Here is a 134,959-nt window from a genome sequence, read left to right as displayed (position 1 = left end):
TCCTCCAGCCTGGCACCTCTGTATTCAACATCCTTTGTCCAATAAATCCACTGTCCCTCCGCTGCACATATCAAAACTCTCTTAGCCTTGCATCTCTAACTTTGTTTCCAAAACACTCTGCGTTGTCCCTCTCATACAATACTCATTCCTAAGCATGTCCATCCTGTTCACCCCCAATGAAAATCTTAACACCTGCAGGTCCTCCTCCTGTTTTTTTTGTCAGTGCCACCATCTCCAAACCGTACATCATCGCAGGTCTTATTACCTTCAAACCATTCACTTTTGATGCTATCTTTCTGCCACAAATCACCCCAGACACTTGTCTCCACCTACTCCATGCTTGTCTTCTTCACCTCTTATGTGCAGTCTCCGTACTATGGACAGTTGACCCCAGATATTTAGACTTATCCAACTTCACTACTTCTGGTCCTTGTGGCCTCACTGTTAAACCTTTCTCCCTCTCATTCATACTCATGTAGTCTGTCTTGTTTCTGCCGACTTTAATTTTTACACCTCCACTGCTCCAGGCTCTCTTCCAACCTCTCCATACTCTCAGAATGACATCTGCAAACCTCATAGTCCAGGGAGACTCCTACCTACATCTTCTGTTGACCACTGTGATCACCATTGCAAACATCAGTGGCCTCAGAGCTAGACATCACGCTACCTCAGCAGTCATCTGGACCAATCTTTGCACTCTTCATTCTCTTCATAGCTCCTCACCTCCTCACTAATCCTCTGCAATTCCCGATCCACTAACTTTCAGCCAACACGTCCTCTCCTCCCTCTCGTTTTCTTCATTTATCAGGTCCTCAGAGTACTCCTTCCATCCTCTCAACACATTCTCTTCACTTGTAGTACATTTCCATTCTATTCTTGATTAATCCTTTCCAGCTTGATTTCACTTCCTAGCCAATCAATACAAGTTATTTCTCCTTCCTCAGTGTCCAGCCTCAGATTTCACTTACTATAAACCTTTAGAGCAGGGGTGTCACCACTTGTGTCCCACGTCACCTCTATTTGCAGCCCATATATTGAAGTGAAGAAATATAATGCAGTTTGGCCCTTGAAGTAACTTTTTTGTTAGGGAGGATTTGTTTTAGTGTTTTGATTGGCATGTTAAAATAAGTTATTTAGAAAGCAAATAATTATTTAATATAAAGGCAATATGAGCAGAGAGTACAAACATGTTGAGGGATTGGCTGTGTTAGTTCAGTGAGAGAGTTAAACAATTTTAACTAGTAGCCAAAAACTAATGTGTACACTTATGTCTGCATTTTTATTTTGTTATATGCAAACAAAATTATAGCAAAGAGGAAAGAGAGTAGCAATTTGTTTATTTGGTAGTTCAATGAAAGGCTTCAGTTAGTTAAGAGTGAGGAAAAAAATTTTTTGCTCATGTTTGTATTTTTGTCTTGTTATACAATATTTGAAATATAAAACAAACAAACAAAACACTACATTTTTGGAAATATTTGTGGGTATTTTCTTGTTTGTTTCTTTTGTACTAAAGTGGCCCTCCAATGAGATGACAGTGCCAGCATTGGCCCACAGCTCATTTAAGTTTGAGACCCCTGCTTTAGAGGTAGAGGTGCATTTGCTATTTCTCTTTTTGCTGTATAACCAGCCTCCCAGTAGTCCTGCCTACTTTCTTCAGCTCCCTCACTATCCCACTTTCTCCTTATATATATACTGTATGTATGTATACTTATCCATGATATTAATATAAATCTGACCAAAATCATACTATAATACAATACACATAAAACATAAAAATATAGAGATAAAGTAATAATAATGAAAAAAAAACTTTTATTATTAATTAATTAAAATGCTACTATGATAACAGGCAAGCTGAAGTCAGAAGGTTCCACCTTCCTCATCCACATTAGGCAGCATTAGGGGACCACGAGGGAACAAATTCTCCGCCAAGCTGTAGAATCCATGTAGCACGCAGCAGCTCAGGCCACTGCGGGACTCCGCAAAGTCCGAGGTCCTGTACCACCAACCAGCCTCCCCATCGTAGCGCTCCACAGAACACGTAGGGTGATAGCCATTATATCCTCCGACCACAAAGAGCTGGTCATTCACAACTTCAATTCCAAAGTGGCTGCGAGGGTGATGCATAAATGGCAGGACGCGCCATCTGTTGGTGATAGTGTTGTAGGCCTCAACAATACGCAGTGGGGTGTACCCATTAATGGTGCCACCAACCTGGGAGTGGGAGAGTGGCATGAGTTCATAGTTTCAGAAGAAAGAAGTACCACTGAATAAAAAAAAACTATGAAATACAACTCTTTCGGACATTTTTTTCCTCACTGCAATGCTGCTAGTGGCCACTAGGAAAAATTTGTTAGTAAGTCTGAATGACTTCTCTGTATTCACGTTCTAACCTTCAGCACTTTAAATGACATAACCCCAGTGACCAGAGTCTAAATGAAGCTCCTGAGAAAGGAACATGAAGTAAAGGAAGAAGAAGACATGCAACAGACAACAAAGCACCAGGATAGTTTTTAGATTTGACAACTACCGTGGGGGGACTGTGGATGATTTATGTCATGCAATCTATGCCCTATAATGCTAAAGTCGGATTCATGGTGGTATGTTTCTTTCAGCTTGTGTAAGTGTTTGGCTATGCACAGTTCATGATTTTATGTATGCAATCTACATTAACTACTAAGCAATGCACTGGGAGCTGTGCCGAGGCTCAGTTTAAGAGAAATAACAATTATTTTAAACTGTGAATCTTGCAAAGTTACTCTAGAGTACAATAAAATTACTGTGGTACACTTACTGCATATATCTGGTTTTTGTAAGCAATAACTCCTAGGCCTCTTCGGCTGCACATCATGGGAGCAATTGTGGTCCACACGTTGGTGTCTGGATTGTAGCATTCAGCTGTAGGGAGGCTATAAGTTTGATAGAAACCCCCACAGATATAAACCTGTAGAAAGGATTAAGAGAAATTAACCTGCGGTAAAAGGAAGCATCTGAAAGGGAAAGTAGCTAATTATCCATGAAGAGCTAGTCAGAGTTTGGTAGGCAGGTTCAGGAATAAAGATATATTATCTAATAGCGGAAAACGAAATGGAATATCAACAATTACTGCATTTTTACAGGACATACAGAGAGAGGTTACAAATTCAAGGAAAAATAATTGGAAAACAGTTTAAGGGCGTATGTTATCTCTTTAATAGTGGCTTTGTTTGGGTCCACCTTGGAGAGAAGTGTCAAATCAATAGAATGGTGCTCTAAATGAAAGAAAAATCTCTATTCTGATGGGAGTGGTTGCTTCTGGGATGATATTACACCATTCACTGAGCCTGAAAAGTCATTAAATTGTTCCTATAGTCTGGCTTAAAGAAACATGTTGTTAGACTGAACAATGAAGTGAAAACAACATAGTTTGGTCACTGCTTTCAGTCATGTCTCCTTGCACCTACCTTTCCATGCAGAACTGCGGCACTGGCTGCAGCTCGCTTTGCATTCATTCTTGCCACGAAGGTCCACTGGTCAGTCTCAGGCTTGTAGCACTCAACACTGCTCAGGGAAATTTGTCCGTTGAAGCCTCCCATGGCGTAAATGCATCCATTCAGCACAACAACGCTGACATAGCACCGGGCATTGTACATGGGTGTCACAAGTTGCCATGTAGAGCTGCTGAGATCAAGTCTTTGCACAGTTTTCAAGTTAGTTTCACGGTTGCAGCCACCAATTAAGTAGACAAAGCCGTCCAGCGTAACGGCTCCGTGGTGAGCACGATGAATGTCACAGGCCACAGTGGCCCAGCTGTTGGTTCGGTAATCATATGCCTCATAGCTGCATCGTGCAGTGGAGCGATTTTTGCCTCCAGTGACCAATAAGATGGAAGAAGGCAGACGTGGCCGGCTCAGCAAGCTACTGTAAATGAATTGTGGACGTCTGTTGAGACCACGAGCTTGAAACACCTCCACTACTTCATTGATGATGGACATGCATTTAGCATTGTTCTTTATCATGGCATTGTTCATGACGCTGTTTTGGAAGTATTCAGAGGTCATCAAGGTGAGACGTACCTGGATAAATAAAGAATGAGGGGTTAAGGCAAAGGTGTCAGGCTAATTTTTAACTAAGTCACATGTAGCCTAATGTGATCTCATAATGACCTCAATGAAAAAAAGTCACTCCTCTAAAAAAAAATTTCCTTTAAGTGTAAAAAAAAATACAAGTGCGTTGTGGAATCACACTGATTTTCACACAAAATGATCCAATTGCTGACTAAACAGATTGTAATTCAAATTAAACCACTAGTGGGGAGCAATTTAACATATGTGTTGATATGTTTTCAGATATAATATTCTGCTGTTATAACATTTGACATTTCTTTTTAACTGTAACCCCATTTTATGCTGACTTACTTTACGATCATGTGGTACTATCTGGTATTACATGAAGTCACCAGGCCAGTTATGGTGCCTGGACTACATGTTTTATTAAGCTGACTACAGCTACAGTTGATTTGTGGTTAAGTTACCTTGGGCAGCAGCACAGAGATACTTCCTTGTCTTTGGTCAGGCATATGGTCAATCCACAAGAGGATGACTTCAAATGCTCTGTTTTCACATTTCACGTTGAGGTGATCGCTCTCAAGTACAGCGGCTAGCTGCTGCTCAGAGAAATCAAGCAGCTCCTCTGTGGTCCCGATGATTTCTTCAAAGTGATGCAGGATGTAGAAGAAGGCCTTTTTCCTCAGTTCAGGGCAGTAGTAGAAGTTCACCAACTTCCAGATGCCAATGCAGTTCTCCGGAGACAGCTGTTCCTCCAGAAAGAAGCAGCAGGCCTGAATTATCCCCGGGACCAAGAACTGGTCTGCAGCTGCTAAAATGGGCACCACGTTATCCTCTGTCAGAGGAACAGATTTGGTGTAGGCGTAATTGATGATGACGGCCATCATCTCAGATGACACGCCGGGGATGGTGTACATCCACTTCTCCGGAGTGGCCCAGGCTCCAGTGAAGAGAGTGCTGTGGGATTTAGAGGACATCAGGTTTTCAGGAAGTATATTTTATAAAATTAGTTTAGTACTAGATTATGCTTTAGTATTAAAAATAAAGCTTACATTTAAGTAAAAAACATTTTCTCCAGCTGAAATATTAATGTACACATTAATGAATTAGTAACTGCAATCTAATATAATGTCTTGATGCATGCATCATCCAAGTAAGAAAATCCCAAAAAAGTTGATTCTGTTCATCTGGACGTAACGTTTTCAGTGGGAGAAATATTTCATCACTCATCCAAGGGACAAATTCAGTGTAATAATAAAATGTTTATGTTTGTGCAATATGAGAACCTTCACATTAGGTACCTTAAGTATATCTGAACACAAAAACTTTTGTTTCTCTTCTTTACTCAGTGGAATTATCACTTACTTAAATATGTGAAGATATCCTGTAGTCAGAGTAAAAGCAGATTTAGAAATGTGATGGAATTCAAGTGCCCACAGATATATTAATGGTCATTTATTGTTCTGACCAAACTCCATTTCTAGCTGGTTCTTCAATGATACACAGATTTGCAACCCTACCAACAGGAGAAGGTGCAAAAGGTCACGACAGGTCCTGACAGTTAAAAATGTACCAATCCTGGAAACTATTAGGGTATTGCACTCTGATGCATCTGCACACAATTAACCTCCAGTGAGTGTGTCGCCACTTCCAGGGTGGTTCTTCTTGTAGGTGTGGTTACATCAAAGTGGTGCACAAATAAAAAAGGTGGCTGCACAAAAGACTTTTTACACGTATATGTGACTGTGGGGTTTTTTTGTTTTGTTTTTTGGGGGGGTTTTTAATCTCAAAGGACCCCTAGATATTCACAAATGAAAAACCGAGTTTGTTTGGTTTTAGTTTGTTTTGGGGGTTAAAAGCAAATAAACAGGAAAAAGTGCCCTTTGGCTTTGCATGAGTAAAATTTCAGGTGCTCCTTGATACATATTCAAAAAAAAAATATATATATATACACTCAACAAAAATATAAACGCAACACCTTTGTTACTGCTCCCATTCCCCATGGGATGGACGTAGAGACCTAAAATTCATTCCAGATACACAATATAACCATCCCTCCCAAACAGTGGTCACAAATCAGTCCAAATGTGTGGTAGTGGGCACATCTGCTATATTGAGATAATCCATCCCACCTCACAGGTGTGCCACATCAGGATGCTGATCTGACATCATGAGTAGTGCACAGGTGTACCTCAGACTGCCCACAACAAAAGGCCACCCTGGAATGTGCAGTTTTTTGCGCTATTGGGGGTCTGGGGACCCAGAACCGGTCAGTATCTGGTGTGACCACCATTTGCCTCATGCAGTGCAACACATCGTCGCATGGAGTCTATCAGATTGTCAATTGTGGCCTGTGGAATGTTGGTCCACTCCACTTCAATGGCTGTGCGAGGTTGTTGGATATTCGTGGGAACTGGTACACGCTGTGGTATACGCCGGTCAAGCACATCCCGAACATGCTCAATGGGTGACATGTCCGGTGAGTATGCTGGCCATGCAAGAACTGGGACATTCTCAGCTGCCATCTGCCCTGAACAATGTGAACCATGATTCATCCGTGAAGCGCACACCTCTCCAACGTGCCAGACGCCATCGAATGTGAGCATTTGCCCACACAAGTCTGTTACGGTGACGAGCTGGAGTCAGGTCAAGACCCCGATGAGGACGACGGGCATGCAGTTGAGCGTCCCTGAGACGGTTTCTGACAGTTTGTGCAGAAATTGTTTGGTTGTGCAAACCAATTGTTCCAGCAGCTGTCTGGGTGGCTGGTCTCAGACGATCTTGGAGGTGAACCTGCTGGATGTGGAGGTCCTGGGCTGGTGTGGTTACACGAGGTCTGCGGTTGTGAGGCCGGTTGGATGTGCTGCCATATTCTCTGAAACGCCTGTGGAGACGGCTTATGGTTGAGAAATGAACATTCAATGCACGGGCGACAGATCTGGTTGACATTCCTGCTGTCAGCATGCCAATTGCACGCTCCCTCATTGCTTGTGGCATCTGTGGCATTTTGCTGTGAGACAAAACTGCACATTCCAGGGTGGCCTTTTGTTGTGGGCAGTCTGAGGTACACCTGTGCACTACTCATGATGTCAGATCAGCATCCTGATGTGGCACACCTGTGAGGTGGGATGGATTATCTCAATATGGCAGATGTGCCCACTACCACACATTTGGACTGATTTGTGACCACTGTTTGGGAGGGATGGTTATATTGTGTATCTGGAATGAATTTTAGGTCTCTACGTCCATCCCATGGGGAATGGGAGCAGTAACAAAGGTGTTGCATTTATATTTTTGTTGAGTGTATATATATATATATATATATATGCTTTGAATAAATACTTTTTTCTTGATAAAATGGAAATTTAATTTGGTTAAAAAGATATTACAAGGACATTTAACACTTCTATGATCATGCAAATTTTTGTAGAAGTTTTGCTGCAAGACAAAAGTTGTCTCCATCATGGTTTTAAGGTAGACTTTTTGCAGTGCTGACTTCAAGTTTCAACATGCCATACTGTGTAATCTGTTGGACCAGGATTCTTTCCCATACCACATGTTGTAATACCACAACAAATACTCCCATTAATCGTAAGCCTTGAGGAACTTATGTTGTCACACATACCACAGTCGGTATAGTGAAGGTCAAACAACCAAGAAAGGCTGACCAAAACAAATTTCTAAATCAGGGGTCTCAACCTCGTGGCCTGCGGGCCACTTGCGGCCTACGTCACCCCTACTTGTGGTTCGTATATTGATGTGAAGAAATATAATGCAGTTTGGCCCTTGAAGTTACTTTTTTTGTTAGGGAGGATTTGTTTGTTGTTGAGTGCAATGTTAAAATAAGTTCTTTAAAAAGCAAATCATTATTTAATATGAAGGCAATATGAGCAGAGAATAGATACATGTTGAGGGATTGGCTGTGTTAGTTCAGTGAGAGAGTTTTTGTAAAGAAAACAATCTTCACTAGCAGTTAAAAGCTAATGTGAATGCTTATGTCTGCATTTTTATTTTGTTAAACACGAACAAAACTATTGCAGAAGTCCTGCCACATGTCTGGCCAGAAAGAGAGTACCAATTTGTTTATTTGGTAGTTTAATGAAAGACTTTAGTTAATTAAGAGTGAGAGAAAAACATTTCAGTTCACGTTTTTAGGTGGTTTTTTTTTTTGTTACACAATATTTCAAATTTAAAAAAACAAACAAAACACTACATTTTTGGAAATATTTGTGGGTTTTTTCTTGTTTGTTTTTTTGCACTACTTTTTGCACTACGGAAGCAGCCATCCAGGGAGGTGACAGTGCCCACAGCTCATTTAAGTTTGAGACCCCTCTTCTAAATAGAAAGAAGGACTTGAAAATTATGACTTAAACTGTATTTTGTATTAGTTTTCACAATCAGAGACATTATGTACCTTTGAATTTGGTTACTCACGGAGTTTCTTGCTGATACTTTGTTCCTGCTGAGATAACCTACTCACCAAAAGTATGAGCTGCAGCTACTGAGGATGATCTTGTGGGCGTCAAACATAACATTGTCCACTACGAGCACCACATCACACAGTTTTCCATCCAGATGGAATTTGTTCAGGGCTGTGCATACCGAGTCGCTCATCTTTTTCTCCATTTCTCTTCTGTGAAAATTTAAGTCTGTGCAAGTTTTTCCCTGTTCTGTCTTCTTCGACATGTCTATTGGTAACCAGGTCAGCTTAGTAAAGTAAATCTATGAAGAGTTTTTTTTTCAGTTGGAAGTGTGAGCCTGTGAGTTTTAGAATGTTACAATATGAGATCACAGAAAATCATCAAAATGTGTTACATCACTAACTAATTTACATCCATTTAAAAAATAATAATTAAAAAAAACCTAGAAGAATGATGAGGACTAACTGAAACAAAACAGTGTACTTTTCAAACTAAACTACATTCCATTTAAAGTAAACAGGAAAACATTTTTAAGGGAAGTAAGGGGAAAAAAACTTCAGAAAAAACATTTTGTTCTAGTGAATTTTTACTGATACTGAGGTGTCTGTGTTGCTAGTTTAATCCTGTCTGCAGTCTCCTACATTTGACACTTTTTGCCTGTCACACAGCCAATCTTTAAAAGTAATACCTATTCTGAACTTTGAAAATCTTTTCACTCACAAATACTGACCTAACTAACAGAAATGTAAAAGAAAAATTATCTATTTTAAGTGTTAGACTAGTGCTGTTACTTCGTTTGGCCACAAGATGAAGCTGTCTCATACAATACAAGATACATATTGAGAGTCCAAGTAAGAACATACACAGCAGGGTACCACTTTTCTCTTTTTTATTTATTTGTTTTTCTTTTCTGGACTTCCTTGTCTTCTCTGCCGTCCATCCTCTTGCCTGTGGTGTCTCAGCTAGGACATAACAGGAGTGTACAGATATACACAGGCAGACAGCCATTGTTCCCCGGATTTGGAATATTTGACTGTGAAGTGCAGACCCGTCTACATACCTCGCGAGTTTACTGTTGTCATGGTAACGGCCGTGTATGTACCACCCGATGCTAATGCTAACTCGGCCATGGAGGAGCTGCACAAGACAATAAGCAATCAGCAGAATTCCCATCCAAACGCAGTGCACTTTATAGCTGGGGACTTCAACCATGCTGATTTAAGGTCAGTATTCCCCAGATTTGAACAGCATATTAAATGTGCAACGAGGGGGAAAAACACATTGGATAAAGCCTGCAGCAACATCCAAAAAGGTTAAAGAGCAACCCCTCTACCAGATCTAGGTTTGTCAGACCACATGTCCATGCTGCTGATCCCTGCATGCACTCCTGTTAGGAGAAGAGCCCCCCCAGTCACAAAAACTGTGAAAACCTGGCCAGAAGGTGCATCACATCAGATGCAGGACTGTTTTGAAAACACGGACTGGAGCGTGTTCGAACATCAGGACCTTGAAGAGCACACAACATCAGTGCTCTCATATATTAACTTCTGTGTCAACAGTGTCACTGTGGACAAACGTCTCTGGGTGTATTCCAACCAGAAATCCTGGATGACTAAAGAGGTCCAGGTCCTGCTGAAGCAATGTGACGCTGCTTTTAGATCCGGTGATGGTATGCAGTACAGTGCAGCCAGATCTGAGTTGAAAAGAGGCAATCAGAGAAGCCAAGGCAGCGTACAAGAGAAGGATCGAAGACCACTTCAACACCAACAACTCACGACAGATATGGCAGGGAGTTCAGCACTTAACCAACTACAAACCTTGCAATACCACGTTGACTGAGGGTAACGCTGCGCTTGCGGAGGAGCTGAACCACTTCTTCGCACGCTTTGAGGTGAAGGGACCAGAGGCAGCAGCAGCCCAAGCCTCATAGTGCAGGAATATGAGGTGAGGCGCACACTGAGGGCAGTGAACCCCAGGAAGGCCGCCGGACCAGATGGGGTAACCGCAAGGGTCCTTAAAGAGTGTGCAGACCAGCTGGCTGGGGTCTTCACTAAGATCTTCAACACTTCACTGTCCCAGTCCTGCATCCCGCCGTGCCTAAAGTCAGCCACAATTGTCCCACTGCCAAAGCGTACTAACATTAGCAGCCTCAACGACTACCGACCAGTTGCTCTAACACCTGTTATAATGAAGTGCTTTGAGAAACTGGTCCGACGTCACATCATGTCCTGCTTGCCACCCAACCTCGACCCAGATCAACTGAAGATGCCATTGCTACAACGCTCCACACCACCATCTCTCACCTGGAAGTGCAGGGCCGTTACGCCAGGCTGCTCTTTGTTGACTTTAGCTCTGCTTTCAATACGATACTCCCGGACAGACTAATAGACTTAAAAACTCCTTTGTCCCACACGCCATCAGACTGTTTAACTCCTCTCTGGAGGGGAGAGGGAGGGGAAACAGGAGGACAAAGGAGGGAACAACTAAGCTGTAGTGCCTCTTCACCTCACTGTGCAATACCTTTTGTGCAATACTTTTGTAAATAGTCAACGGTGCAATAGACTCAATACTTGAAATGTGCAATTCACTTGTATTTTTATTTTTATTCCTATTTATTCTATTTATCCCCTTCGTATATTTTATTTATATTGTCTCTGTATTTATATATATGTGTGTGTGTATAACTCTGTAACTTCTGTCGGTGCTGTGCTTTTTTGGAAATCGAATTTCCCAGAGGAACCCACCCGAGGGATTAATAAAGTTCTATCTTATCTTATCTTATCTTAGTTAAACTGCTGGAAATTGGACTTCCTTCTACCACCTGCCGCTGGATCAGAGACTTCCTCTCAGACTGTGTACAGAGAGTTAGAGTGGGGCCTCATCTTTCCTCAGCCCTCAGCCTTAACACCGGCTCTCCACAAGGCTGTGTACTGAGTCCCCTACTATACACTCTGTACACACATGACTGTGTTAGTTCCCACCCAGACAGTCATCACGTTTGCAGATGATACCACCGTGGTGGGGCTCATCTCTGGGGGAGATGAGACGGCGTACAGAGCTGAAGTTCAGAGGCTGTCAGATTGGTGTGTAGATAACAACCTGGACCTCAATACCACCAAGACAAAAGAACTGGTAGTTGATTTCAGAAGGAGGAAGTCTGAGCTGCAGCCTGTCAGCATCAACGGGGAGTGTGTGGAAAGGGTCTCCAGTTTCAAGTTTCTGGGTGTGCACATAGACACAGACCTCCAATGGAGCTCTAACACCTCTGCGGTTTTGAAGAAGGCCCAACCGCGTGTCCACTTTCTGAGAATCCTCAGAAAAATGGACCTGAAGAAGGAGCTGCTGACGTCTTCTACCGCTGCTCCATTGAAAGTGTGCTGACATATTGCATCGGTGTTTGGTTCTCCAGCTGCACCACAGCACACAGAAAGGCACACCAGAGGGTCATCAACATGGCCCAAAAAATCATTGGACATCCTCTTCCCTCCCTGAAGGACCTGTACATCACTTGCTGTCTCAAGAGGGCATGCAGCATCCTACGGGACTGCACACACCCAGGACACGGGGTGTTTAAGCTGCTGCCATCTGGCAGGAGGTTCAGGCTGCTGAGGTCCCGAACAAATAGACTCAAGGACAGCTTTTACAACAGGGCAATAGCCCTGATCAATGCAAATAGCTGACCTGACTGGCTACCTGGGGGGGGGGGGGGGGGGGGGGGGGGGGTTAACAATGGTAAAAATAGTAATAATAATAATATTTATATTTATAACAAGGTGCAATAATAGTTAATGTGCAATAATAACAGTGTGCAATACAAATACACTTATTCTTCTTTTTTATTACTAAGTTATTATACTGTGTTGTGTTGTTTGTGTTGTGTTGTGTTGTGATGTGTTGTGATGTGTCGTATCGTGTCGTGTTGTGTTACATGTAGTGCCGACGAAGGACAGTTTTCCAGTTTAATTGTACTACTGTACTATGTATGACTGTGCAATGACAATAAAGAGTTATCTTATCTTATCTTATCTTATCTTATACTTTACAGAATCTTTAAGGTTCACTTATTTTATTTACCCAGACTGTATGAAAGAGGTGTGGCACACACAGTTTTGAAGAAAGATGTGTACATATTTAAGTTGTCACACTGTCATAATAATCACACATCGCTGAACGAATAAAATGGACAGAAAGCAGTGTCAGTTAAATATGATTAGTGCCACTCTTCATATTTAATTCACACTGCTTTTAATTCGCTCCAACCCAAAGATCTCGCCTTCCCCCTGTATTATTTCTGTTTGTACATCCTTGAATCCTCTTTTTACCTCCATTCCACACATTCACCAGAGATTGAGGCAGAGGAGGCAAGACACACGCAGAGAGGAGCTGAGACAGTAGGCATTTAATGACACATCTTTGCTTTAATACATCTTCTTACACTTATCTTTATCAGGGCCACTGGAACCTATCCCAACTACCACACGATGAGAGACAAGGTCACCAGTCTGACGCAGGGCTAACACAGAGCACTGTTCTGTTAGAGCTCAACTACAGCTGTATTTTATAATCTCAGCCAGACAACCATTCACATCTATCGGCAATTTAGAAGTACCAGTTAACCATGTCTTTGTCAGCAATGTCTGCATGTCCAAAGACAATGTCAGAATGTCTTTGGACTGTAGGAGGAAGCTGGAGTACCCGGGAAGAACCCACTCAAACACAGGTTAGAGTTAAGCATGTTCTCTCCATGTTAGGGGGGAAAGCTCACACAGAAAGGCCCCAGCCACATGGTGGAATTGATCTCAAGATCTCTTTGCAATATCAGTTAAATATGAGTTGGTACAGTTTCAGACTGCATTGTTCTGTTAAAGCTCAACTACTGTCGTATTTTATAATCTCCGGTGTAAAACTAACTTTAAACCATGACATTTCTTTTTCATACAAGGCAACTTTGAATGAAATTTACAACTAGCATAAAGTGACAAGATGATGCACCTTTTTCTGTCACATACATAAACCGTTTTGGATTGCACAGTTTATCATTTGCAATGAGTGAAGCAGCTTATGAATACATAGGAATAATTGTTTGTAGAGTCCTCCACCCTCCTTGGGTTGTATTTTCCAGCTGCATGCCACACCTCTTTTGTACACTGAAGTCAATTACACTTCCACAAAGGATACAGCTGTGCATCCTCGGATATACCTGAGTCTGTCTTCGACATGCATTTCAGAATTCGAGATATCCTTCAGTATGTTGTAATAAGATTGATGTCTGGGTTGCAGGCAGAAACATGGTGGACACAGAACACAAAGATGGACAAATGAGGTAAATGAGAACTGCATATTTGGTGGGAGGGACTAAGGCACAAGCAGAAAAGAAAAGGGAAAAGAATTGAGGATGTAAAATCTGATGAAGGGGGAAGTGGGGAAAGTAAGCCTGCAGTGGCATAGTTGGTATTGCTTTCATTATGTGTGCATCATGGCAAGTGTGGTTCTGGAGACCCCTTACTAAAGCAGGAACAACCACACTGGTGGCTCTGAGGTTTTTGACAGGGGTTTATATGCCACAACTATGCAAGATTCAGTCACGAAGCTTAACAGGTGTGCAAATAAAGGCTCATTTTGAAGATGGGTGTGGTTCAACCAGCTGTTAAATGAAGCAAACAGATGTTAAAGGAAGTATATGTAGTGTGCAGGTGGGATTTATATGAGAGTCTCCTCCAATAAATCATATCTTTATCCAGTGTGTAAACAGATAATGTTCTTACCTGCAGAGGGCATTGTTTGAGTCTTTGTGTCTGTGTGTGTGAGTGTCAGGATGCCAAAATGACTTCATGCAGACACCAACTGAAGCAAGAACTACCACAAAGGTTGCTTTGAGTGCTTTGGCAGGTGTTTTTCTGTGGTCATACAGTCAAAAACGATGCAGGTGAGATCAAACTGAACTTTGAGTATAGGTGTGGTCTGAAAACTCATCTGTGATATGGCTGGTATCATCTCATCCCAATCCCATCTCATGGATGGGTTGTCATTTTTTGATTGCGTTTACTTTGTTTTTTGATTGATAGCCACTCCAGACACACATGTGAATTTCTGAAAGAACCAAGAAAAAGTAAGCAAATACCACAACCTTCCACCCTATTCAAGTCATGCATCGCTCCAACATGTAGTTACATTCCTCAGGGCATGCATGCCAGGTTACATAGAAGGTTATGACGCAGAGTTAAACTGGTGTAAGCTATGACCTAGATCTGACGCAGAAATACAATTCACATGGTAGGACATCTTGAGCACCAGCCAAGATGTCCTCACCCCACAAATTATAATTCACACAATGCAAATTTGTCTTTTTAATTATTAATGGATTTCCCAACCTTTTACCCGATCTAAATCTGATTGTAATCTGAACCCCTCAACAACCATCTAAAAATTGGCCTGAAAGTGAAAACTGGCCAAAGAGCTTAACCCCCAAAAGTACAAAGCTCACAACCACATAAGACTAGTTGTAAGTTATGAATACCTGTTTATTTTCCAGTCTTTTACTTAAATCTGAATCCTAAAACCAAGTTTGCAGTCTTGCCAGCCTGTGAATGTATGTCTCAAAATGAGCACTGGCTAAGATGTCCTCAATCCCCAAAGTACTAATCACACAAACACAGATCAGTACTGCAACAACATTTCCCAGCCTTTTCTTCCTAATCCAAGGGTGGAACCTAAAAACACAGGGGGGGAATCCCTTTGAATATCACTTCAAGAAGGTGAGTACTGGCCAAACTGTCCCTGTAGGTCCCCCCACAAAGATATGCGTGCGCAGTACACGCATGCACGCGCGCTCACCTCCTCCGTCCTCTCCTCCTCGCTCTCAGAGTTGTTCAGACTTGAGGGAGGAATGGCGGCCCCTCGGAGTTTCTTCATCTCTCTCTGCGGTTTATACCTGCTTTTATATTTCCCATGTGGATCTACGACATCGGGCACCAGAAGAGCGAATCAGGATCGATGCGGGTTTAAGGTAAAGCACAGAATTAAACATTATCCCTGGTGTTCAGCGACTTTTCGTTAAAGCTGTCGCTGCGACGTCTCAAGTGTCCAAAAAGTTCCGTTTTCGGAGACGGTCGTGTTTTTATGTCACTTCTGTAGTATATGCAGTCAGGTTCTTGATGAATAAGCCGCCAGTTTAACACATTCACGTGTGAAGTTAGAGTTATGCTCGCTTTTTATTTAATTTGCTGTGTTTTTAATCTCAGGGTGCGTTACCTTTACCTGTCTGTCTGCGGGGTTCTAGCTGCAGGTCTTTTGCGTAAGGCTGCGAGCCAAACTCCGTTGGAACAAGAATTAATTTATCTTTTTCTCCTTTTATTGGAAATTTGCAGCCCCTCATAAGCAACTTCAGACAAATGTCGGCATATAATAAAATAAAAATGATTTTAGTTGCTTGACACTATTATCCTTTACCTAATCTCCAGTCTGGTTGGAAGCATAATTCAAAGAGATAGCAAGGGGGGTGTTTAAAAGTTTATAAACAAAAAAAACTTATTGATGATATTTATGTGTTGTGTTTGCCGAGTTGAACGCATATTTTTCTGCTTTTAACCAAAACGCTTTAAACATATTGTCGATATAAGTTTTGTCGCTTTGTGGCAAGTCTTAATATCCTTAATTATTAGTCATCAGTGTTTGGTGTTCCCTTGTCCTGTTCGGCATTTATGTAATGCTACAAAGTGCACATCACTTGGTTAAAACTCTAACCCCAACAGCCAAAGTCGAGGCGATATTTGCAGGCCCTGTAAATTATCGTAGGTCGTAAAGCTGATTTCCTGCCTTTTGTGTAATCTTTTAAAAGCAATTGATGTGGAAAACAGGAATATGTGAGCTGACCCACCGCCTCCAAACGCCTGTCCTGCTTTTGTACTTCACGGCAGCCTTGCTTTTGGCCATGAATGAACCAGTGTTTGGTCTGTGCCAGTTCAGAATAAGTCTCTAGATTCCGTAAAGGCCAGTGTGCATGAATTTCACTGCAATGTGAAAAGAACAAGTCTCAGAGATTTTTCATTTGTGGGAATTTCTATAGTTTCTATCCTCAGCCATGTTTTCTCCTCCTCTCTGTAATGAATTTAAACATCATAAATGTTAGTTTATTTCAAAGGTCCCAAGGACCTCATGTTTGTGTTGGGTTTTCTTTATTACTGAAAAAGGTAGATTTTTTTGGCCATTAGACTTAAGCTCCTGCAGTTGATAATTCAACATTGAACGTTTGTTGTTTTTGGCCAAGTAAAATTGTATCATGTGCTTAGGCTGCACAATTAAATAATTAAACAACTAAATATAGAAAAATTGATAAAGGCAGGGGAGAGTTGTCAATAGTTATTTCTTTCAAATATTGATTTTTATTTTCTTTCTCTGAATCACACCAACAGGTCAGGGAGCACAGACTAAGCTAAGATTAACTGATGAGTTTCAATCATTGCCAGTTAATCTGTAAACCCAAAAAAGATAAGCAACCTCTCACAATGGAGAAATTGAAGTTAGAATATACTTGTCAGTTTATCTTCCATAAAATAATAACTCTATTATGAAGTGTTAAGAAACTGTTTTTTGTTTCCATGTTTTTTTTTTAAGTGAAATAAAAGTTTCTCTGGTTGCATGTGTGTCCACTCTGCAGGTTTTAATTTTCCTATGTTGATAGATGAGTCCTACATGCCTTTGATATGCTCACTCTCCTTGTGTGTGTGTGTGTGTTATCCTGGTTTCCTCTTTGGCTTTGAAGTGTTTTCTACAGGAAGCTTCACACTGTTTACTCTGCTGAAACATTCCTTCCTGCAATATACCCCCCCCCCCCACTCACCCCCCCTCCCCAGACACACAGACACACACACACACAGTCTGCCACCTCCCCCTCTCTTCTTCTGCTTCCTCTCCTTTCACACACACTTCAAAGGCTGCTGGATGGGGGTGTGAGGGCCTGCTATTCTACAGGTGTGAGGTTATTAGAGCTGTGTGTGTGTGTGTGTGTGTGTGTGTGTGTGTGTGTGTGTGTGTGTGTGTGTGTGTGTGTGCTAGTTTTACGTGTCAGCATCATGCAGGAAAAGGCTCCTGATTCAGGATAGATATTAAGTGTCATTTTAATAACCTCTTGGTTTCAAACACTCCATCTTCTTCCCACAGTCCAGTGACATGGATGATGTAAGGATGCGCTTGTCCAACATTTTCCACTTCCAGTAGAATATTGATACCTTTGTGTTGTGCTAAGTTATTAAGCTATATGAAGAAGAGACTGGGAATCATTCCTTTGTTAGGGACGTGGCTGCTTTGACTGTCGTGTGTCCAGGTACAGGCTGTGAATGCCAGACCTCACCTAGTGTCACTGAGCTGTATATCTACTCTGTGTTCAAGCTGTTGGTGCCTTGTAGAGTATTTTCATCAGACTAATATTCTGGCTTACTTAATGGTACAGAGCATGCAATAAGTCTGAGATTCAGTTTTTGTGAGTAAAATCTTAGTATTTCAGCTAGCTAACCCAATTTGCTAGTGCTAGCTGATGCATTAGGACTGAAGCTTTTTGATCAAATCTGGTAACTTCTGAAAGCAGAAAAGCACCAGAAAAACCCAAACTTTGAGGCGTCAAAACACAGTCTTAAGCCAATGGGTGATGTCACTATAGCTACCTAAATCTTTTATACCCAGTCTCTGGTCCTGAAACATTTGCAGATGGTACTCGTTCTTTTTTTTTTTGTTTTTTTTTTTTTGTTAGGGTTATCAGACTCAGAATAAGAGTCAGCATACTTTATTAATCCCTAAGGAAATTATGTGGGTTACAGTTGCACCATTATAAATACCAGTAACAGAAACAGACTATTTAACAATACAATATGTTAGAGATTTAAGAAATTTAGGAAATATGAACAATATATATAAAAATCGCTCAATAATAAATATCACGGATTGACAGAGGTGATTATTAATCACTCGGTACAGATATCCCGGAAAATACTCAATACCATTTTCAGTGGTATCAGTTGCTGCTTAAATAGTTGGGGGGTTTTTTGTTTTGTTTTTTTTTAAGCAGGATGCTGCTGTCCTTTTTTGCTGGTAGACTTTACAGACATTAAACATTACAGATGGGCACGACTTTAAGGCTCCTTATCATTTTATTATTAGCTGCTAGCTGCTAACTTAACAGATGGCTAATGTGGCTGTCAGACTAACGGTTGCATTTACGATGTGTCTTTAATACTTTACGGACCTCCCGAAATTGCTCATGACATTTGTTCTGTGGCGTCAAGATCAACTGCTTCAGCTGCTAGTGAGGGGAGGGGCTGTGTGCCTGCCTATCTGTAGCAATTGTGTGTGATGTTGTGCATTAATACTCCTGCAAATAAGTATCTCATCTGTTTATTAGTATCGATTAATATCAGATTTTTTTGATAAACCTACTCAACATTCCTGCTTTGAAGAGCTACATGTTGGTCAAACTCAGTGAAACCTTTGTAATCCAGATGTTGGCTGCAGTGCCTCTAATGATGCTATGAAGTTTATTTAATTTAATTAGCTAATGTAGCCTGTAAGCTCCAAGCCTCTACATTTATTTTAACGGTCTTTAAATTGCTTGCTCAGATTTCTTCAGCTCCCTCTGGAGCCTTGCAAGACTATTGCAGTTTTTACAAAGATGGTGTAGTATTCATCAAAACAATTAAACAAGCTTTTATGTGTGAAAACAATTGTGTTTGTCTACATGGATAGTAGGGTTATAGTAGGGTTTGTTTTTTTAAATTGCAAATGTGTTAAAAGGAGGTTTGATATTAATCCTGAAACTCATGGAGGAAACCTCCTTTTTTCCCTACATCATCCAGAAACCCGGTTACTGCAGAGAAAGCTAGAATGATAGATGATTTAAGTCAACGTAAAATCTCTTTTTGTAGTGAAACACATCTGCTGAAGCCATCACATCTGTCTCAGCGGAGGAAGTAACTCATTCGGCTTCCTCCTCTCTGTATCCCTCTCTGGATTCTTCATCCTCCCGTCTCTCTACCCTGCCATCATTTTTCAAATAAGGTTTCCCCTGTGAAACCATGTCACATATCTAGGGCGTCGGTGTGGTTTTGGCATCAGGGAGCCTCAGAGGACATCATGGCTGGGTAGGCGTCGGATGGGAAACGTGTGTTTTCTGATTTCTGGCGGCTGAAACAGGCAGAAGGTGAAGCGTGAGTGCTGGAGCTCCACCTCTATCATAAAACAGCTCAGGGAAATATTTTTCATCGCTGTCCTCTGAGGCTTTCTGAGGAAAAACTGAGTTTTACAACTTGAACTTTACTTACGTATGCACTGGAAATGTCCTAAACAGCCCTGAGCAGAAGTACGAGGTAATAAAAGGAAAGCGAGGATGCTTTAAAAACTTATGCAACGAACAGTTTTGATTTATTGAGTTAATATTTTGTTCTTAAACCTTTGGAAAACTTGCCACAGTTCTTCTGTGGATTCACGCTGCCTCAGTGTGATTCCATCTCTTCATGTCTTCATGAGTGAATGATGTTAAGCTCCGGTCTGCATGCCAAAGTCTCCCTGGTACCTCCAGTTGATCTATGTTGCGTTTTTCAGAATGTGAAAGCACTTAGGTAAAGAAAAAAGTGCATGTGTGGATGGTGAGTGCTCCAGTACAGAAGAAAAGTGCTATATAACAACTAGTCCATTTAGGATTCTAAGTATCTGCTATTCTTCTGGGTGAAGATGTTTTTTTTTGTTTTTTTTTAAATAACCATTTCAACACATGTACTGCAAATCTTAATTTTTTTAGACACCTTAACAGAAATATAAATGATCTTCGGTGGATCTTCCGACTTCCATCGTCTAAAGTCTGTCGTGGTTTGACTAATCCTGTGAGAATGGAGCAGGTAATTGGTCAAATCACTGCAAGCTAATGGAGTCTCTACTTGGGAAGTAGTGTACTTTGAGAAGTGAGAACGTGTTGGGCGTGCACTTTCTCCTGCTGTGTGGCTACACGTGTGAAAGGGAAACATCAGACAATGTCCCGACCTGATTCCTGTGACATTGTCAGGAGCTCATGTGTAAAAGTGGGCCACAGCTCTTCCTTCAGAGTCAGTTTTGTTGCAAAGAGATGGCCCCCTGACGGTGGTGGTGGTGGAGAATTTGTGTATTTTTATGTCCTTCAAACAAAGAAGAACTTTGTAGTGAAAGGAAGATGTTGGATGTTAAAATCCTAAATGAAATTAAAATGGAGTTTTCTCAGGTAACAAATGAGCGTCACATGACCTCGTTCTATAGATTTGGACCGTCACTCACTACACATGTATAGTGTTGTCTAGGTCGTGTATTTTCAAAGGAAGTCAGGATTTGGCCTGCTCAGAGTCTCTTAAAGGACAAACCGTCACAGCGGGAGTGAAGCAGCTCCTCCTGGGTTAGGAGGAGGAGTCCTGATGAAGAGGGGTGGGAGGGGTTGGGGGACATTGAGGAGCAGTCATGCAGGAGGAGGAAGCCGCAGGTTTTGTTCTTGCGGTGGGAAATCTCTGGTTGGCTGCTCCCGAGCTCACACTCACACAGAGTTTGTATTGTTGGACCTCACTTTTGTTTCCAGCTTTTTCTTTCTGGATTTGGTGCTGAACCGAGATCATACATGATTTCATGTTCCTGTTCAGCAGTTTGTCATGTGACAACAGATGCGTGCGTTCCTGCTCTCCATGTTTAGCCATTAATAAAACATTTTGACTGGACTGCACTCACTGATTGGCAGTTCCAGAGTCGTTGATGATGCACGGTTTAGGTCATTTCTAGTTACATTGTACAGTTATTTCATTTTTAACCTTAATTTATATTTTATTCCTTCCTAGTTAAATTTACCCTTTTAAAGTTTTCATATTTATTTCCTATCTTATTCATAGCCTTTTCCTTTTTTGTTTTCTTTAGGTCACGAGCAGTTGTCCAAGCATTTCACTACATATCGTACTGTGTATGACTGTGTACGTGACAAATAAAATTTGAATTCTAAAGATGATTCACCAAAGTCAGCCTGTTTGCGAAATACTTTGTGTCTCCAATTTTCATCTAGCATGTCTGACCATCTTTATCAACAAGTACATGCTCCTCACTTTCGATGCACCCTCTCCTCTATGTTCTTTCTCCGGATGGATGCACACTTCCTCACTTAATCTATGATCCCACAGGGTTTCCTATCAAACTGCGAGCCTGTTAACTTGAAAAAGGAGCAGGTCTGCTGTTAGTAAATTTTACTAAAAGAAAAACTATAATAGAATGAGAAAATCAGCTAAAAGGTGTAAATTAATGTGGCAACAACCCCATCTTTAGGACACGGGAACGACTGACTGCATTTGTAATTAAGTGCTCTATTGGGTAAGCATTGGGGAGCAACTTGGGTTAACTGTCTTGTCCAAAGATAGTTTGACATACAGACAAGAGAAGTTGGGGATCAAACCACCAACCTTCTGATTAGTAGATGAGCAACTCTACCCCTGAGCTATAGCCATCTTTCCTCAGTCTTAGGCTTTTACTATCTTGTATATTTAATAAGTAGCAGAATATTTTGCTGCCTTTTCATCTTTACTGGTTAACTTATACACTAAATGCGTGAAATGATTCAATTCAGTGCCATGTGGAGGCAACAATCTAGCTGCACTTTTAAGGTGGAACACTTTCATCCATCCTACTCACGCTGACTGAACAGAATCTATGAACAGATCTCAACATAACAGTTTTAACCGTGTTTTTACTGGCTGCCTTGTATTAAATATGCTTTAGTGGGGATTGAAATGTAACTGTACTATGCAAGAATCAGTTTGAGTTATTAAAAAACACTCATAGTGTGTTGGATTGGTGTGTTTTATGCATTGCATGTTGAATATCTGTTCCGTGTCTCAACAGTATCTGGTTCTTTCATCAGTATCACTCTCCCGTGATTTATGAGGATGAAGTTAAACTATTTCTCAGTCCATGCTGAAACTCCCAAAGCCCTAAAAATAAATCCTTTAACTTTTCTTCTGATAGAAGAATAAAATAAAACATGACTCCATTACATCAGAAAGATTTAATCTTTTGCAACACAGTTCATGTGTCCTGACATGATTTTAAAAAACAAAGTTCACCAGGTGATCATAATAATTATAAAGTGCATAATTTTCTCTTGTGTAAAATACCAGTTTACAGGGAAGGATAGAAGGAAAGTACATTATCAGTGTTGATTAAAGGTCTCCGTCCGCCTCAAAAACAGCCTTTTTCCCCTGTGATGATGATCACGATGATGATGCAGCGATTCGTCAGAACTGACAGTCTGCATCTGCTCCAAAACGGTATTTGACACACAGTGAACAAGATCCTACAAGACCAGCACAGACTGAATCCAACTCCGACTCAGGCGCTTTGTTATCAGCGGCCTTGTTGTGCCATATGGAAGTGTTTGGAGGTGTGTGTTTGTCTGTAAAAGGCAGGAAGACATTAAGAGGGCTGAGTTTTTAGCCTCGAGGCTTTTGCATGAACAAGGACCTCATCAGCTTCACACGGTCTCGCTGTTCTTTGTGTGCAATGAAATCCTCAGTGAAGTTTCAATGAAGATAAAAAGGTTCAGGTGGCTTTTTTGAAGTAGTTGCCATAAAGGAGCATTTTCTTTGGTGGGGTAGTCTCTGGAAGTTCGCAGAATTGCTAAAAAGTGGTCGTATTGTGTCTTATCTCATCTGCGTGCAGAAAACAAGTTCTCTAGAAGCAAATACTCAGAGACGGACTCAGGAGGGGAGATGAGTAAAAATATATCAATTATAGCTTAATAATATTGACATGATTAACATGATAGGAGTAATCGAACTCAACTTTTCACTTAAAGAAAAGCAATCAGATGTCCCCGACCACATGTAAGCACACTTCATTTTTATCATAGCAGTCCCAATCATTCCTTGGGATCAATCTAAACAAATATTTATTGATTAGACTGAATGAACTGAAATAACAGCTGGAGCTCTCTGAATGTTGATTGATTGTGCCTAGCAGTTTTGAAAGAAATAAAACAGGGGAACCAGCTCCATCTTCATCCCTCAGGTTCTTTCAGTTGGGCATGAATGTAGGATGGCTGGTTTAAGGTACAGCCTACTGGACCATCACACAAGCAGCTGTGATTACTGTGGCATATTAACATCCAGGCCTGGCAGTGGGCTGGTAGCCTCCGGGTGCTGCTCAGAGCTTTGGAGATCCACATCTGCATGTTGTAGTTACCTGAGGGCAGTGTCAAAGACATGTAGAGGCTTTTCACATTTTCTGTAAGCTACTGCTGTTTATGTTTGTGGTTTTGCTGCTCCCTTAGCATTGACTTAGAAGTTATAATAGACAAAGAACTTTATTTTATTTTATTTTCAGTGAAGTGAAACCAAGTGTTGAAGATAAATACAGCTTTAACAATGTGCTGAAGAGCTTAGTCTCATGTTTTATTTGTATTTATTTATTTTTAATTACCACGAGCCTGGAAAAACTCTCGGCCTCCTCAGCTTTTTATTAGCACTGTCCATGTGTAGCATATCTAATGTGTATATTAGCCTAACCATTAGTTAGCCCATCATTACATGTGAAGTTCAAAGTTACAGTTGTGCTGTATGATTTTTAGAAATACTTCACTTAGTACATGGTAAGTCAGCTTTTTATGGAGACTTCCTGCCTGCAATTCAGCTGAAAGCTTTACGTCTTCTGTTTTCATTGATGGAAGGATGTTAAACTTTATTGTAGCACCTGGAAGAACAGCAACACTGAAAGAGTTTGGACTGTTTTTAACTCTGTGGTGATTGCTTTTGCCCAGTGTTTGTTTGCTTTTGGGAATTCAAGGACCATTTTAATACGGAAATACCCAATGACGGCAGAGTTAGCAAGCAGATAAAGATAAGATAACATAAATGACTCTATGAAGACTGATTGCTAACCAGGTTTTAACCCCCCTTTTGTTGAGCATTTTACACCCTAGTAAAGCATATGGACAAAACTGGAGAGAAGTCTGAACATTAGGACCTGAGCTGCCTGAACTGCAGCTTGATGGACATTTATGAATTCTGGAAGAAGTGGAAAAAATGTTGTCTAAACCCAAGTAGCTGCACATGAGCTTAAATGGAACTGCGTTTTGAAATCTGTGATTTAAATCTGAAAATATCTGAGAAACAAGTGAGCAGCATCATAAGTGATGGTGCCTGACAGACGCTCTGCTCTGCAGGCACTTCAGCTCATCGTGCAGCTCTAATCTTCCTCTAATCTTCCTCCCCTGAACGGAACTTTTGTTTATGCTTCAGCCCAGGAGGAGTATGTTGATTAGAGGTCAGCTGGGAGTTTGTCCCCACATCTGGAACTGGTCTGGCTGGCCCAAACAAAACGAAGCAGAGGAGAAGTCTGCTAAGTGAACCTTAAAAGCTGTAATTGAAGAAGTTCCTGTTTAATCAGATCCCTCCTTCTCTTCTTTCCTCCTTCCTTCCTTCCCTTTTTCCTTCCCTGCAGGCTCGGTCATTACTTCTCCCATCATCCTTTACTCCCCCATTCCTCTCCTGAGTCCTTAGATCCTTTCCTCCCTTGTGTGCGCTGATTAATTACTGTTTCAACTAACTGAGCCTGCAATTAGCTGTCTGATTACCACAGGAACTGATTTTGTGTGTGTGTGTGTGTGAGTGATGTTTGGGGATTCCCAAGGGAAATTCAGTGTTTCTTCAAAAGTTTTTATGTTGTTTAAAGAGTTTTGTTCTTCTTGTCTGAAAAAGTGAATTTTTTTTTTTTTTTTTTTTTTTTTTTTGGACTGGTTTGTTTATGTGTCTGCGGACAGGATGTCAAACAGCTGCTCATCCGGTCATTTATTGTGAGTGATAATGAACTACTTGTATTTTCAGTTGTTTACTGATGTGGATTCATGTCTGCTCGGGCCTCAGGGGATGTGCGTATTTTTGTGTGTGTGGATATTTGCAGGGGAGAAGCATAATGATTATTACTAGTGAGAAACACCTGGCAACAGGAAAAAAAAGCTTTTTGTGTGTGTGTCTGCTGTAAAGTATTAAAGTTTGACTCACAGCGGTGGGCGGTTTAACTGGTGGTGAAGAGGGGTAGAAATAGTTCGTTAATTCTGAATTATCTAAATATGCAAGTTAGTAAAAACTCCAGGTGTTTTTACACAGCTGGGTAACTTTAGGATAGCTTAGAGTTGCCATTAGTTGGAGTGTGAAATGAACAAGACACCTTTTACTAAACGCTGAGATTTAGCCCCTTAGAATCAGGGCTGGGTGGGTAAAGCACTTAATGAATGTATGGTTAAATCTACCTTGTAGTCTCAAGTAAGTTGAGTCTTCAGTAAGACTAGAAAAGTGCTACACAAATACCAGTGAATTTCCAATTCTTGTTTTATAAATTAGGTGCACCCCTTTCCTTTCCGGTGTGCCTTTGTCTCTTGCTGTTTTGTTCACCTTGACCCAAAAAGACTAAAAAAAAGGAGCCTTTAGTTGACAGGATCTCAGTAAATGTCACAACATTTTTTTTCTGTAGGTGAACCAGTCGATGCTTTTTACCTTCAGATCAACAGAGGTCTGCTAGCTGTTCAGCTTTGAATGGTACGCAGTCGAGGTGTAGGTTGGATGCCTGCTTTGGCCCTTCGTTGCTCTTCCTGTAGCTAAGCTTGTCGCATGGGCCTCACTTTTCTCTTAGTGCCACTGCAGATTTTCTGCCCTTGCACGATGGCCAATATAGTCAGTCTGGGCCTGACCCCCAATTGGATGGCTTTTACTTATTTGTTAATTATTGAAGACACAATGTTTATACCATGTTAAATGATCAACCTTAAATTTGCTTACCAAAATAACATTTGCTTTGGATTGGAAACAAATAAATTCATAATGGACTGTCAGACAGTGAAGATCAGAGCCAAGTCAAGTGTTTCTGTCCTGTAAGATGCTGGAGTGTTTGAAGAGATACAGGAAATGTTGTAATGCAAAACCCATAACAGAGTAGGAGCGGATCAAAAGTACTGTCTTAATTATAATTTATGTATTAAGACATCACTATTAAATAGACTATTACTTAGAAAAAAATATAAAAAAATTAGAATGACTGAAGTCTGATATCTTGAATAGTCAAGTTAAGTAAACATTGGTGACTTTAAGAAGTGCCAGCAGCGGCGTCACGGCACATTAATTTTTTTGCATTTTAGAATATTAAGTTTGTTTATTTGATTAAAAAAAACTATTTTTCCCTTTTCTTAGACAACGTGTGATTCTCATGAGTTATTTTATTTAATCATAATAAAACCACTGATGCTTGTCAGTTTGTCCACTGCAGCACAGCAAAATAATAACTGTTGACAAGTGAATTCAGCAACAAACACCGTGCACCGTGCATTGTAAACAAACACCGTAAACAGTGCTTACTGCTACGGTGTGACACGGAAAACTCAACCTGTCAGTCACAGAGGCTGTGGTGACACTGCTGTTAAAACTTGACAAACTTGTAACGTCTAACTGATTCATACCAGAGTGAATTTGAGGAATTTAAATGTGTGTTCGCAATGAGTACTTGACCTGTGATGTAAAATTATTTACTTGTTATTATGCTTTATCTCGTACGTTTTTAGCAAAAATGTAGTTCCATGCAAAACCAGGTTTTTGTGGGTCAGTGCAAGAAACCAGGAAGTCCCTTTTTTTTTTTTCCTCCCTCTGTGCTGTTGGTGGAAAAAACGTCCCCCTTGATTTTTAATTAGCCTTTTAGTTCATGCTGCCAGCGGGACACGTGCACACACTGCAGCATATAAACTTCTAAAGGTCAAAGTTCATACAGCAGAGGCCAACTTAAAGCACAGCGTATGATTAATGCAAACATGATTAGATGAAACGTTGTGTGTGTCTGTGCGGACTATTTTATTTATTTATTTTTATCATTGTTGTGTTGCCTTTAGGTGTTTTGCGATCTGGACAATGAGGGACTTCACAAGTATGTCATTAAAAGTGTGTGTGTCTTTTTGTATGGATGGGTTGTATTTGTGAGGTACAGTGGCTGCTAATAAACAGCACACCGTCAGTAACACTCGCACACACTCAGCTGGGTGTCTCTTTGATTGGTTTCAGGTGTGTGAGACCAGTCTGACACCTCTGTAATAAACCTGAGGGGTGTGGTGTGTGTGTGTGTGTGTGTGTGTGTGTGTGTGTGTGAGAACATAAAAAAGGGTCAAAGCCGTAAAACTGCTGAAACAGTCGAGGCTGAAACATGCGTAAAGAAAGTCCTCATCTTTGTGTGGGAACATGGAGAATGGGCTTCTGGGTAATTGTAGCTCACAAGGGAGCTGATGTCTCGTCTTATCTTGCTGCTCATCATGTGTTACTGTATCTGCTGTTCTTTGTATTAAATAGACCTCATGGGTGAGGTTGCAAGGATAGCCCAGTCCCGTCTATTAAATGGAGATTTGGTGACCTTTCTCAGGCGCCAGCTTTTATCTTACAAAAATGTAATTATTGCTAAGATTTCCACTGCTGACACCATCTTAAGACCAAGTCATGGCTTTTACATCTGCATGGCTAGAAAGCAAGTAGACTTAATGTCTGTTCACCGTTATTGTCATTTTGTTAAAAAGAAGTGAAACAGCCATGCTAGGTGACTGGTTTGCATAATCTTCTGCTAAAAGTTTAAGCTTTTTCATGCCTGTCACCAGGAGTGGTTACTTTCATATGTCTCATATATCTCTGTTTTCTCCCTCAGGTACCTTCAGGTGCAGATGGAGGCCGCAGGCTGGCCGTTACCTTCAGAGCCGACAGTGAGTTTCTCTTAAACATCGTAAATCTGCACAAAGTGGCTGACTAAATGTAGCAAAAATTGTAGCACACATGGTACATTTCCTCTGGTTTGCACATTGCATTGTCTGCATCAGGTGTACTCTCTTAAATCTTTACCCATTAAAAGCATACTAGGAGTAAGGAAGCATCGAAGCTCTGCTGGTGTCCGTCATATTTCAGGCCTGCTTACAGAACAAAATAATTGTGTGTTCATCAGAAATTTGCAAGAAGATGATCTGTAAACTATTCTAATGGTCATGAAACCACTTTTATTGATACATACTTAGGTGTCGAAACTTGTCACTATGGGTACAAGAAAGGTCATCAGATGTTGTCTGAAAGGGGGGGGGGGGGGGGTTGAGGTAGACTCCATGTGTTGCTGTTCAATTATAATCCTTGTTTATCTTACATTGGGTCGTAGCAAGTCCATGTATAAAAGAAGCTGCTTCATCTCTTCACCCCTCAAAGTCAGCTTCTTTCTGATTGGCTTCCCCTTGTAAACATGAGCTTTGAACTTAATGAGCTGAGCTGTGTGAGACTGAGATGGCAAAAAACAGTCCAAAGTGTTAAGACCAGTTAAATTTGCAGACCTCATTACTGGACTCTCTGGCCATGTTTAACATCAGCCTCTAGAATATATAACAAAAAATAATCTAATCTAGTTCTGATTATGTTTGCTCTACCTAACTTGAATTTCAAGGTATTTATTAGTTAATCCAAATAAAATCACATTATAATATCAAATTTGAAGTGTTACAGACTAGAAGAGAGCTTTCATGCAGGCATTTTATGGAGATCGTTTTGTATTTGACACTTAAAATCCTCCACAGGTGTGACTCGTTCCTCTGAGGGTAAACCTAAAATCTTTCACAAAGATCAATTTGATCATAAAATAGTTTATTTTCTGTCATATTTGATATGAAAATCTGCAAGCCCTCCTTACCCTCGCCCACATCATCTCCTCTGTCCTCCTCCTCCACCTTTTCCACCACCACCCTGCGCCTCCTCTTCTTCTTTTGTTCTTTTCTCTGTAAAAGTCAAGTTCCTGAACCGTGGCCGATCCCTCCCTCCCTTCTTTGTCTGTGACCATGAGCGAGGAAACGCTTTCAGATCCCTCAGAAAGTGTGTGTGTGTTGTCTGCAGTGTTATTGCAACCCCTGCAGCTAACAACTACATGCGGTTTAACTATTTTATGGAGTTTGCTCGTGTTGATTGAGGAGTTTGAAAAAAAAAAATTGTTATATTTGTGCGATAGAGAAAAATATTGTCATAAATACAGATTAAATTTAAATAAGAAAACCTGTATTTGGATCTAGGGACTTGATACATGGATGGAGTGGACAACAACTTCAACCTTGGTGGAGATTATTCCGTGTTTCATCTAATAAATGTAAAAAGTCCTCCTTCCTCCTTCTGTAAGATCCAAGATGTTTTGTATAGTTTCAAAGTTAGTTTAAAACTGTGCACGAGGGAAAAGTGCAGCAGCAGCTTTAATTTATTAACTGTTTGTGCCGTAACTGCAGTTCCTGTGTTCAGTGATTCTGAGTTGATTCACAGGTTCAGTTTTTTAAAAATTAGAGTGAGTCTGATTTCTTAAAGATTTCCTCCCCTGTGTTTGGACACAGTCAGGTCAGCTCTTTCCTTGTGTCTCCAGCACTTATGCTACGCTAACATTATGTAGGTTTGTATTTGCTGACATTTATCTGCAGATTAAACCAAATCACCCCGTATTACCCAAAATGTCAAACTGCATTATTAACAGAATGTGATTCTTTTGTCTGAGGGTCGTCTTGGGAGTTTCTTCCATTTCTCTGATTTTCATTTAATCTAGCTTTAACACATATTATGTAAGCAATGACGTGTGGGTCAGAGGTCAGAAGATCATGTGAATTCTGAAGATCAGATGAAATGAAAACACGCTTGGAGCTAAAGTGAAGCGCTCAAGTGTTTTAGCATGACAATCAGAGTGTGTGTGTGTGTGTGTGTGTGTGTGTGTGTGTGTCACACCTCAGTAGTTTGAGGATCAAGGAGAGCCAGAGGCTTCCTCTCTCACACCCTCTCTTTGCTGGAAGTGATGTCATGGGAATTATAAAGCAGGGTGACCTTTGACCTCCAGTAGGTTCCCTAGAAAGGATTGTAGGATCAGCAATACGTTGAGGATAGTTTATTTATTTATTTATTTATTTATTTATTTATGTATTTGGTGATGGGTTTATCATCTTTGCTGCAAACACACCATCCTGCTGTGGGAAATTCTCACCAGTGATCAAAATGTTTTTTTTTAATCCACACATTCAAACAAATGCACATTTAAAAACTGTGATGTCCGGGATTTTTAAAAACTCCTGGATATTTTGTCAAATTAAAACCGTACATTTGTAAGCTCTGTCAGATACCTGTCCAGTGTCGTGTTTGGGATATTTTCTGTAGCTCTAACTTACAGACGCACCCATAAACTGCTCACGTCCCAGCCGTCATTAATCGTGAAAACATTTTTGCCACAATATTAGACCTCCTCTTTCAGATTATTTCAAACCTGACATCACACTTCCTTGTGTAACCGAGGCTGACATATGAAGATAGCGAGCTTCATATAGAAGTGAACAGGTGCCTTATACCTGTACAAATCCATGTCTCCTCTGGTCATGATAAGAAAGAAGTGTGACTGCATCGAAGTCCATCCTTCAGCTCCTTCGATAACCTTAGGAAACACTTTCCTGATGAGAGGAAAGATTTAAGGTCTTTGTTGCTGGTTTCAGCACTTACTTAATACACCAGTTTCAGGGGGCCGAAACTGGAGCCTAGTTTTAAAAAGCAAAGCTAGTCAAAACATTTATTTGAGTTTTATTCTCCATGGATGATCTCAACATAGCTATGTCCACGGATTTTGCTCCAGCTGGGATAGGTTCCAGCCCTCCCTAGCTGACAAAAGTGTTCAGAAAATTAACTGAATGGTAACTAATTGTTGGCTTTGGTCTTCGTTTGCTGACAGTATGTCCAGGATTTGAGCATCCAGTCGGAGTGCCTCAAACCGCGTGACATGCTCCAGAGGATTTAACCAAAACTAAAGATTATGCATTTTAGAAATCTGACAGTGCCTCACTGTCATTGAATAATTCTAATTTTTTTACTCAGACTGAAATCTGCTTCAGAAGAACGTCAGCTGAAGCTGATACTTTAAAAACAGTAGGTTCAAGTTGTCATAATTCTACTTTGAAGGATGAAGCATTGAAAGAAGATGAGGATGCACAAATAAATGGAGCAACTGTGATGGTCTCCTTCAGCCTCCTCTTCTTTCTGTGCTTTGTGTGAGCGCCTCCTCCTATGCTTCTTAAATTGGAAAGCGAACAGGAAGAAAAAAGGGGACAGCTAAAGAAAACGTTTGCAGTGAACTTTAGCCCTCTTTTCGTTCTTCTGTCTTTACACTGCTTTGTTTTATAAATGCTGAAACCAAAGATTAGGGAAGGAGGAAGAAGAGTAAAAAGAACTGCAGCCTTCCTCTCCTCCATACATCCTACGGAAGATGGAGGAAGAGGAGCAACCAGCTGTGACCTTCTCCTTTAGCCCTGAACATGACCCTGCTTTGAGGAGGATGAAGAGGCGAGAGCAAGAGGAGCAGTGACTCGTGTCTAACGTTCTCTCATCCGTCTCCATCTTTTATAAGCTCTTCTCTCCCAGCTTCTTCCTCCTCTTCCTCACTTCTGTCAATCGATGGTTAGCAGGAGGAAAGGGGAGCAGTCAGTCGTGTCTGAGTTCACGCCTCTTTTCTTTCTACATCCTAAGTCCATCTTTTTTCCTCCGATCCCTCTCGGTTCATGGCTGGCTGCTCCTCCTCCTCCGCCCCTCCAACTTCGTGTCTCTCAAGATAAAACAAGAGAAATGTTGGAGACGAGAGGAGGTGAATGACAAACAACCCAGAGCGACTGAATTAATGAAGGTGCGGTTAATAAAATATGGATGACAGATCGGACAGCTGTGGAATCTGCTAATAATGCATTTCTTAATTTAACTCAAAGTATCTCCTTAGAGGGTTATCTAAAGATAATGACACACACACACACACACAAAAGATGTCAATCGTATGACTTTTAAAAAAGTAGAGCTGTTATGTTCAGTCATTCTGGACTCTCATTAAAGTAGCTTTAAACAACTCACAGTTCAAATTAAGCCTTCTTTAACTTAGTTCAAACAAGCTGTTTTAGCTCCGCCCTTTAAGTCTAACTTTCTCCTGATTGGCTGCAGAAACTTTAACCAGGAGGTTTATGGAGCTGTTGAAATGAAAAGACGACATATGGACCTAAGAATAGAAATAAATGTCTGAGTTTAAGCCTGACCATTAAGGAAAGGTCAGTAGCGCAGAGCATCTCCCACCAGAGCTCTGGACCATAAACTTTCTTATATTTTAAATTCAGAATTACATATCCTTCATTTTAGCATGATCTTGGTCTATTGTACCTATAGTTTGTATAGTTTTGTGGTTTTATTTGTTTATTTTCCCATTTTTGAGACATACATTAGTACAGTAATTTTTAATTACTGTACTAATGTATGTCTCAAATTTCAAGTTATTCTCTCAATTTTGTGTTGTTTTCTCAGATGTTTTAGCTGCTAAGTAGAAATTTCAAGATACTTAATTTTAGATTTTAACTTATGGATGGTAACAAGCTGGAAACTATAATAAAAGAATCGGCAGAGTTGACAAAAGTCCATAACCTTCCTGCAAGAATCTGGAATTGAGCCTGAATGGTCCTTAAATGGCTGTGAAGATGTTAACTGCAGTCTTTAATCTTTACTCTGTCCATCAGGCTCAGATTTCTGTTTCAAGAACCATTAAATCTTTTGTTAAAGTGCGGCTCTCTGTGCTGTTGTTAATCTCTTCATATCTCTCTGTTTCTCTCTGCAGACTGCTCATTAAACTACCCACTGGGAAAGCACATGATCCGTGAGGTCACCAACGTCTCCTTCAGTCATCTAGCCTGCGACGATCAGGCCGCCGTGGTTGTCCACTGGTCTGCAAGCCCACTAGGTCTGTTTACCTGTCGGCCTGCCTGTTTGCACGATCATCCGGTGAGACAGTTTTAGAGAGAGAACAGGGAAAGTTGAGGGAAGAGCAAGAAAGTTCAAAGTGCTCAAATCGTAAGATTACCCAGCTCTGTGCGTGTGTGTCCCTTTGATCGGGGCCGGAAAGAGAGGGAAAGAGGATCGCATCTCACACAACAATGCCGCGATTTGACCGTGAAGGAATGTGTGTGCGCACAGTGTAAGGTGAACCTCTGCTGCCTCTCCCTCTCTGTGACAAAACGGCCCGTTGTTTTCTCACACAGAGAGGGAGAGGCAGAAATCTCCCTGAAATTCTCCATGTCATACTCACATGTTGCCAGATTTCCTCTTTGAGATCTGCACAGCTTAAGGTTTCTGCTGTAAGACAGCCAAGACTTTACCGACAAACCCAGAATTTATCTGAAACAAGGCTGAAGGCTGTGGCGCACCAGATGAGTAAAATTAGGGAGTTGGGCAGGAAGACTTTTTTTCTTTTTTTGGTCACCCGAATTAAGGTCTGTGACTAATTGTTGTTAACTGCAGTGAGAGCTTGTTTTGCATTGCCAGCATTAAGTTGGACTCATTCTAGGTTGAAGTTGGTTCACGGATCCCATTCAGAACTTTCATGGACAGAATTCTTAAAGGGGTGGAGGTTGTCGGATTCGGAGGTCTCAGGATCTTGTGTGAGTCTGTCAGCTTCCTTGAGCCATGACCTCCACCGTGTGCTGAGTCACAAGTCTGAGGCCATGGTTCCTAGCCAGCAAAGAGTGGATTGCCCACTCTGGTTTGGGAACAAGCTGCTTCCCCCGGGTAGGAGTAGTAGGAGTCTTGCGGTCTTGGTCACGAGTGATTGGTGTGGTGTCTGCAGTGATGCTGTACAGGTTTGTTGTGGTGAAGAGAGAACTAAGCATGAAAGCAAAGCTGTCAACTGGTCGATCTACATTCCCACCCCCAGCTGTGGTCACGAGCTGTAGGAAGGGTGGCTGGACTCAGCCTTAGAGACCCTTGGGGTGAGCAGCTCTGTCACTGGGGGCAGGCCATGGACAATCTGGAGAGATTATCGCTCTCTGGCTTGGGGACATCCAGAAGAGCTGGAGGAGGGTCTGGGTATCTCTGCTTAAGCTGCTGCCCAAACGACACAGGATAAGTGGCAAATAACAGATGAATGGATAGCTGGTTAGATATTTCCACTGTGTTTTTCCCAGAGAAGGCAAAGCTTCTACATGTTACGTACCAGGGATAAATAAGACTAGTTGTTGGAGACATTTAGCATCATCACATTAAACTGAGCCTAGTCTTAGCGTTTAACTTCTTGCAGCTGCATTTAATCTTCAAAAATAATGTCAGGGAACATGAGAGAGAGATGCAGTAGAGCATCTACTGCTGATCACTTAAAGCAACTCAACTACAAGCTACTTTTACTTGTACTTTCACTCTTTTTTTCTATAGATTTTATTCCCTTGCTCACATGCGGAGCCCATATAGAATCACAGATTAACTTTAACTTGTATTTGGGGGGTGGGAGGAAACCGGAGTACCTGTAGGAAATCCTCACAGAAAGGCCCCGGGTGACGCAAGAAACTCTTTCCTGTGAGGCAACATAACCATTCATGCCACAATTCAGACTACTCGATCGACTTACAAAAAATACCGTCCACCACAAACAATAAACTCTTTACATGTGTCCGATCTTATAAAAGAGGTGAAAAGGGGTCTTTTTAGATTTGTATTTGTGATAAACAGATACTCGTGGTTCTTGTTTGATTGCTATTGAGTTTGAATAAAGATTGTCCAAATTTATACTGAAGAGAAGGAGAGAAAGAAAAACAGATCAATTGTGACCTCAGGCTGCTTCTGCTGTTAAAATGCAAAACATCCACGACTCACAAAGAGGGAGCGAGAGAGGTGTTCAGAAATATGCCTCAGGACAGAAAAACCTGTTCTGCTGCATCTCTCTCTCATGTTCCCTGTCTTTCTCCTGGAGAGCTAATATGAAAAACATGTCCGGTCGATGTATAGGTATAATTAAAAGACAGGTGTGCTTTCAAAGAGGAGTGACGGGGGTTTAAGGAGTGGAGGATTGTAGGAGAAGTGAAGAGGACTGAAAATAAGGAGGGTGGAGACGAGAGGAGATGCATGCAAATGAAGGAACAGAGTGGAGGGGGGAGAAAAATGAGAACTGGGGGATAGGCGGAGATATAAGGAGGCACAGGAAAGAAGGAAACAAGGGTAGGTTTGAGGCCTTGTTGTCACTGTGTGAATTAGCTCTACACACTATTTGGTTTTTAATTGTAGCTATCTGCCGTGACTGGTTGCTGTTTAGCTGGGATGATTCCCAGCTACACTGACTGGTTACTATCTGTAATGTAAAATAAGCTGTAGAAAAGTACCAGGTATCAAAACCAGTTAGACCTTTCATGGTCTGAAAAGAAGAGTTGAGGAAAGGGCACAAAAAGATTAGCTGAAGGAAGCATCCTGAAAGAGTTGGCAAGACTGTAAAGAAGAAAATTAGGCTATTAGCTGCTATGTGCCCATTCATAATCACTGATTAAGGTATCGTCTTTGCCCTACTGCTTATTAGTGCTACTTTCCTTTCTCTACATCAAATATAATTTTTCATAACTAAATGCAAGATTTTATAGTACTGTTTAGAGTTAATGTTGACACAGCAAATCGCAAGATGTTTAGTGGTCTTTAATCTCCCAGCTCCTTAGTACAAAGTGAGAATACCACAAGTAATAGTCCACTGAGTTCACAGTAAGCAACGGTTGACCTGTGGCCTCGATTCAGGCAACACTTGCACCAAAAACAACATGTGTTTCTGGCAGTGAGAATACGTCTGCAGATGACTCATGCTTCGGAGTCTCCTGCTGTGTGTTACGTATCAGAAAGGATAACAGAAGAAAGTCCACAAACTGTATTATCCCCATGATGTCCGGAGTTCATGCACAAAAGTGGCACAACACATCAGATTCCCACCTTTTCAGTCTTTTGCCTTTTTCTGACAGTAAGTTTGTCGATTAGCTGTGACAAGCACGCACTGGCAAGGTATTACGTTAAACCTATTTCTCCTGTGTTTATATCAAGGTATGTTCATGCAACTCTACCATGACCACCTAAAAATCCCACCTCAAATCAAAGGGCTACTAATACAGTAGAACATTTACTTAACTGTGCAATAGAAATGAGTGCAGCAGAGAAAAGGGGAAAAATGGATGAAGAGGAGGGAACAAGGAAAGGCAGAAAGAAGAGTAAGAAGAAGGTAGGAATGAAACTAGATCTGGTTAGGAGTGTAGTGTAGAGAGTGAATAAGGATATGGATGTGTTGGTAAAAGGCAAGGAGAAAAGACTGGTGAGGAAGAGAAAAGATGGATGCAGACGTGGTGAGACTGAACTTGCTGTTGCGTCTCTGCAGGGATTGAACACATTAAAGGCTTCAGAGTTTACCTGGAGGACAAGAATCCAGAAGGGAAACAGTGTCAACACCTCATCCTCAAAGACCCACGACAGCTCAACTTCTCCTACAAGAACATGGTAGGGCCATTTCCACAAAAACACTTTGAACTGCTGGCTTTTCACATTTCCCGCAGTAGCACATCGCTCAAAGGATAAGATGCTTCTTCCAAATGTAAGCATGTTAGAGGCGGCTATCGAGGGTGCTGGAACAGGGGGACAAGGAGCCCTGAAGAAAATGTTGTTTTGAGGGATAAGCATGTTAATCCCTGCACACTTTTTGTAAAATGAAGCAGACATGCATAAACAAGCCGAACACTCCTAATTCTTTCTATTTTCAAAATAGGGATTTGTAATTGACACCATTCTGGGTTTGCTTGGGAGTGGACAGAGAGCCTGGGTCTCAATAAGGCATACCTCTGGATCTGCATCTGGAGTTTCTTGGGTTGTTAATGCATATTAGGCTTAACATCAGCAGTTTGAATCATTGTGCAGACCTCTCAGAATATAGTTATGTGTATTTGTTTTACTTCATTCTTTTGTTTTTTGTTGCTTTTTGGCCCTCGATCGATATGAAATTACTTCAGCTCCCTTGGTGGTTTCAGTCAATCCTTTCCGCTGCAGGCTGGCTGTGTAATAATCTCCTCCTAAGCTGATGGTAATGTGCTGTAAGAGATCAGGAACACAATCTGCAGTCTTCATTCTTCCAAAATATCGTCATTATAGGACACTGACAATAAACTCGCACATGACTGCCTGGACAAAGATAAACACTTGAATCCTTGAAACATCTGTGGCCCTGAAGCCTTGAAATAATTACCACACAGTGTAAGCTGGCTCACTGAGTCACTCTTCTGTTGAGATGTTGTATTTAATAAGTCCACATACATGCTCATTAGAGTCTGCTTTTATCTTTTTTACTGCTTTTAATCAATTCATGCCTGCAGCCCACAGATAAAAAAATGTTGGCACAATGACCTCAATTAATGTGCACTGTTCCCGATGAATGGATGAAGCAAACATGTTTGTGCTTTATTAACTCGGAGATTTACCATTGCTGCTAAACTGTATTATTTCGATTTACTTCATTTCCTCTGAAGACTGTCGCTCATCATTTCCTTCTAATTTCACCGTTGAACGTTTGTGTTTGTTAATGTTTTCATGTACAGAAGCTGAGCAGTCAGCCGTTCAGCGGTTTGAACTTTGACACCGACTACATGGTTCGTGTGGTTCCCTTTCCATCTCAGATGAACGAGAGCTTCTTCCCTCCGTCTTTCCTCAAAACTAACTGTGAGTCCTACACGTCTCACAAATGTATGGGACTGAGTTTTTAGCCGATCAGCTGATTCACTGATTGTTTAGAAAAGCCTTTTCAGGCGCCTCTTACATCATCTTACTGTTCCAAATCCCAAAAAGCCACCTCGAGGCACTTTACACTTTAAGGTAAAGACTTAACCAGACTCAGGGAGGGGCAGCCATCTGCCACGACTGGTTAGAGGTGAGCATAGTTTTACGTTTTCTTTGTTATAATATAATTGTCCCATTTAGGCTTCCAAGGCACGATAAAACAGAGTATGATTTAGGGCGTGGCTACCTCAGGATGCACAAGCCTCTACCATGTGAGTGTTTATATATACAGCTGGTATGTAATACATGTGACGACATAAACAAAAACAAGATACAAGATGCTTTGTTTTTATGTTTTCTTTTTCTATTTAAATCAGTTCAATTCAGTTTTATTTATAAAGTTAAAGTATAAAGACTTAATCACAACAACAGTTGCCTTAAGGCGTTTTATATTGAAAGGTGAAGACCCTACAATAATGCAGATAAGCAATCAGATAAGCAAGCACTTTGCAACAGTCGGAAGGAAAAACTCCTTTTTAACAGGAAGAAACCTCCGTCAGAACTGCAGTGACTGGTTGGGGCTGAGGGGAGGGAGACAGGATAAAAAAGGCCAGGAGATTAATAATAACTCGTGATTAAATGCAGAGAGGTGTAAACATGCAGTGAGTGAAAACAGATGTGAAAAGAAACGCTCAGTGGATCATGGGAAGCCCCAGCAGTCTAGACCTATTGCAGCATAACTTAAGGGAGGACTCAAGGTCATCTGATTCAGCTAAAACTGTAAGCTTTATCAAAGAGGAATCTTTTAAGCTTGTGTTAAAAGTAGAGGGGGTGTCTGTCTCCTGAATCCAAACTGGGAGCTGGTTCCACAGAAGAGGGGCCTGGAGAGACTGCCTCCCATTCTACTTTTAAATACTCTAGGAACCACAAGTAAGCCTGCAGTCTGAGACCAAAGTGCTCTAATGGGGTGATATGGTACTATCAGGTCATTAAGATAACATGGGGACTGATTATCAAGGCCTTGTATATGAGAAGAATTTTAAGTTTGATCCTGGATTTAACAGGGAGCCAATGAAGAGACGTGACGTCAGTGTCCTCACCTCTTGAGACACCTAAAAATTACCGTCCTGAAGAAAACAGTGTTTACTTTCATGTGGAGTCAGATGGAAACGTGTTCATTAAATACTGGAAGCAGAATAAAAACAAAAATGCTGCTAGACTGACAGATTTACTGCACTGCTCCGAGATGCATGCACCACCTTGGAAGTGAGTTTAAATGGATCACAAGACAGAACATGCATAAAGCTTAGGAGTTGCTGTGAGGTTGTGTGTTTCACTATGTGCCAAGCCAGACTAGTTTTCCCAAAACATCCCCTTTTTTTAATAAGCTGAGACAAAACTGAGGCTGTACAATGAGAACAATAAAACAAACTTTGTAACCATCTCTCTGTGTGTTTTGTTTTTTTGTTGTTTCCTTACAGCGTGTGAAATGCTCCTCGGATCAGACAACCTGGTCTGCAAACCATGTAAGTTCCTCAGTGTCGTCGTCATAACCAGAGCCACATGTAGGCCGACTTAGTCGGGAGCTGGTTACACTACCAAAGCTGGACCCAGCCCCGCCTCGCTCTTAGATCAGTTTATTGTGAATTCGTTTTTGCACAAACGATTCAAGTTTTTCTGTGTAGGTGAAATGATGAGAAATAGGGGAGGCTACGGTGACCTTAAGCAGAAAAAGACAACAATGTGGTCCTACATTTCTGAAATGTTGCTGTATTTTTTGAAAGGTTCTTCTTGTACTTGTTTTATTGCAATATCTAAGAGGTCGTGGGAGTTTAGAGTTCTTATTTCTTGTGTTTGCAGTCTGGACACCAAAGACGCTGAACGTGTCTCAGTTCGGATCGAGCCTTCATGTGGCCTTTGATCAGGCTCCGCCCTCCTTTGGTTTCCATTTCTACTACCTGTACTACAAACTGCGACCGGACGGACCCTCCAAACTGCAGCGCTGCAAACCGGTAAGATCAGCTGTGTTTAATACATTTTGACATCAGTAAAGTTCAGATTTATAAAAGTTTTCTAAAACCCGCCATGTTCGAGCAGGTTTTCGGTGACCTCTAATGAGAAACGTGACAGTTGTTGTAATAAATACTCTAATAAATCTCCGTAAACAGATTCAAATTCAAAGGACTGTGTAGGCGAATGAAAATATACTGGGTAGCAGGAGATGACAGAACCTGAGGAACTGGTATCATATTTAACCCTTTGTAATCACCATTTCCATATCTAGACCAAATAAATTATAGCAATAAGTCTTTCTGCATGCAACCGAACTTAAATATCACGAGATCAGCTGTCCCAGAGCGCTGTTTCCTTTGGTACTCTATCAATCTGACCAGCTGTTAACAACACTTGGAATATACGTTGTCACCGTGAACTACCACGTGGTTTTCAGCAACAGCGGAGAAATGATGTCATTTCCCGAGCAGCTGTAGTATTTATTTTTTTTTTTTCTCCAAGGCCTATCGCAGATCCACTGCGGCTGCTGAAAACTGTTTAACTTTGTGCCTTTGCGCATATAAGCTGAACGCGTAGAACTTTGAGTGCACTACTGGAAATAGTTAATTTTGCTGTACATGCTGTGTTTCTTCAAAGTGCATATGCATTTTATTTTTAATACAGTTTATAAAAATGAGTGCATTACAAACATTTATGAACACACTCAAGCTAAATTTCCTGTTTACAGTTTTGAGGGACACACCCATGACAACTGTGTATCTAGAAAAATGTGTAAAAAAATTCACTTTTAGTAATGTATTTGGTTACTATGGACTTATTACATACACGTTATTAAAATTTGGGCTCTATCAATAAACAGTAAGTTGAATTTCTCAAAAAACAAAGGCAGTACAGCATGTAAAAATATGAAGACAAGCTTGGGTGGACTCTTTCTGTGATAGTTAAACTGGAAGAGGTTATATTGGTGCCTATTGAGTACCTGTAGACCACCAGAGATTTTCTCATGAAAGCTCTTAAGTTTTGTTTGGAAAAAGCTGAATTAAACTGTATGGAAAATTACCAAAGAATGTTTTTTCTTCTTTGTTTTGGAAAGCAGATCAGCTTGTGGGTAAAAAGTGAATGCTGTTGTTTCCAGAGATGTATTTATTTAGATTACAGAAGAGGGTTTACTCTGTCCTTTTTTTTTTTTTTTTGCCACCACAAAAAGAACTGAAATGCTTTTGTTGGTCGCTGCTGAGACCCTGTAAAGACGTGTTTTTATTGAATTCTTTCCTTTCAATAAATACATTTGTTTGGACTTGCCTGAAAAGAACATTTGAGATTGCTGGCCATTGGAGTCCTATCTGAATCTAATAGACATAGGCATCATTGGACCTTATTTTGCTTCGCTTGGTGCTTTACAGTTGAGGGGTTCGCGGTAGAGTGTGTGATGCTCTAAAACATGGGCTCTTGTGGCAGATTCACCCTGAAATAGCAAGTTAGCAGTCTGTTACAAACATGTGATTTCTCTGATTCTCCAAACTATTCTCATAGTTTCTTCTAGTATTTTCTGTGAAAATGTGTGTTGTCCCTCCCCCTTCCCGGCTCTATATAATGGTCATATTTTCACTTCGCCTTCACGTGTGGCCAATGTGGAGCAGCTGTAAACACATTTTATTTGCGATGAATTTGATGTGGAAGCCTATAATTTGCCCCTAAATCTCATCCAACCACATCCAGAGTTTCTACCCGATCATGTCCGGACTGGAAGGTGGCATGAAAAGCTTTTGTTCCAGCCTCGTCCTAACTGCATCCTCCTTGATCTCGCTCCAGCAGCTCTTTTCTTTTGTCTGTCTTCGCAGTATCAACACCATCAGGAGACACACAAACTGCACGCACACACACACACGCACACGCACACGCACACACACACAAACGGCACGCACACGCACACACACACACACACACACACACACACAAACGGCACGCACACACACACATACACATACACACACAAACGGCACGCACAAACGGCACACACACACATGCACACGCACACACACACACACACACACACACACGCACACACACACACAGTAACACAGCAACTCCTAAGCAATTTTGTGAAGAATGAAAAAAGGCACACCTGTCCCGTCACTATATCAGGGTTGATATTAAGGCGGCACCAACTCCCCACTGATACTGACACCACTGTTTAATACTTGTACAATAAACTGATGAATATACTGTTCCCATGTGCTTTGAAAACATTTTTAAAACTTCTTTGGCCTTCAGTTGTACCTCCTCTCCTCCTGAGCAGGCTTTTGTTTAAGTGTGTGCGTTGTCAGAAGGAGTTTGGGATTTAATCTGGAAGCTAAAATTTAATTGCAGATGTTAGTCTTTATTGAAAACTAAAGTGTCGTGTTTTACCATTTCCAGGATGTGAATCAGCCCAGAACGACATGTATCCTCCAGGACGTCACTCCAGGGACCTACACTATAGAGGTACATGAATGTAGCACAGAGCTGAGCTCCATTTAGAGCATTCACAGCTGGTTAAACTGGTTTTTGCTGGAGCCTAGTCCTCACCGAAGATGATTTATAGACCAAAAATGATCAGTTTTAAACAGTACTCTCTTCTCTTCTCTTCCTCAGTTGAAAGATGACAGCAACACCACCAGGATGCACACTCAGCACCACGTCAGCCAGGGTGAGATGCACACAACCACACAGTACGCTGTATATAAAAGACGGCCACAGACACCTTGACATCCCACCATTTCATCTTTAGTATTGTTGGGTCTTTAGTTTGATTTAAAAATACACCATTAAGTAAATATTCCTACGATGACTGCACTAAAAATAATTGAGCTGAATCCACTGTGAATAGCCCACCTGTGCAACACTGCTGTTCCTGATTTACTGACAGTCTTAATCCATTTTTTTAAAGCCACTGAGGGGCTGTCATAGTCAGACATTAATGACATGTTTTCAGTGAATGCTCTGGTCTGTCCATGACTCTGTATATCATCTTACCACATGCTGAGCACAGGGCATTGTCCACATTGAGGAAATAGACTACAATAAAATACAATGACATGTTGGCAGCCAGAAAGGAGTTTGCCTCTTCACTAATTTGTCAGCTCATTAAGGATCTCTGACTTTTCTGATTTCTTTAACTTATAATAAAAAATTAGCACCACCTAGTGGTTGGAGGTGTAACTACAAACCAAAATTGATTCTACACAACAAAGGGGTCCAAGGTGAATTTTAGGAAAATAAAGTTCAGCATCCTGCTTCCCCCCCAGTTTAAAAAAGTCTGTTGGACATTAGGATGCCTCCCGGTAGCCTCCCTGTAGAAGTTTTCCTGGCACGCTCAACTAAGACGAAACCCCGACATAGATCCAGAACCCACTGGAGAGATTGTGTATCCACTGGATCTAGAAACGAGTCAGGATTACTCCAGGAATCAGTTCTCATTGTGTGCACACAATGAAACATCAACTTCAGTTCAGACCTATTGACTCTGCCCTGCCCACTACTATCATTTTTTTGTGGCAAAGAAATACTGAAATAACAGTCTGATCTAATTGCCTCACAAATGGGTATGTTTGTTTCCATCCTCCAGTCCACTCCCCCTGGGCGGGACCTATCCGTGCCATGGCCATCACGGTGCCGCTGGTTGTCATGTCAGCATTTGCAACCCTCTTCACAGTCATGTGTCGCAAGAAGCAGCAAGGTGAGGGGAACCATGATTCATATTTTAAGGGGCTCAGTTTCTTCCCATTTTAACATTGTTAGTAATGATTAGTGATAGTGATCATCTGCTGTGTAAATGACTTTCTTTCCTTTAGACAGCAACTGGCCCCAGATTTACTATCTTGAGAGGTGTACACAGTATAAAGCAATTACCCTTGTAAACCTTTGCATTACAAAAGGGTGAGAATATATAAGTGTTACTTCTTTCCACTCCTTTTCAAGCACTTGTACTAGAAGACAGTATTAGCTGTATTCATGCTCGGAATAAATAATCAGTCAATCAATCAATGTGACTGCACGACATCCCCGTTATCTTAATGTTTTTGTCATTTGTCATTCAAATGCAGTTGCCGAATTTCGGTCACCATACTTTAAATTTATGGCTGCATTTTAAAACAATCCTCTCTTCCCTCCTTTAGAAAACATCTACAGTCAGCTGGATGAGGAGAGCAGCGAGTCGTCCAATCACAGCGCAGCACTGACCACTGAGCGGCCGTGGCCCCGCCCCAAAGTCTTCATCTGCTACTCGAACAGAGACTGTCCCAAACACACCAGTGTCATCCAGAGCTTCGCCTTCTTCCTGCAGGACTTCTGCTGCTGTGAGGTGAGACGATCATGAAGAAGAAACTGAGGACCACTAAAAGACTTGGAGGAAAAAAATATAGAAAACATGAAAAAAATCAATCTGATTATTTTCACTCATGTTCAGGTTGTGTTGGACCTGTGGGAACACCTGGAGATGTGCAAAGAGGGTCAGATGTCATGGCTCAGCAGACAGCTGGATGAAGCAAACTTCATCATCACCGTCTGTTCCAAAGGCCTGCGGTACTCACCTTACCCTCCTGTTTCTATAGAAAAATAAGCAGACAATCACATTTATTAGAATTTAGATTTCATTAGTTTGATTTGGTTTTATTTATTTTTTATACTTAATTTTTATGAGTGTACAGTATAATTTTAATTAGTCTTTGTTTCTGAAGTCTCATTCTTCTTTTTTAAATTTAGCCAGGGAGACTTCTCCTCCCTGGCTCAGAGTGAATGTTTTCTTCATATTTAATTGTATTTTTTTGTGAATATTACAGTTGAGGCGCTGAAAGTGCCTTCAGCTGCAGTTCCTCAAATGGCCACTAGATGCCTCTAACACTTATCAAAAGTAAACATCAGAATTTGAACTAACAAATAAGTCAGGGGTTCAGTAGTTACTTCATAGTAAAATCTTTTAAAATTGTTGAATTAAAACACAAAATGTGTTGAAGATGCTGATGCATATATGATTTAATTTATGGTAGGCTCACAGGTTTCTAAACCTAATTGACGAGTGTGTCACCCCTCTGTCCCACCTCTTTTTACAGGTGTCATGTTTTCTTCATTGTGTGTTCACTTGTTTCCGTCTTTCCTTTGGTCTCTCTTGTCTTCTTGCCATACCCATGTGCCTTTTCCTCTTCAAGAACATTTCAGGTTTCTAAAATACAAAAAATGTTAAGTAAGGAGTCAACTAAAAATGTACCTTTATTCTTTTCCTTACCATATTTTTTTCAACCCCTTTTGTCATAACTGTTGTTTTTTTGCAGCTATTATGTGGAAAAGAAGAGCCGTCGAGGGAAGACGCCAGTGAGCCGCCGTAGTAATGGCAGCAGCTCTTCGATTACTGCGGTTGGTGGGGACCTGTTCATTGTGGCGGTTGCCATGATTGCTGAGAAGCTGCGGCAGGCGAAGCAAAGCGAAGACAGCGGGGCACAGGAGATGAACCGATACATGGCAGTTTACTTTGACTATTCTACAGAAAGCGACATCCCCACCATGCTGAGTCTGGCTACCAGGTAAAGACGGGAACAATGAATACAAACTTTAATGAAAATGATAAATACTTGCAGCCTGATAAATAATTTCATTTCCTGTTTAGGTTCAAGCTGATGGACCAGCTGCCTCAGCTCTTCAGTCGGTTCCATTCGAGTCATTCCAGTCTGACTGATCGTGAGCAGCAGCCTCTTAACATTTCCCGCAGGAACTATTTCAGAAGCAAGTCCGGGCGCTCGCTCTACGTTTCCATCTGCAACATGCACCAGCACATCAGCCAGAACCCCGACTGGTTCGAAAAGCAGCTTGCTCCTGCTGGAGCATCCTCTACCTCTCCTGACTCTTCCTCCAAACATCCGTCTCTCGCTGCTGTCCAGGCTCCGAGCCTTCCGCCCAAACCTTCCTGCTCCTTGTCATCTCAGGCTGAGCAGAGGTTTGACTCTGGCTTGGTGCTGAATGAGGTGGTGGTGCGAATGCCATCGCTGGAGAGTGGGGAGGGCGTGATGGGGAGGAACGTACTCCAGCTGGCCCATGGTTCCAGCCCTGATCCCAACCTTTGCCCGAGTCCCAGTTCCACCCCTGACCCCTGTCCCAGTCCTGGTGTCTGTCCCAGTCCAGACCTACCACACTCTTCTCTGTTCATGCTAGATCCCAATTCAAGGTAAAGGAAAGTGTGTTACACCTCATTTTTGTTTTCTTTTAATTTCACTGATATAACAGCAGGTAACATATAACTATTATTATTATTATTCTGACTGCAGATGCTTTTTCTGTTACAGGTCTGCTTCTGGAATATCTGGACTGTTATCCGAAGACTCTTCCTCCTCCTTGTCCTCCTCTGGTCCTTCCATCCTCCAGGATGGCATTTCCCCTGGTCAGGGACAGGCTGATGAAGGCCGCCCCACTGTTCCAGAGATCCCCCCACCTCGTGATTCAGGCATCTATGATTCATCTGTTCCTTCATCAGAGCTTTCTATTCCCTTAATGGACGGACTGTCACATGACCAGGCAGACTCCTCCTCCCTGGCTGAGAGTGAATCATCTTTCTATGGTTTGAGTAAGGCCTCAACCTCAACAGATGTTTTATAAAATCGAACTTTGCTGTTTGTTCTGTAGAAAAAGCAACATTTTCAATAACATGCATGTGCCAAATTTCCCTGACTTATGTCCTCATGTGACTTTTGCACAAAGGTAAATGATTCTTAAAGACTGAAGGTGATCATGGTGCTCACACTTGGCTATGTGTCTTTCAGGTGATGAAGAGGCACCCGCTGCCACATCGCTCAGCTGCAGCGCTGCCACGGTGTGCAAAGCTGAGCTGCACCACCATCATCACCTCGAGCAAAATGATGCTGTTCTCACACCTGTGGCATCGTTGTAGGGGTATGCCTTCAGCCAATCAAAAGAAGGCTAGCCTGGTGATGTCATCTTGTAAATCAATGTGGCAACTTGGACCAAAAAGTTGCCTTTGTGAAGAAGGCGAAGCTGGAAGAACCGGAGTGGGAAGCAGAAACTGAGTTCTGGAATGCTGATCTGTCATAACTATGTTAATCACTGAGTTCTAGAACACTATTCCATGGTAACTATGGTAGCCACTATGTTGTAAAACACTTGACCATAGTGACCATGGTAACCTTTGAATTCTAGAATGTTGATAAATAGCTATGAAAACTATTGAACCACTGAATTCTATAACAGTATTCTTTTGTAACTGTGGTACCACTGTGTTCTAGAACAGTAATGACTGTGATTGCTATAGTAGCCACTGTGTTCTAGAGCAGTATTTCCTGGTAATTGTGCTAATCACTGATTACGAGAAAACTTTGGTAATTGCAGTTCTTTTTTCTTTTTTTTTGTCCACTGGAGGATTTTTGAAGGACTGGAACTCCAGATGTTGGCAGAGGTGACCGTTTCAAACCAAAGATGGCCTCAGGCCACAGTGTCCTGATTGGCAGACAGAAATGTATGACTTGATGTCAGGTACCAAAACGTGATGCTGTAACAAACCAGCTGTTCCAGTACTGTTTTGATGTGAAAATGCAAGATAAAGCAGAACCTGATCAAAGAGTTTACTTGCTGCCCAGGACTGTCAAAGCAGTTCTTACTTAAAGCTGCTGAATGTATAAACACCTTAAAGACATCAGTCAGCACTTTTGGACCAAACACTTCTGGGAAACTCCCTCAGAGTAACTGCTCCACAGAAGTGCATACCATCAAGGACACTTTTTTTTCCTTTTTCTGTTTGCATTCACACCTTCGGTAAAAATGCTAGCATGAAGTTTGACCCACCTGGCTGCTGTCATAGCAACAGCTATCACAATTACATAATGGAGAACACGGTGGTTGGAGCTGTATGTTTGTTGTGTGACTTTTTTCATAACAGCGATGGCATTAGAAAGGGGACAGATATAGACTTTCTAGAGGGAAGCACCAATTCTGGGCTTTTCCAGTGACCACAGCTGTTATTGCTGCAGATAACCAAACAAATCTTCCCTATTCTCTGACCAAACATGTTATCAAGTAAACCAAAACAGTTCAGATCTGCTTTGGTTGTGGTGATTCTTGTAACTCAGTTTCAGTCTCTTTGTTTTCTCTCTGTTTTGCTTATCGGTGTATCAAGTCGAGAGGAAAATCTAGTAAAGATTTCACATTTCTTCTGCCACATACAGGCTGGACTTAACAGATGCTTTATTTGTCTACTGTCTTTCATTTTTAGTAATCTCTGGCTTACATAGGTAATGTTTACTATTCCTATTTTATCATGGCGATTGCATTACTGAAAAGGTTCCTCTTGTGCTTTACTTAAGAGTGAAAAAAGGTCCTTTGCCCTTTTAGTTCTTGCATTATGCAAAAATACAAAAAAAGGGGGACTGCTTTGATGTAATATTATTTTGTATTATCATGATTTAAGACCAAATACTGAAAGAACTTATACTATAAGATAAAGAATCAGATGAAGCTTGTTTAAGAGGTGCCTTTTTTATTTAAATGTGCCCACTTGTTTCTTGAAAGACATTTGCATCATAAAGAGAAACCTTCTTCAAAAGCACATCTTGTTTTGAAATACTTCCAACATACTCATGCCTTATATTTGTTGACAAAGATTTATTGTTGGTGTAACAAAGTAACATGACCACTATTATCGGATCATAAAATCGAATATTTTGTTTAAAGAAGTGACATAAATGTTAGTACACCTTGCTAACGTTATGTACAATGATGGAAGACTATCATTTACGTGAACAAAGTATTTTGCTTTTTGAGTTTTTCTTTTTAAAAATTGTTTTCTAGCTCAAGAGAGTGAGTTGCTGCTGAATGCGTGAGTGAGGATTTCTGGTTCATCTGCAGGTTTGAGTTGGCTGGAAGGGACGATGTAACATTTCCTACTTGTAAATATAACTTTTATTTTTCTCTGGAAATGTTTGATATGATTTTGTATAGTTAGACTTTTATTTTAGTAAGCTACTTGTTTTTAGAAATTGTACTGTTTTATAGTACCTTTTTATATAGAAAATAAAAAATCCTTATTAAAAAAAGTTATTTCTATTTTCTTTCTTTTCATGACTTTCTGCTGGGGATGATTTGGATATGAGCAAGCTTTTATTGTAGCAAAATATAATTTGGATCAAAATATCCTTTATGGCTGATCGTACTCTGACATGCTTCAAGCTGACTAACAGGTTTTAGTTTCTTGTGGTGAAACAAACACTCTTCCCTGATATAAAGGCCACTGGACAGCTCTATAGTTTGTGAGCTGTGAGGCATCCAGGCTTAAATAAACAGAAGCTACTAAAACTCAGATGTTCTACAAACAGCCTGCTTTTATTTTCAGAATAAAAGCTTAAACCCTGGCATGGTTTAGAGATGATTAACAATTAATTTAAAAAAGATTTGAGAATTCAGTAGGCTACATACTGAAAGCTTGGAGGAAACAAAAGTATCAATTCTATTGCACTAATATCAGTCCGATAACAATACCAACTTTGCTATTGATAATATAAACATTTGGATTATTCTGCCCACCTCTAGTTTGAACTTTTGGATATGTATGAGGTCATAGAGAGCAGATATAATATGGTCATCTTTGGCATAGAAGCTCCACCCACCTGCTGCTCAAACCTCTGTTTTTATGAGTGAGTATCATCCAGTCAGGAGAAAATTGGTGTAAAGGTGGAAGAACTAATACAGCTTGTTTGAGAGGATTTGTGGTGCTGCAACCAAGGAGCAGTCTTTTTTTTTTTTTTTTTTTGACTGAATCATGCAAAGCTACTGTAGAATAAAAATAAGCCTGATCTGGAAATGCATAATACTACTTTGCATTACAACAAATGTTAAACTATTTGTTCTTGACAGTCTCTGTTTTTCAATTTTTCCTCAATGCATTCTAAAACACATTTAATATGTTAATGTTAAATGTGAGTAAGATCTTGAGTAATATCTCATTTTATCTTCAAAGTCAACCCATGCTTTTATTTTGAAGGCGAGGTTCGAAGGAAGGCGCTGCTCAGACTCGGCTGTACAGAAAAAGGAAGGATTTATCGCTCTCAGGTTGTTATCCGGCACAAATCTTCGCACTGAAGCTGGACTTTCATTTATTTTAAGAAGAAACTTTTGTTTTCACTCACTGGAAGAGCTAAACTCACTGAAGCAGCTGATCCGACTGCTGTTTTTGTTTAATCAGGGGTTTTTTTTGTTGGTTTTTTTTTTTTTTAAAGAGGGTTTGTTTTCGGCTCGTTGGGAGGAGCTGCAGTCCGATGCAGGCAGGTGATGGATGTCAGCGGGGTTCGAGGTGAGGGGAAGCTCCTCTGTGAAGCTTGAGATGTTTTTTCTGAAGTTTTTTGGTAAAGAAAATGTATTAAAAGTTTCGGGGAAAGACATGCAATTCTATGATTAACCCTATCACTGCCGGTGTGTGTTTAATTATAAGGTGTTATTATACATGTGGAAGATTTAAAGTCAAGAGACTCTGAAGAGGCAGTCAGTCTACCAAAGAGAGAAAAAACTGAAAGAAAGAGGTTTTTATTGCTGCTTCATGAGTCACAAGTTTGCATGAGGGTGACTTATAGCTTGTGCAAACACACACACACAACACACACAAGACTCAAAGTCTATCTCTGTGAGGACTCTGAGCTTTACCCCTGAACTTAACCTGGACCTCATTCACCTCATTCAATTCTGAGCCATAAAAGAAAGCTTTCAAGCACCAAAAGACAGGATCTCTGTTTTCCCAAGCTGTAAAACTCAAGCTAGTGCTAGCAAAAAGGAATACACACACACACACACACACACACACACACACACTGGCTTCTGTCCTTGAGGCCCTTGCTATGATTTTAACCTGTACCACACAGTACATTTCAGATAAACAGCCTTCTGCAGACAGTTTGACTCTCTGACAGTTTGGTGTGAGCTGATGTGTGTTTGCTGTTTAAGTCACAGTTTTCTGATACTGTTGAATTAGCAGCTGAAGCTCTGGAGTGATGTGATGTTATGCTAGTTCGTGTTAGTTTTGGTTACTTAAATGCAAAATAGCATTTGTTGAAGCTGGTGTTTACCCACGCTGCTCCAGGATGATCTCATAAAGAACTTCCTCGGTCTTCATAAATGTTCAGTGAGGTTGAGATCATGTGATTGCAGGGAAATTCATGTTTGCTGGGACGCCTACTTTGGTTTTTAAGTAGTTCTTCAAGGCTTTGATGTGTGTTTGGGCCTCATTATCCCGCTGCTGTGCGAATCCCACTCCACAAATATCAAACCAGAAGGTGGAGCGAGTCTCTGAAGGATGGAGAGCTGCTTCTCTTCGGATTCAGTGTGGCGGTGTGGATTCATAGTCCTTCTAGAAGCAAGCCTCTCTATTTGGACAGTTATTTTTTTTATAAGTATCAGCTGAACTAACTTCTAATTTAGCTGTTCATTGGGAGCTCAAATCAGAAGTTGCTCTAAAACAAGCTTTTAAAAAAAATCTTCTGCTCACAAAATTATACTTCCATAACCATATTTGGTGCAGGTGTCCTACTCTGTGAGGCAGGCAGTAAACACAGCGTAGAAGTCAGTGTCTGAGTTTTAACATTAGCCGCCCTGTGCCCTCATACAGATGTGTTATATTTGGAATTTGGTGCTTCATAAAGACTTTAAACATTTGAAATGGTAGAAGTATTTACGTCATATATGTAAAGTACAAACGTTATATATAAATTAAAATGACTGAGTATGAGGATCGTAGCATAATCACTGAAAAAAAAGTCACTTTATTGCTGCAGTGAGAGATTATTTGAATATCCTGGATGCTACTTCATCCATATAAATACAGGATAATTTATCACCTTTCAGTAACTTCAAAATTATAACTAGCTAAAGGTTTTAGATAAGTTATAGAGTACAAACTAAAATATTAGTGTAGCATAGAAATATTTAAATAAACAAAAAGTACTTGAGATATGTTCCACCACGGTCATTTTCATGCTCTCATCCATTGGGAATTTTAAAATTAAGACAGTATAGCATTGAAAAATTTTACCCACTGGTGATCTCTAACTGGCATTCATCATAGACTGTAGTTTTTCTTCTTCTGCTGTGACTAAAGGTAGTCCCACCTTATCCCTAGCATCCCCTTCTTCACTACATCCATGAGTCTTCTCTTGGTCTTCCTCTTCTTCCTCTGACTGGTAGCTCTGTCTTCAACATTGCTTGAGTAGTATATCCACTATCCCTCCTCAAAACTCATTTCACTCACTCGGTTCACCCTGAGTGGTGCCTCTGATGTTCTCATTTCTAACCTTGTCCAATCTAGTCACTGCCAGTGAAGATCTTAACATGTTCAGCTCGGCGTCCTATCTTTTGGTCATTGTCACTGTGTCCAAACCATACGTCATAGCAGGCCTCACTCACTTGTCTTGTAAACCTTCCCTTTCTTTCTTGCTGCCATCATTCTGTCACAGCTGCTCCACACTGCCTCCACTCTCTTCTACAGCTCTCTTGTGCTCTGTCCATTGCTTTGGATGGTTGATCTCAAGTGTTTATTCCTCACAGCTTCACTGTTACTTCACTGTTTCATCTGCCTCCCACTCACTTGTACACATGTATTATGCTTTATTTCTGCTGAATTTCAGTCCCTTTCTTATTTCCAGAGCAAGCCTCTGTCCAGAGGATACATCAGATACCTTTCTGGAAGTTTCTCTCAGCACTACAGCTGTACTTTCACACTCTTCTTGTAACTCTTAACTACAACTTTCAGCCTCTGTCTTCACTCACTTCCTCTTTTTGATTTCCAAAGTAATCCTACAGACTGTTATCCAGTGCTGTTTTGCTACAGTCTCCCCTGACACCATCTCACAGTCTCCTGTGTCTTTAAATGGCACCTTCTGCATAAGCTGTTGTCCACCTGCCCGCACCTTCCTCCATTCTTTTATGTCACTCGATGTTCCTCCCTCTTCTTGAAGCGGATATTTGCCACAGCCATTTCCATCCTTTTTCAAAATCCACCACCATTTGTGTTTTTCTGCCTTTCTCTATTTGACGCCATACCTAACCTACCTTCTCATCACCTCCTCATCACCTATGGTCCCTTTGCTTTTATGTCAATTGAAGTCTACTTTAATCAACAGTCTTTCTCTGCTGACATCCAGCCTGTGGCTCATATTCACTGACAGCATTCAACATCACCCCTTCTATTTATAAGGGAGTTTTCCCTTCCCACTGTCGCCAAAGTGCTTGCACATAGGGGGTAATATGATTGTTGGGTTTTTCTCTGTATGTGTTATTGTAGGGTCTACCTTACAATATAAAGTGCCTTGAGGAGACTGTTGTTGTGATTTGGCGCTGTATAAATAAAATTGAATTGAAATGGAACTGAATATTTCAAGCCTCACACTTGTGATCCTGTCTGGCATTCTCTTCACCCCCACAGCACCGTCATATACATTTCCTACAAGATTGCCTCTGCTCCATTCCTCTTCCTATCTACACCATAATAGAACAGCTTAAATCTTCCTTCAGTGCTTCTGACCTTGCTTCCCTTCCACCTAGTCTCCTGTACACACAATATATCCATATATATCAGCCTACTCTCATCTCCACACTCATTCCTTACCTTCTCTCTCACGGTCTCCTATCATGCCTTCCCCCTCTCCTGTTGCTTTGTCTTCAGCCATCAGTACCACAGTTTCCACAAGCTCCTTGTTGGCGAACAGCACCAGAGGCAGTTATTGTTAACCCGACTAATCCAATATGGAAATGCCATTTTTTTATGAGCCACATGTTCAATTTGGCAACGATTTTGGGCCGGATGCCTTTCCTGATGCAACCCTTTCCATTTATCTGAGCTTGGGACCGGCAGTAGGGGTACACAGGCTTGTGGCCCCCTCGTGGTTGGGTTCATCATATACTGTATTTAAAAGATGGATGTAGCTTCCATGATCATTTGTAAATAACAAACATCACACCTGGAAGTCTCGTCCTGCTTAATAAAAAGACACTGAAAGACCTTCCATACACAAGTTTTTAGATGTAACACCTACACACACAAAGTTTTAGTAACAAAGCATGCAGTAAATACAACCTGCATTTCTTCTGTGGGATAGGCAGATCTTTCTTGTATGCAGGAATTCTGCCTTTGGGGCTTCAGCAATATTATGAATCATACGCAAATGTGTTCTGTAGTTACTTGTACGTGTAGTAACTCAAGTTTCTCCACATTTCAGGGGTCCATAAAAGGCTGACTGTCAAATGATTAACTGCTGCTTTGATACTTGTTTTCGCCACATTGGTGATTGTTATGTGATAATAGTCACAGTTCTCCTGTGTGGTTTGAATACCACTAACTTCTACTGCTCGCGTGGAACTTTCAATGATTTCTCCGAAGCTCATAGAGACCGAAAACTTTCTGTCCGTACACAAAGACACATGCAATGCTGCTGCATTTGTATTGCGAAAGCTGAACATTTAGACAATGACTGATTACTCCCATTAAGCTGCTAATTATGCAGCTCATGGGATGTACCTCTGTTGATATAATTTAGAAATAAATTCTGTAGATAGAATTAACATTTAATAATGATACAACGGGCACCTGGGCACCCGTGAGAGCCTTCCCATTCCAGAAGTTGGACTCGCAAATCAAAAGAGATGTTAAAGAGAATGTGTACATGTGGTTTATGTGCGTTTGCAGTTTGCATTTTTTCTTTTTAGTGCTTGAAATTCTCATAATTTTTCATCTTTTCTTTAAAACATTTTTTCCTAGCTTTTCCTTGTAATGGTCTATTTGTTCATTTCTGTATTCATGGTTTCCATACAATAAGATTTTACTTTTAGGTAGGTAAAAGCTAAATTTGGTCAACTTTTTAAAATTCATTTAATCATTTATTTATTTATTTAAGATTGTTTGTACTTTTTCTAAGTAATGAAAAAGGGATGAATGATATGAACTCAGTACAGTCCTATTTGTGCAGTACTTTCAGCTCTGGTTCAGTCCAACAGAGAGAAATTTCTCACTCGTTATATAGAAATATAGAAAAGTTTGGCAGATTGGTGTTGGCGGGTACTTTACAATGAGTTTATCAGCTGTCTAACTAAAACAGGCTGACACTGTGTAATGTATTTTAACCACTTTTGCTATGTCTGAAATGCTTCTCAAGAGTCATAAAACAGATGATGAACTGGGTGTGGGGAGTTAATCTCTGGAGAAATGTGGTTCTGCTGCTTTCAAGGGACAATGCAAGATGTTGTTCAGGTGACATTTTTTGTCTGTCATTTAGACATAATTGTTCCTACCCACACTGCACGCCGCTCTGCTGGTTTCATGAGACGTTTTTGTGCCTGAGCTGTGTGTTGTGATTATAGTGCTGACGGAAGTGGAAGCAGCACAAAGAATGAAAGATTTGGTTTGACATTTGAGATTGATACCACTTCATGGACCTCTCCTAAATAGTCCACTGATTTGCAGATAGTTTCATATCTGCATGTTTATTAATGATGACAACAACAGAACAGAACAATGTAAAACTCCAAAATGACTCCCACAGTTAGTCTCACTACAGCTAGCCTCCCCTTGAGCATAGTGCCCTGTTTTAGTCTGAAAACTGAATGTTTGCTGAGAAAGTGATATTAAAAACAGATGAGTGGATAAAAGATTTACCAGGAGAACAGGCAGGGAAAGACTGGAGGTGCGTGTAGCCAAACACACCTCTGATCTCCGCAGCAGGAGAGTTCAACCACGTCACCTCCCTCTTGGGAAAAAAAATGAGTTTAAAACATTTTAAGGTTTAAGGTTAGATTAAGGGTTATAGTACATGTATTCAAGTCGGCATAATGTCCTCTGAAGTGATGGAAACAGAACTCTGTGTGCAAGTGTGCGTGCGTGTGCATGTGTGTGAGTTCATCCAGGGTGGGATGGTTTGCACTATTGGAAAAAGCCCTGCAACTCCCAGGAATGAATGAGTCACACACATAAAGGCAAACGCGCACACACACACACACACACACACACACACACACTTTAGAGCCATGATGAGACAGAAATTGTTTTTTGGTCTATTGATTAAAAAAACAAAACAAATACTGATGCCTGGTAGCGTCTGTAACTTCAGATCCATCCATGTCATTGTTAGAAAATTGTCATAAAACACAATGAAGAAGCAACAGAAAGCTGAGAAAAAGCAGCAATCGCTGAACAATCTGCCACCATACACTGTGTGTAAACACATTTGCATCTTATTGTTTTACAGCTGCTCACTGTTTTCCAATTCAGACCTGTTTCATCCTCTAAAACACCATCCAATCACCATCTAAAACAGTGAATGAGGTTTTAATTTATGATATCAATATTTTGTAGGCTTTGTGGCAGATGCCAGATGGTGGGAATTATTACAGAGTTACACATCAAAGTCTCTGTTAGAGAAGGGGATCACTTCTGAGGTGGGGGAATGATCACTTTTTTTCTGTGAATCAAATCACAATGAACCACCAGCACAAATGGTCTACCATCTAAAGAAAAAAGAGGGGAAAAAACTGCGCGTCCCTCAGCCCGAGTGCGTCATCTGTTGGGAGAAGTTGGCACTGGGTTATGGCATAATGAGACAAAGATGTCATTCCCAGCTAGTCATTGTTCAACACAAAGGGTTACTGGTGAGTGGGATGTATTTAAACCCAAACAAGGATCTTCTCCTAACAGCTTTAGTACTTAAATCTAGACAGCGAGTGAAAATCAAAGTAGAAAAAGCAGGTCAAACCAAGTGCAAAAACATTAATGTCCAAGCAGGCTCATAAACCTGATATTTACGCCACCGGCACCCTCCAAAACTTCCTAATGTGGACATTGTGTGAGACACGGTCAGCATCTGACAAGACAGGATTATATGAGACACCCCGATGAAGTTATTTTTCAATAATAAAGTGGACCTGTTATGCTTTTCTTTAGTTTTTCTTTAGGAGTTTCACAGTGATGGATGTTCATACATACATACATGGCCAAAGTTTCTCATAGTGAGGTCAGCATAACCGAAGTAATTTTTGCGTTTACAAAGTTAGTTTACAGCAGCTTATTTCAGATAAAAGCCTTTTAAGAATGATTATTGTACTGATCTGAGAGTCATACAAAGCTGCTCTTGTTTTATCAAACCAGTCTGTATTTTTTAGTGTGAAACAAGAACTTCTGGAGCAACTTTGTTTGGATGTAACTTCATTTATTGTCATAGTTGTTTATCAGAGAGCCACACAGGCCTTACATAAGCCTCATTCTTAAGGTAGAACTGACTAAAAGTGAGTTCTACCTTAAGTAAGAAACATCCAATCAGAGAACTCCTCAGCAGTTACCGTGCCACTGACAGCAGAGGGAAGGTAGATACTGAAGTCACAGACACAGTTAGGAGCTTCCTGGGGTGAGAGGCCAGGAAACAGAGCAGGACTGCTGTCACTCTCTGTGTCACACAGACAGAAGAGGGAGAGGCTCTAATGATGTAACATGTTTGTCTCTGGCTGTCTGTGTCCTCTCTGTCTGCTCGTTCTTCTGCAGCTTCACCAGCGTTCATAAGCCTTTTGTTCAGATTAGAAATGATGAATGTGCTATTAACAGTAAATAAAAGTGGATGGCTCTGGGAGATGCTGAAGTTGGCCTTTGCTACAATTTCTGTTACTTTGTTGAATCTCTAATTTTTGCACAGTCAGTTGCAGGACTTGCAGAAGCTCAGGTTGGAGGGAAGCTGTCAGGTTATAAGGACAGGAAACACACTTGCAGTTTCACACCAGTTATTTCCACATACCTTATGCCAATATACACCATATTTCACTTTGTCAGTTTAGCGGAGCTGCTTTATAGTTTAGTCTACAAACTAAATGTGACACAAAGAGTTTGTGTGGGTTATATTTGTTACTGTTGCTGAAAGTCTGACTACTTAAACAAATAATCTGCTTACCTTAAAAGTTTGATATCCATAATAAAAACAAATGAAGTACAAATATCCTGTATTTTCTTTAAAAGCAGTGATGTCCGGCCTCATACACATAAATGGAAGCCAAGCTTTGTTAACTCTGATGGAGGCTAAGCCATGCCAGAGCGCCTTCATTCCTTTATCTGTTCAAAATTCATAAGATTTAACGGTCAGTAAAGAATTTAACCGAACTTACACAAAATTATCACCTAAAAGATCTTCACACAAATTTTGCACTGGGTAAAAGGTCGTGGGTGTAGTGACTTTGAGAAACCACCTGGTGGAGCTCTGCCCACTTCATATTTTACACACCTTTGAAGGCTTGCCTCCTTTACTCTTCGTGACAATCTGCATAGTTAAAAAGCCAAACCTTAAAAAAAATTAACTTAATTTTCATCAAGTATGAAGATTAGTTTTCACTTAATCTTCTGTTGCTAACTGTGCAATGAAATAACTCAGCTTTCAATACTGCTCACTTTTTAATTTCTGTATTTTTTAAAAAGTTTTTAAATCCTAGTTAAGTTATTAAAAAAAATAAATAAATAAATAAAACAGTAATTGAAAAGCAAATTGAAAATCTTTTTTTCTTCTTTTAGTTATTGTTTGAGGTAACAGCATGCTATCATGTTCCTTTCATCCTTTATTGCTTCTCTCCTCTCCTCATCGGTCTGTCTTCCTTCCTCATTTTCTTCCTTCAGGTCGAAGCGGCAGAGGAAAACATCCTCCTTCTCTCTCCTCTCTCCTGATGGCTGGACCCTCAGAGGGGTAAGAACAATTCCCACACATGAACTTAGTCATGTTATTCCCTGCGTTACAGTAACTGTGCTGTGACTCCATTATTATATAACACAGGATTTGCCAAAGTCCATAATGAAAAAACAAAACAAATGCAGCAAAAAACAAAACAAGACAAAAAAAAGCAGCAAGCTGTGTCTCACCTAAGTTATGTGATTTTACCTTTTCTTTATTTGATTTTTATGTTTTGAGGTTTGGAGATAAGGACATTATTTTAAACATCACACAAAAGTCCCGTTTTGAAGCCCCACATTTGCACATTTAGGCTATTTGGTTCAGTTCAGCTTAATTCAGTAATTTGTTATTGTCCCTACTGGGAAACCTGGTAAACAATACACAAGAACCACAATCCTCTAGTAATAATCACTAAATTAATTTAAAAAAAAAAACACAAAAACAAGTCACTTTGCCTTGGGAGACACGACCAGCTTCAGATTCATTGTGTGTGTCTGGGTTTAGCTTTGGACATTTCGCCACATTAAGGTTACTGAGGCATCTGACCCAGATGGCTCCTGGAGGCCTCCTAGATAAGAAGTTTCAAGCATGTCCAACTGGTAGGACACCCACGAGCCATGAGCTCGTGGGTGCCTTATTTTGTCTTCCTAGACAAGGTGGAGGAGGTCTGGGCCTCTCTGCCTAGACTGCTGACTCCTGCATGAGGCAGAAAACGGGTGATTACGTTTTTAATGTTAAAGGAGATCTATTATGGTCATTTCCAGCTTTATATTTTTGCTCTCTGGCTCTACTAGAGTGGCTTTGCATGACTCACAGTTCAAGCTGGTCTGTAGAAGTGTTTGTGTGTTAGTGCCAGCAACATGAATGCCAGGACCCAGGGTTTCCCAGCAGAACACAATGCACTGTTATGCGATGATTAATGTGATTCACTTAAAGCCATCAGGGGTTTATTGGTAATATTGTAGCTGAATTCTCATTAAAAATATGTATGTTGTAATAAACACAAGAACTGTGCAGAATGTGTAACCAGTGAAATTAGAGCTGTTTCACCTTTAATAATTAGGCAAAACATTGCTGATCAGCACAGCTGGAAGCGAATTTCTCTCTGTCAGTTCATCAGTTAATAGTTTTAGCCCCACTCTGCTTGATTTTTTTTTTTGTGATTCACACATTTAAGTCGTTTACTCTCAATTATATGCTTTAAGAAAAAAATATCTGTGTTGCAAAATGAAGAATTTCCTTTAACATAATTTGAAAAGGCAAGAAAGAAAGAAAATTCATAATTACTTTTTAATTTTTTTGTGTGAAAATAATGTGTGATAGATGTAAGTGATCAGTCTTTGTAAGTGTTTGTCCTGCTGCTGTCACCGTGCTCCTTCAGCTCCTAATTATAGACGTCTTGTTTCCCCCCCAACATCCGTCATTTCCTGTTTGTCCTGTGGGAACCGAGGGGACAGACAAACACACACACACACACACACACACACACACACACACACACACACACACATACATTGTAAAGGGTTCCTGTTCCTGAGGGTCTGTAGATCCACTCAGGAAGGTGGTGAGGCTGAGGAGGCTCAGACTGTGGCTGAGGTGGTGAAGCAGGAGTACGCAGGCGGAGAGAAGCAGCGGGCAAAAGAAGGTCAGAAAAGAGAAGAGGAGGTGCAGAATAAGAGGCTTTTGGATCAAGAACCTGGAGAACTTTAACAGAATTAAAAGAGGTGAAATAAAATGTGACTGTGAAGGAGGTGATTCACAGGAGGTGGGACGAACAAAGGAGAAATTATTTCGAGTGCTGTCCAGCACCAGCATGTAAAGAGGAGAAAAGAAAAGAGGGCGAATGTGACTTTGGGGTTAAAAGAAAGGGACCTGGAGGAAGAGGAGAGGAAGAAAGAGGAGGATAAGGAGCTGCAGAGTTGATTACAAGTGTGTTTGAGGAGCTGATCCTGATGATGGGCTGCTGTTTGTTTGTTTACTATCGGGTGAGTGTGAAGAATCAGAACCGCTTTGATAAAAACCTGCAGTACCGACGTCGTCCTGAAGGGGGACATGTTTCTGGATTTGTTTTTTGTGTGCATGTTTCTATATTTATTAAGTACAAGTTTGAGATATGTTTATTTCACTGGGTTTGTTCCCTTTCTACTTCCAGCACTTTTGGGAAAAACAAAGTGGGGGCTCGCTGTCAGAATGGGTGGAGCTGGACCTGCCCCCCACCTAGTCCAGCTGATAGGAGCTTGTAGTAGACTGTATATAGAAGATGGTGTCAGGTTTTAGGCCTAAAAATTGAAGCCCGTGCAGAAGTGCGTGCATTTCTAATTACCATTCTTTTGAATAACCATCGGGTGGGGCACTGTTGTGGCTGCAAAAAGAATTCTGGTTCTAAACTTCCTTGATCACTAAATGCTTTTTATGATGAGTTTAACATATCTATTTATGTTTCTTATTCGATATGACAAGATGCTCAAGCATGGTGTGCTTTTCTTTGTTATAAACAAGTCAGGTTCACAGTCAGGTCCCCATCACGTGTGGGGGATTTTGTGATTTACAAAGTCAAAGCCCACGTTCACACTGCAGGTCTTAATGTTCAATTCTGATTTTTTTGATCAAATCCGATTTTTTTTGTCTGCTTGTTCACACTACAAATAAAATGTGACAGGAAACGCGCTCTAGTGTGAACCCTCAAAGCGGCCCGCATGCACAAGAGAAGACGTCACACACAACGCGCTCTGTTTAGACACAGACCAAACAATATTGTTTGACTGATGGCTCTTAATATAAAGACTTGTTTCGGACTTTACGTTTCCCAATTTTGCTTTAAGTTGTAAAGTTATTTTGTTATTTAGATATGGCCTAATAATTATCCTTGTTGCTGTTTTAGAGGAGCGGTGCTTCAAAGGATAGTTGCAGATTTCTGTCACAATCTGCAGATTATACAGTACAAATAAAATGTTCACGTTTCTCCAACGTTGTCTTCCCAACAGTTTCACTAATATCTACACTGGATGACCAGGAAGCGTTCGCGATGTCTTCTCGGGCGCTTCTCCGGCGCTATTTGGGGTCTGTCTTGTGTCAGTGACGTAAAAGATGGATTTAATGCGACATGACCGTTCAAACAGCAGTCGCTTTCTAAAACATCAGATATGTGTTGGATTCAGTACCACATACGAAAGTGACCCAGATCAGATCTGTGCTGTTCACACTGTCGTACCATGATCGGATATGGGTCGTTTAGGGTCAAAAAAGTCGGATTTTATGCGCTTTCGCCTGCAGTGTGACGTAGCCTAAGAGGTCAAAAGTGCTTATCTCGAGATGTTACTGGACCTTACAAGCCATTGGTAGACCACGTCCATCTTTGTAGGCCTCTTTCATGACACACATTAAGGCTTCCTGTCCCACTTTTTAAGGAGTCTAACTCCATCTGGAATCATTTTTCCATCACCTGGAAAATCTATGGATTTACTGGACATGCTCTCCTTTCTCCAACAGAAGCAGGAACTCCCAATCAGGATCCACAGAGATTTGAGTTAAGATTGTGTCCATTGTTTAATAGAAAAAGCATCTATTCCATTTAAATCTCATTCAGACTAAACTACTCTCAAAGGAAAGGAAACAAGGGACTTCTTGTTATATTGTTCACCTCTTAACACCACTTAAACTGCTTAGCTTTGAAATTAGAGCACAGTTCCCTCCTCTTGTCTGGTGACCCCCCCATGACTGAGCCTTAACCTGTACAAATGCGGAAAAAAGATATAACACAATATTTTGTTAAGGGTTGAAATGTTTTTGCATGTTATTTTCATTCATTATAATCTGGGTAAATTAAACTCAGAGTTTATCTGATGGGTAACAACTTACTGAAATGTTGATATCTGAGCGGACTTGAGCAGAGAAATTTCTTATTATTATTATTCTTGGTCATTTGCTGTAAGTTTTTCCTCTCAGGATACTTACAGGTTACTATTCGACTCTGTGTTGAGTTAGAGGTTAGCCAGAGAAGTTCTTCAGACACTATTTAATGATGAATAATGCTAAAATCTCCTCTCCAGATTGATCGAAATAAGACAAAAACAATTTGAACAATTAAACTGAACAGATTTTTTTTTCCTGCTTGCTTTTTTTGTATTAAAATATTTTAATTTATAGTAATTTATTGAAAAATAAGTCACAAATGATTGCAAGCTGCAACCAGAACAGTGAGCTAAAAAGTTGCGGTTGGGATCCATCACAAAAACTCGACTTTCACATTTCTGAATGTAATCTGATTTAATAAAAATATAAACAAATTTGAAGCGTACTTCTTAAAATCAACACCTGCTCTCTCTCGCTGATGTTTTTTATTCTGTTTGTGTTTTGCAGAAGAAGAGGAAACAGGCCAACAGAGATGCCGACTCCCTCAGTCTCTGCAGTCTGGAAATCAATGTGAGTTCAGCTCCTCTTCAAGCGTGTGTCAAACTCTACTCTTGTTTAAATAATAATGATGTGTTTGTGAAAAGCTCTGCCTTCCTCATTGTGTGGGCAGCGTTTTCACACATTTAAAATATGACCTAAAAAACCTAAAAAAAAAAACCTTAAGCTAACAAAATGATGATGTCCTACCACTCAGGAAGTGTTCGGCTGTATTTGTCTCCATTATCCTCTTATGCAGAACACAAAGGAGGCGGTACATGTGACCTTCTAATCAGGAAGCTGTTGCATGGCCTGTACATGAGAGACCTAACTTTCGTCATTTGATTTAAAATGCCAACTGATTTCAGTTTCTAAATTGAGGACAGAAAACTTAACACAAGGCATTTTAATGGTTTTATCCACAGAATCAGATAAAAAAAATGTCCATATTTTCCTACAATTGTCAGATTTTTCTCTGATGTTAAACTGATTTCTTTGCTTTTATGCCGTCATGCACTTGTGCACAATCAAAAACGGAGACATTGTTCTTCCTTAAGGGTTGAACCTTAATTAAAACAAGACTATCTGTAGTGAAACTGTGACAAGTGTGACACAGACCAGAAACTGGGAATGTTTGCATTCAAAGTATAAGCTGTGCCTTTTGAAATATGTTGACTGCAGAGATGACCTTTTTTGAGTTTCACTGCCACTTGGCCTGGAGTTGCTCGTGTTTGTAGAAAAACATCAGCATCTTCCATGAAAACTATATACCAGCAGCAATCTGCTAGCGACTGAAGTATTCACAAGAAAGTTTTTGATGCAGCACCATCTTTGTAGCTGATTTCAGTGGCTGCCAGAAACCACTAGCCACCGGTTGGTGAGTAGTTTTTGGCAGTCACTGAAATCAGCCGCAGTCTCTGAGACAAAGAGTACCTCATACATTTAATCTCACATTCTACCAGAGTAGCTTGGCTTGTTTACGGTTTGAAAATAATCCTCATTTATCTTATTTGGGCTCAATTCATTAACTGTCTGCAACAGTGACAGTTTAGCTCCTCCTCTTTACACTAACTTTCTTCTTATTGGTCACTCCTTGCAAACTGATTACTTAATTAAAATAGAACGTTTAATGCCTCTGTAAAATTATAGGAGTTCTATGACATGCATCCCTATATAAGAGAATAAAAGAATACAGCTGGAAATCTGTATCTGTAAATATTATACCACAAAACCTTCAGTATACACTGTGGGAAAGTAATTATATCTATAAAAAAGTAATATTGAATTAAGTTTCTTAAAAGTATTTGACCAAATCACAACAGCAGTCACCTCAAGGCCCTTAAGATTGTAAGTTAGAGACCCAACAATTATATAGAGAAAACTCAAACAATCAAATGACCACCGTTGAGCACGCACTTGGCGACAGTGGGAAGGAAAAACTCCCTTTTAATAGGACGAAACCTCAGGCTTTCTGCCACAACGAGTTAGAGATGATATGGTGATACAGTGTTTATTCCAGAGATCACAGAAAAACAGAAATTAAAAGTATTTTCCTGCTTTTAACAGATATTTTTCTCATCAGAAATTTGATTGCACGTATAAACTCTGAAAAGAAAAATGTTCCTCTTAGAGCATCCCCTCTGTCCAATTCAGGTTTGCTGGGGGGCTGATAGGTAACCTAAAAACTAAATTCATTTAGAGAGGAGAAGACAAATTAACGGCCCCCGGCCCTTATGTTGGGCCCCTCCTCCTGTATTTTTAGCCTTCTGCCAGGAGCCTGTTCCTTCCTGGGCGTTTCCTCCTCTGCTCGGTCTAACACAGGATGTCCAGCCTGTTCAGCACACTCCAGCGGCTCCAGGGGGACAAACAGACCCAAACACACCATCAGTCTTACTTTGTTCAAACCGGCGCTGGCAGATACTGAAGCTGGAATGAATTACACTCTATTGTTTCTGTGCTGTCGCTCAGTGAATCACACACACTTGTATTGTTTTCTTACTCAAACTCCAGGACCCAGAGACCACTTTATCTGATTTAAAAGACACGTGTAAGGACCACCGGGAAACGTGCTTTACATCAATAATTTAACCCTCCTGAGCAACTGTCTGTTTTCAGAGTGGAGATCAGTAAAGATTCATTCACTGGGAATTATTATATTTTATCAGTTCATCTGTTTAGGAAACATTTACTGCAGATTAATAACTTTATAACATCTATTTATTTTAGGACAGTTTTCAAATATTTTTACCTGAATTGATTGGCACAGCCCACATACTCACAAATGCATTTAAAACTTTTAAGATTTAATAAAATGTGACTACTTCTGACTACATAATTACAAAATAAAATAAAAACAATATGCAGACCTTTTTTTAATACAAAAGGTAAGTGCTGTGAAAAATTCACAAAAAGTAAAAAAAAAATTTTTAAAAACCCCAAACAGGATTAAAAGCACTGAAGTGTAATCGATGTAAACAGACATTAAAGTAAAGATTTATTCCTTTATTAATAATTAATGTGGCACTATATTTTGATTAACAATAATAATATTAATAATAATAATAATGATAAATAAAAATTTAACCATGACTAATCAGATTTTCCCTCTCAGAGACATTGAATATCTTTGTTCAAACCTAAAACATTCAACTGGAATTATTTGCTATAGCCATTAATTTTATTTTATTTGTGAAAAATGCTGCTCTAGATGTAAATTAGTTGTTAAAGGGGTGATGCTGTCATTTATAATTATAATACATTTACTGTGGAAGTTTGTTTGGCATTGGATGTTTGTTTGTTTTTACTTGTTAATTAAAACAGGCATTCACTATTGAGCAGTTACTGATGTGGTTTAGTAACCGTGGATTAAAGATGTGAGTAGCATTCTCTTCCACCAGTGGGCAGTACAATTACCTTCTCTAATTAAATGGGTTGCCAACTGCCAGTAAAACAGAAGAAGACAAAGAAAACAAATACATAATAGTCATGCTGTGAGACGACGCAGTGCGTAATAGCAATAGATAAATGTTTGAAAAGAAAAAGTAGGGTCCTGGAGAACATTCTGACCCAGATGAAGGCCCTAGCATGAGTAGTGCTAGTAGTGCATGGGTAGTGGTCAGAAGCAAGCAACAAAGGTATACTAGGGACAAACTGAGCCAAACTCCACTATGCCATGTGCACAGGGGAAAATTATCAATTTGCTTTTTGTGACATTTTTGTTTGGTGGTGTGCCGTGTGATTTTTCTAATGTGAAATATGTGCCGTGGCTCCAAAAGGTTGGGAAACACTGGTTTAGATATACGTGCTTCACCACTTAAATTCTTGTACAGCCACTTTTCAGGTAATAGGTTTCAGGAACTGGACAATGGAAAAATCTGTGGAAATCTGGGTTTTTTTTAACATTATATTTCCTACTTTAAATCACTACATTGTAAGGTTTGTGATAAACAGAACCAGGACTGTTAAAATTCCCCAGTCTGTCACTTATCTTGGAGGCTTGAGGGTTAAATCTGATGGGTTTCTACTGCAGAAACAGGAAAGAAAGTTGCACAAGATTGTAATGTTTCCTTGTCCAAATGTGCACGTTGATTGAAATATGCACATATGTGGAGTACCATTTACTGTATTCTTCATGTTTTTTTATTAGTTTTAGGAGATGTTAATAATTGATCGATGTTTTCAAATCTTTACCATTCAAAAAGAGTGTTCCCATCTGTAAATGCTTCACCACATCCCTGTAAGGTTTAAAGACGCAGTCGCTGTGTCACAGTACAGATCGAACGAGGCTGATTTGAGTTCCTCCCTAGGCGTCTACGAACGAAGCCTCCCAATAACAGACAATAGAGCTTAGTCACAGGGAGCAGCTTCTGTTAGCAGACTGTGAGGTGTTGGAGGCCAACGCTGATGCTCTGACTCTGATACCGGTCATAGCTTTTAAAGGAAACAATGAAAACACTTCTGTGAATGATGCAATCTTTTTCTGATGTCTTGTTGCTTTCAGCTGAGACGGGACGTCTGTGTTTATTTAAAGCTACTTTTCTTGGAACTTCGATGTACCGTGGTCCGTGATTATAACAAGGGTCCTAATGTACCCAAATCAGATCAGCCAAGCTGATGTATAAACATATATAGCTCATTAACATGCTTTAGTAAACGATGGATGTCCCAGCTCTTTGTTAAGCACTGGAAAAGCTTGATGAAGATCCTCTCTGTAACATCAAGTGAAGCAGTACAATTAAAATAAACTTTTTCATAAAAGTGAGAGTGGAGTAGAGGAGGAGATGGACCGATGTGTTGACCCCAGTGCAGTGTCTTCATCTGCAGTGATGAAGACACTGCACTGATCTGTTGTAGTGACGAAAGAGCTGATTGTGAAGGTTAAGCTGTTGATTTACTGGATGATTTACTATATTCCTATCCGCATGTATGGTATGGTGATGAGATGTAGGTAGAGACTAAAAGAATAATGTCACAGACACAAGCGTCAGAAAGAATAAGCTTCCTCTGAACAGAGTTCAGCCTTAGAGACAGGAGGAGGTAGCTCTTTGTTTTAGGAGGGGCTCAGAGTAGAGCTGCTACTCCTCCACATTAAAAAGAGCCAGATATGGTGGTTTGAGAATCAGATGGATTCTTTCAGGATAAATCCTCAGTGAGTTGTTTTAGGCATGTCCACACAGGACACTCTGGAGAGATTATGTCTCTGCTCAGTACCCATCTGAAAGAGCTGGAGTAGATGGCTCGGGAGAAGGTCTGGGTGTCTGTGCTTAGACTGGACATGGATACGTGACAGAAGAAAAGATGGATGGATGTCCCTGAAAGTCTTCTCATTACTCATTATGTGGTTTCAATATGGCAAAGCAAATTATATTATTTGTAAAACACAGTAATCTTGTGGTGAATGGATGGACGGGCCTCACCTGTCCCCTCTGTTTGGACTCTGGAACAACTAAAACCTTACTGTGAACCCGTATGACTCATTAAACCGACTGGATAGAAACTAGTGGAAGGCTGGATCTGACCGTGACTTATGATGAAAAACAAGGAAAAAGCAAAAGCGAAATCTCCACATTTAAAAAGGTTGGAAGGACAAATTGATTTGAGTTACTGATTTAAAATAAAATTCAGTAAATAAAAAAAAAAACTTAAAATCTTGCTTTAACAAATAAAAAAAGTGTTTCTTTGTCCCCACAGTGGGGCTGAATAAACACATTGACTCATTGAATTTAAAACCAGGACACAGCTTTGGCTGCAGGCCTCTGTTTATTAATTATACTTCGGACTGGCATTGACTGATGAGGACTTCCCACAACCACTAGCAGTTCCAGTCAGGGATTTCATAATTTACGTTTGTCCAGATTATCGAAATACATAATAATAAACTGAGTAAAGATAATGTGAGTAATAATATACATATTAACCTTATACAATTTACATTATCATTTCTTTCACATTAAAGGTAGATTTACTTTTTCTGGCATAAAACATTTTCAGGGAATGACACATTTTAAATACACACAAGAAAAACAATATACATTTCCTTAAGTGCATTTACAAAATGTCTTATCTGTAGGATTCATATTATCTTTTCATATTTTTAAATCTTCTACCAGCTCTTTTGACACAATGTGTCTGTGGCACTGAGACAATTGGTTCAATATCCGAATATCTAGAGTTTAATTTTTTAGGAGGAAATGGGGTATTAGTTTGGGTTTTTCTTTAAATAACTGTGTACAAATGTGGCTTATTAATTTGTTTTAATTTCTAGGCCACAGTAGAGCTCTATGAGATAGATATATATATATATATATATATATATATATATATATATATATATATATATATATATATATACTGGAAAGGGACAGGCAGAGAAATGAAAAAGTACAGAATAAAGAAAGGAAGGAAGTTTTAAGTGACTGGGTGAGAGCGCCACTGAATAAGTGAGCCAGTGACAGAGAGAGAGAGCATTAGCTGCTGAGAGAGTGCGAAGGCGGACGAGTGAACAGCTACCGCTGAGAGGATTACACGATTCAGAGCTCTACACGGTCTAAACTGCAGACTAAACTTTTCCTGTATGATTTTCTGGGAACAGAACTAAATCCAGCCTCTTTTTGAACTCTTTTGTTTGGGGTCTGATGGTTCGGCTCTCAACCTCAAGCCCTCCCGGAGCGGTGTGTTTAAAAGCTCTGGTCAAAGCCAACTTGTCTTTATGAACACTGCCAGCACCGAGTCTGACTGGATATTTTGCCTCTGGCAGTACTCTTGTGGCACCAGGCCTTTTTAGAGCTGTTACGTCAACTCTTTGAAGCTACTTTACAGCTATTAGGCTTTTAGTTGAACGGCTACCATTACCAGGGGTTTTAAGGGGACTATCCTCTTTCTGTACCTGTGCCAACACCAGAATTGCGCTTGGAACTCCACTGATAGCACTTTCTTTCTGGTTTACCAGCTTGTATCAGTCATCGCTTCAGTGCTAGAACAGCGAGCTGAATTGTTCCTGGACTTTGTGTCTATACTAGAAAACAGTACCAAACTCTCTTTAGTGTCACTCTGGACCCTCTGCTGTTTTCAGTCTCTCTCTGGACATTAGACTTTCATACTCCCTTCCTCTCTGCGTTTTCTACCAGTCTGAAAATATTTATGGACGCTCTCTTGGTACTGGGAATAGTTCAGATTGTGTGCTTGGCTTTGGGGTGAGCAGTATGGTGGCGGGGCAGGGACCCTTCAGCCTGCTGGTACAGCGGTTTAACTCTGGATGCTCAGTGGCAAACAGCAGCATGGGAAAAGAGGTTAAGGTAAGATGAAACATTTACTCTTCTGTTCAGCCTGGTTGGATTCAGTTGTGTTAATTTTGTGAGATAAATTGGATTCTTTTGTTTGTGTGTGTTTTCATCAGTCAAATGTATTCATTTTTTCTTGATTTGGTAGCATTTAACATTTGTAATTTTCACAAATGAAAAAAATCTTGGCAATGAAGCTGGTGACAAAACTGAAGTTCCTCTATTGGCCACTTGAGGCTGACTTCAAACTGAGTCAATCCCCATAGACTGTCATATTAGAGTCCCAACGTTACAGCAGAAATAAACAAAGAAAATAAGCCCAGCATAAAAGACATTGTACGTCATTTCTACCTTCATGCACTACACAGGGGGTTAATTTTTTAAACTAGACCATTTATGTTTTTCTAATGGTATTAAGTTACCATAGCTCGCTGTTAGGCCTCATCTCTTCTAACCGAAGTCAATGAACTGGGCGCTTTAACCTTGTTTGAGCTGTTGCTTATTTGAGTGCATTGAATATCTGATGGTACAATAATGATAAAATAATAGGGCTTGATGTGGAGTTGATTGCATTAACACAGTGTTTTATTCATGTGTTACTTTGCAGTAGTTACCAGGTGTCTGTGTTTTTGAAACACCTTCACTTTCATACTAACCAGTCTAATTTATTACCAGACATGCTCACATATAGTGCCCCCCCCCAACCAATCGGTGACATCAGTTTTCTTATCAACACAGTATATGTTAAATATGATGTATTTATCACTTTGTTTATATTCACATATGTACTTATCTGTACAGTGATTAATTAGAAATATACAGAATCTGATCTGATCTAGTAACTTGTATTCTGGTTTTATATGATGTAATCTGATTGGGCCTACTTTACTCTATTACACGACTGATGTGAATCAATCAAATGTGATCTAATCTGATGTAATATGGTCTAATTCAACAAACTAATATCAAAACCAGCACTAGTTACATTTAATGTCATTTACTTTAAACTAAAAAGACTGAACAAGAAACGAGAAGTGAAACTATGATGAACACACCTCAAAAATGTTCTTTATAGTAATTTTCATTTCCTGAAAGTCTGGGGTCATGCCTAGGTATCACTAAAGACCTATAAAAATGCAGTTTGAATCCCTGAACTGCAACGTTTGTTCAGTTGTTTAATTTACAATGAACTTTATATCAAATGACTGAACAAACGTTGCAGTTCAATGACTCAAACTGCAGACCAGAGTCAACCTGCTGTGAACTTGCTGTAATTAAATAACCAGCCAGCTGCTGACGAGCTGTGTTGAATTGATTGCTGTCAGTTCGAATCAGCTGAAGCACCATCATCCACAGAAAACCCATTACAGTTTGTCCAATGGAAAGTTCTTGAGCATGAAGCAAATAAGCAGATAGTTTATGATCCAAACTGAACCTGAAATCTGTAACAAAACAAACAAACCAAAAAAAACCACACGAAACAGCTGCAATGCATCTAAGCTCATAACTTTCACCAGGAAATGACACTGACTTTATTTCCATGTGATTCATGAGTATTTTAGAGACTCATCACTGACTCATCATTTTTTGAGAAGTTGTTGAAAACTGTGGAAATTCTATTTCCAGATTTGGGGGGTGAACTTAAATCGAAAGGTGAAGGAAAAAAGAAAATTATCTCAGAGGTTGATTTATTTTTAGGCAGCTGGTTCCTGACTGTGAGAGCTGATGGTTCCTGTGTTCCAGTAGGTCAGCTGACAGTGAGCTGCCGGGCAGAGCTGCACACACACAGACACACAAACACGCTGATTTACTGTAAGTCTCCATTCAGTGCAGATAACCCAGAGGCAGTTTCACACTAAGAGATGTACCCTTTCCACTGCAGAAACTCCAGGTGCACACCAGGTGTCCCTATTGTTTACAAGATGCCGTCCTAATCAGGGCTTTGAGTCTGTCTGTTTACAGCCTCAGATCCATCACACTCACTACTACGACTACAAATAACCAAGTGAAAAAGTACCTAGTCTTTAACAAGCCTTTTTAGGCTTAAATGAATTTTTAATTAAACAATCAGCTACCACTTGCAACATATTAAATCTTATTTTCGAGATCCAGCTTGGGTCAAGCTGCTGCTTCTGATAAAAACTGAAAATGGAGCGGTTGCATCTCAATGCATGTGCCATAGAAAAATATTTTTGGGAGATTTAACATGTTGAAATACCTTAAATCTGATATTTTCCACACTTAAAACATTAAGCATAAAGTATGAATGCTGGGGTGACATCCCTATGTAGACACCTTTGCTTATTATTATTAACTGTGTGCATTGTTATTAAACGAGCTGTGATGCTGATTCTGCTTTACACTCAACCTTCAGTAGTTTGTTGTAACAAAATGCAGCCATAAAGATGTCTTTTTCCAGTTAATTTGCAGTAAATATAAACATTAAATAACCATTATGTTCATCAAAACTTAAAATTGAGCAAAAACATTTTGACCGTAAAGTTTATTCTGAACATATAAAACACTGTTTGCGATGAATGAGACTTAAAAACTCTCCAACAATTGAAGGACTCGACATGGTTGTTGTTTGTTTTGTGTCCCTGTATCACAGATATTGCATTGCTGATTTGGATTGGTGTTTTTTTGTCAGCATCTAGCCCTCTCCAGCAGTTTTCCAATGCATTTAAGTACCTGTAGGAGTACTTTTTCAGCCAAGAAAAAGAACAAATGCAGTTGAATTTTAAATAATTTCACTCCCCGTGGTGTTGATATTTGGAGGCATCATGACAAGAAAAGCAGCCCATCATATTTTATTTTAAATCATTCTAATTACATTTTTTACCACCTCGAAAGACGTTGAGTTGGGTTTTGAAGAGAAAGGGAAGAGATGGATAAAGGGGAAAAAGATAATGATAACATTTAAACACAAGGAGTCAAAAGAGGAAGGTAGAGGAGAAAAGGTCAGTGAATCATGGGAACTTCCCCAGAAATCTGAGCCAATAACCTAATAAAGGGATGGTTATGCGGTTTTTGGTAGTCCTGCATAGGGCTGTGCGATATGACCAAAATCTCATATCCTGATATCGTCCGATAACGATATAAATCACAAAAATTTAACATTTTCTGTAAATTCTGTGAATCTCCGGCGGCTCGATTTGCGTGAAGTGTTTCCAGCTGAGAGTCATGTACCTGGAGTTGAGTGTTTTAACCGATGCATGAAACTATATATTTTTAGACATAATTTGTAACTTAACGTTTGAATCTAAGGTTTATTTTTTAGCACCTGACGGCTCTTTTTTGCTTCTTATCCGTAAATATTTTGCATACTCTTTCACATGATGCGGTTTATTTTGAAAAGTCTCAACAGGATCTTGAGCTTTATTGTGAAAGGTTTACGTTGTTGTTGCTAAAGACAACGCATAAAAACAGGCGCTTGTCCGTCTATAGTGTGGTTATATTAAATATAAGAGAAAGAGAGAACTTTAAGAAATTAATATAGCCACTACAGTGACCATCAAAACGATGAAAAAATATTGCCGTAAACGTTTATTTTGCGACACCACGAAACAAACAATAGCGTAAAATGAAACAGACGTTTTTATATCGTCATCCGATATATCGTTATATCAACAGCCCTAGTCCTGCAGCGCTTTTAACTTTGCTCACATATGAAAATACATACATGTTTGTTCATTTATCATTATGAAATGATAATTTTACTCTTTTTATCTTCATTATGTCACTGCATATAACGAGATAGCAAAAACGGCTGTTTATCAACACCAAGTAATTGAATAATAAATACATATATTCTTCGTCTTTGCAAGCTGTATATTCATTGATTCAGACAAAGTAATCAATAACAGGCACTATTAGTGTCATTCTTTGATGAAAATTTATTTAAAGATATGTTTGGAGTCAATGGAATAAGTTTTCAAAGTGTCACTGCACTAAAAATTGTTTATTTTTTTTTATTTACAAACAACAATCTACATGTAATCTCAATAATATAGAACTAACATGGATGTCCACATTCGCTTTGAGATCAGCTGCTACACGTAATACATGAATTTGTAGGGATTTCAGTGTTATAAAAATAATTGGCTAAAGCAAAATCCATGTTAAATTTAAGCTTTACATGAAACCACAACAGCCTCTTGTCTCCATGATCATCCAGTCTCACACAGTGACCATAACAACCGTCCTGTTTAGTGTGTGCGTGACATAAGTTAGTGAAACATGACTGCGTGTGTGATAAAGTCTGGTACTGAGGGAAAGACTTTTGAGTCATGCTATTGTATAATATGTCAACAAACCAGAGTCTGCTTTCCCACAATCAACTAGAACATTTGCACACACAGAAACCTCTGACTGGCTGATATAAAACAAGAAAAATGTCTGCTGGTATTGATGTTTGGTTGATTAATTGGTGTCCTTGTTAACCCTTTGGGTCGTTTGTATCCCAGGTGTGTTGATTTTGTGAGATAATGTAACCATGTGGCTCTGTTCACCCCTTCCAGGAGCCCAGCACCAAGCGCAGTAAGCCTGTATCCCGGGTAGCATCTCTGGCCAGCCTGCTGCCCCCCGTCAAGACAACGCCGCTGAAGAGGATTGGCCAGACACTGCAGGTAAACCAACAATCACATGTCTTCAGTTTTTTTATTAGTAGGTTATTTAAGATGGGAAATGAGAGTGGCTCTTATCCTGCTTCCCATTTTAAGTATTAGGTTTGATGAAATTAGATCAGAGATCTCGTGCAGGGGCAGCTATGAATCCTACAGTTTAGAGTAGAAAATAGCAGTGAAGTGAGTGTGGAAGTGCCTTAAAACGACATTCTTTCTAATGGCAAAAAGACGACTGGTTACACAGAAATCTCTGAAGATATCGCCGCCTTATGAATGTGCAGCCAGATCCTGTCCGATTTCAAAACACAAAAATGGCAACACCCAAAACACTCAGCTTGACTTCAATAGCAGGTGACATTACAGTATACTGGCACCTATGCTGAGGGAGTGGAGGGAGGTCATAATTCAAAAAACAGTTTTATAGTCAAGTTATATTATTTAATAATATCATTTATGGGGAAAATTGATGATTGATGAGTTTTTACTTCCAGAATCAGGGATGGCAACAAAAGTTTTAGGCTACAGAATAGTACAATTTAACAAACAGAAATAAGTTCTAATATATATTTAAACCATCTTCTGTTTCTGCAGCGTACCATCAGTCTTCGTAATGAGGCAGAGAGAGCTGCTCCTCCTCCTCCTTCCTCCTCGACAAAGACACGTGTTATCTCAGCGACACTCTCAAACCCTTCGTCCTCCATGACTGCCCCGAGGGTTTCAACCGCAGCTGCTCCGGCCTCCAAGCGTCGGGACAGCAAGCTGTGGAGCGAGACATTTGACGTCCGACTGGGAGCGGCACAACCTCTGAGCCCCAAAGAGATAAAACGACAAGAGGTGAAAATCAGTGAATTTTTAGCAGTTTATTTCTTATTTCAAAGTGTTCAGGTACATTATTTCAATTCATTATTCTAATTTAAATACTAGAATATAGTCTCAAGAATGATCAGTAGAATAGAATAGTTCCTTTTTGTCACTGTACATGTACAACGAAATTTGAAACACTGCCAAACAACAATGATGAATTAACTTTTTGGCCTGAATCATAGACTGTATGTATAAAAAAAAAAATGGAAGTAGCCAATGTTGCCACCCATTTGTTTTTGGACTCCACATTTAATCACCCCCTGACACAGAGAGCTGCTAATTAGTGATAAAAGTAGAAAAAGAAAAAAAGAGAACGTCCCCCATCAAAATGAAGCACAGCGTCGTGGACCAGCTGTACAGGCACCAACACCAGAAATGAGTCCAGTCCAGTTAAAGGGCCTCATACCTAACTTCACCATAGAGCCGTTATAAAGGGGGAAATATCCATAGATTCTAAAGCTGTTTATATACCACACTGTAAACATGTTTGTTTCTGCTGTAAAGTTGGGCATTTTAACATGGGAGTCAATGGGGCTGACTCACTTTGTAAGTCAGCCTCAAGTGGCCACTCCAGATACTGCATGTTCATTTTTCAGCCACTGAACCAAACTAACACTAACGTCAATCTGTAGCATTGAGTTCTCAAAGTAATTGTTCTTCCTTTGCAGGCTATATTTGAGCTGGCTCAGGGCGAGCAGGATTTGGTGGAGGATCTGAAGTTGGCCAAGAAGGTGAAGTAACTTGTTTATTTATATTTCAATGAAGAACTTGCCTTCAGTGTCAGTATAGTCACCTGTGTTTCTTTATGCGTGTGCTGTAGGCCTACCACGACCCAATGCTCAAGCTATCCATCATGACCGAGCAAGAACTGAACCAGATCTTTGGTACTCTGGAATCACTTATACCTCTGCATGAAGGTAGGAAAATATTTTAATTACCACCATTTACAGCATCTTTTCACAGGAATCTTTAGTCATTTGCATGATCTTTATGTAGACATACAGATGAATGACATATGTAACAACCTTAATGCTCTTTGTATAAAAACAATCTGTAATGGATGTTTGATAATTCATTGCTTTCTTAACTAAAATTAAACCGAGCCTCATTAGCATTCAGGTGGAGGAGTCATGGCAGTTAAAGTAAAACAATTAGTTCTTTTTTTTTTTTTTTTGGTCGATATTTTTATACATTTTTATATACACTTACATATTATCATGTTAGGCTGTGTGCAGGCAGGCAGTAAAAAGGACCCAAAATGCAGGACTCTCAAAGACGGGACTGGAACTCAAAACGCAGCTTTATTGCTAGAAAAAACTCTTAATAAATTAAAGTCACCAAAACTCTGAACGGCGAAACTAAGGACTGACATGTATCAGGCGCTTGAGACAAAACAAACAGCTTACAGGGCTTAAATACACAGTGGAGTAATCAGGAAATGGAAAACAGGAGAAAGGCACAGCTGGGAGAAATTAAGGCTAACGAGACAGGGGGAAGTAAAAGTGAATACACTGACATAGGATGGGGACTATCAAAATAAAATAGGAAAAAAGAAATAATTTACAAAGACGCGGACTTGAGACAGACTGAAAGAATATAACCCTTAATACAAACCAAAACATAACTCAAAGAGCTGTGTCAAAATGACCCAGAACCATGACACATATTTGCACTTCTATTGTATAAAATATTAGAGTTTAGGTGTAAATTTCATTTTGTGGAGTTTTCCTTTCTCTGTATTACTTGATGCCCTTAAAGCATCCATTATTCTCACTCTGACGTCTCTTTTTATAAATTTTAACTTTTCTGTCTTACCTCAGATTTGCTGAGTCGCCTCCGAGATGCCAGAAAACCTGACGGGTCCACAGATCATGTAGGACATATTTTAACTGACTGGGTGAGCGTTTTTCTAATCAACAGACAGCAGAATCCAGATATTAGCTCTTCACCAAGTATTTATCAGAGTGTTTGTCTTTGTATCGCTCTAGCTGCCCTGCCTCTCTGCCTACACGCCGTACTGCAGTAACCAGGTCAAAGCCAAGGCTTTGTTGGACCAGAAGAAGCAAGATCGGCGAGTCCAGGACTTCTTGCAGCGTTGTCTCCAGTCACCTTTTAGCAGGAAGCTGGACCTATGGAACTTCCTGGACATCCCCCGCAGCCGGCTGGTGAAATACCCACTGCTGCTCAGAGAGATCCTCAAGCACACAGCCAACGACCACCCAGATCGACAGCACCTGGACGAAGCGGTGAGGAAAACTAAGATTGCAATACTTCATCAGTTTGGGTCACCAGATAAAGCCTTTAAAAAGACTAATACTCATGACTGTTACATAAACTTGCTTAGTGCAGACATGTCTCAAGACGCACCTTCATCCCAAAGACAGTCGAGGGACAGTAAGGCAATAGACAAAGATGCAGACAGAGAAAATCCTGGCTGCCTCTTCAGTGTGGGCAGAAGATTGAGAGCTGTAGAAGTCCATGACTGTCCAACCATCCATCAACTCAGCTGACCACAAATGTCAGATGAGATAACAGTGTGTTTGTGTGTCTGTCCCACAGATGCTGATGGTTCAAAGCGTGGTAGCGGACATCAACAGGCAGACAGGAGAGTCGGAGTGTCAATATTACAAGGATCGTCTGGTGTACACAGAGGACGGACAAAGGGACGAACTCATCGACCGCTCAAAGACCCTCAGTTGCCATGGAGAGCTGAAGAACAACAGAGGACTCGTCAGTACAATTCTACAACTTTATCGTCCTCCCTTCCCCATTTATCCATTCTTTAATATATCCAAAGGTCAAAATGGACCTCAAAGTTTTAGATATTTAAATCGTTGTATGTAAAAGTAATCCTTATGAATGAGAAGCTCAGGCTTCAGGCTGCTCTGCTGTTTAATTGCACCTGATGAGGTGTTGATGAAGAAATGCCTGAAGCCTATTGTAGTCCCACTGCAAGGTATACAGCAGGGGGTTCAGAGGGGCGTAACATAGTTTCACATGGGTTTTTTAGTCTTGGGTATTTATGATGTCATAGAGAGGATTGTTGCCATGGCTAAAATATTTACAACAACACTGATTAAATCCAATCAATAAAACATGTTTATTTTCAACTCACTCTTGAAATCAGTGATATGCATTATATGAGTTTTCATGACATACGTGAGCTTTTTAAAGGTGATTCCTTAATTTGGTTGATTTTAATGCTACACAGAAATGCTTCTAATACTTTCATAACATTACCATTTTATGACCAAAATCACTCATAAATATCATCCATATATTTTATTGGTATCTCTAGAGGAAGAAATTAAAACCTGTACTCTGTCTGATTCTCTCTTTCTAGAAGCTCCACGTGTTCCTTTTCCAGGACGTCCTGGTCATCACCAGATCCATGTCGTCAAACGACCAGCCAGTCGGCTATCAGCTCTGCCGCCAGCCAATCCCCATTCGTCAGCTGGACCTGGAAGACCTATCAGATGGCGAGATAAGAGTGGGCGGATCCATCAGAGGGGCCTTCAGCAACAATGAACGAAGTCAGTACTGGACACAGCTATTTAAATCAGTGTCAGGTGTGCTGCATGCTGAGGATGTCTTTGTGACCAAAGTTAAGGTTACAAAAGTGTTTTTGTAGTTCTGCGTGGTAGAAACTAAATGTGTCATATTCTGCACTCACCACATGAACTAGTATGCTGATTGTAAGCTAGTATTTAATGTTGGACCTCAATGATCTTGTCCTGAACGCAGTGGACGTCCGTGTAGCCAAAAGATTGAATGTCTAGTGTCTGTGACTGAAACCAGAGGAACCTGTTGTAGCACAAAATTTACATGAGTGATTCCAGGATTTTTTAAACTGCCCATTCTGGGAAGGTAGCTACACTTTATGGGTGTCCCTGAATGTGCCACATGAAAACAATCGTGAAGTTACAATTTTGATAAGAGGTGTGTCATTTGTCAAATGACTCCAGAGACAGAAAAATGCATTAAATTATATTAAAACATGCTGGTAGAGCTGTCCATGTGATAATCAGTGGGTGTATAAAATCAGAGTGATTAAAGTTTGTATTATGTTGGATTTTATGACCTGCGTTATCTTTTCGCCTGCCTTTAAAGGGCTGTTTTAAGGGTTAAATCCATTTTTTAGGTTTAAAGTTATTGTTAGGGTTCTGAACTTAGTAGTGACAATAAAAATGATAGATGTATTGACGTACCATCAAACCATAATGTTCAGGTTGTGATCTAGTGAAATGGTATATCAAGGAAAACTAAGAGACTTTGTGCTGTGCTATAAAACTTGTGCACAGCTCACTTTTGCTTTAGTAAATATACACCTTTATTGGTCATTTGTTTGTTTTTGTTTTTATTTCTGATAATAATTTGGCAACAATGTTTACATATCAGTTTATTCTGTTTATTATAGGATTTTTATCAAATTCCAGCTTATGTTCACCACCTCTGTCTCCTGTTTCTTCTTCCTCATTTTCTCCTCCACACAGCAAAGAACTTCTTCCGGGTTTCATACCGTACTGGAGGCCAACTGCAGAGCCACTGCTTTCAGGCTAGTGACGCCTTCAACAAACAACAGTGGATCAACTGCATTAGACAAGCCAAAGAAGCTGCAGCACTGACTAGAGACCAGCTGCCACAGACGGGACATTGTCCAGAGACGGGGGTCAATGAACAACCAGGGCCACCTGTTGAAACAGTGGGGCTGTGGGGTGTGAAAGGACAGGGCTTGGAGGGAGAGGCAGGTCTGCATGGACAGCAAGAGCTTGGACTGAGGGATGGAGATGGGCTGGGTTTAACTCAAGAGACAATGACGGGGAAGGAGATGGAGGCAGATTTGGGTTTGCATGGTAAGTCAGAGATGGACGGAGCACTACAGCTTGTGATCAGTGAAGCAAAGACAGGTGTGGAGATGGAGGGAAATCGGGGTGTTGGTGTGGAGATGGGAGCTGAACCAGGAGCCACTGTAGACTTTAAGGTGGATGAAGCGGGACAGACTCTCACCAGATGTGAAGATGCAGTTTCCATTTCCCTCCTCTCCTCTTCAATTCCCAAACAAGTGGAGGATGAAGTGATGGAGGAGTGGAGCAGTGCTGCAGAAGAAAGAGAGGATGGTATGGACACTGGCGAGATGGACTCACTGCAGTGCCACAGGTGCTGATAGGACAGCATGAATCAGGACTGGAACTAAACTCAACCAACTTTGGTATTTAGTAATGATGTAACTAACAAAAAGCCAAATGAAACGTATATGAACAAACTTCTTGGGAGAAGTCACGAGACCAACCGGTGCTCACTGCTCACAGACATACTGCTCAGAATTAAGCTGAAGGTGGTAAATGCTTATACTGTGATATGTATGTAAGATGTTAAGTCCAGGAGATATGGTGAAGTAACAAAAATGTGCTCCAGGTGAAATAAAGACTCAGAAAAGGCCAAATTCAAACAACATTAGATCAAAAACATTAAATAAAGAAGACAACTGACCACTGTATCTGATGAGAACAGAGATAAGATGACAGCAAACATTACACATTTAGAAATAAGTATATCTCAAGGAGATGAGTCAGGAGGATACACACTTATTCTCCACATCGGAGTAAACAGTCACTCCCTAGCAATGTAAAAACATTGTTAGGCAGGCAGTGAGACACTCCTCTCCCTTAGGTTAAATACTCCCAGGACAGTCTCACTGCTGCACCCACTCTGGTTGACCAACGGATGCAAAAATAAAAGTCCCTATAAAAACCTTGGTGAATTTAGAGTTTTGACTGTTTAAGGAGAATTGAAAAAGTGAAATAGAGGAAATGATGTTAGCAGTTGCTAAATGGTGTGTGCAAAGGTTGGTCATAAGACTGAGGATTGGAAGTAATCGTCTCCCGTGCTGCTATCTGCTGTGTTCTAACTGCAGTTAGCCATGGATGTTGTTAAGAGGACTGGATACCACACCCTGTGGAAGTTGCTCACCAGGCACACACTGCTGAAAGACTGCTCAAAGGCCCTCCCTCACAGGTTTCCTTTCCAGCTCCCCCCTGGCTCCATCATAGCTAACATTAACTCACATTTTGTACTGGACCCGCCTTTGAAGAAATAAATCCTGTTCCAACCACCCCTTACCAGCAGCAGAGCTCAACAGTCTTTATAGTGGTGACCAGGCTGAGAACACTACTTTCACCGAATGATAACAAAACGTATGTCTCCATTTACTGTAGAAATCATCAGTTATTTGGTTACTCTTATGTTTGTGGTTATGAACACAGAAGTATGGGGGTTGCTCCTGGACAGGCTTCTCCTGGACAGGCTTCTCCTGGATAGGCTACTGCTCACCTCACTGGTCCTGTGAGGTGAGCAGTAGTGGAAAACAGAAAACTGGGAAATGTGAAAACACATTTTTGCTCATTGGTATATTTTACATACCAATTCTGTTGTATAGATTGGTGGAGACACAGACTGTATGTAAAACGTGGATTCTTCTGGTTGGAAAAATAAGTCTGCAGAAAGCCATAATTTCAGTCTCCAAAACTAAAGAAGAGATGTGTTGGATGGTTTGTACCAAACAGGAAATTACAGTATTCTTAGATAATTCCTTTAAAAGCAAAGCAACAAATCCCCTACTTTGAGCCCAAAAGCCCCCCCCCCCCCCCCGTTCAGTTGTTATGGAGGGAAAGAAACTATTCAATGAAGCCAAAACATTAATTGTACCAGGCTGTAAATATGTGGTTGTTGGGCATCTTTGCATGGGGAGACTATGGGGATTGATTTCCTTTTGGAGCTAGCCCCAAGCGGCCATGAGAGGAACTGCAGTTATTGGCATTTGTACATTGGCTTCATTTTTCAGCTCTGGCGGACGTCACTTGGTTTTCATCTCCTGTTTTAGTTTTCTTGTCAGATGTGGGATCGCTTCCTCCTCTGCTGCTATGTTTCAAAAACTTTTTAAAGCATGTCTGAAAACACTGGAGAGAACTCAGCTGTACATTCCCTTTTAATAGCAGACTTTATTTATCTTCTGTGTTCTGTAGATTTACAGTTTTTATCATGTATCCCAACAATATTTTGTTAAACTGAAGTAGCCTGCAGCAGCTGAAGCTGCTGCTAAGTGAAATGCTCTGTGTTCAACTCTGCATTAAAGAAGGAGCCTGTTGTACATGTACTGTATGTATATAAAGAATGTATATGAAGTATTTGTGTTATATGAATGAAGGGGGGAAAAAAACAAGCGCTACTGTTTGTTATATTCGTGCTTACATATTACACACAGAATGATTCCTGTCATCAATGTTAGCAAGGCTGAAGATGCTAATAATGACATTTACACTTAATTAAGGCTGCCATTTTTTTTAAATGAATTACACTACTGTGTAAAAGCTTTGAACCACCCCTTCATTTTTCTATATATCTTGCTAGGGAAATGGGAAATAGGTGCAGCACTTTATTCAAACATGTAGAAGAGTACATGGAAATAGTGTTTATAGGGCAAAAAAAAAAAAAAAAACCCTGGAAAGTCAGTATTTGGTATGAACACCTTTTCTTAGGCAAGTTTTCTAATAATTTCTTTATGCAGTCTTTGGGAATAGTTTTCCATTCCTATTGAATGAAATTCAAAGCTCTTCTTTGGATGTTGGCTGCTTTTTGCTCCATTCTCATATTTTTGTAGATTAAACCAAAAGAAATGGGACCAAATGGTGTATTTCTGCTTACTTGTTATATGTAGACAACACTGCTACATCCATTGAGTTAGATGCATTTTTAGTGCTTGAATGTTTCATAGGTCAATGCGAAGTGGTTAAATAAACAGAGAAAAACATTCTTCTGAAAATGTTCAGGTACAAGGACTGGACTGAAAATTAGTGAAATAGCAGCAATTTTCCAAAAAGACTAATTTTTCACTTATTGGGAGCACAATGTAAAGAAATGAGAGGTGGCTCAAAACTTTTGCAAAGTCCTTATAAGAGGAGATTTGGACATCTCTGCTCAGAGAACACTAACTATTGTGCAAAAACGAACAAGGTGATTATAAGTTGAAGTATTATTGTCTGGAACAAAGCATTAATAAATTGTTTTAATAGAAAGCCTTTCATTGGATGAATGGTTACTGTTAGTTTAAAAAAAATTCCTATCGCCTTGCACACACAGAAATGCAATCACTCAAATGCACAAAAGCTACAGTTACAACAAGCTATTCTGATTGCCTTCAAATCTTCCAAACCAGGGGTAAGTAAAACAACAACAAAAAAAAGACAGATCACGACGGATGTCATTTTCATGGCATTGTTGTGCACCAACAGGAACCACTGCACACGCTGGTGCATTTCATCTTAATACCTAACGGCAGTCAAAATACAACTGACCTCCACCTGTAAAACCATTCCTGTTTTGGGGGTTGTCTCATTGTTGCACTTCTATTGGTGTCTGTGAAGGTTCTCAGTCATCCAGGTCATCGTAGTCAAAGGAGCTTGCAAAGAAAAGCGTCTGGACTTCTTTAAGTTGCTTGAAGACATTTCACCTCTCATCCGAGAAGCTTCTTCAGTTCTAAGGTCAAATGGTGGAGAGTCCCAGATATAAACCTAGTGGGAGTGACCCCCCACAGAGGGACAAAAGGACCCCCTGATGATCCTCTAATCGCCTGAGCCAAGGTGGGAAACTGGGCGTGGGTCCCAATCAGCCAGAGTTTCGGGTGTGTTCATTGTGAAACCTGGCTTCTATTGGTGTTAAACTTCTATTGGTGTTAATGAAATTACCTATTGGTAATTTCATTAACACCAAAGCAGCTGAAACTGATGAACAACCCCTCTGCTACTTAAATTATCAGATCAATGTCCAAGAAGTTATATTGACTTGTCACTATACTATGAATAAAAAGTGTTCCTGTCATGTTTTTGAGCAGTGTACATCAAGGAACCCAAACAAGTTCCTCATCAGGTCAAGGCTCCACAGTCTATTTACACCTAAAGTCCACTGACCACCCTTTCAGTGATGAGAATGTACACATCCTGGACAGAGAGGACCACCGGAGTAAAGAAAGCCATCGATGTAAAAAGTAAAAACCCATCTCTGAACCAGTGAGGGGGATTTGTACATCTTCCACCACAATGCTGTAATTGCAGCCATTTCCCGGCTTTCTGTGAATGACTGCTCATGGACATTGATCCATAGTCATGTAAATTTGCATATTAACGATCATGAAACTGAGCTCACAGCCTATTGTTAGTCAATGGCCATTATGCAAAAGTACTTTTCAAAGGTATAGGAAAGCTACAGTCAGTTGAGACTGAAAAAGTCACTTAGACGGGAAATATTTCTCTCACAGATGTTAGAACATTGTGTGATTTCCTTACAGAGCACGCATTAAGACACTCCAGCTTAGTCCACTACTGCGAATTAATGTTAACCGTGCAGTGCTCATTACAACCTCAGAATAGCATGACATCATTTTCGTTCACTTGCTGTAAAGAAATATTCTCAGTATGAAATAATCAGATCATGTACAGATAAACTGACTGCTCAAATAACAATGACGCATTGGAAATATTTCAAAACGAATCTCACGTTTTTCCTCTCAGTTCTTTTTCACTATAAAATACGTTTATTATAAATATCCATTTATTTCCAACTGGAAAATACAGAAACTGCATCTTTAGAAAGCAAGAGACACCATGTGCTAAACTACATTTGATGTGTCTGTTTGTATTACTTGAACCAGCCAAACCAGAAACAGTAGTGCCGTTTATGGTCGCCCCCCTGCTGCAGAGCTGCCTCGATGGCTGGAGTATTTGACAGTCTGTCCATATCAAAGCATGAACAAGCAGGATGTGCAGGAATAAAGGGTACATTGTGTGCAGGCGGGATCTCACTGCTGGACGATTGGACATTGTGAATGAAGGCGGTCAAGGCATTATCTACCTGCACCAGGCACGTGCAGGGGGGGGGCTGGAGGGGCTTGAGCACCCCCCCTTTCCTGATGGGTGCCCAAAGTGCCCTTTTGTTGAGGCAACTTTTCAAAAAATATATATATTTTTTTTGTGTGGGCGTGCGGAGTCTTGTCTGTACCCCTAAACAATAATGTATACTATTAATCACAGTTTTACTGAATAAAAGGATCTGGCTTGCATCAGTCACATGATCACATTTAACCAATGATCGCTCTTGACGGCAGAACGCGCTGGTTACGAGCCGGGAACGAGCTCACAGAGAGCACGCGCATTTTTTGCAGTCCGGAGCTGTAGGAGAAACACAAATTAACTCAGAGACACAGACTTACTATATTTCTTCCATACAGACTGATGCGACAAAACCAGTAAGTAGGTGTACAGCGTACACTATAGTCTATAGCACACAGGAGTATTGGCTTATTACGTACACGTTGATAAGTTGTCTTGTGGCAACTGACAAACTGAAACAAATGAGCGTGCTGTGCAACAGCTGTGCAACAGCGCGACAAACATTACCTGTCCTTTTATTAACTGCACATGTAGTGCTGGTCATAGCTGCTAGCTCACTGGTTAAGGCTGTCATGGGTCTGTAGCTCTGTCCACCGTTTTAGGGAACATATTTAGTTTTAAAGTAAGTTTCCGGACTTTTCATGCCTTTCTGGAGGGCTTATATTTCACTAAAAAACGATCTAATATGCATGTCCACATAATTATGCATTATTATAATATTAAAAAAAAACACACGCTGTATTTTAAAGAACATACATTAAGAAGCAGATTATATTAGATTTGTATTTTAAATAAGACAAAATTTGGATTTTACAGCAGTAAAATGATTGTATCTCTACAGTTTAAAAATGTAATAAGCTTTGCCCCTGCACAGAGTGGATAGTGAAACAAATGGAATCATCATAATGACATTATTTCATATTTATTACTTCCCCCTCCTCATTGCTTTATTATTGTAGCTCTAGTAATAAATAATAATGTAAGGATTCTGGATCAGCACAGTGATGCCCATAGTATATACAGTATTCTGAAGAAGGTCTAAAATGTCACTGTGTGTGCGTGCATGTGTTTGTTTTATGTATATGGATTTTTTAAAATTATTACTCTCATGATATAACATTGTCCAGACATGCCTGGTAAGGACATGAGGAGGAAACAGTAGGAGCTGTGTGAGGCTACTAAAGGCAGTGCTATAACATTTTTCTGTCATTTTATTATAGATTAAGTGCAAGAGTTGTTAGGTGTGGATAATTAGATTATAGTTTATTGCAATAGCAAGTTGTGCCTTGTTCTCAGATAGACAGCAAGTGGAGAGTGATATATGAAATGATGGGATGGAAGGAAGAAGAGAAGCAAAGAGTGATTCACAGGCAGAGCCTAATTTATTTCTCATAGTTTTTTGTTGCCTTATGGTTCCAAGCGCTGTCACCAATCTTTGCATTTTGTTATTATGTCATGATACTTGTTTAATCAGCTACCATCTCTCCTATGGACTTTTTAATGTCTACAGTCTCAGATCAACACAGCCCTGCCCTCCAGCACTATCAGCAGCAGGAGCAGCAGAAACCCCTCAACAGCAACATTGTACCCATCAGGTAAAACATAGGCTACGTTTGCTTTGCATTGTCGCCACCTCACAACAGTGATATAGTATGATGCGATCCCATATTAGATTCTTGATGAATGAATGTGTGTTGTTGTTATTCAGTCTGGTTCAATGTGCCCCTTTTTAACTTTGAGCACCCGCCCCTTTAAACGTCTCTGCACGGCCCTGCTGCTCGGCTTCTTATTTTCCCTTTCAGTGGCCCTTTATACCACCATTTTGTGCTACACCGTGGAAAAACATCGTGGGAACTGTCGCAGTTTTAGGCTCGGGGCTTTGTCCTCCCTGAACCCTGACATGCTTTATTTTACAGTTTATTTACCCATCGCTGTTCTGCGTCCACTGAAACCGTAATGAAACTGTGGGGATGGGGTTCGTTTTCCAGAAGATGGCAGCATTGAGATAACTAGGTGCAGCTAAATCTCAGTGAAGAAGATCTGCGCCCACAGGAAGCATGGTGCGGGTTGAGTGCTGCTCCGACTCCCTCCGCTGCGGGATTAGGAGGTAACAGCGGTGTCATCGCGGGACTGTAGCAGAGACGAGGTGCCGGAGTGACGGTTGAGGAGAGACTATTCCGTTACGTCCAAAATACATACAATGGACGACAGCAGCCTGCCCCGGAGGGAAGCAGGTCGTTCGAGGAGGGTGTCTGCTGCTGCGGAGCTTGGAGCTAATGTTAGCCTGCAAGATGGCGAGGTGATCGACCTAACCCCTTCCAGAGAAAGTCAGCCTGGAGCGGACAGACCGGGCGCTGCTGGCGGGAGGATGGAGAGGAGGAACTCGGCACCTCACATAGTCCATAAGAGGCATATGCCCAAGGAGCCCTACAAGTTCCACATACCGAAGAAAACTGAGGAAAAGAAAGGTGGGCCATTGTGTCTGTATATTAGTAAAATTACACCATAGCATTCAGGACTTCTCTGTGCTAATTTGTTTAGATTTGTTTTTTACACCTGAAACACTGCCCTGAACCTGAGTTAGCAACGGGGAAGTTCCATTATCGGACGTGCGAGTATCAATTCGAAAACGTTGTTTTCTCTTCTTACATCGCACAACATGACGGTTGTGTCCACAAATGTGTATTTCATATGTCCAGCCCTACTGTCACCATCAGTTTTACGTGTATCAAACTCCGTACAAGCTCCAGTGTGTTTGAGTACACGGTTAGGCTTAGTGAGGGATGCTAGGAGTTAGCGTCACCAGCCAGTTAACATTAATTACATGCTTGTAAGTGCAACAGGTGTTTATTTTTCACTTTATAGATGATTTTAGGCTGTTTGTGAGTGAAAGTAAATATCCACGCATTCATGTACGAAATTATAAGCTGCATTTTCCCCTTTATGTTGACATTAGCTTCTGCTAACGAGGGTTAGCTAAAGCGAGGTAACCGCCTCCTTGTTTACATTCCAGTTATAAGTGTCCAAGTGCTCACATGTACTTTGCGCTTTCTGCTCTTGTGTTTATGGCTACTGTCATCGTGTCGACCCTAAAATGGGATCTTGAGGACATTTTTTGGCGCTTTTTACAGAGTCTACTATAAGATTAAGGCTAAAAGTTAAATGAGCTTTGAGATAAGGTTTGGTGTTGTGCTTTTTAGGGATTGTTGGTAGGTCAGAAAGATGTAAGCCTGAGACCATGGTAATTTATTTTTGCCTTGATTAGCACCAAACCAACACAATAATTTTGGCCCGGGAGCCAGTTTTAAAGGATGTCATTGCATATATATCCCCCATGTACTCCATGCAACTCCCTATCCTATCCTATCCTGTCCTACTCAAACTGTTATGTTCCTTGGTACCTTCCAAGCAGTCTTTCCAAGCCTAATAGACCACTCCTACTGAAAAAGCCTCCTTTAGTTCAAGAGAAATCTTAGTTATTTTCTTTTTCCTCCTTTGAATGCATCATTTAACAAACATAGTTAATAACCACCATGCTGATGATTATAGGGTTTTTTGAAGCAGTAAATTCAAAGATAGTCAGGCTATGCTGACATCTTCTTTATGTATTATAGCTGTCTGAGACCACAATTTGAAACTACCACCACATCTTTTTGGCTTGTGTTTGAATATTTTGTCTCAACCCCGGTGTTGTAGCTGTGGAACGGACAAATATGTTGTGGGTTACTGGGGGCATTAGCTCTTTTTGTTAAATCACACATTAGTGTTTGATGCTCCAGCTGAGCCCTCTCCACTCCGAGGGAGGCAGCTGCTACAGGTTTTTCCTGTTCTCCTGAGAATCTGGCTAAAAAAAGAAAAAAAACAGCACCTGTCCTGTTGTAATTAAGCCAGTCTGTCAAATATTTCTGTGGGCCTCCTTATGAGGAGCCTTTGTGCTCAAAGCGACATAAAGGGTGGGGCATATTGGTGGCTTTATTTCAAATTTTACAATTTTGTCTGATATACGTGAACAGCAGGGTTTCTGACAAGAGCAGTAATATTCTGTACAAGCTCAAGTTAAAGTCCTGTTATTTGACTTGAGTTTATGGTCCTTCTAGAGGCAAGTGTGTTAAAGTCAGTGATGACCAGGACTGACCAGGGAAACTGAAGATACGGTTGAAAGAGCTCCCTCTCAGCTCGTTATATGCCTGTTACACATACACAAAGCAAGGCATCAAGTTCAGTTACCTGCAAACTAGGGGTGTCATGATATCAGCTTTTCATGGAATTAATATTGTGGCCCATTGCTTACTAAATCTGGCCCCTTATCTCTTCCTCTGTGGACACCCCAAAAGAAGTTACATCATCAATTACTTGTCCAGTGGAAGAAAATGTTATGTTGAACAGAGAACACTGCAAACAGCCAAACACACCTGTTTCTTGCTATGAAATAATGAAGACAGTGTAAAGGTATATATGTAAATTATAAAGGTAAAATGGATTCATCATTCTGAGGGATTATTTGTGAAAGTGGTTTTTATTGGCTCTAATCTCTCCGGTCTTTCTTGCAGCTCTGTTCCAGTATGTCTCCACTGAGTCCAGAGAGTATGAAGACATGATGACTATCCTGACCTCCAGCTACATCGACACTAACTCTGCTGGATGCTTTACGTACTCCATACCTCGGCTTGTCTACAGTGAGCTGCTGGAGAAAGAGGTGAGAGATAAACAAGTCAGAGTCGTGAATTCATTAAACAACTAAATGGGAGGGAGGGGGAAATCAGGATCACCGTGGGTTACGTGCAGGGACTACTTTACTTGCAGGTTGTGACCACACATCTTTGCTTGGATGGTCTGGTCAAGTGGTTTTGTAACAGTTTACTTTGTGGGCAACACAGATGATAGTACTAAAAACAAAGAAAAACATTGTCTCACCTTTCTTTCCATATAAAGAAGTTTAACTACGCGTTTAATGCTTGATATATCTTAAGACAAATAACCGCAATGTAAATCTTACTTTTATAATGCAGAAAAACTGCCTGGAATATAAAATAAAAACCAGAAATCTTTTTAGTCAAAGAAAATGTCTTTTTTAATGCAAACCGCCTCTTAAAAAAATCAAATTCTGTAGTAAATATAAAAAAAAAAAAAAGGGAATTTGTATGTTATTTTAAGGAATGCTGACAGTAGACAGCAGCTCATTTTATGCCCTTTAATGGTTCATCATTTACTTACAGGCTGTAGTTGATGTCTTTGTCAGTAAGAACATTATAAAACAAACACAAGATTTAACATTCTCCAAAGCTGTGCTGTGGGTTGGATTGGACGATTTGGTGTGTTGATTTTGGTTTCAGGGCCTTATGTTGAAACCGCTGGTGTACTCTGACTATTCATTTTCTAGATCAAAGTATCACAAAACCACTCTGCTGTCTTTTTTTTTTTTTTTTTTAACACCTTGCTTGGGTAGATAACTTCCTTTCCATGAGAGAGTAAAGAGCAGTCATAAGCAAGCCTCAGCTGGTAGTTGGTGACGTAACTTCTTATGGGGCGTCCACACAGGAAGAGAACAGGGGCCAGATTTAGTAAGCAATGCAAATTAATGTGATGCCACAAAAATTATGCCAGTATTACTTAGCTGTAGATCCTGTTAACACATCTGTCAGTTAGGGAGGTGAATGAACAGACATTGTCACAGTACAGTAAGCAGTATAACTGATTCGATTTTAGGAAGAAAAAAAAAGTAATTTTAATCCTGAATTCTGAAATCATATATTTCAATATTAAAGGAAGTAAAAGGAGATGTTAAAGGAGATTTAACCTCGACAAGCTAATATAGTTAGCTTAGTTAAAACAGAATCAGTTCTTATTTAGTGTATTCTGCTCTGTGTATTTGTCTTGCACGATCACGCAAAATAGATTGTTCATCTTTTAAAAAAAAAAAAAAATTCCTGGTTAAATAAATAAAAGAAATTAAATAGAAATATCGGGATTGGGGTACCATGGACATGTGCAAGTGTCAGTGCAGTGCTCAGGAAATGAACAAATCAATATTTCACTCAATAAAAACTACTGTTTATTTACACTGAAATGAGCTGAACACATGTGAATGTATTGCCTGTATTTGCATGGTAGAGCAGCTATTTCAGAGGCCATGTTTGTGTTGTGAGAAAATTTAGGTCTTGGAGTAAGAATTATGAATTGGATAGGTTTGTCATTAGGAAAAGCTGTTTAGAGAGATGATATTGTTTGTTTAGTCATCATTGTACTGATCGTTTTTGTGTGTGTTTGTGTTTATGATTGATCACATTATTTGTGTGTGTGTGTGTGTTTTTAAGTTTGTGGAAAAAAGGAAGGAGATGAAGGCAGAGGGGAGGACCGATAAGGAGCTGGAGGAGTGCTACTGTTTCCTGTTGACAGACACTCAAAAGGTAGGAGTGACACCGAGCTATTGGTTCAGTTAACAGTGGTTTTGTTTGTTTTGGCCTTTATCCAGAGACATAGTCAATTTACATAGTTGATTTACTTAAGGGAAGTATGTATTTCTTAGAAGATTTCTTCTTAAGAAATTAAGTTTACAGGGAAAAGACACTGCTTGTAGTTGTTCCTAGAAAACTGAATGACTGTGTTTTCTCTGTAAAATAACTGGGATCACGCCAATAAACCATGTCCTTTAAGACTGAGCTTTCATTATATCTGTGATCTAACTTGTGTTTTGTTTATTGTTTTAGCTTCCCCTGCTCTGTGAGAAGGGACTGTTTGTGGGTCAAAGCTGGATCACAGTGTTGGGAAACCCCAGTAAAGGTAATAGTGCACAAATGATCTACATATTGAGTTATTGTATGCTAAAAGGAGAAGTCACAACAAGCTGATATTGAATTTATTTTTTTGAATCAGCTTTCCAGTAAATATACAGCTGTGCCTTGACTTATGAGTTTAATTCGTTCTGTGACAGAGCTTAAAACTCAAACTACTCGTATGCCAAATCAATTTTCTCCATTGAGATAAATGAAATGCCATTAATCCGTTCCAGGCCCTCAAAAACGCCGCCTCCGGATGGTTGGAAAAGCAAAGTTTTGCAAAATAAATGTAAGAACAACACTGATAACCGCATAAGGTGAACGAGTGAAACACGACATGCTCGGCAGATGTTGCTCTAAATTTCAGCTCTAAACTCAAAATTGTACAAGAGACTGGGCGTATCTCGAAAAACGTGTTAGTTGGGGCACTCTTAAGTCAAGGTACCACTTTAAAAAAAATTCTATAAGTAGTAATTTTATCACTTTGTGTGTGTGTGTGTGACATATGTGTCTGCATATGTTCTTAGGAGTGTATCTGTCAAGGTACTCAGACCTGCTGCAGATGAGTTCCTTAACACCAGGAACTATGGGGGAGATTGTCATCTTCAAAGTGATGAAGGTAAGTTACAGGGTTCATATGTGCGTGGAAAAGCTGAGAATGGTCAAGGAATTTTACAAACCTCTAAAAATGTTGGAAAGTTCAATAAATCCACAAAGTCTAGGAAAAGTCATGGACTTATGTTTCACAAGTACTTCTGTAATAGAGTATTTGGGATTCAGGTAAAAAAAAAAATCTGTATTGGTCAAATAATTGTATTTTATGAAAAATCTATCACTTTACTCAGCTCCATGTTATTCTCTGTTTAGACCCCAGCACGAGCTGAAGCCTGCACTTTGAGGACAATTGCACAAATACTAAAATAATGCTTCATTAATGTCTTGCTGCATTTATAAAAGCACAAAGTAAGAGCAGAGAAAAGCAAGGACATGAGACATGCAAATTGTTGATTTTGTAGAAGGGATAGTCATCGTCATTAGTCATCATTTGAATATTCAAAATATTAAAAAAAAACCCTCAAGCAATTCTAGCTGCTATTTTTAAAGTACATAGTTTTTCTTTCATTGACCAACACTTAGTAGGATATAATAGAAAAGTGCAGTATTGAGTCACTGATGTAAGTCAAGAACAGAGTTTGTGAGGCAAGCTTTCTTGTAATTATCGATTTGATTGCTTATTTTATGTTTCTTTGTGTTTTATTTATTGCTGAGTTGTTGTGACTGTGGATATGTCATTTGTTAGATGGCTCACTCTGTAGATATTTAAATTATATATAGGTTAAACATCACAAAACTATTTTGACAACCACCAAACAGCTAAAACAGCAAATGAAAGCAGGTAAACGGAATCCGCAAAAAGACGTAAATACAAAGCGCAGATCCGACGCATTAGAATCTGTGAGCCCTGACGGCGTGTACGTGTCGTCGGGTGAGAAAGCCGGCAGCACACTGATTCTGATAAATCTTTGTTGTTAAACTCAATACGTAGTGGTAGAAATGATTGTAATCTGCAGTGGAATTCTTTGTTTGGCGTTTTAGGGAAAAGTCAAGAGCATCTATGAAAACATGAAAAACCTTCTAGATCCAACGCCTCGCTTTGACAGCCATATCTCCAAGAACGCCAGCAAAGTCACCTCGCTGAACTCATACCGCGCATTTGAACTCACACAGGTAAATACACTCAAACACAGAGGGGAAAAAAAAAAACTGAGAAATGGACAACTTACTCTGGGACAAACATAATGTCCCACACATTTTACACACATTTTATCTGTTCAACACAGAAAATTGTTTCAGTGCTTTGAGATGTTTTATAGTCAACAGGAGTCTTTCAGTTGGTTCTGGCGGTGTTATTGGGGTCCGGTTTGTGTTTGGCAGGAATTGAATGTCTGAATTTAACTTTAAAAACAATATCCAGAGAGGATTGTGTGGAAATGACTCAGCTGTTGAAAAAGCAGACCTAAAATTACACGTCTGTCAATATGTATTTTTTGTTTTAAATTGAACAAAATGACATGAAAAATATCTTTCAGCTTCAGATGGTTTATTCGCTAAAACAGGTTTTCTAGTTAAAATGTTTTTGTTTGATGATCAAATTTTTAGTTTCCATATTTGTACTAGGACTGACCTGAAAAATAAATTTTCCATGGTTGGGTTAGGGCTCATATTTAATGTGTGTGTGAATTTCATTTCATGGGTCAGTGTTGTCTGAAATGGAACAGGCTGGCTGTACACTCACACAAATAACAGTTGCAGCATTTGACTCTGATTGTTGTGATTGCCACCTCATTTTGTCAAAAACTTGTCCCATCCATGCACCCATCCATCTGTTTTGGGTGGATCATTGCCAACATGTCTGCACTACCTCTGGATACCTAAGCCCTTTGCACACTGATATAAATGTGCTACCAAAATCTCACTCAAGACGCTGAAGCCACCTCAACTTGCTCCTTTCATCATGGAGAAGCAGCCACAGTATGCTGAGCAGCTACCGAAGGAGCATAGAGAGGTGCTCCGTTTGGAGAAGGAGGCTCATCTGGTGTGTCTGTGATCCCATTTTGGCCCTCTTTCGAATTTTGTCTTTCTTTGTCTTTGCCTGGAAAATAAAAATCAGTTCTATCTGCTGATGAGGATATGTTGTCAGCGCTAATGGTGACATCGTGATCAGTGCATATGACTTATCCTACTTTTACTAGCTGGAATTAATTTGACAGCACCTCTTTTTCTACTCTGAGCCAAGATGGTGACCACTAATCATTATCATTCAAATTATTTTTCAGGTGTTTGTAGTGAGATTCATTTAGTTTGTTCATACTTGTTGTGAATCTACTTGTAGGCAGTGCAAGTATAGACACAGCATGTGTAAATGTGAAAAAGTACTGACATATGCAATCACGTCTGGTTATTGAAGAGGAAAATAAGCGTTTGGGAACCTTGTGAGTCTTTTAAAGAAGCAATGACTGCTTTAAACAAAACCGTTTTCTTGATTATTCCAGCAATACTTCTACGAGTATTCATTCGACGAGCTGCGACAGCGACCTCGCCAGGTGTGCCCGTACGCTGTGGTCTCCTTCCAGCTTAAAGGAAAAGACTCTCCTCTTCCCAGTGCACCTGTAGCACCCATCAGGTATGTGAAACATGTAAATTTATGCTATTCTAGCGAGATGACACCTAAAGAGAGTGTTCGCAGGTTTCCAGGAAAAAGCAGCCAGAGCAGCTTCAGTAATTAACTTTAGAAATGGAGTCTTTTAATGAATGTGCTCTTGTTTTGTTTTTTTTATATTTTATTCCATAAAAGTCTGACGGACATTTTAGACATGGAGGAATCAACAATGGTTCTGAGTTTTAACCTCTATCTCTGTGCCAAAACTGACATGAAGTTTGTAATTTGTGTTTGGTGGGCAGGTCGAACAGTCAGTCAGCAGAGGGGAGTAAAGGTGAGCACTGGTCCCTGTTTTTTGTCGATGTAATCACACCTGAATGTGAAAGGTCACCTACACTGCTTGGATATAAAATAAAATAGGAAGCTCTGTGTTTTTTGTTTTTTTTTTCTTTTCAGTCTTGCTCTGGTGCTGATGAGGTTTTATTTTTCTCCCACAGAGCATGCTGAGTTCACAGTGTGGACTGGAGACCTGGTGAAAGGCGACCGAGTGCTCTTTCAGATCTCGCTCTGTTCCCTGTCTCCTCCCTTCCTACCCCACAAACTGTGAGTACTGAGCTGACCTTTAGGCTGTTTAAAGCAGTGGTTCTCAAACTGTGGGTTATGGAGTTCCTGTAGGTGGGGTGTGGATGACCAGAAAAGACATTAGTTTGCTGACTTACTGACCAACATTTGTGACTCCTCTTTATCTTTAAAGATGGATTGAAATCTAAAGTGGGTTTTAGATAGACTTGAATGATATAATCAGCTACTTGTGATGTGAGTCTTCCATCCTGCACGTGAACTCCACCATCTTGGACCACAGCTAGCGAGAGTTGAGTTTGGTCTAGTGAAACATAAAATGTTAGCGTGGCTATGTCAGTGCGCCCCAGGGTGGCTGAGGCTACATTGTAGCTTGCCATCACCAGTGTGTGAATGTGTGTGTGAATGGGTGGATGACAGGTTGTGTAAAGCGCTTTGGGGTCCTTAGGGACTAGAAAAGCGCTATACAAATACAGGCCATTTATGTTGCAGATAGGCACGCTAACATTTAGGAGTATATTCGATTCCATAGATCCTCTATCTAAGCTGAATGAGAACCACCACATCAGCACCCTGGCTTACAAGCCCGGAGGTAGGGCAAAACAAAAAAGGAAGGGCTGGGAATAGCCGGTTAGTTGTTACTGAATTTAAAAATACGACTGAGGATATTGGCCACTGCTAAAGTGCTTATGACGTTTTTCTCTCAGACAGATGGAAAAAATAAAAAGCGAGTCACTGAAAAATAATTAGTATATCTCAGCAGTCTGACTGGGTAAAGTGTAAGCATGGGAAACACTGGATGGGGGTGTTTCTTAGAGTGGGGGAAAAATAAAAAAAATTTGAGAAAAGGTTTCAACTAAAATGAAAACACACACAGACATATTCCATCAACACCTCGAAAGCTTACCTGGCTTAGCTGACTAAATTCCATTGTTGGTGTCCATGTTTTCTGTGATGCATTGCGCTCAACTCTTTAGCTTAGCCTTATAAAATAGCTTACCAGCCTGCCTTTAATGATCTGTAATCCCTCGCAGTATAATTTTTACTTTTACTTACTTCGAAAAAACTGCATGCACATTTAAACAAATGCATCCTTACCATTTTAAAATAATTCGCTCTGTGTCCGTCTCACCATGATCCTCCCCTCAGACCAGAGAAGCTGGAAATTGGTCATTTGATGAGGCTCGACCAGGTGACCAACCTCCTCCCTGCCAGCCTGTTCTCCTATAACCTCTACAACAGCAGACAGGAGGGTAAGATCACATTAATCCTCTTAGTGATGCCACGTTACACACCAGAACTACAGTCACTTTAATGTTACATAAGATTCTAGTAATCACCCTTTCTGTAACAGCATTTTCACCCTCAGATATTGCCAAAAATCCTTTCTTAGTTATATTTTCAAAATGCATGTGCATTGAGCTTGAAAGAGGAAGTGGATGGGACTTATTTTATATTTTCTTTTTGGTAGTTGTGAAGAACGGCTATTACTGCAGTCTTCTGGAAGTGATGGACAGAAATCGGTCTAAAACCAGCGTGACGAGACTGCTGCATGAGCTGGAGATAAAGCGAGTGGTGGGTTCTGCTTGCTTTAATATCACAGAGGACTAGCAGATTCTCATGTACAGTGCATGGAAGCTATATATGGAAACTATATATCTGCCAGAGTCTTTATTTACCTACAGAGAAAAGCAGGTTGCCTTTATTTGAAACGGCCTCACATCAAAGGCAGCTATTTCACTTTGATATTGCAGGTGAATAGATTGTGAAGTTCTGAGCCATTATCAGCTGAAACTCTGTGATACAGTGATTTTTACTCTATTTTTGAACCTTTACTTGGTGTAAAATGTATGTTAGACAGCAGTTGAATATTCTTGAGTTATCTTGTTATGCTGGTAGGACAATGGTTTGTAATTAAGTGTCCCAGTAACTCATTTTTGACTTTCATTGTGATAAAACTACAAAAAGATTATAAGCAATGCAAAATGATAAGTGGATTTGTGGAAACATTATTTTATCTTAAGAAGTTGTTTGTTGTTGTGTTTTTTAGTTGTTTGGAGAATTATTTTCATGCTTTGCATCACTATTGGAGTCTCAGAGATACTAAAAATTGTAAATATGTCCCACAGACAGTAGCAGTTTGAACTAAGTGTAGCAAGGAAGACAAAAATAAAATGTGAAGAATGACAGGAAGTGTTGAGTACAAGTTGTCTGCTCTCTTTACAGGTTATAGTGACTCCGCTTATAGATAAAGGCTTTCTGTTCCTGTTGTCCAGTGTTCAGATGGCCACGCCCACAGGTAAGGCATGGGACTATGAGTTATACTGGTAAATTGTATGCAGGATAATATTTGGATAAAAATCAAGAGTAAAAATAAATAAATACGCATTTCTCACTATTCAGCGTTATCTTCTCATTCAAATCCAGGCAGTATCTAGCGCTAGAGAAGTCAGATCACTTCTCTGTCAGTCCCGTATTGACCCATTTCATGTTTGCTTCTGTAAATTGTTTTCTTTGCTAATTTCAAACTTGGGCAGATATCAGTTTTTATGTAAGACCGTTCCAGTCTTCATGTTTAGAGTTATTGCCAGCATGGGGTTTGAAGCACAAGCAGAAACATGCTCATTAATGTGTTTGATCCATCCCTCAGGCTGAGCATTCAACTTACTGTAACATCCTCTGATGGAGAGTGTGAATGAAATGTGTCTTGAGGCCATCTCACCTCTTCTAAATTGATAGTAAAATACTGGAGAATAACTTTGAAGGGGAGGGTGACCAAATATAAATCCTCTTTATTGGTGCTTTCAGCCCATTTCAGTGCCTTAAAGGCAGATTTGGCACAATCCAACCCATAGTAATTTTATTCTTGTTTGAAGTAGTTAACCTTAATTTTATCACTGCTGTGAGTTTTCTCTGCAAAGAAAATATTGGTAGATGTCAGTGAAATGTTCATGTACTATGTTTTTGCTGGTTGTATAATTAATTATGAATTTTCTATAATGAAAGTAATAGAGTGAGCTAATGTGTTTTCAGAGAGAGGAGAGAACTGGAAGAGGTGTCTTCAGGCATTGTTTGTTTTCCCAGAGACCAGAGATGTGTCCAAAACTGGTGAGTATCGCCGTAAATGAGGGGCATTCATTTATTGTAGTTGCCTTTTGGTACAAAGTAAAGTTTTATATTGAAAAGAAAATAACAGGAGCATTAATGGTGTCCCTGAAAACCAATTTTTGATGAGCTAAATTAAATTGAGTCATCATACAAGCATTTTTAGTGTAACCACAGTTCACAGGACACTGAGCCTAAGTGTTAATACTGATCATTGACTCTGCTGACAGGGTTAAACAGCTGAATCAACATTATTTTCAACCTAATGATGTTTTCCTTGTTTGTTTGTTTTTTTTCCCCATGTAGCACCGCACTCTGGCTTCTCTTCCCATGATGCCTCTGAGTCTCAGACATCTGGTGCTGCAGTAATGTCACGGCTAAGTCAGTTTATCCCAGCAATGCATCATGCCCTGCTCAAAGTTCGTGCCAACCCCCCTCCTGAGTTGTCTGCTGGTGTGGAGCGCCAGGCACGGGAATACCTCATTGGCCTGAAAGACGGCAAGGTACGACCCAAATCTCTTGAAACTGGCTCCTTCAAATATCCACTTCCCCTGGGGACTGTAACGTTTCTGTGTTTGCTCCCAAGGTTCGACAGTACCCAATGGGTGAGTACGATTCCCAGATGGATGACAAGGAAAAGTCAGTTGCTGCTCCCATACACCATCGGGTGAACTTGGAGGGTTACCTGCGCTCCTACCTGTACAGCCCCGCCTTCTACCTTCTATCAGCAGCTCGGGCCAGGCTGTTATTAGAGGCGCACTGTGGAATTGAGCAGCCGCATCAGGAAGCAAGAGCCAGGAAAAGAGACGCAACAGAGAAGGAAGCGACAGGAAATACTAGGCACGGGCAGACCAACACACAAAAGGTGAACAGTCACACAAAAAAACATAACGCAGCTTAGTAAGTCCACTTGTACTGGTCATGTCCATAAGTATTTGGACAGTGATACAGCTCTGTGCACCAATATTATTTATCTGAAAATTAAAGACTCAAGATGTTATTTTAATGGTATTGAAATTATTATATTGTAATTCAAGATGTTATTGAATTACGGACTTTCAGCCTTAATTCAAGGGGTTTAATAGAAATATTATTCAGTTTGCTTAAAAGTAATTCAGTTGTTTTTTGGGTTAAATGGCTACATTTGGTAGCAGTTTATGGGTGCTCTCAATATCCCCCTCCGGGCCAGAAAGCTCTGGGGAGAACTCTGGGTTAGATCAGTGTTGGAGACCTTCAGCAAGAACAACTTAAATGATCACAGTCTTTTATTTTAATGAAATCCTGTTTCAGCCTCTTCATTTTCCCTCTTCATTCTCTCTCTGCTTCCCTTTGTGGTGGATGCCCGGTAACAAGTTGATGGAAAATTATGGCAAATATATTTTTTTAAATATATATTTTTATATACTCATTGGTTTATTTCTCCTTGTTTCGTTCAGTTTCTTGAAGCAAACAAATAGGCATGTTGATTACATTGCGAATATTTACAAATATTACACTTTTCAAAATTCTACATGAAATCTTTAACTGTTTACCCCTTGAAATCCTGGAGTAACCCTTGAAGCTCTTTTCTGAGCTGAGTGGTTTCTGTTTATATTTCAGCCTGCTTATGGAACCAACTGACTGTGTTTGCATCAGAAGTTAGTGAGGGTGGTCTCTGCCTATGCTGCTACCCCTGGAAAAACCCAGAAACTATTCTAATGGTAGTCAAACCAAATCTTTATTGATCTATACTAAGAATACAGGCGAGGCATTGTTGTTAGAATGTATATTCCTAATATGCTCTGGCTATGAGTAGAGGCTCTAATTCACCTGCTGTTCAAATATCATATCAGGTAGCTTCAGATAGCAGCAGGCTCAGAGGGATAGGGAAGAATCAGAAATATGAATGAGGATTATTTAGATTTGTGAGTCATGTAAAGCTACTTCAGTAGAGTCCGGAAATAAAAATGCGGAGATTGAAATGTGCAAAATAATCCTGCGAAGCAAAATAGATTTCCTTGAGTCATTCACCTAAACTTAGACAAACAGAGCATACTTTTCACTTACTAGTGGTGAAACTGAGGGCTGAAAGACCCACAAACAAGCAGCAACTTATAGTAGTAAAGACCTGACAGGAAATCTCAAGGGAGGAAACTCAACTTGGTGGATTCAGATTTAAGGCAGTTAAGTTGAAAGTCTGGTCAACACATTATGATGTCACATTTTCAGTTTCACAGTTGCATCTGAAATGAGAGCGAGAGACCCACAGTGGGTGGTTTACTGAGGTAAAGTGACAGAAATTGTTTTTGTCCTATGGGGTTGATGAACTCATACCAGTGATGCTTGTTGCTCAGATGCAGCAGCTGATCGACCTTGTTTTGACCTGCAAGAGGAATGCAGAAAATGAGGTGAAGAGGGAGGAAGGAGGGGGGCTCCAGGCTCCAGGGAGGAAGAGGAAGATGGAGCAGCAGGCGGCAGAGAGGGCTCTTAAATACCTGAAAGCATCCCAGGAACCCATAAGGCACAGCAAGATCCCAGGTGAGGAGATGGGAAAAGCATGTCTGCGTTTTTTGATATGACCTGATCCCAGGCTTCATGAAAATCAGCTTTCAGGTCCTCAAATGTAACCTCTAAAGTCATGAATGAACTTAGGTTTGACAGCAAATCCTCATGAGTGAGTCATATTTGTATATTCATGCAACATCAGGGGAAGCTCTTTTTCTTTCGATGATTCTTTTTTGTCAAATTTCCCTCTAAATTTTCTTAAGAACACCAAAGATTGTTTGCTTTTTTCATTTTGTTAACAAGCTCACAATCATTGACTGATGACATGTTTTCTCTTTGGATTTGCCTTCTAAGTTGAAGGAAACCAAGTGTCCTTGTCTCCTGTCTCCTTCACGTCTGTGATTGGCTCATTGGGTTTGAAGGATACTGATTTGAGAGAAGACGGATCTGAACTTGCCGCCAAACTTCTGAGCCTGCTAACAAGTGAGCGGATACTCGGACAACATGCTGAAACTTTCCATTCTTCCTGCTCTTCTTTTGGCTCCTTTGTTTAACCAGAATCTTTTAACTCTGTTTCCTTCTGTTATGGAGCAGCTTGCTGCTTACATCTTATTTCAGTTGATTTTTCTGCTCATTTCCAGGCCTCGACCAGGCTGCCAGAGGAACGGCTAATCAGAGCCTTTATGAGGCACAAGAAGATGGGCTGAGGGGGTCGTATCCGTTTGATAAGCTGGCTACAAAACTAGGCCTGCCCACCAACTGTGACATTGATCTGAGAAAGCAGGATGAGCTGGAGGTATTTGATGTTTATGGTGTCTGTTCACAAAATTACTGTCTAGATCAGCGATGTCAAACATGCAGTCAGGCAGCCAGAACCTGTCTGCTGAAGGGTTCAATTCAGCCTACTGGACTACTTTGCAAAGTGCAATTCTCATTAAAGTGCACTTGTTAGTTTGTGGGTACCAGTGTTACACACATTTTTTACCTTCTGTTTCCTGGTAAATTTTTAGAGATGCATTGCAAGGGTTTTCTTTTACTTGTTTTGTTGTTGTTTTTTAGTTTACAGTGAATAAAGCGAATACTGGACTGCAGAACAAAAAGCCTATTAAAACCTGAAGCATATCACAGCTGTGATACTGTTGTGGTTTCCTGTCAAGAGCTTTTAAGGGTCGTTTATAAAATGATCTCAGTGGTTTTTAGAGTGTTCTTAGCATCTTAAGACCAACAAGAGATAAGGAAGATGATACCAGTGCAATCACATAGGTTGTTATGTATTATTTCAATGTATTAGTCATCTTCTTGCCTGCTTTCTACCGGGTGTCCTTCAGAACAGCTTAATTCTTCATGGAATCGATTCAACAAGGTGCTGGAAACATTCCTCAGCGATTTTGTCCACATTGACATCCACAAAGTGAATTTCCTATTCCAACACTTTACAAAAATGGTCCATTGAATCTGGTGACTATGGAGGCCATTTGAATAGAGATGTCATGTTCAGGAAAGGAGTTTTAGATGATTTGAGCTTTATGACATGGTGTGTTATCCTGCTGGAACCAGCCATCAGCAGATTGGTTGTCTGAGGTCATACAGGGATGGACATGGTCAGCAGCAATACTCAGGAAGGCGGTTACCAACGTTTAAACAATGCTCAGTCACTCCTGAGAGTCACAAAGTGTGCCAAGAGCTATCCTCCATGCAGTTACACCAGTGATCCTTTCATGTTGTTTACACCAAATGTTGCAGCAGAAATCAAGAATTACTGGTTGGAAAATTGTTGTTATAAGGCTTCTCATCAGCAGCTCCCAACACTGATCTGTTGTTTTAGGCACCCAGGTGGAAAAAGTCTGACTCACCGAACCTAACAGACGGCTTTATCAAAGTTATTTAATGTTTACACTTAAATAATGAAAGTAAGCAGCTGGAAATTAGCATTACCTATCCCTCTTATGAATATTAGTATAATTATCTTTTAATATTTTATCCCCAAACCAATGTTGTATTATTGTCTTATAAATATATAAGTACTTGCATATTTACCTGCTACAAAGCTGCTTCTATTTGTATTACTTCTAAATAAAGCTCCCACTCTGGATAAGCTTCTTCCGGAAAGTGTCATAAAACAAAACCATTTGAAATCAAACAGGTGAGATTACAAAGTGTGTTTTCCTGTGTTTGTAGGAGCAGACGGCAGGTAGCGTCAGTAGTTTGGAGGGATTCAGTCCCAGCTCGCACAGCGGGGAGATGAATCACCACGGAGCAGCAGCTCGAGGAGGAAGAAGAGAGTTGGGGAAAAAAATGGAGTTTGATGAAGATGACGATGAGGAATATGAGATCCCGTGGGTCCTCATCCCCATAACAGGTGTGTCTGTCTGCTCAGTCAGACATCTGTACTCTAAAACAGACCGTGTGCATTTTACAATAATTAAAAAAAAACAATCAGCAGTCATACCACACATTTAAATACTGTAGATTTTAATATGAAGAGTAAATTAAAGTCAGAATAAAACTCAAAAAACGAAAAAATGTATGAACAATAAAAAGATAAGGGGCCACGTTGTTTACTAACATCCATCATAGGAATAAAGGTTTTTGTGCTAAAACCGTGTCCAGGTACAGTTAGGATGAATACAGCAGCCTGTAGTTTAGATTGCAGATCACAGAGTTGGAGAACTAATCAGACTGAAAACTAAATGTTGGTGTTTTCCGTCTGCAGGTCTGAATTCAGAGAGGTACGCCCTGGGAGACAGGAACATCCCTCACGATCCTCGTTTCCTGCACCTCACCATGGCTACAAGCATCACCACAACAACCAACCCTCCCAGGCAGAGCCCCACCTTGTCTCCTGAGCCCAGATCTCCTCCCTCCCCCTCCCTGTGCCCATCCCCTGAGGCCAGCCTGCCTCCATCCCCCTCCCAGTGCCCCTCACCTGACCCCAGTCCTCCTCCTTCACCCTCGCAATGTCCTTCTCCAGATCCCAGTCCCCCACCTTCCCCGTCTCAGTGCCCATCTCCAGAGCCCAGCCCTCCCCAATCTCCCACACAGTGCCCATCTCCTCAGCCCAGTTCCCCACCTTCTCCTTCCCTGGAGGCCAGCCCTCCGCCCCACACATTCTCCCAGCCTAATGAGCTCAGCCTACTTAATAAGAACCACAAAAGTGCTAACGAGGAGTTGTTAACCTCCATGGCCTCCAGGGAGTTTGCAGGTAACATCACGCAACCTGAGAGCATCTTGCTTAATGTATCAGTGAATTCTGGACTTTAATGCCACCTGCAGTTTTGATCGCCAACTGCAAATTTAAAAATTAATCCAAGTTTATTTTTCCATTTTATGTTGCACCTTTAAATTCTGGGTTATCGGTTGTGTAAATCATTGTGACTGATTTATTTATTTATTTAACAGCTTTAATATATTTGAGGAAGCTATGAAAAATTTACTATTTTTGCAGTATGAAGTACGATTTTATTTTTACCCGTGTTTCTGAGCACTTCTGACATTTAAAATTCCAGATCTGAACAGGAACCTGAGCATTTCAGATGTGTTAAAGGCTTCAGATACCTACTGCAAACTAAAGACAAAGTCCCTCTCACAGTCTGCGATCCATACCGTTCATTTAAAATATGACTATTATAGGCTACTGATGCGCCTGCTCTCAAAAGGTATTAAGACAGAAAAAAGGATATTGTATCTAGAATAGTGTGTAATTACATCCTCCATCAAACTGATGCATTCTTAACTCTAAACTTATATTTAATATATCAGAAATACATAGGAGCGGGCGCCAGTTTGTGGAAGCTGCCATGTTCCCCTGCCCCTGAACTTATGGCTAACTGCGTTTTACATATGTGGCTAAGTGTGCAGGAGATGAGCCTTGTTAGTAGAGACCTATTCCCTGAGTATTTCCATGTATTTATTTATTTATTTTCATTTATTAATTCAAACATTGATATTTAGTGTTCCTGTATTGATTTTAACGACTTGTAACGCAGAAAAATTTCATAGTATGAAGATCACAGTTTGTAAGTGTAAGGTGAGACTTTTTTTTTTTAAACTTTATTATATTTTACATCAGCAGTCGACTGATGTATAGTGCCAGTGCAATCACACGATCCTCATTGGTTCTACTCCTGTAATCCTTCCCTCTTGTAATATATGCTTGTTTTTAAATGGGCTGACCTTCGTGTACAGTTAATAGAATTTGTCTCCAGTCTAACACTGTCTTCTCCTGCAGCAGCATCCAGTGACAAAGGGGAGAAACCTCAGGGTAAAGAAAAGAAGACTGAAGAGCCATGTGTTTCTGCAGCCATCCGTCCATCTATTCCTCCATCTCCAGAGAGAAGGATCTCGTCACCATCCACTGAGCGAGTGAAGGAAGCAACAGAAAGAGGAATGGTTAAAGTGAAAGAAGAAGCGGTAGAAGCTTTGGTGAAGGAAAAAGAAAGTCAGGCAGGTGAAAAGGTGCAGAAACGAGAGATAAAAGCGACTGATGATCATGAACAAGATTTGGAGATCCAAGAGATGGATTGTAAAAAGGGAAATGTGAAGGAGCTGGTAGGTGGTTCTCCCTCCTCAGCCTCTGCTTGCACAGATATTAACAGCATTGTGGACAGACATCTTGGTGACTTCTCCTCTGAGATTCAGCTGCTCCTGCAGGAGGAGAGCACCCACTATAACTTACCTCAGTATCCTCACTCGACTTTAATCACAGCAACACCTACACCACAACACACAATGTCCTACGCCTCCGTGTCTCAGTTTTCACAGTATGTGTCCTTCTACAACCCCTGCCCTTCCGTGCAGGACTACGTGGACTCACTAAAGGACGGCATTAACAGCATGATAACAGAGTTTGATGATGGCTGGCGAGAGCGCAAGCCCGAACTCAGTGGGACTAACCCTGACTCCACTTTAGCGAATACAGTCAGTGCTTTTGTGGCCAGCGTTCGAGCAGCTAATACTACAGGCAGAGATAACGAGGGGTCTGCTTCCTGTGATGAGTGGACAGCTGCTGACTCTGGCACCACAGTCAGTCAAAGCCTAGCGCTCTCCAGAGGAAATGAAGCGTGGCTGCCAGACAGCACAACCTACAGGAATCCCACAAGTTCTCATGTTTCTTTATCAATTCCTACCCCCTCATCTGGTTTGATCTATGAGCCTGCAAACACTTCTGTCCTCTGCCCTCCACCTAGCACATCACCACATTCCCAGTGGACACCGCAGCAGAATGAAACTGTAGAAATCAGCAGGACAATCACTCAAGATGTCAGCCAAACACAGGAAAACGGCACCACGAGGACTGTGCTATGTACTGCTGCTGCTGACAGTGGGGGTGTTCTTCCAGCTAAAAACATTGTTGTGACTCTGCCGGGGCTAGGCGGCACTTCTGACCCTTTGGGAGAAGCTTCCAATCCCTCTAAACCGGCATCCAGCCCGAGCTCTGTACCTGTCGCCAAGCCCAGTGTGGGGACCGCACCCCCTGCCACAGACCTGAGCTCCCTGATCAGCCAGTTGCAGCCAGATGTGTTCAACAGCCTGGTGGAGATCATCAAAGAAGTCAAGAAAAACTCGCTGCAGTTCTACATCCACTGCACTGAACCAGGAGACAAGGTCACCAAAGATATAAAGGTAGCCTCATGGGCAGCTCAGTTCACACTACACGAAGAGCCAAAGGAAAGTCCCCAGAATGTTTTTTTATTTTTATTTTTTAACTGTTTTTAAATTTGGATTTCCTTTACTTATTTATAAATAAACAGCTTGACTACTTTGACAAGATGATCTCAAGAAAATCGCAAATAGAGACTGTTTAACATGTCAAATATGAAAGAGGTAGTGCCAGTTATATTAATGCTAAAGGAGCTAAACACAAAGCTGTTGCTGCTGCTGCGTACGATGAGTTGACCAATTTTCTTTGTTGGTATAAATGTGTATAATCTCTGGTTAAAGTGAAGAGTTATTTTATTTGTGTTTATGTTTTGTGTGTGACGTTATGTTGTAGGAACTCCTGCTGAAGCAGGGTAACGTGGAGCAGAATCCGATCACCTTTCTGAGCCAAGAAGACCCTGACAACAGGCTCCTGGTCATCATTAAGAACAAGGACATAGCTGGACATGTACACAAGGTAGTTAACAGCTGTAAAGTCTTGACGGACTCTGCTTTAATCCACACGTTTTGTCTGATGATGACTGCGCCGGTTGTGGTTAAGTGGAGCTTACTGTAGTGTACTGTAGACATCAGCTGTTTTCACTCAAGCTCTCCAGGCCTCGTTTTTTTTAAGACACCAGGCACTGCTGCATGTGAGTGAACCTGCAGCTTCTTAGTACAGTGCAAATAAAGGGTCTAGTAGTCCCGTGCAGTAAGAAGTCTCATGTGTCCTACCTCCTACGCAGAATATTTCCAGCAGTGTCAACATGTTTGAAGCGCAAGTGGTTTGGGCTGTGAGTTTACCTTTAAGGGAATGGGATTATATTTTATGTACTGATTTTGTCATCTTTGTTCTTTCTAAATGTACTTTAAGAAGTTTGTAGTGCAGTAAGGGTAACATGACACGACACAAACATTAAAAAAGGGTATTGATTTGTAAATAATTGGACATGAGTAACTTAAGCTTATTATATAATATTATACTACTGTATATTTCAAATGACCTCAGCAGCTCTTTCTCTTTCTCTAAAGATGTAATGCATTCTGGGGTCAGCTTAAAAGAAAGGCATATGTGAAATGTAAACCTGAGGTCAGAGTTCAAATGTGATCTTTGGATGCAAACTATAATCCCAGAGTTTTAAAAATAAGTTTAACGTTATTTGACCTTGCAGAGGTCAAATGTAATGTTGTTGCTCACTAGCTGTATAAAGTTTCTGTGAGATTTGTCCATTTGTGTAGCTCTTCATTATTAACCTTTATTTAACCAGGAGTTAACAGACCTGTACAAGCACCCCTTTGATCACACAGAACCAGAATCAGTTTTTATTGAGCAGGTTGTGTACACATAGAAGGTAGTAGGGCTCCGATTATTTCTTTGCTGTTTGCACAATACTGACAACGTGACATCAACATGACACAATAACGACATGTATACCAGATTTATGTGCAAAAGTGCCGAGTCCAACCCTGTTGGAATAAATTTTGGAATATATATATGTATGTGTATATATATGTATATGTACTTTTATACTGCAAAGTAGAAGGAGTAAAACCAATGCAGAGGCTCGTGTGATCACGCTGGCATTATGCATCAATTATGTGCTGACTTGATGGCCTGGACAGGAAAGACCAGCGCACTTAGAGCTTAAATGCTCTAACACAACACTTGTGTGCACTTTTAAATGTAACACTGCAAACAAACAATGTCTGTTGTGATTTCTGCCTTCTCTGTGGCAGGCGCTAACTATAGGACAAAGATTAGTACAAATACCAATGACAGGTTTTCCACATATTTTTGATTTTAATATGTATGTGCAGTATGCTGCAGAGGTTCCTGCAGTACTTAGCTGTCAGCGGCTGCACTTTTTATGTGCCACTGCTGTGAGGAATTGAGTTTTTCATGCTTGACCGATGTTTTGCTGTAGATATTGAGTCATGAGAAGCCCACATTGAAAACACACATACAGCAGCTTTGTTTATGTGTTTGTGTTGCTGTCAGATCCCAGGGCTGGTGTCTCTGAAGCGACACTCCGCTGTGGTGTTTGTGGGAATCGATACGCTGGATGACATCAGGAACAACAGCTACAATGAGCTGTTTGTAGCCGGAGGCTGCATCGTATCAGACGAGCTGGTCCTCAGTCCAGACTGCATCACTCACGGTAGGTCAGAGAATCAGAAAGCAGCCATGTAAATGTATGTATGTAAATGTAGTGGGAAAAAATCACATCTACACATGGAGAAAATTTTGTTTTTCACAAAGATAAAAACAGATTTTATCTTTTCTGTCAATCAAAACAAATGCATTACTTATATAACTGGAGTGTTAATTAATGAAATGCTTTTCTACAGAACGACTGGCGGCACTGCTGATGTTCCTGGAACAGCACAGTTCTCTAGAGAATGTTTGGAGGTGGAAGATTCACTGCAAAACGCACAAAAAATTAAAAGAACAAGCCAGGTAGTAGATCTGCTTCTCACTGTGTAATGAACAGCCTTTAGCCATTTTAGAAACTATAGGTGTCACATTTCAAAACAAGTTTCTTTTAAATTAGTTTAGGCTTTACAGATTAACTGCTATATAATTCTAGCAGGATATATAAACTTTTACTTTAAAAACTTTAAAGGAATTAAAAGAATACATGTGAAACTAACCTTAACTGTAAACAGGTCATTGGTGACCTTGTGGATAAAATGTCACACTATTCAGTATTCCAAGCTGGAATACATTCTGACTGGAGAGGTGTGGTTGAATGGTAACAAAATACATAGTATAACGAGATTAAAACAGCTTTATAAAAGTGCACATGTGCTTTAACACATTATAAGAACTATACAATAATTTAACTATACACTTAATTTAAATATATAAATATAAATACACAGTACAGTACTGGTACAGTATAGTACAGAGACAGACAGGCAGAGAATTGATGAGTTGAGTATGGTGATAGCTTTGGGGAAGAAGCTATTCCTGAGTCTGTTTGTTCTGGCCCGTATGGATCTGAAGCGCCTGCCAGAGGGCAGTAGGTTGAAAAGATGGTAGCCGGGGTGGGTAGTGTCCTTCAAGATGTTTCTGGCCCTGCTGAGACAACGGGAGTGTTAGATGGCAGACGAGGGCAGGGGACAGCCGATGATTTTTTTGTGCTGTATCTACCACCCTCTGCAGTCCCTTCTTGTCTTCCTCCGTGCAGCTGGTGTGCCACACTGTCACTGCATAGGTCAGCAGGCTGTCGATGGTGGATCTGTAGAAGGTCACCAGCAGCAGGGCGTTTAGTTGCTTCTTCCTGAGCACCCTTAGGAAGTGTAGCTACTGTTGGGTCTTCTTGATTAGGGGCGTGGTGTTAGCTGACCAGGAGAGGTCTGCAGAGTTTTGGACGTCAAGGAATTTGAAGGACTCCACTCGCTCTACACGTTCTCCGTTTATGTGCAGGGGGGCAGCTCTGTTCCAACAGTAAGATGTTTGAAGAAGCATCTACATCCTCCTGCTGGCTGAACGTGGATGATTTGTGTATGTTTGATCATCAGATTCAGGAGAGAAGCAGCCAGCCTGCTGGATTTGCTGTCAGCTTATCAGAAGCGGCAGATCGTGGAGTTCCTCCCTTATCATCACTGCGACATGATGAACCGTCAGTCGCCTGACCTGGACTGTCTAATCGAACTGCAGGGACGATACACGCAGTACCGACACACGATCTTCCTCACAGGTACGTATATGTGAGCAGGCGTGACTCTCAGGGCACCTGATTAATACTGGTGACTGGTTACCTGATTGCAAACTAAACCCAACTGAACTGCATAAGCTTTTACTTTTTGCCTTTCCTATTTCACTTGACTTAAAACCATAGGAGCGGTGTGCCTGAAGTGCATTTATAGGATGATAAATTCCACCAATAAACATTTGATCATTTGATTGGTCGGGTGGTTAATCAAATTTTCATGTTGTTCATGATTTTGGCTTCAATTAGTTATGAATGACAAATCTTCATGTTCTGTGCACAGTATGACTGGATGTGCAGCGGCTCAGCTGACTGTTAAGTTAATATGTCATGTGATTAACATGAGAAAATAATCTCATCATTCTTTTTTTTAAATTTTTTTTTTATTCAGAGCATCATAATGAGAAGTTCACGGCCTACTCCAGCGGGGGCATCATTGTTGCCAATATCGATGAAATTCTGCACAACTTCTCCCAAATAGTTGGTTGTCATGACATCAAGGCAAAGCAGCCAATCATAGATGACATGTTGTCTCCCAAAGGTGCCAAAGGTTTGAAATGTCTGCTCTACCATCTCTCCATCTTTTCTGTTTCTCCTACTTTACTCCTATACTGACACTCCTTCTCTCCTTCCGTCTCCTTCTCTTCAGAGTCATGTTTTAAAGTCATGTTTTAGAGATAACATGCATTCATTTAACTTTAAATGCAGCCCTGTCATCCATTCTGATGGGAGTACTCCTCTCTCCTCAGGTGTCGGGGGTCAGCTGAGTCATAGTGACTGTGTCTCGGGTCCTGAATGCTCCCTGTCCATCTTTCCAGAGCACAACCACTCGCTCTCCTCTATCACCCAACCACAGCAGCTTCCACAGCCCAGCTCCGGCTTCCCAACCTCTGTCCCTCACCCCTCTGACCAGCTCGTCCCTGACGCCTCCTGTAAGGACGGGGTCCCTCGCCACTCAGACGCTGACTGTGAGGTTCTTCGACAGGCCATCTTACAACTGCGGGCAGAGCGTCAGGCGCAGCTGCAACAGCTTCAGCAGCAGCAGCAGCAGTTGGAGTCCCAGGCAGAGTTGAGCATTAACCCTGTGAAAGGCTTCCTACACAGTCCCTCCTCTCCTTTGGGTCAGGGAGGTCCTCCTGACGCAGTACAGCTTACTCCAGGCAGGAAAGCCGTGGCAGCCACACTGGACTCAATTCACTCGGTACTGCAGCCAGAGCTGAGCAGCAGGAGAGAGGACAAGGTGGAGCCTGGTACAGAGGGATGGAGGAGAGGAGGAAGTGCAGGGAGAGAGGCTGAAGATCAGAGAGGCAGCACTCCAGTGCGAGTGGTGGGCTCACAGGCAGGAAACCAGGCTACTGGCAATAATGGCACGCCAGCCTTTCCGAGCAATCAGAACGCAGCTGTAGTGACAGCGTTGAGCAATCAGACACACAGCGAAGCAGATCAACATGGAGAGCCTGCGTTTTCCAAAGCAGACGAAAGTAGTGCACCGCCCTGCACCACCTGTCCAGCAGAGGGCGAGGACAGAACAAGGTAACATAACACGCTGGTTTGAGTCCTGCTCTTTTTTTACAGGCCAGTTTGTAATATGACTGCAATATTAACACTGTTCGAGTATTCATATAAAATACAAACAGAATTTTTCGACTTACCTTTAGAGCCGCAAGTGGCCCTTAGTGCAACTGCACTTTCTGGCACTTCTGTGTACACTTCATTTTGTGGCCCAGAGGTTTCCATGTGATGCTGACATGCATCCATAAAAGCTGTGCTGATTTCAGTTTTCAACCTCTGACAGTCCGGTTCCTGCTCAGTCTCTTCTTCTGCTTCTCTTTCTGTAGTGAAACAAAAGCCAGCTATGAACAGCCAATAACAGAAGAGGCAGCACCACCAGGCAACAGTGAGGTACCTGGAAACATCACCTCGGTCACAAACCACAAGAGTGTCTCACATCCTGCTCTGCCCCAACTACAAATCCAGCACCCTCAGCAACATGTGAGCGAGCAGCAGCAGGGTGCTACACACCTGCAGTACCAACCGCCCAGCCAGCGGGGCATTGGTCTCCTTCACCCCCACCTACCTCGAGTCCACGGACAGCCTTTTCACCGGGCCCCCATGCTGGGGCCCCTGAATGCCCTGGGAGGAATCAGGGGCCTCCTGGGGCAGCCACCCCTGTGGCCTGGAGGTTTAGGCCCTGTAGGTGCTGTCCCGCTGGTCTGGGGTTTCCAGCAGGCAGCTATGGACTTCACGGGTCCTTCACTGCTGGGAGGGTACCACAGCCCTGCAGGTCCGGGCGGCTTCAGGTACAGAGGGGGGCAGCGAGGAGGCTTTAATGGGACGTAGACAACCAGCAGATTAAACTATGACCCCAGAAAACTAACAGCCTGGAGTCTGAACAGGCCAAACTCTGACAGGTGTCCACGCTCTGTTTCCAACAACAAAACAAAAAAGATCATCGTTTTAGCCAGGTTATTGCACCACAAAAAAAATTCATGTTGTTTGTGGTTCAAAAGTGGAGTAGAGTAGAGTCTTAAAGTATGCAAGCTTCAGATGGTTTGTATAGTCTGCTTCTGATCCTGAATCATCCCAGGAGGTCAAAGAATCTGCATGTTTCTGTCAGTCAGGGCTCATCACTTCTTTTTATGTGCAAGACCGTGTCTTGAAAATGCCGCACACTAATTTTATATCAGTGCTGCAGGTCTTTGTACAGTATTCAAACTTATAAACACAAACTTTTTCAACCTGTACTCCTGCAGGGCTGTTCTTAAACCCCAGGAGATATGTGAATGTGTGAATCAGCAATAAGTTGTTTTCTTTTAAATCAAGTTTCTGATGTTTTTCATTTAAAACATCAAAAATGTGAAAATGTTATTTCTCACATAAAAATATTGACTGTCAAGCCCTCCTGTAGTTGTTTTATGCACCTAAGAGTGACTGAAATGTCTGAAGACATTTGTCTCTGATGGCTGGCAGTCTGAGATCAGATCAAAAAATGTTGTCCTCAACTATTTTCTGTCTCTTACTGAAGTTCTGCAGCCTCCAAAAACCTCAAAGCACCAAATATGTATGTCTGTTTGAAAAACACTGAAAGATGAAGCCCTTTCTCAGTTTTTGGACATGATCGAGAGATAAAAACAAGCACAGCAATTGGTGTACCTCAGTCACAGAAGAATTCAGTACTGATGTGGATACAGGGCAGGTTCTGACTGAATGAAGGGTCTCATTTAAATCAGTATCATCTGGACCTTAAGTGTGACTCTTATTACTCTGAGTGGTAGTCCCATTTTCCCAGAGTCCCTGAACGCACCAGTTTCACACTCTGGGAACGTTTAATAAGTAAAGTTTTTGTTTTGTTGTGAAGATGTTTTGTTTTTGTGGAAAATGGCACTGCAGAGTAACCTGTACCGGAGGCTGACAAACAGACTGCCTCATACCTGTGGACGATGTTTATATCCTGTAAAAAAGTTTAGTTTGTACAGAGTGTTTTGGTTGTTACACTCTGAGCTGTTTGTGTTAAATTTTATGTAGGGAGAGACTCTGGAATGGACCGGTTTTAACTTAAAGCATTTTTTATGTTTTCTTTTTTATATCAGATTTTTTTGTATTAAAATAATAAACGTTATATAAAACTTTTGTGCTCTGAATGCAGTTCTAACAGTCGGCATTAATGTTGAGGTTTTCCAAAGTTTCTGACTGATATCTTTTTCCCTTTCCTCTTGCACGGTGCTGCTGTGGCGCTCTTTCTGCCTGCGAAAATCACGCAGTAGCTGCTCCGAGTCACTGGTGTCAGTAATTCCAAACATAGTGTAACAGGTGGATGAAGCCACAGTGATGTTGATATTATTTATCATGAAGACATCAAGCTGCCAAAGTCCTGAATGCTTCATGTGTTTACACACTGTTTAAATACGTTAACCAAGACTCACAGACAACTCTTCTGGCGCAGTGTCAGTCAGTTTGGATTCAACTAGAAGAAGGGCTGTGTGTTGGAGATGACCCATATTATTAGAGATATCCCCTCACTGTTACTGCCTGAAACTCTTCACAGTGCTCTCCCTCCTGAGCTTCTGGCTCACAGGGATTACTGTACATACACTTACCTCATGTAAAACTGTCTCAGAACCAGGGAACCAAACCAGAACAAAAATGAATCTGACCAGAATGAACTGGTGTCAGCATGTTTTAACTAACTATGCATAAAAGAAATGAAAGTCAGTATAAACCACAGGTTTCCAAACATTTAATTACATTTAAAATAAATTAAAAAATACATCAGCACAATGAAAATCACACAGAAACACAGCTTCTTAGGCAGCAGAAAATAAAGAAACATTTGTTCCTCACTTCTCTGCAGGAAAAAATGGAAAAACTCAACAGTTGTCAGATACCATGTCATTCTTATAAAAAAAAAAGTGCATTTAAAAATAAAATACGTTCCTCATGTAACGCAATTCACCAAGAAACTCAGCCAGTGAGCAGCAGGAGAAAGACTTCCCGTTTGGAGGAGGCGTTTCAGTGCTGTCTGTTTGAATTAACTTTTGCGTCTCTTAGAGAAAACCTCATATTTGAAGTTTTAGCCACTAAAATTTGATAAATTTTCCCATCAGGCTGTGAACTCTAACAGCCTCCCTCAGAGAAAAGGGACAGATTTTTTACTTGAACTCAGGGACTTGTGAGGAACGAACGAAAAACACAGCAAAAATAAACTGAGGCCACAGGATGATATACGTCACCTCATTCTGCCGTCTTGTTCCAAAAACAGCTCCCAACGTAACCCACAATGAAACTCAACCACCAACCTCAGCAGAGATGAGTTGTATGTAAAAGATGGACATCCAGGTCTGAGAGGTGAAACTAACACAGTTGATCAATACAGAAGCTGGCATTGCTACAGCTCGGGTTTTGATTATTGCAGATAACAGGCTCTGTGGGAAAGACTAGTAAAATTCACTAATTTTACTGTTAAACTCAAAACAGACTACACTACAGTTACATGACTTTAGGGGTGTGGCCACTGAGCTCCTGTGTTTGGCTCGATTAGACTTAATGTTCCCCGACAGCTTCTGTCGTCTTGTTAGCAACCTGTTAATAAAGAATCTTCTTTAGGGCAAGTAAAAGCTTCAAGTATTTTAAGTAGAACTAAATGTAAAAATGTCTAAAAGTCCTGTTGAGCACCAACCATAAGTAATTAAAAACATAATTGAAACTGAAGACTGCATGTTTATGGTCACCAGTCAAAAAAAAAAAAAAAGGATAAAATTTTTTAAGGCGGGTGTGACATGTCACTATCCTACGAGCATTTTAGTTACATCTACACCTCATCTGCAATGCCTAGTTTCAAAAGCATCAACTAACAAATGGGTGATGTCACAGTGGCTATGTCCATCTTTTATATACAGTCTAAGGCCACCCCTTGTTGGTGGTCTGTAGGTGGGGCCTCGATACTACAAAGGATTTCATCTTTAGCTATGATGATTATCATCAGGCTTTCATATCTGCTCAGTGCCCACGTCCACATCACTGGTTCACTGTCACATTCAAGTACACCTGCAGAGCGCTGGACGTTGCGTTCAAGTACACCTGCAGAGCGCTGGATGGTCAGTTTCCCGTCAGAGTCTTTAGCTCTGAGCTTCAGCCACCACGGCGTCCGACTCGTGGACCACTCCCCTCTGCAGCTCTGAGGGATGAGTTTACTCTGACATATTCACACCAGTTCAGCTTTTATGCAGCATGAACCTTTTTTTAAAGGCTTTTTTTTTTTTTTTTTAAAGGACGATTATAAACCAGGAAAAAAAAAAAAAAAAAAAAAATTCCCTGGTTTAGAATGACCCCCAAGAAAAGGGCAAACTTTGTATGCCTATCCAACCAGAACATTTTCAAGAATCCTGCTAGTAGACAAGCAACATTGCAATTTCAGCTTTCAGCTTTAACAGAATTTAAACTTCGCTGTGTCCCCAATGTTAAATAAATGTAATATTAAGAAAAATAATGATTTAATTTGGGTTTTTTATAAAAGAGCAGCTCATGAGAGCTACAACCATCTCTGGAATATTTACTCTTCCTTTTTGTGCAGTGGGAAGAAGAGTTTATGGAGAATTACACTCAGTGACTCATTCAGGGGTTATTCTGCTTGAACTCATTGTTAGATTGTTACTGTTTCACTGTTAAACTAAACTGTGTATCTCCTGGTCATAGGTGCAGGGGAGTCAACTACTGATTTGTGACATTTTAGTACGCTGATCATCTGTCCCCTCAAGGGTTGGACCTCCTGAGGTCATCAAGTCTGAAGGACTCTGTAGTATCAAAATAAATGCACTCACATGAGAGTGCTGAGGTTTTATTTGACACAGGTCGGAGGTCACGTGCGATGTGATGTCGAGGGAATCCGGTGCTTGTCGTGATGCTTCCGGGAAGGATTCAGATCTGACTCTAGCTCCCGCTGCTTCAGTAACAAACCCTGAGAGCACACAAACACAGTTTGTACAGGTGAGGATGCTCATCACTCATCGTCTTCATGTGGATCAACACAGGCGTGACGGGGAAACTATTCTGCTCATTTTGAGGCAACTGAATTTACTGAGAAGAGGAGAGCGGCAGACTGCTGGGTTTGTAATACACTGGCGGAAACACTGTAACAGACTCTGTAACAAGACTTCAGGAGAATCAGCAGATAAAGACAGCAGACTTTATCTGCTAACCCTGGTTTCAGGGTCATCATACATTATTAGTGAGTAATAATGAATGATGACCCTGACAAAACTAAGTCGGAGAATGATTACTTCCTGGCTCTCTTTCACAGTGTGTCTTTTGTCCCGTCTCCCTCCCCCAACCCCCTACCAGCAGATGGCTGGCCCCTCCCTGAGCTTGGTTCTTTAGGTTTAATCCTGCTAAAAGGGAGTTTTTACTTCCCATTGTTGCCAAGCGCTTGCTCACAGCAGGTTGTTTGATTGTTGGGGTTTTCTCTGTAAGGACACCTTGTGTGTGGGGTTTTTTGAGTGTGTTACCTGGCGGAGCTGAGCCAGGCCTCTGAGGATCTCCTGCTGTCGGTGTATGTGGGTGTTACGAAGCAGCTCTGGGTGGAGGAGGGGGTCTCGATGTGATGGAGGAGGCGCTCCTATAACAGGAGAGAACATTTATTTAGATGCAAACTGATGCACAGTAACATGCTCAGAGGTTTTTCTCTGCATTTATGTGCCGCTGTTTCCAAGTTTGCTACCTGAAAAAAGGTTTTAAGTTACTCCCAGAGGAGTGGATTGTTTTATCCAACTAAAGATCAGGCAGTTATCATGATTGTCTAACAAAAAGAAATAAAGATTTATCTGTTTCTGTGCAAAGACTTTCAAAGTGACATTAGATGAAAGTTATGGAAGTTATGGGAATACAAAATGGACCCAGCTTCCAGGGTCAGAATAATCCTGAATATTTTTTTTAATGGCCACCAGAGGTGATACCTTTGGTTATATAAAGATTATGTAGAAGTCTGTGGCGAAATGACCCTCAGTTTTGACCTCAGTAAACACTTTCCTGATGCGTTCACGAGCTCATTCACTATTTTCAGGTCACACTGATAGAAACATTGAGCCTATTTTGTAAAGTCTGGTGATTCTAAGAGTGAGAAAGGAGAATTATGCAAAATATTTCTTTTGTCAGGCAATTAATTGATTGGTTTTCAACGTTTTGGGGACTTGTGGGATAAAACTCTGAACAAGCAGATACAATTATGTTACTCCATCGTGTAACAATACTGTACTTACATGAAGGCTTAAACTTGAATAAGTATCTAGTTTTTGTTGTGACTTTCAAACCCAAATCATTTCCTCTACTGTATCGTAGAATTTGTGTCAATGGCGAGGCTGGAACTTGAAAATTTTGGGGATCATTACATATAGTTTGGTGTGTCTAACCTGAGTGTGTGAGGGGTGGAGGAGTGTCAGCGGGCTCCAGAGGGTCCAGGTTGAAGACTTCATTAGTCCTGACGTAAGGAATGAACTCCGAGACAAGAGGAAGAGTATTGGAGGCATGCTGACTCTGCGCTCTGTGTTTGACTGCAGGGACAGGAGGAGAGCGCCCTCTGGAGGACAAAAAACAAAACAAAACATGAAAAAGCCCTTTACATTTCTTATGTTTTAGTCTAGAATAAAATGCACAACCAAACTACCTGAAAACTGGCTGAAAATACAATCTTATAACGATTTTAATTGTGGGCTGACCAAATTTAATACAGTTTTCCATTTGTTCTATTAGTTTATTCAATTTAGTTAGTCTTATTTTTCAGTTTATGTTAGTTTAAAGAGTGAGTTTGCAGGTAAGTTTTTATCATTTTGTGTATTAAAATACACAGAACACTGACATCCAAGTCTCAATAAACATCTACAACATTCACCACACAGACACATAGTTGTAGTGGCACACAGTTTTGAAGAGGGAGTCCCAACCCCGCCATGCACAGCTGCTGGACTAATTACTAAAAATTAGGCTTTCTGGTTACAAACTGCACAAACTTTTTTTTCTGAAATTTTTAATCCTCCTAAAAAAAAATTTTTAAAAAAACTTTCAGAATCTGTTCAAATATTAAAACCTTCTGATTGGAGTCTACTGTCCGCTGCTCACCTTTCAGCGTTTAAGCCTGTGGAAATGATGTGCCCTCTGGAGTTGGCTTCCACCTGAAACAGCAGCAGTCATCAACACACACATCCACCTGCAGCTGGGAGGGTTACAAATGACCTCCAGCCAGCAGAGAAAACTAGAAGTAACAAAAGTCTTTTTAAGAAGCTGGTATTTGTGGGGGGGGGGGGGGGGGGGGGGCTACCTTCCTGGTGGGACTGGTTCTGGTTTGCATGATGTCAGGGCACAGGCAAAGCTCCTGGGGTGGAGGAGGAAGAGGAGGGTCGGTCCTCGGCAGACAGGTCCTCTCCTGCAGAGCGAGGAGCTCAGCTTGCCTCTTTAGTCGACTCTCCTGTCTGTTCCTCTGCAGAGCAGCTGGGTAGCGCTCTGAGGCTGGAACGAATTGACGGTTTGGCCTGAAGCAGAGCATGTGTAGGGAGAGATTTTTAAAATATTATCAATACAATCCCTGTTTCAGATGTACTAGAGTGTGATGGTCTAGGAGTTTCTACCTCTGAGTGTTCCACTCAGGTCTCCTCTTGTCCCTCCTGCTCTTCTCTGTCCTGGCAAACGGCTCATATGGGTCTCCTCCTGCTGGCAGACAAATGTTCTCCTTCCCTGTTCTCAACGCTCTGCTCCTGCTGTTTGGAGGAGGAGCAGCAGTGGGCAGAGATGGAGGAGGCTGCGCTGAGACATCTGGAGTCTGAGCTCTGAGCGGCAGAGAAGGAGCAGCTTCTGCACAGAGACAGGGATAAATAAAAACATACAGATATGAGGCCTTTCAGCAAATATTAAATAGGGCTGAACCAAAAAAATGATTTGTACTGTACAGGAAATAATGAGCAGCTTTCTAGAAATATTGCTCCTTCACACAAGGAAAAAAAACCCCCAAGAATCATTTAAACAAATTTTGAGTCTGCCTGTTCAAGTTTGTAGGACCTAAGAGGTAAAGATGACACCGCTACAACTTTATCAATATATTGACAGAGAGCCTCTTTACTCATTTATTTATCTTGTAGAAAAACAGAAAATATAAAATACTGCAAAGGTATTAGATACCCATAGAAAGAGAGGGCAAAAGAGCGAGAGAGACAATCGTGGATATTCATATTAAACATGGACACATTTTCCAACAATGACATCACCTCCAGCAGAATTCAGACAGTTCTGTTTTCCTACACTTAGATATGAATGACGTCAGAGTGGATGTCCCTAATACGGTCATATTAGACACACAGCTCCGACTGTGACCACAGAAGCCAAATTTGCTTGCTGTTCATGCAAAGCTTCTTTAAAGAGAAAAATCTGAAAATGGGCAGAATGGGTCAACTTTAATTAAATCTTGCTAATTTAGTCATAAACTAGAAGGTAAACTGGTAGTTACAGTGCATTCTCTGCTCTAATTGAGGACTCAAAGCTCTTTTTACTCCACCTTGATGCTGCACTGAAACATTTCAATCTCACAAACATGGAAACAGATTTTTTTTAGTGGCTCAGTGCAGATAGACGCAGACATACGGTCTCCCACAGCAGCAGTGTAAGTGGGTGTAGTAGCATTAGATGCGTTACCTGTCTGTACAGCAGCGTCTTTGTAAGAGGAACCCGAAGTGCTGGTGTCCTCCAAATCTTCAGCCTGCCTGGTAACTGCTGAAAACAAAAACAGACACACACAGAGCTGATTATTACAAACATGTTTACTTCAACATCTTCTGCACCTCAATTTATTTTAAATCAGCTGTCACCAGTGCTACACAGGAGGGAGCAAATCCTGGAGCAGGTGTGTTTAATAAACAGTTTGGGAGTGAAACGCTCTCTTCTGTCAGAAACCAGAAAACATTAAACATAAATGAGCACAATGAGTTGGTTCCTTGGTAGGATACTAATGAAACTAATTCCTTTGGGTGGAAATCACTTTCATTGCTGTTTATCAGTCTCTCAGCAACAGTTTTGGTTCATGGCAGAAGTGGATTACATTTCAAGTTTTTAGAAAATGACTCCCTCCATAATCCTCACAGTGGTTCAATCTACTGTTTGGCATTGATTAACTCTGCAAACTATTTCTGAGGCCACGTTCTGTACTTCTGCCACTCAGTAGAATAAAAGATATGTATATTTGGACCCAGACTCTATATTTTTAGCAGCATTACCATGTGGTTGAATCCTGTGCTTCAAAGCATTGATTCATTACTGAGCAGGCAGAGTAAAAATATACTTTTGGTGCATATTTTCAGATCCAAAGTGCAAAGACACTGCAAAAGTCTTACTGACCGTTGGACTCCAGTTCCTGATGCAATCTGCCATCATGGCTGCTTTTTTTTAGCTGCTCCTCCTGATTGATCGATTGCTCCTAAAGATGAAGAACACAATGAAACAGTTTCAGATAAGTACAGTTAGCTTCATCCTCAGCAGAAAATGTTTAACAGAAAATATGAGAAATAAAGGAGTGCAGAGAGTTTACGTAAATGTTTCTGTATAATAGTCTGTCTCTGACCTTTTCCCTCTCCTTCAGTGTGTCCATCTCATACTGTCTCTGCAGCATTTCCCTTTCCAGCACCACCCTCCTCTCTTCTTCCTCCTCCTCCTGTCTCCTCTTCGCCTCCTCTCGTTCCCTTTGCAGACGACGCTCCTCCACTTGGGCTTCGATAGCTCGCTGGTAGGAAAAGATAAAATTTAGGGAATCTTGGTGAGAAAAACATTCACTGATCTCTTCTCTGTGCCTCCTCCTACCTGCTGTTCAAGCTGTTTTAGCCTCCTCCGCTCTCTCTCCTCTATCTGGGCAGGATCCAACAGGGAAGTCATGGTCCTCAGATAGCTGTACATACCACAGGAAAACAAACAAACTAAATATATACACTTATACATCTGCAGCTCATCACAAATAAGTCACCATGGATCGTGTACAAAGAGTCTTTTAAATATTTGACGAGACGTTCCTTCCCACCTGGCCCTGGTTGGGTACCCACGGGTTGTATCCACACTGTTTCCTGCGACACTGTCTGCTCCACAGCTGCTCGTAGCATCCCAGATGAGGGAAAGGCTTGACAAGGGCTCCCACTCTCCCCGATCAGAGCTGCTGAACTGAGCCGGTGGCAGCGCTGATGGAACTGCAGGCTGGACAGGCGGCCTCCTCTGCAGCGAGTCAAAATGTGTAGCCCAGAGCTCGTGGTCCTCCGCCTGCAGACACAACAACACCAGACTCAGGGGGACAACTTTGACCTCTCAAACCTGCCTGGTCTGTGCCGTGTCCCCGCTGTACCTGACTCTGCAGCACTTTCTCTCGTCTCCTGCGCTCAGTCATCTCCTCTCTCTGACGGTCCAGCTCTTCCAACCAGCACCTCTTCTGCTCTTCTCTCCTCTCCACACTTAGCATCTCCTCCTCCATCGGAGTGACCTCCTACAGAGATGCAAGGACTTAATTTTAATTCATATTTTTTGTTGCCTAAACACATCCTTAAGATCACAGTTAAGTTTTGTTGTGAATAAATCTTAAACGCACACAGACACATACACACAAAAAAATATGCTCGAATTCAGTCAGCAGCAGTTCTGAAATGAATAACCCTGAACTGTATAGATAAACAACACTTGAGAGAAATATCAGATTCAATAAATCTTTTCTCGTTTCACTCTCTCAGTGTCATATAAAAAAAAAACAAAATACAAAAAAAACTGCAATGAAAGCGACATTTTTTTGTACTATAAGTTAGAGAGGGATTAAAAGGCAAATAACAAGTTAGGGAAAGTTATGTTACTGAAAATCTTCAACTGCACTTTACTCTTTTACTTTACTCTTAGGCAGGGATAGCTCAGTAGGTAAAGTGGTCGCCCCATGATCGGAAGGTCGGCGGTTCGAATCCACTTAACGGCTACCCTGAGGTACCCCTGAGCAAGGTACCGTCCCTACACACTGCTCCCCGGGTGCCTGCTTAGTGGGCTGCCCACTGCTTCACTGAGTGAATGGGTCAAATGCAGAGAAAAAAACAAGTAATTTCCCCATGGGGATCAATAAAGTATCCATTATTATTATTATTATTATTATTATTATTATTATTATTATTATTATTATTATTATTATTATTATTATTATTATTATTATTATTAAACAGTAAGGTATAAGAAAAAAAAGCAGATAAATGCTTCGTTTGATTTAATTAGTATTTAAGGTGAGATGAACATGTTTGGTCTATCCCAAAAGTTCTTGTTCCGGCGTTCAAAACAGGAAACAACCAGTAATGAAATAAAACAGCTATTATTGAAGCAAAATGACAAAAAAAAAAAAAAAAAACTGAAGAAGAGCTGAACTAAATACAATAAAATAAGAACCAAAATCTGTGTAATACACATTCACTTACTAAGTAATAAAAAAACTAAATATACAATTAAAAGACTTCAGTAAAATAAACCAACAGAATATATTTTCATTTTTAGTGTTTTTTGTAATTGTTTAGTCACCAGGGTCTGATTTAGACCGCAGGTAATCGTATTCACGTTTTAACCTGAAATGGACAAGTACCAGCATAATTACCCGTGTGGTTGTATTCTGGTGTTTTACATCACATTAATATCATCTCCAGAGATAAGATATCTAACTATAAACCACCACATGCAACAAGTACTAAAACACATTTTGTAAGATGCATAGGATGATAAGACAAAGAATCCAATAAGACCAATCAACCCAATCCAATATAAATAAAAAAAATTACTGATAATTGATTAAATATACTTTTTCTGCTTGTTACAAATTTAACTGATGTTTAGTCTTGCTGAGGACAGAATGGAAAGTTGGTGTTCTTACATCAGTTAAAGTGTGATGGTGTGAAGAAATGAAGAAAAAAAAAAGAAAGAAAAAAAAAAGCATGGCTGCTCCAACCTCAGTGTTGATTTTATCTGTGAAAAGTACTTTTATTACCCCGAGTCTGAGGCTGGATCTGATGGCTGGCGGCTGCTGTTTGTGGCTGATCGAGCTCTGCACTGATAACACACTCTGTGTGTCCTCCTCAGCCTGAAAAACACACACATAGACATACACAAAAGGCTTTTACACATGCTACAAATAAAATAAAATAAAATATATCAACCCAGAGTCCAATCACAAGTCCTGCATAAGCCTGTATTCTTCTTAACTGACAGTAGAGGGCGACAGCTTCATACTGAACAAAGTATGATGCAAATAAGTCAATTTTGCACATTTTGGCTATTCTAAGAGTCGAGCCCACTTTCCTAAATCAATTCATCCATTCCAACTAATTCTTGAGCATTACTTAACACAATTCAGCTTGTAGTTCTAGTTGTAAAAGTTCTAGTTTTAATATTTTTGGAACAGTTGGTAAAATTTTAAATCAGCAGTTTAATTATTCAAAAAAAAAAAAAAAAAAAAAAAAAGAAGAGAATTAAAAAACAAAATGAGCACAGGAACTCAGAGGTGACTGTACCTGCAGTCTGCTGGGTGCTGAATGTTGCTGCTGCTTTAGGGCCACCTGTTCATCTAACACACACACACACACACACACACACACACACACGTTTTGACTCTTTGATAACAGGAGTCATTGCCAGTGTTGACCTATCAGTATGTCATTTCAGGTTACCTATACATTAAAATAAACGTCACAAGGTTAAACGCTGATTTTGGAAAACAAAACAAAACCAAAAAAAAAAAAAAAAAAAGGGGTTTTCAAAAGTGTTGAAAAGTAGTACTCAGAGTCAAAGTCAAAATCTTACTTAAATAACACTACAAAGGTTTTAACATCGAGTACTCATTATGCACACTCTGGTGTAATTGTGCTCTTGGAGCCATTCAATTGTGACCATATAAAGAAATGGTCATCAACAACAGCCTGTGGTGTTCACATCATGAGCAGTTGGCATTAATGGACTCAAAGTGTGCCAAGGAAACATTCCCCTGAACATTACACCACCAGCAGAAGCTAGGACTGTTGACATAAGGCTCCATGGAGTCAGGTTGTTGTTTCTGACTGAGCATCTGCAGACTTGGTACTACAAACTACATTTTGCACTTTGGTTTGTGTTACCAGTAGGTTGGAGCAGATTCTCTGTTCAGCAAAAAAGGGACTGAGTAAATGAAATCTATCCTGTCTGGCTTCTGACCTCTCGCTGGATGTTTTCCCCTCATAGTTCAGTACATTTGTGCTGAAAATCCAGATGGTCTAACTAATAAGTAATAATCATACATTAGTGAGGTGTGTAAACACTAAATTTACTTTTTTTTCAGGCTATGAAAGTGGCTTTCTTTTTACCTGATAAGACCAGAGTAACTTATGTTGAATATATAACACAATCCAATTTAAAATAAACTTCCTTTAATGACAGCATGCTCAAAATGCATTTTACATTCTCTACAGACAGAATATATTTTATACATGCAACCTGTGGAGCCATATTTTACTGACACCACTGAAGCAAGCCTTGCTGCAAAGTTACTGCAGGACAAACTGTTCATATTATATTTTCTCAAGAATTCAGTTTCTAAAGCAGAAAATGCATAAATATAATTTCATACTTTAATCTGCTGCCAATTCTTTTTTCCCCCCCACACTTCTCACATCATAGCAAATACAACAAAGAGTCATGTGTCCACAAACTAAAGGCACATTTGTAAATAGGCTGTGGCACAGAGTCTGAAGCTACTGATTATAAAACGGCATGTAAATGGATCAAGTTTAAAGTCTCAGAGCTCTAATGTGCACACAAGAAGTACACGTAATGATTTTCTGCAGCATTGCTCACTTGGCTTACATGCAGCACCTGTGTTGTCCTTTGCTGTGTCATTATTTTACATTCCTTATGTTTGTCTATTGTCCATTCCTCTGATTAGGATTCCTAAGTAAGCAGAACGATCAATTACGTGCAGAAGGAAAGTGACATGACAAGCAAAACACCCCCGTTAATGTGCAGCAGAAAGTGATAACCATCATCATATTAATGGTCATCTCTTAACTTTGGTTTTAAGCTTTGTCAAGACAGCTACCCAAAAGAAATTACAGCTGTGTCTAATTGCTTCGTAGTACGCCTCTCTGCTGTTTCATAAATAGCAAAACCAATGCAAAGTGACTGACATTTTTCCTCATTCTGATTTTTTAACATCAACTGAGGCTTGATTTCAGGCTGAGGTGAGTAAAGACAATATAAGATCAAACAATAATTAAACTCTTACTGTGTTTGCTCTTTGCTGTTCAGCAGGTTTATCAGAGCCATACAATGATGCTCAAACTCTCTGGTATAACTGTCACCATTCTTAATATACATGAGGATTACTGGTTTAAAATGCCTGCGTGTGTGTAACTGTACGTACCGAGTTCTTTCTTCCACTGAGCCTTCTTAGCTTCGATGGCTGCCTTGCTGTCTGACTGTCGCTCTTCCAGCCAGCTGAACATACCTCCAGACAACCTGAGGAACAACAGCATCATCACAACATCTTAAAAACTTGATTTTTTTTTGGATCTGCTGTAACAATGATGTGACATTTGTGTTGTCTAATTATATTCATGCTTGAATTAAAGAGTCAGCTAAATTTCCAGAGTCCTATACACTGACTGCCATCTACAGTAGGTATGCATCAAGAGGAATTTGATTTTGCTACAAGAACTGTGACAAGCTCCTCACTTGTTGTCTTTCTGTTGTGAGGTTCCCATTGAATCTGTTCCTTCTCCATCTCCTTTCTTTATTCCCTCCCCTCCTCCTCCTCTGTCTTCCTCCCTCATATTGCCTCCTCCTCCTTCATTCTGTGAGTAGCCAGATTTTGAGCTTGTTTGATTTCCTGAAAGGGTGAAAAAAAAAAGAAGAACTTTTTAAATTGCTCTTCACTCTGTGCTTCAGTCCTTCTCAGTGCACCACTCTACCATTGCTTCCTTGAGTCTTGTCATCCTCTGGTGGGTGCTGCATATTGTTGGAGGTCTGGACAGTGCTGAGGATGTGCTGCAGCTGCTCACTGGTCAGACACACCATGCTGTCCTTCAGTGCTGCATCCCTACTGGCTGCTGGGTCTTTAAATCCTGCCTTTCCAGCTCCTCGAGTCCTAGTGTTTCCCGCTTGTCCCGTTTTCTCACCGGCTCTCAGGGGCCCAAGAGTAATACTGTGTTTCTGCCTGTCTGACTTTACCTTCAGCAGAAAGACAGAAAATCAATGGTTGAGGGGAGACAGTTACAGAGTTATTTTAAATTTAAGGCAACTTACAATACCCTATTTTATAAATAGTGCACAGTATGGACAGTCTGTTGTGGTGAAGAGAAAGCCAAGTGTTAAGGTTAAACTGTTAAATTACCGGTGTACCTGTAGGTCTTTTGACGATGACCTACAGATAGTGCCTGAATGAAAAAGATCGCAGATACAAGCAGTACAAATTAATTTTTGCACAAATGTGTCTATGTTCAGTCATTCAGGAAGAGCTCAGAGTAGACCTGCTGCTCTTTCACATCAAAAGAACCCATGGTTAAGGAATATAATGGGAACAACACTTGCAACTGGTGTTTTAGGCATTTTCTACTAAGAGATGACCCCACAACATGCTGGGGAGATTGTGGGCCTCAGCAGGCTTAGAAAGGCCTTTGTTTCCCCACCCAGAGGAGCTGGATGAAGTAGGTAGGAGACGAATATCTAGGAATCTCTGCTTAGGCTGCTTCCCCCATTGCCTGCATCCAAATAAGTGATAGAATCCAAAGAACCCCAAAATATTTGAACTAGACAGTAATAACTCTAAACCAGTAGTGCATCAACAGAACAAAAATACAAAACATGAAAAACACGTACATACTTCTTATATACATATGCACATGAGAATTTATAAGAAATAGTCCCATTTTCTCTGCTATAATGCATCTCCTCCAGTATGTCAAAGCAATGATCCTTGAAATTTATTTTAATTTTTTTTATGAAGTAAACAAAGTCACAGGAAAATATATGTGGAAAGTGAGACAGTTGGTGAGCAAAGATTGTGTTGGTGTGGCAAAAACCCCTCCCAAAACTGCTGTGTTTTTAATGTGCTGTGTGCCAGCATATGATGGCACCACAGTTCAAACCCTTTCAACCAAATGCTCTCTGTCAGATGCCTCAGGACACCTGACAGAGCATTCAGCGGAAATCTCTGTTGACAATCTCACCCTAGGAGACAAATTCAGTGAATCATGGAAAAAAAAAAAAAAAAAAAAAAATGTAATGAGCATGCTCCTAGTCTTGCTTTTCACTCGATGGGCTGCCTTCTGGCTTGGAAACTGTGGAGTCTTGTCACCAGCAATGATCCCTCACACGAAATTTGTGCAAGGTTGAAATAGAAGTTGATGTTTGCTCTCTGTGCATGTTTGAGGTCTATGATTAAAGTATAGAAGAAAAGTGTCACAAGTGGTCATAACTGGTCTTCCAGAGAGTTCTGAAAGTGGTCTTTAGATGCACAAGAAGAAAAGAAGGTCGATCACATTTAGATCACAAAAAAGAAGAAAATTATCTTCAGAACAACTGAAGTGAAAAAAGTAAAGCAAGAAATTACAATATTAACAAAAACAAAGGAAAATGTAGTAGGAAACTGAATAAAAAAAGCAATACAAATTGGGAAAAATGTCTATAAATAGAACAGCCAGTTAAGAAAAACAGTAAAAAAATGTGAACAAAAACCATTGAAGAACTTCAGATTCAACAGAAAGCAAGTGAGACTAACAATATCCTGCTCACTCACCTTTGGATTTTATGTGTGAGTGGGACCAAGTCGGAGAGGAACAAATAAAAAATGTTATGTTATCATTTTATTATTTCATAGAAGCTTTTTTGAAAATGTGTCCAAACCTTTACAGGTATGCTAAACCAGATCCTTACCTTGGCCACAGCTTTGACGATGCCAACTTTGTGATGATCATGTGTTTTCATTGAAGTCAAGCTGGCACTCTTCCCTTCAGTATTGGAGGTGACAGATGCACCTGCTCCTCCTGCCTTACTCCTGGCCCCTCTGTGCCTCATTGCCAGCTGTCGGGGTGGACGCTCCTCCCCCTGTACATCTGACACACAGGAGGTCTGCCGGCAGCTGAGGATGTTTGCTGCTCCAGGCCTGAAGGACAGCTGTGAGGAAACACACCAGATCAGACAAAACTATAACAGTCATAAAGCCGACAGACCATCATGCAATTGTTACTGATCATTAGAAACATAAACAATATGTCACCAAAGGTATTTGGATAAACACATTTTCATGAGAATATAATAGCCCAACTTTAAATTGGAGTCCTACCTTTGCTGGATTTTTATCAACACCTGCAGTGGAACAGGCATGGGAGTAGTAAGTATAATTTTGAAAAATAGGAATTTTACATAAAGTAATCTTCACAGTGTCAAAACACAGCTTTACCAGGAAGGTTAACTGACTGTTAACTGTGCGTTTGTTAACAGGATTACTCAAAGAGCTATGGATAGATTTGGATGGAAAACATTATTTTTCTGCACATCCAAAATGAAGATTAAAATGTAGATTATAAAAGCTTAAAGGTCTCACCATGACTTAGCAAAATCAACTTGGGTTTTCCATTTTCAAGTTCAAAAAGCAGGCCGTCCCTGTTCACAAACACAACATCGATTAGGGCACAGAAAAAACACAATAAACACCAAAAATTATACTGTAGCTGTACTGCACCTACAGAACCAACTGTTTCTACTTTCATTTTTCAAAGTGTGTTTTGTCCAAGTCCAAATATGGGATCAGGATCACTGAAACAGCACTCAAATAACAACAGTCCAACCACAGGAGGGTCATGGTTTTTCTTCGCTTAAATGTCCCATTTATGAAACGTCACACAATCACATCTTATGAGTCAGTACAGGGCAAAGATCGATACTGTATTTAAGTCTCATTATCTAGTCTAAGTGGTTGGTGTATGCTCAATTTCCACTCCATATTTTTTATTATTGTACTACAGAAGCTTTACATATTCACAGTTCAAAATAATCCTTATTTATCTTATAGTGATGATGTGAGAGCTGACAGAAGTAGTAGGATTAATTCTGAAGTGTACCAAGCTTTACTCTGCTGATTCAGACAAATGCTGCAGAACTGATCACACTGTGCTCCACAGTACAAATGAATAATGACCCAAAGCATACCAAAAAAGTATTCCAAGAGTTTATCAAGGCACAGAAATAGGATATTGTACAATGCCCAAGTCAGTCACCTGATCTCACTCCAATAGAGCAAGCTTTTCAGCTACTGAAGACCAGACTGAAGGCTTAGAAATCCACAAACTAGCAGAAACTGAAGGTGGCTGCAGTAAGTCTGCAGAGCATCTCAATTGACGAAAAGGATTGTCATCCAAGTATTTAAAATTGTGTTAGTTTGCCAAATTTATTTTGCGCACATACAAATGTGTCTAAAAACAGCTGCAATTCCCAAACAGTTAATGCAAAACCTGGAAAACTCAATTAAACGCTGAAAACTGATGTACAGAACCAAACTTCTAACTGTTCGACTATACTTACGGCTCCAAACCTTGTGCCCGTAAATCAATACAATGTTAAGATGTTTTGATGCACACCAGTCTCACGGTGAAATTTTCTGAGTTGTTTGTAAGAGCTGTAGTCAGGTTCATGGGGACCCTTGCAGGTTGACCTCCCCTCTTTTATTGCTGCAATGTAGTGTTTTTAAAATGGGTCATGTTATGTATTGATTCTCTTCGGTTTTAAGCTAAAATAATCCCCTTCATTTCACTGCGACACATTCGACCCGTGTTAGCCTAAGCTAACTCCCCTTACCGTTATAAGGAAGACTCACCCGAGATTCATGCCGACAGAAGACGGCTACGCGTCTACCTAGGGCCGTATAAAACCAGATGTGGAAACTCAGCACATGACGTACAGCTTTATAAAATCGCTTTTGTCAGGCTCTGACTGGCCAAACTGCTGGTTCCTCTATGTACAAACAGTGTATGTTCGTTGCTGGCGACGACCAAGAAAAGTGTCACTGATTGGCTAATTCTTTATCATGTTTAAAATTAACAGCCAATCACATGTCTTCATTAGAAAGATTTAAACGATGTTGCATTTAAAGTAACTCGGAATTAGGCAAACGATTAAGCCTTTTCCCATCAGCTTGCTACCTCTATTAGCTAGGTATAAATGGTCCACCACCTACCAGGAGGCAGTATAAATGTTGTGTGAATGAGGGTCACAGTGATCACCGTGATCGACTTGATTTTTTTTTAACTTTTCAAAGGGTTTCTGAAGGTAGCCTCCAATTATTAATGCGTTGTTTACAGTGAGACGAATTTATGTAGTCATCCTTTTAAGTCACTCATATTTATATATATTGTGGTTTGTTCTTTATATTGGGACAGCTTTTTTGTTTGCTTTTTTATGTCCCCACCTCGCTTACAGTATCATAACATAACTACTGAACATAACTACTGTAACAAAAATAATTTCCCAAATATGGGATAAACAAAGTATTCATCACATCAAAGAATAATCATCTCATCATAACCACCCCATATCATGATTTATTTTCAAAATCTTAGCTTCTTTTATCCACTTTAATTGCAGTTTTATCAACACTGTTAGTGTAGCATCTGCAGTCAGTTAGTTCTTTAAGTGTTTATGTTTAAATAATATCAGTATTTATGACCTTAATTAATCATTAATGAATTTAAGTCATATTGTATTATTGTACTGTTATTGTTGTTGTTGCTCTTGTTGTTGTTGCCAGAGGCGTTCGAAAGGTTCAGACAAGAGTTTACATAACTGTAAAGCAGTCATGTAAACGTCCCAATTTAATAAACAATGTCTACTCATTATTTTTTGTTTTGGAAACTGAAACCAATTGAGATCAAAACTAAAGACATTTCAAGGTTTTTGTAAGAACTCACTATTCGTATTTCTTTTCTTCTTCTTTTTTTAAAGTTTAAGTTATTTCTTGAATGAGATTTCTTGATTAATATGTGTTTTTTACAAGTTGTCTTTAACCTTGTGTATACCAAATATATTCAAATAACAGTTACATAACACAAAAATGTAAAGTACAAAAAACAGGAAACAAAGATAATTTGTCATGATTCTCAAGATCACCCCAGTAAAATCCCAAATATTAAAATATAAATAAATGTACTTATGATTAAATAATATAATGCATATGATTTGCATATTAAGTAAGTAAGGTAAGAACGCGAATGCCATCTAAACAAGTTCCACATCAATTATCTGCACTGTATTTATTTCTGAATAACTATTCATATATGCCTCCCTAACCCACCTCCTGTATGCCACTCCATTTGAAAATTCATGTAACTTCAGACTAGTGGTGACGTTTGGCTTGCAGCAGTTATAAAATGATTATTCCTCATGTTTCTTCCCCAGATAAAGCTTTAAGTTTATTTTTGGTTAACAATCCTGGTAAACGAAAAAAAGTCTGCAGCTTGCGAGTAGGGTCGTAAGAAACTGTAATTCCTGTTGTGACCTGAAGATGGCACTAAGCCGCCATTGTCACGCAGATGAACCGTAAAATCCAAACAGGCTGACGTTAGCCTCCTCCTGGATGTTTTTCTTCGCCGTTAAAGAGTTTGGCTACAGTAGAGCGACATTAATCAACCTCTCCAGTCTCTGAAGCACCTCCAGCGACATCTCTGCGGAGTCTGCTCCCCGTCCACTCGATGCTCCTGAAGGTGAGTAGCTATCGTGACAGCTCGGTGCCTCTCTAACCGGAGAGACTGCGTAATGTTAGCCGCTAGTGTTAGCATGCACCGCTGCTCAAACGGCAGAGTCAGACCAGTGTTTACCGTCAGAGTCCGACACTCGGAGCATTAGTTGAAGAAGAGAGGTTTTCCACTGACATGAAAATGAAACAACGGGAAGATTTATTTTAACTCTAAGCCGTTTGAAAACGAGTCTGGCTGACTTAGCTAGCTAGCATGTTGTCAGGCTAAGGTCAAGAAGCTGTCCAATCTGACAGCTAACGCTAACTAACATGGTACCGATTCTACAAACGGGATATGTAGGAGACAGCCACGCCAATAGCAGGTAACATCAGCTCCGGTTCTGACCGCTGGAAACGGGGCTGTGTCGCTCACAAGATTTCCAACAAGAGGTGGGTTCCTGAAAGTTTGGCTGGGGTAAATATGGTTTTAAGGGAGGCTGATGGAGTCAGATGGGCTGCCCAGTGTGGCATACTGGGATGGGTTGGTGGTGGTATTGCTACCTGGCATTTTATGAAGGTTTGCCCGGGTTTAATCGTAGCTTTTCTGGGTGTGATGCTGCTGCTCCACAAATGGCGACAGTGTTAGTAAATAAACCGACTCATCCGCTTTACTTCTGCTCTGTGGCGTTTCTGCAGAGGATGCGGTGGTTTCTGTGGCTCCTATGTATTTCTATATAACCAGCAGCTAACAGCCTCTTCTCAGGCATCAGTCAGCTAAGCTCAGTGATGACTGACGAGGTTTCCAGGTCTTAATATAAATTTCTGATCATTACATTTCTGGTATGTAACAGTGCTGTGCAAAAGGTTTGAATGTGTCCTCATTTCTTTATATTTTGGCTTCCAAGGAGCCAGACTTTCTTGTAAATTTTTTGAAGTGATCTTGAGCAATAATAGTTCTGCTCGCTTTCTGGATTTTTCCCCCCCACTCGTTTTCAGTCCTTGTACCTGATCATTTTCAGAATATTTTTTTTGTTTCTTCAGCAACTTAAGATTGACCTATGAATCATTCAAGCATAAAAAGGCTTCTAACTCAAAGGATGAATCAGTGTTGTGTCTACGCAAAACTGTCAGCTTGGTAAAAAACCAGCAACAAAGTATATCCTTAGACAAGTGGTTAGTGGCAGCCTGTTGCATAACACATAATTTGCTCCCATTCATTTAGTCAAATCTGTGAAAATATCTAAAGATAACACAGTTTGATAGACATAAAATTGTATTTTTGCACCAACAAGGTGATTCTCGAAGCGCTATTGGCCCAAAACTATAAGACTAGTTTGTGTGAGTTTGAGTGTGTGGGTAAGCTAGAAAAATGCCCTTTTTGGAATTATTAAAGTTTCCCAATCGGAATCTGAAAAAATAACTATATTTTGGCGTGGAGAAACAATCCTACAAAGACCTGACACAAGACCTGAGAGTTCCATCTGGCGCTTCAGTTGATTCAGCTACTGTTCACTGAAGCCATGTCACAAATGGCTTTAGTGGAAGGGTGGCTGTATAAAGTATCTTAAAGCATTTTGGAGATCTTGTCAAAACTGGTATAACTGTAAATGCAGGAAAGTACCATGAAATTTTTAAACACCATGCAGCACCAACCGGAAAGCATTTGATTGGGAACAGTTTCATTTAAAAAATTTTTTTTTTTTTAGCATAACAATGATCTCAAACACACACACCATTGCAGTAAAAGCATACCTGGATAGAAAAACACACAAAGGAACACTATCAATCATGGACTGGGGTCCGTTCTTCGTACCTCGCTTACTACATCCAAGATCAAATGACATATCCAAGATCAAATCATCGCGCTAACTTTGAGC

At 40.5% G+C, this 134,959-nt stretch overlaps 5 protein-coding genes across 12 annotated transcripts; 3 read left to right on the top strand and 2 right to left on the bottom strand.

Annotated features, from left to right (window-relative positions):
* Positions 1-1,792: 1,792 nt before the first annotated feature.
* On the bottom strand, positions 1,793-8,803 carry LOC146709941 (kelch-like protein 10). 2 transcript variants are annotated; one of them, XM_085457178.1, is made up of 5 exons: positions 8,527-8,803; positions 4,514-5,003; positions 3,444-4,055; positions 2,795-2,944; positions 1,793-2,214 (listed from the first exon to the last, which is right to left on the bottom strand). In XM_085457178.1, exons 1-5 carry the CDS (start codon positions 8,730-8,732, stop codon positions 1,861-1,863), a joined length of 1,812 nt encoding a protein of 603 aa, XP_085313304.1. In that variant the 5' UTR covers positions 8,733-8,803; the 3' UTR covers positions 1,793-1,860. The 2 variants fall into 2 exon arrangements, with proteins under 2 accessions (XP_085313304.1, XP_085313305.1); XM_085457179.1 differs by lacking the exon at positions 8,527-8,803 and adding an exon at positions 8,461-8,517.
* A 6,544-nt stretch (positions 8,804-15,347) lies between these two features.
* Positions 15,348-49,165, top strand: il17rd (interleukin 17 receptor D). Its single transcript, XM_085457176.1, has 16 exons — positions 15,348-15,473; positions 28,175-28,229; positions 33,152-33,274; positions 36,704-36,822; positions 37,911-38,031; positions 39,570-39,614; positions 39,949-40,100; positions 42,520-42,585; positions 42,736-42,790; positions 43,709-43,819; positions 44,259-44,443; positions 44,549-44,664; positions 45,411-45,659; positions 45,743-46,297; positions 46,416-46,693; positions 46,890-49,165. The coding sequence occupies exons 1-16, from the start codon at positions 15,354-15,356 to the stop codon at positions 47,015-47,017; spliced, it is 2,478 nt and encodes an 825-aa protein (XP_085313302.1). The 5' UTR covers positions 15,348-15,353; the 3' UTR covers positions 47,018-49,165.
* Positions 49,166-50,371: 1,206 nt separating this feature from the next.
* Positions 50,372-83,535, top strand: arhgef3 (Rho guanine nucleotide exchange factor (GEF) 3). Of its 2 annotated transcripts, XM_085457175.1 has the most exons (12): positions 50,372-50,425; positions 58,757-58,823; positions 63,168-63,230; positions 74,497-74,604; positions 75,193-75,435; positions 76,134-76,196; positions 76,286-76,382; positions 77,286-77,362; positions 77,454-77,711; positions 78,025-78,195; positions 78,809-78,998; positions 79,959-83,535. In XM_085457175.1, the coding sequence occupies exons 1-12, from the start codon at positions 50,391-50,393 to the stop codon at positions 80,627-80,629; spliced, it is 2,043 nt and encodes a 680-aa protein (XP_085313301.1). In that variant the 5' UTR covers positions 50,372-50,390; the 3' UTR covers positions 80,630-83,535. The 2 variants fall into 2 exon arrangements, with proteins under 2 accessions (XP_085313301.1, XP_085313300.1); XM_085457174.1 differs by lacking the exons at positions 50,372-50,425; positions 58,757-58,823 and adding an exon at positions 60,369-60,793.
* A 3,684-nt stretch (positions 83,536-87,219) lies between these two features.
* On the top strand, positions 87,220-114,493 carry tasora (transcription activation suppressor a). 3 transcript variants are annotated; one of them, XM_085457172.1, is made up of 28 exons: positions 87,220-87,874; positions 89,957-90,102; positions 91,721-91,813; positions 92,114-92,186; positions 92,710-92,801; positions 93,779-93,910; positions 95,236-95,366; positions 95,645-95,676; positions 95,840-95,945; positions 97,071-97,174; positions 97,393-97,496; positions 98,148-98,220; positions 98,955-99,029; positions 99,333-99,529; positions 99,613-99,891; positions 101,360-101,543; positions 101,865-101,993; positions 102,152-102,306; positions 103,689-103,869; positions 104,224-104,712; positions 105,742-107,132; positions 107,503-107,625; positions 109,147-109,306; positions 109,497-109,605; positions 110,673-110,851; positions 111,255-111,413; positions 111,613-112,396; positions 112,702-114,493. In XM_085457172.1, exons 1-28 carry the CDS (start codon positions 87,607-87,609, stop codon positions 113,201-113,203), a joined length of 6,450 nt encoding a protein of 2,149 aa, XP_085313298.1. In that variant the 5' UTR covers positions 87,220-87,606; the 3' UTR covers positions 113,204-114,493. The 3 variants fall into 3 exon arrangements, with proteins under 3 accessions (XP_085313298.1, XP_085313299.1, XP_085313297.1); XM_085457173.1 differs by having other exon boundaries at positions 105,739-107,132; positions 111,255-111,404; XM_085457171.1 differs by having other exon boundaries at positions 105,739-107,132.
* Positions 114,494-115,078: 585 nt separating this feature from the next.
* On the bottom strand, positions 115,079-131,425 carry ccdc66 (coiled-coil domain containing 66). Of its 4 annotated transcripts, none has more exons than XM_085457162.1 (21): positions 131,229-131,425; positions 129,960-130,018; positions 129,699-129,721; positions 129,290-129,529; positions 127,327-127,585; positions 127,091-127,244; positions 126,780-126,874; positions 124,900-124,952; positions 124,377-124,469; positions 122,721-122,858; positions 122,406-122,638; positions 122,192-122,276; positions 121,956-122,114; positions 121,733-121,811; positions 121,034-121,108; positions 119,977-120,199; positions 119,670-119,880; positions 119,471-119,523; positions 118,765-118,931; positions 117,865-117,974; positions 115,079-117,317 (listed from the first exon to the last, which is right to left on the bottom strand). In XM_085457162.1, the coding sequence occupies exons 1-21, from the start codon at positions 131,237-131,239 to the stop codon at positions 117,219-117,221; spliced, it is 2,619 nt and encodes an 872-aa protein (XP_085313288.1). In that variant the 5' UTR covers positions 131,240-131,425; the 3' UTR covers positions 115,079-117,218. The 4 variants fall into 4 exon arrangements, with proteins under 4 accessions (XP_085313288.1, XP_085313289.1, XP_085313287.1 ...); XM_085457163.1 differs by lacking the exon at positions 129,699-129,721 and adding an exon at positions 130,937-131,082 and having other exon boundaries at positions 121,034-121,111; positions 131,229-131,424; XM_085457161.1 differs by having other exon boundaries at positions 121,034-121,111; positions 131,229-131,424.
* Positions 131,426-134,959: the final 3,534 nt, after the last annotated feature.

Source organism: Copadichromis virginalis, linkage group LG5 (assembly GCF_057382275.1).
Source record: "Copadichromis virginalis isolate Kocher_CV1m ecotype Utaka linkage group LG5, C_Virginalis_male_GT1.1, whole genome shotgun sequence".
NCBI lineage: Eukaryota > Metazoa > Chordata > Actinopteri > Cichliformes > Cichlidae > Copadichromis > Copadichromis virginalis.
Note: the sequence above shows the minus strand (reverse complement) of the source record. Positions and strands in the feature narration are given on the sequence as shown.

Bases quoted from the DNA above. Each gene is read 5' to 3' on its own strand.
- LOC146709941 (XM_085457178.1), bottom strand. From the start codon at position 8,732: ATGTCGAAGAAGACAGAACAGGGAAAAACTTGCACAGACTTAAATTTT. The intron at 5,004-8,526 runs GTGAGTAGGTTA...TAAATCCCACAG, and splicing joins AGCTGCAGCTCATACTTTTG to CACTCTCTTCACTGGAGCCT. The intron at 2,215-2,794 runs GTAAGTGTACCA...TCCCACTCCCAG, and splicing joins ACAAAAACCAGATATATGCA to GTTGGTGGCACCATTAATGG.
- il17rd (XM_085457176.1), top strand. From the start codon at position 15,354: ATGGCGGCCCCTCGGAGTTTCTTCATCTCTCTCTGCGGTTTATACCTG. The intron at 28,230-33,151 runs GTGAGTTTCTCT...TTCTCTCTGCAG, and splicing joins CGTTACCTTCAGAGCCGACA to ACTGCTCATTAAACTACCCA. The intron at 36,823-37,910 runs GTAGGGCCATTT...TTTCATGTACAG, and splicing joins ACTTCTCCTACAAGAACATG to AAGCTGAGCAGTCAGCCGTT.
- arhgef3 (XM_085457175.1), top strand. From the start codon at position 50,391: ATGCAGGCAGGTGATGGATGTCAGCGGGGTTCGAG. The intron at 63,231-74,496 runs GTGAGTTCAGCT...CACCCCTTCCAG, and splicing joins TCTGCAGTCTGGAAATCAAT to GAGCCCAGCACCAAGCGCAG. The intron at 78,999-79,958 runs GTCAGTACTGGA...TCCTCCACACAG, and splicing joins CTTCAGCAACAATGAACGAA to CAAAGAACTTCTTCCGGGTT.
- tasora (XM_085457171.1), top strand. From the start codon at position 87,607: ATGGACGACAGCAGCCTGCCCCGGAGGGAAGCAGGTCGTTCGAGGAGG. The intron at 93,911-95,235 runs GTAAATACACTC...TGATTATTCCAG, and splicing joins GCGCATTTGAACTCACACAG to CAATACTTCTACGAGTATTC. The intron at 104,713-105,738 runs GTAACATCACGC...CTTCTCCTGCAG, and splicing joins GGCCTCCAGGGAGTTTGCAG to CAGCATCCAGTGACAAAGGG.
- ccdc66 (XM_085457161.1), bottom strand. The intron at 127,586-129,289 runs GTAAGGATCTGG...TTTCTGCTGAAG, and splicing joins TCGTCAAAGCTGTGGCCAAG to GTAAAGTCAGACAGGCAGAA. The intron at 121,812-121,955 runs GTCAGAGACAGA...CTTCATCTTTAG, and splicing joins CACTGAAGGAGAGGGAAAAG to GAGCAATCGATCAATCAGGA.